Here is a 144,179-nt window from a genome sequence, read left to right as displayed (position 1 = left end):
GCAGCTAGCGAGAAGGACGACAGTCCGAGGGATGAGGTGCTGCGGAAGTGTACCCCGGTGGACGAGAAGGAAGCGTGCGGTGGTTCCGAGGGACGAAAGCCGGAGCGGAAGATTGCTCGGGGAGCAAGAGACGCAGCTAGCGAGAAGGACGGCACGCGGTGTGTCTGAGGGACGAAGACCGCGGATGAGTACGCCGACGGACGAGAAGGAAACACGCGGCGATTCCGAGGGACGAGAAGCCGGAGGGAAGCCCGCTCGAGAAGACCGGAAGTTGGGTTCGGGTGAACCCTTTTCCGGATGGCAGAGATCACCCAAGTGAGTAGATCCGGAGGAGAAGAACCAGACCAAGGCGGGACTGAACCAGAGAAGAGGTCCCGGATGAAAAAGTCAACGCCTGTTGACTTTGGGCTCCGGGGCGCCCGGACCCTGATTTTGACCAGGATCGCGATTTACGCGATCTGAACGTTGGGGGATAAAGTTTTATCCCCCCAAGGCGCCCGGAACCCTTCCAGGCGCCCCGACCAAGGCTATAAATATAGCCTTGGTCCAGAAGCTTTTCATTAACTCAGTAATTAGCATTCCAAACACTTGTGCGCTCACTGTTCTAGTTTAGCTTCTGTTTTTGTGCTTTCACCGGTGTAAGAGGCTTTTCCGCCCGAAGGAGTTTTTAGTACGATCACTTTCCTTGGATTAACAACCTCCCCGGTTGTAACCAAGTTAAACACGGTGCCTCGTTTCTTTCTTGTATTTCTGCTTAGCTAATTTTATACAAGTGTTAGTTTAAGAGTTCGAGAAGGGTTGCTTTTGTTTTTTTTTACAGGGCTATTCAACCCCCCTTCTAGCTGGCCCAACGGTCCTACAAGTGGTATCAGAGCCAAGGCGCTTCAGGAGGATTAACCGCCGAACGAAGCAACGAGATGGTCGGACCAAGCATTCACCCGTCGAAATTCGAAGGGGATTTTGCTACTTGGAAAAAACATATGCAGGTATTTCTTACAACAGATATTGAATTATTTTTAACAATGAAACTTGGCTTTCAAACTCCAGAGGACAAGGAAATAGATAAATGGACAAAAAAGGAGCAGGCTGACTTCGTGGAGAACGGCAAAGCAGAGTACCATCTGCTAAGCGTTCTTCCACCTCGAGAAGTCAACAGGATCGGTAAATACAACTCTGCAAAGGAACTTTGGGAGAAGTTCCTCGAGCTGCACGAAGGAACGTCCGAAGCCAAGCTCGCAGAAGAGATCTGCTTCGCAATCAGCTCACCAGCCTGCGACTTGGGGAAGACGAGTCAGTCGCGCATCTTCACTCAAGAATAAAAGAAATTATCATCGGACTTTCTAATCTTGGAGAAAAGGTAAGTAACCGAGATTCGCTCAGGTATGCTTTAAATTCCTTTCCTAGAAATACCAAATGGGCATCATTAGTAGATGCATTTTACATTTCTAAAGATTTAGAAAAGATTTCATTAGAAGAATTCTTTTCAACATTTGAAGTGCATGAGTCGAGATGTGTAGGAATGAAGGAGCCTAAAAATAACGTTGCCCTCAAAGCCTTGAGAGACGAACCAGAATCAGAATCCTCTCTTGACGACGAGGAAATGGTAATGATGGTAAGAAGATTCAAGAAACTTTGTAAATCCAGATCTACTAACCATCCGCATGGAAAGAGGAGAAGAATGATCCGCTGCTACCACTGCGATGAAGAAGGGCACGTCAAGGACAACTGCCCCAAGCTGAAAAACAAGGACAAGGAGAAGGGTAAGAAGCCTATCCAAAAGCGAAAGGCCCTAAAGGCGACGTGGGACGATACATCGTCCGAATCGGAAGTCGAAGCTTTCTCTGGACTCGCACTGATGGTGAGTCATCAAGACGACGACTACGATTCAAGCTCTTCCGAAATGAGCATCGAGAGCATCGATGAAGGGGGAGACACGTCGGAAGAAAGCAGCAGCTCAGGGGGAGAAACAGACAACGAGATCGACAAGGTAAGTCAGGTACGATCTCTTCCTCCCGATAAAATGTTTAAGTTCGTTAAACTTTTAACAAAAGATTGCTGTAAATTAGAAAGTGAAAATAAAAATTTAAAAGTAATTCTAGCTAAGTCTTGTCCCTTATAAGAATTAGATAAATTAAAACTAACAAATGAAAAATTGAAACTTGAAAATGATGATTTGAAAATTCAAGTAGATAACTTGAGAAACCATGCATGTTCATCTAAAACCAATGTTAGAAGATTTAATAATTTAAATTGGAACTTTAAATATCACCTTGGACAAATTAGGAACATTTCAAGAAAATATGTTCCTAAAAACTTTTTAGTTAATCCAGTAGGTTGGAACCTATATTGGGTTCCTAAATCATGCTTAAACTAAATTTTAAAATTAAAATTAGCGCTTTAAGTGAGAAAATTAAACAAAGAACTTCTTTATAAGGCTTTGTCAAGGAAGTGGTTGTTGCTCCAATAACCAAGAAGGCCTAGTGCCTCGCCACGACCTGGAAGTCAAAATATTGAAATAAATGTTTAATTAACTTACTAATGAAACATTAATACAAAAATTAATTAGTGCTTTAAAAAGGGTTATTCAAAATATTTTATTTCAATTTAGAAATTTACTTACTTAGAAATTTTTAATTGACTTAGTCATTTGTTTTAAAAATGTGCTTAAAAATTCTCAAAAATCATTCTTTCTTAAAGTTAAAAGATTTTCTGAAATTAGAAATTTATGCACAAATTACTTAGAAATTAATTTTCCTAAGTCAGATTTTTTTAAAACTTTACTTAGAATTTTTTTTTAAGTTAGAAATATTTCACAAAATAATTATTAAAAAAACTTAAAATTGTTTTTATGAATTTTTTAAAAATATTTTTTCAAATTTACTAAATCTTTAACCCTTAGATTATTTTCTTGGAACCCCATTTTTTTTTGTGATCAAAGGGGGAGAAGGGAAAGTATAAGTCTAGGGGGAGGTAGATAGATTTAATTTTTTTTAATCTTTGCACTTAAATTACAAATTAAGTTAATTTACTTAATGTTATTTAAATGTCTATTTTAACCCTAGCTTAACTTGGGTTGATCACACCAAAAAGGGGGAGATTGTTGGAACCCTAAGGTTGTTTTGGTGTGATCAACAAGTTAAGTTAGGTCCTGTGTGTTTCTAACCTTGTGTCTAAGTGTGCAGGAGCTTAGGAACACAGGTAGTTGAGCGGAAGACGCAGCTAGCGAGAAGGACGACAGTCCGAGGGACGAGGTGCTACGGAAGAGTACCCCGGTGGACGAGAAGGAAGCGTGCGGTGGTTCCGAGGGACGAAAGCCGGAGCGGAAGATTGCTCGGGGAGCAAGAGACGCAGCTAGCGAGAAGGACGGCACGTGGTGCGTCTGAGGGATGAAGACTGCGGATGAGTACGCCGGCGGATGAGAAGGAAACACGCGGTGATTCCGAGGGACGAGAAGCCGGAGGGAAGCCCGCTCGAGAAGACTGGAAGTTGGGTTCGGGTGAGCCCTTTTCCGGATGGCAGAGATCACCCAAGTGAGCGGATCCGGAGGAGAAGAACCGGACTGAGGCGGGATTGAACCAGAGAAGAAGTCCCGGACGAAAAAGTCAACGCTTGTTGACTTTGGGCTCCGGGGCGCCCGGAGCCCTCCGGGGCGCCCGGAGCCCTCCGGGGCGCCCGGAACCCTTCCGGGCGCCAGGACCCTGATTTTGACCAGGATCACGATTTACGTGATCTGAACATTGGGGGATAAAGTTTTATCCCCCCAGGGTGCCCGAAACCCTTTCAGGCGTCCGGACCAAGGCTATTAATATAGCCTTGGTCCAAAAGCTTTTCATTAACTCAGTAATTAGCATTCCAAACACTTGTGCGCTCACTGTTTTAGTTTAGCTTCTGTTTTTGTGCTTTCACCGGTGTAAGAGGCTTCTCCGCCCGAAGGAGTTTTTAGTGCGATCACTTTCCTTAGATTAACAACCTCCCCGGTTGTAACCAAGTCAACACGGTGCCTCGTTTCTTTCTTGTATTTCTGCTTAGCTAATTTTATACAAGTGTTAGTTTAAGAGTTCGAGAAGGGTTGCTTTTATTTTTTTTACAGGGCTATTCAACCCCCCTTTTAGCCGGCCCAACGGTCCTACAGTTACGAGGAACGGGCCACTGCCATGATTGAATCTCCTGAATTCAATAGGCTGATTATGAAGTCTATCTTATCAGCCTTTACTGCGGGAGCTCAAGGGGCGATACAGCAATTACGAGAGGAGAGCTACTTATCTCGTGACCCTCCTCCTAATTTCCTGAATCGTCGCAGACTTATTGAGAACAAGCCCCCTGATCTATTCCCTCAGCTGACTTTAGTTTGACTTAAATTCAAGTTCTTGTAAAAAAGTAGAACCAAAACTCTGTGATGATGATCTAACAGACTTATGTGATGTTGACTATCCCCTTTTCATTGTAAATTTCCTCTTTCTCACGACAGTCATCTGTTTTCGTTCAAATATGTCAAATGTTGCTTGGCGGGTCATCATACAACCTCACTTAACAGATTCTTATGTTTTAGATTGTTTCCTCATGACCGGACGATATATATATCAAGGTTGTAAGTACCGTCTGATATTTTAAGGATCCATTGTGTCTCGTCCAATCTGGTGCAATTTTATTATGATATTCTCAATATCGGTCGATTTGTTCTACTTGATTGATTTACATCTATATATTATTTTATGTATTAATCAAGTCTCATATGGTTTTATCACAGTGTATATCATTTAACTTATTGTGATAAGCTTCTGGCCGATATAATTGGGTGGTCTTTGTCTCGGTCGATCTATCAGAACCGCCCGATTCATCTCTATGGACCTCATTCGGTAGCCTCTAACCAAGTCCTGTTTGCTAACTAATACCATGCGCTCAATTTTTGCCTTATTTTATTACACCAATACCCTGAACTTATAATTACTGGACTAATTTTTCCTTATATCCGTCAGGCTTTCTTAAGAATTATTTCTAGGGAAAACTTTACACATTTTTCGAGGAGGATTATTTAACTTTACCTCTTTCTTTTGATTTTATCCCTTAATATTATCACTCATTTATGACGATTGAAATTCTAAGTACTTTTTCTTTTCTTCTTTTCTTCTGTTGTTTCTGTTTGGGGGTTTTAGCACAGGGCCGAGAGAAAAACAAGGGTTTTACGAGGTTTTCTTCCGATCTCCCCCCTCCTTCTTCATCTTCCTTGATTCCTCTTTTATTGTCTTTCTATGGCAACTTCCCCTCCTGCATAGTTTCTCTCATGCACTTTCGACCTTATAGACACAGAAGAAGTGGATTTAAAGGCGACCTATGGTTTTCCTTCTTATATAACGCGTCCCGTGTAACACCCACGAAATTTTAAGATAAGTATATGAGCATTAATCTCTTTAGAGCATGAAAGTAAGAGGAATCAAAGAAATAAATAATAGAAATAAAAAAAAAAAAGAGGTCAAGGTTTGAACCTTGGACCTCCCACAAATAATAAAGATAAATTGATGCATGACAACCACTAGGATAATGATTTACATATGGATAGGAAAGAATGGAATCTTAGTTAAAGGTGAGAAGAAAAATAAAAGAAAACTAAGCAAAAGAGTAAGAGAATACCAAGTGACTTACCTCCTCTTCCTCTTGGTTAAGAGAAGGAACAAGAAGAAGGCAAGTTGCCTTCCTCACCCTTCCCTCTCCTCATTTTCGTGGGAATCAAGAGAGGAGTGATGGATGAATTAAGGGAAGGATTAATGAAGGCATAAATTCCCCTCATGATGAATAAATAGAAAATGAGAAAAGAAATCTCTCATTTTTTCTCCTTCTTCCTCCTCCTTCTCCCTTCTCTCTTCTCCACCGAGACCAAGGGGTCTTCCCTCTCCTTGATCCGAACACTAAGTTAAGTTCTTCTCCAAGAAAGCTAATTTCCGAGAAGAAATCTTCAAGTTCTAGCCCTTCCAAGCAAAGGAAACCAAAGGAGGCACAAGAAGAAGAAGCTTCTTCCTTTCTTTAGCAACTAGAACATTTTTCTCTAAGAGAAACCACAAGCGAAAGGATGTAAGTTCCCCTCACCTGTGGTACAATAGCTTATAGGGATTTTTTTTTCATGTAAATAGATTTGCTTAACAACCTAGGTATTGTTTCATGAAAATCCATGGTTTTTAACCAAGATCAAAAGAAAGAATCTAAGTTTAAAGACCTAACTAGATGTGCTCAATATACTTCTTGTGACATGTATATTATGGTAGGAGTTTATCCTTATGTTTTTACGCTAAAAGGGTTATAGGTTCATGAACTTAATATTTCGGCCAAGCATGAACAAAAGAACTAGAAGAGCTTCAAAACTAAATTAAGCATGATCTCTTGTACTCATAATATGTGCTCTAGGATAATAGTGTGGTTAACATATTTATTCCCAATTGTATGTTGATTTAACTTAATTTTCATTCACATGGGTATTCGGCCATGATAAAACTAAAAGCCTAGGAGAGCTTTAAATCTAAAACTAAGCATGCTATGTTTCTCTAAGATAGGGTAATTATGATGTGCCATGATTGTATGAAGATATAAACCCTATTTCATATGCAAGAAGATTCGGCCATATTAAGATGTGAAGCCTAGGGAAAATTTATAACAAGTCTAAGATGCTCATGACCTTCTTGATGAAATGATATGAAGTTAACTTGTTGCTTTTATGTTTATTTGTTGCATAGAATGATGATTACATGTCTATAACCTTCGGCCACTTAAGGTTCCAAGACCTAGGATGATTAGAACTTGAACCAAATTGCTTATGTTATTTCCTTATAAATGATACCATGAAATTGTGTAGGTTCTCATGCTTTTTAGGACACTTGAACTTTGGTTTTGAGTCCTACACTATTCGGCCATATCATGTTTAAGGGCCTAGGAAACCTAGAACCTAACTCAACTATGCTCATGTTAGTCCTTAAAATGTTTGCTATGAAATATGTTTAAGGTTCTCATGCTTTTAGGATACTTGAACCTTGGTTTTAAGACCTATACCATTCGGCCACATCATGTTTATGGGCCTAGGAACCCTAGAACCTAACTCAACTATGCTCATGTTATTCCTTGGAATATTTGCTATGAAAGTTGTTTAAGGTTCTCATGCTTTTAGGACACTTGAACCCTAGCATCAAGTCCTACAAGTTTCGGCTATGATGAAAGTAGAGACCTAGGAATCTAAGAACCCAAACCAAACATGTTCAAAGTATTCCTTATGATGTAAGATATGATAAAGGCTTGGGGTTCATATGCTTTCATGTTGCTTACTAAACTAGGTCACAAATTAGCATGTTTCGGCCATCACATGATATTAGGGTAGAAACCTAATTATGATCTTTTATGTGCCTCACATGCAATGCTTTATGACATGATAAGAATATGCTATGTAGCTATACTCATTTATGTGATTAGGACTTATGAGTAACAATGTGCTATATGCCTAAATTCATGATATGCTGTGTGCTCAAATTTACGATGTGCTGTGTGTTTAATTATGCTTATGACCATGATATGCTGTGTGCTCAAATTCATGATATGCTATGTGCTCAATTTCACATGCTTTAAGTATGCCTAAGAGTTGCCTCCCTACAAGTGGGATCAAAAGCACTCTTCATGATATGAATATGACATGAAAGTTATGCTAAGAATTATATTATTATGACATGCTACTTTACTTTTAAGGCTTGTACCAAGGGTGGGCTCCATAAGCGCCCCGGGGTCGATGGACTAAGAAACGGGCCTCGTTAGGGATGAGCTCCTAAGTGCCCCTAGGTCGATGGACTAAGAAACGGGCCTAGTATGTATGCCTTGTAGGGTTCAAGACTTGCTACCTTGGACCTACATAGGACGCGCGCATTTATGTATGTGGTACAAGCCGGGGCCCTAATCATGTTGAGATTATATTTAAGTATGTATGTTATAAGTTTTAAAAGACATGTTGCATATGTTTTCATGATGCATGTTTAAGAGTTCGCCTTGCATATACCTTAGGTGATGCCATGATACCTTATGTTTATGACATGATGATGCCATGATATTTATGATGATGCTTATGACATGTATGATGTTTATGTTGTGTGATACCATGATATCTTATGTTTATGTTGTGATCATGCCATGATATGCTACAAGATATGATGAAATTAACTCCATATGATATGACTTGTGTTCTTAATATGATATACCATGATATCTTATGTTTATGTTGTGATCATGCCATGATATGCTACAGGATATGATGAAATTAACTCCATATGATATGACTTGTGTTCTTAATATGATATACGATTTTTGTGAGTAGGAAAGGAACTTACTGAGCCATGAGTGCTCACAGCTTACTTTCTTGTACTATAGATAAGGGCAAGGGATGGATGAACTAGGGGAGCAGCAGGAGGGGCTAGAAGGATGTGTGTGGCAGTGATTTGGCTAACGAAAAAGAAAAGACCTGCTTTCATAAAAAAAAAATAAGAATTATGCCTAGCTTTATGTCACTACTTCATAACTCCATGACATTTTATTATGTGTTTGAGTATCATGTCTCAAAAATATGTTAAGTATGCAGTGTGGTTTATATGTTAGATGATTTGTCATGGTGATTTAAAAGCTAAAGAAAAGTTTTAAAATTTTACGAATAAGACTTCCGCTGTAATTAGTAAGTATGGTAAAGTAACCCTCGTGGCCTTAGCAGGAGGGGCGGGGTGGTACATCCCGCTCCTCATGAGGGTCCGCACCTTCCTCCTTTAGGATGTATATCTATCTTCCGAGATCAAGTCCTACAAGGTTTTCGATTTCCTCTTCACCCTTTTTTCTGTAATGTTAGCCTCTATTTTAATATTCCACTTAACCAGTTTGTCCCTCAATCCTTTTCTATTCTTATGGGTTTTATTGGGGTATCCAAACTGTTAGATTTTCCCTTGTCTCCTCGTCCTTTTCATCACTTCTTCATTCCTCGTCGAGTAGATGTGGGTGTTTTCAAATTCCAATCTCGTCCTAAGGCTATTCTGTTCAACCGAATTCCTCCTCAAGGGGAATGGTATCACAAATTTTTCTATATGCGTCTTCCTTCTCCTCCTCCATTTCCCATCCAATGGATACACTATTTACCTCCACTTCCTAGCACCCATGATCTCCTTAACGATCCCCTTGTTGCTTCTGCCTTACCTAAACTGAGAGGAGCGAAATTCAGCTTGCCGCATCTAATTGTGGAGGGTTTAATGTTCCCTTTTGGGATAAGCAATATTGACACCCCTTTGGATGGATCTTTTGGTATGTATAAACATTTCGGTCTGTATTTACTGATTAATATATCTTCTTTTATAATGGTGTTTAGTTCCTGTGTTTCAGCTGATGTTCTTCTCCCAGCCTTTATGTACAAGAATTCTGCTATGACTAAGTCCTTTATCAATAATCTTGGAGAAGAATGGTTGCGCGCCCACCGATCCGATCCTAATTCCTCCACCTTGGGTTTGCTATCTGAAGAAGAACAACGGGTCGGGGCTATCGCAGCCATAGAAGAGGAAGAAGAAGAGCCTTTTATTGTCTTAGTTAAAAGCCAAATCTTACTGAGGCCTCTCCCTTTAGTGATTTCTTTGGTACTTTTGTACTAACTCCTCTTGTCCCGGCACCCATTTCTCTCGAGAGAGGTAAGGCACCGATAACTCCTACCTATATTATCTCTAATCCTTCTCTTAGGATGATGAGACCCGGTCTACTTATCCCTTCTTTTTCTATTATTTCAGCTCCCTCTGCTTCTGATTCTAAGATGGCCGTTATCCCTTCTGTGTCCTCTGCATCTTTGACATGGGCCTTGCCTCCCTTGGCTTCTAGGCCTCGAGCAAAACGGACACCTTGCTGGAGATCTTCTCCAAGTGTCAGTCCTTCAGCTATCAGTGTTTCCATAACTGAATCAGCCTCTCCTGCATTGTTACCTTCTATTCCATCTAGTTCTTCCTCTGCTTCTCTTGTTTCTACTATTTCTTTTCCTTCCATTGCATCTTCTTCTTCTTTGCCTCCTTCCTCCATTCCTCGACCTTTATTTAAACAGGTTGTGGGTCTACCCTCTCAATTGGGTCAATCCTCCGATCCACCTAGCTATGGTTCTCTACAACTACAAGGCCTATTAGACGAATCTTGGCGACAAGGTCAAGGACAACTAAGAGGCCTTAGCCTGCCACATCGAGCGACCGCCACGGTCGTCAGGCAGTAGCTGTAAGTATTTCTAGCTATATGTTGTCACCCTTGTATCCTCATTTTTAACTACATCATCCTTTTGTTTAGTTCCTTGCCTCAAGTTTGCATATCGACCAGCTACTTGTGGCTAAGGACCAGGAGAACAACAAATTGAAAACTCAACTGGAAACATTGAAGGCTACCTTACCTTCTCCTAATAACGACTTGGCTCAGTTGCAAGAGAAAATGACCTTACAAGACCAACAGTTGGGGACCTTGAAACAAGAATTGGAGGAGTGCCAGCAATTGTTGAAAGATAAAGAGCTGGCAAGAAGAACTTTGGAATTACAGGTGGATCGACTACATTCTGGGCTTCGACTAGAAATTTCTTTAAAAGAGAAAGTTCTCTCAGATGCTTCTCATAAAAGTCTTATTTTAGAGAAAGTAGAGAAGCTTCATAATGCCTGTCTTTCTGACCAAGCTCAAGACCTAGCCTCTCATGATTTTACGATCCTACAGGAACAAGAACAAAGGAAAGCTCAAGATGTTGAATTGTCACTACTCCAGAAGGAATTGGAACAACTTAAATCAGAAAAGGATGCTTTAAAAGACCAAAACACAAAACTGCAGGCTGATTTTCAAAGTTATAAGGAGCAGGAGAAGAGTCAATGGGAAGAGTGGCGTCAGGCTTATTTAAAATCTTCAGCATTTGCCCAAGAATTTGTCCGCAGGATAGTGGGTGCTTTAAATCATTCTGTATCGTGAGTTCTTCAACAATTAAGAGAGGGTGACTATTTACCCAAGGAACCTCCCCTTTCTTTCATAAATCGTCGCAGGCTTAACGAAGAACTACCCACAGATCTAAAAGGTCCTTTTCCAAATGTCTAAAGAGATTGTTCATAAAAGACTTGTAAATGAAAAACTAGTAATGAAAAGAAATGTAACCAAAGCCTGGTAATTAAGTGATTGCGATGTATAAGAAATTTTTGATACTTACCTGTTTTTCTATTGTGCTAGTTTGAAAATGCTTCTTTTGAAATGCTTCCGAACATTAAGTATAAGCTTTATTCTAGAATTCCTTGCTCATCTTTTGAAGTTAAGCTTTGTCTTGATGAATCCTTTTGCAGATAACATCCAGTGTGCTCCATATTTCTAAAAGAATAAATAATCCCGAGTGATCTTAGATAGGGAACTGTATAAAACTCCTGAGTTCCGAGCTGAGTATAATACTCTGGATGATTTTTAAATAAAGACTTCCATATGAATGGGCTTCCAGATGAATAATGTGTCATATACATAGAACCCCCTTGAATCTTAGCTTCATGCCAATGTAATCCCGGTTGATTAGGCTTTGAATTCATGAGATTTCCTGATTAATTATATTCTATGATGGTTTAAAGTCTCCGGTTCCTCCCATGAAGACCCGTCCGAGTTACTTCATGAGATTTCCCGATCGACTATGTTCTGTGATGGTTTAAGGTCTCCGGTTCCTCCCATGAAGGCTCGTCCGAGTTACTTCATGAGATTTCTCGATCGACCATGTTCTGTGTTGGTTTAAAGTCTCCGGTTCCTCCCATGAAGACCCGTCCGAGTTACTTCATGAGATTTCCCGATCGACTATGTTCTGTGATGGTTTAAGGTCTCCGGTTCCTCCCATGAAGACCCGTCCGAGTTATTTCATGAGATTTCCCGATCGACCATGTTCTGCGATGGTTTAAAGTCTCCGGTTCCTCCCATGAAGACCCGTCCGAGTTACTTCATGAGATTTCCTGATCGACTATGTTTTGTGATGGTTTAAAGTCTCTGGTTCCTCCCATGAAGACCTGTCCGAGTTACTTCATGAGATTTCCCGATCGACCATGTTCTGTGATGGTTTAAAGTCTCCGGTTCCTCCCATGAAAACCCGTCCGAGTTACTTTATGAGATTTCCCGATCGACTATTTTCAGTGATGGTTTAAAGTCTCCGGTTCCTCCCATGAAGGCTCGTCCGAGTTACTTCATGAGATTTCCCGATCGACCATGTTCTGTGATGGTTTAAAGTCTCCAGTTCCTCCCATGAAGACCCGTCCGAGTTACTTCATGAGATTTTCCGATCGACCATGTTCTGTGATGGTTTAAAGTCTCCAGTTCCTTCCATGAAGACCCGTACGAGTTACTTCATGAGATTTCCCGATCGACCATGTTCTGTGATGGTTTAAGGTCTCCGGTTCCTCCCATGAAGGCTCGTCCGAGTTACTTCATGAGATTTCTCGATCGACCATGTTTTATTGTAAAATTATGATTGCACTGACCTTATGATAATTAAAATTTCTGGATTCTTCAAAAAAAAAGAGGGGGGGGGGGGGAAGCCGAATAAATCTTTGAGATTCCCCACTGTTGATTGCCTGAACATAGATTATAAAAGTTCAGCCAATACTGGTCAATCTGTATGAGCCACATTTGTTTTTGTGGCGGTATTCGCTTTGCATTGCATTTATTGAAAGAAATGGAGTACATAAACTGTAAGAATACTTGTCTTCTTTTCATTGAAAACTTACTTCAGATAATCATGGTTTGTTCCCTTTGACATATTTTTTAAGTAGCATGGTCTTTGCTACATCCGATAAGGTTGTAAATGATTTGCACTCCAAGGATGTTCCAGAATTCTTCCTTCAGCATCTTGGAGATAGTATGAGCCTAATGCGAGCTTTTCCACCACTTTGTAGGATCCACCCCATTGCGGTGCCAACTTACTAACATCCCCGACAGGTTTAATACGTTTCCATACTAAATCTCCTACTTGGAAAAAATCTGGGTATGACCCTTTTGTTGTAATTTTGTCTCATTCTTTGTCGATATGATACGAGACGAGCAACAACTTTATCTCTGACTTCCTCTATCAAGTCCAGCTCCATGAGCCGTCGACCTTCATTGTCTGCATCATATAATTGCCTTCTATCGGATTCTACTCCCACCTCGATGGGAATTATTGCTTCTCCTCTGTAGACTAATTGAAAGGGAGTGATTCCTGTAGCTTCTCGAGGTGTAGTGCGGTATGCCCAAAGAACACTGGGTAATTCATCTACCCAGCTACCTCCGACATGATCCAGTTTAGTTTTTAAACCTCTTATAATTTCTCTATTGGTCACTTCCACTTGACCATTGCTTTGCGGATAAGCTACAGAGGTGAAGGCTTGAGTAATACCATAACTTTCGCACCAGGCTAGAATTCTATCCCCTTGAAATTGCCTTCCATTATCTGAGACTAATTTGTGAGGAATGTCAAATCTACATAAGATATTTTTCCACAGAAATTTAATAACCGCATCTTCAATAATCCAGGCAAGTGGTTCTGCTTCTACCCACTTGGAAAAATAATCTACTACTACCAATAAGAATCTTCTTTGTGCAGCTGCCATAGGAAATGGACCTACTATGTCCATACCCCACTGATCAAAGGGACATGAGACTATAGAGGTTTTCAACAACTGTGTGGGATGATGCGAAATATTTTGATGTTTCTGGCAAGACATACAAGTTCTTACCAATTTGTTGGCGTCTTCATGTAGAGTAGGCCAAAAATATCCCGCTAATAAGATTTTACGGGCCAAGGATCTCCCCCCTAGATGACTACCACATGAACCTTGATGAACCTCCTGTAAAATAAATTGTATATCTTCTATACCAATACACTTGAGCAATGGTCTAGAAAAAGCTCTTTTATATAACTGCTCTCCTACCATAGTGTACTGAGCAGCTCTCTTCTTGAATACCCTTGCCTGTTCTGTATTACTTGGAAGAATACCTTGCTGTAAATACAATATGATTTGAGCCCTCCAATCACCTTGAATTTATGCTTCAGCCTGTCTTTCGACATAGGATATGAACAGAGTTTGTTCTACAGGTCGATCTAAACTCCATGGCACTATAGCAGAGGCCAGCTTAGCCAATTCATCTGCTACCTGATTCTCAGATCGAGGAACCTTTTGTATATTCACTTCTTGAAACTGAGATTTCAACTTATCAAATGCCTCAGCATATAACCAGAGTCTGTCCTTATTAATTTCAAAATTACCTGATAGTTGTTGGGCTGCCAATTGAGAATCAGAATAGATAAGGACTCGAGCTGCCCCTATATGCCGAGCAGCTTGCAATACTGCTATCAAGGCTTCATATTCTGCTTCATTGTTAGTGGCTCTATAATTCAATCTGATAGAGAGTTGAAGTCTGTCTTCCCTTGGAGATATAAGAAGAACACCAATTCCGCTACCTTGTCTAGTTGAGGAGCCATCTACATAAACTTTCCAAATGTTTTCTTCTTCATGGCCTTGAACTTCTATAATGAAGCCTGCTAAAGCTTGTGCTTTGATAGCCGAGTGAGGTTGATATTGAATGTCATATTCTCCAAGTTCAGTTGTCCATTTGATCAACCGACCTGATGCCTCTAGGTTGAGTAACACCCGTCCAAGAGTACTATTGGTTAATACAATAATCTCATGCGCTAAGAAATATGGGCGCAACCTTCGAGCAGTCAAGACTAGTGCATAAGCCAATTTCTCTAGTGTAGTATATCTACACTCAGCTCCCTTTAATAAATGGCTAGAAAAATATACAGGTTGTTGCTCTTTTCCTTCTTGTCTGACTAATACAGAGCCCACAGCATTTTCATTAGCAGACAAATATACCCAAAGAGTCTCTCCTACTATAGGCTTAGCTAATACAGGGAGAGTAGACAAATAATCTTTCAACTCTTGGAAAGCCTTATCACATTCCTCATTCCACTGAAATTTATTGGCTTTTCTGAGTATTTTAAAGAAATGAAAACTACGATCGGCCGATCTGGAAATAAACCTAGACAAGGCTGTAATCCGGTCGGTCAATCTTTGAGCTTCTCTCATGTTACGCGGTGGCTCCATGTTCTGAAGTGCCTTGACCTTGCTCGGGTTGGCTTCTATTCCCCTTTCGGACACCATATATCCCAGGAATTTCCCTCCTTTCGCTCCGAATAAACATTTGCTCGGATTTAACTTGTGCCCATATTGTCTCAATGTCTTGCAGGTCTCCTCTACATCCCTACACAGATCAACAGCTTGAATAGACTTAATTAAGATATCATCAACATATACTTCCATATTTCTACCAATTTGCTTCTGGAAGAACTTATTCATAAGCCTTTGATTAGTTGCTCCTGCATTTTTCAGTCCGAAGGGCATAACATTATAACAATAAGTACCTTCAGATGTCATAAAACTAACCTTTTCTTGATCTTCTTTAGCTAAGGGAACCTGATGATAGCCTTGATAAGCGTCTAGCATAGAGATGTACTCGTATCCAGCAGTGGAATCCACCAATTGATCGATCCTGGGTAATGGATAATAATCTTTTGGGCAAGCCTTGTTGAGATCTCGGAAATCAATGCACACTCGCCATTTGTTTCCTGGCTTAGAGACTAACACCACATTAGCTAACCAGCTAGGGAATTGTACCTCCCTGATATAACCAGCCTCCATAAGTTTAGTTATTTCTTCTTTGATGATTTGATTCTGTTCCGTGCTAAAATTCCTCTTTCTTTGCATGACCAGGCGGGCATCTGGGAAGACATGTAAAGCATGCTCCATGACTGTAGGAGAAACGCCTGAGACTTCTTTGGGCGTCCAGGCAAACACATCATTATTCTTCTTTAGGCATTGTACCAGTTCATCTTTTAGAGTGGGATCAAGATCAACCGCAATATATGTAGTAGCTTCAGGTTGACCAGTCTCGATCTGAACTTCTTCCTTTTCTTCATAAACTAAAACAGGCTGCTTCTCTTGAATGACGTTAACTTCCATTCTTTGAATCTTTCGGGCAGTGTTGGCTTCAACCCGAATTATCTCTACATAACATTTTCGGGCTGTCTTCTGATCACCTCACACCTCCCCAACTTGGTCATCCACAGGAAATTTAATTTTCTGACAAAAAGTAGAAACGACCGCCCTAAACTCGTTTAAGGCAGGTCGACCCAGTATCACATTATAAGAGGATGGAGCGTCTACTACCATGAAATAAGATCTCCTCGTTCTCATCAGAGGCTCCTCTCCCAGAGATATGGCCAACTTTATTTGACCTAATGGTTATACTTCATTGCCTGTGAATCCATATAGAGGAGTGACTATCTGCTGAAGTTCACTTGGGTCAATTTGTAGTTGGTCGAAAGCCTTTTTGAATATAATATTAACAGAACTTCCTGTATCTATGAAGGTACGAGAAATGGGGCAGTTGGCTATCACAACTTTTATAATTAGGGCGTTGTCATGGGGTATTTCTACCCCCTCGAGATCTCTAGGCGTAAAACTTATCTCGGGGCCGACCGCTCGTTCCCTGCTACACCCCACGACATGAATCTCCAGTCTTCGAGCATGCGCCTTTCTGGCCCTGTTAGAATCCCCATCAGTGGGTCCACCTGTAATCATATTGATGTTGCCCCGAGCGGCATTACTCCTGTTTTCTTCCTGCCGAGTTGTCATAGTTTCAGAAGGTGCTTTTTCTGACACTTGGCTTGTACCGGCCGGGACTGGCAATGCATCCTGCCGAGGCTCGACCGGGCGATATTCTAATTTGAGTGGGCTCTGCTGCCTGGGGTACTGCTGTCGATAATAGTTTTTCCTCTTATATCGCTCCCTATTAGCTCGTTTATTTCTTAGAACAAAACAGTCTTCAGTATGAAGACTGCTGGTTTTATGATAAGTGCACCATCTCCTCGGTGCCTCTGGCTGTATCTCCACATGTTGTACGGCTTGTGGACGATATTCTGGTTGTCAATGAGGTGGATGAGTTGCTCTGGGTCCCTTGGGTGGAGGGACAAGGGTCGGAGCTTTCTCCTTAATCTGGATAGGAGAAGAGGTAACACCCTCCTTCCTTCGAGCAGCTTGAGCTTCTTTCACATTAATGAATTCGGTGGCACGCTTAATCAATGAATCAAAATTAGCAGGAGCATTTCTTACTAAATCTTTAAAGAAATCGTTATCATTTAAACCCTGAGAGAAAGCGCTTACTAATATTTCAGTGGTAGCATTAGGTACATCAATAGCTACCTGATTGAACCTTTTAATGTATGCTCGGATGGATTCTTTGGATGCTTGCTTAATTGAAAATAGACTCCAAGGAGTATTATGATACCTCTTGTTGTTGGAAAAATGGTGTAGAAAAACTTTCTTGAAGTCTTTGAATTTCCGAATAGACTTCTTTGGCAGTCTCTTGAACCAACGCTGTGCGACTCCTCCGAGGGTAGTAAGAAACATCCGACACTTCACCCCATCAGAGAATTGTTGTAATAATGCTACGTTTTTGAATTTCAACAAATGATCTTCTGGATCTGTTGTTCCAGTGTACTCACCGATCTGAAGATTTTGATACCGCTTAGGGAGCGGATCATCCAGTACACTCTGAGAGAATGGGGAGATGACTTTCTCTGGTGAGTTATCGCTAGTTATCATCTTGATCTTACGCTTTTCTCTATCTGGTGCTTCGCTAGAGGATTCTTGGAACACGGGCCTCCTACCCCCTTGCTCCATGGGAGTGCGAAGGAAGGCTCGTGGATGCCTTGTCGGAGAGACAACAGCTGGAGGAAAATACGCATGTTCCTCCTCTTCCGGTTCCTTTCCTTTTCGATGCTCAGTAGTTGAAACTAATGGATTATGAGCTGTTGGTAGAGTGACTCCAGTGTGGGCTTGAAGTTGTTGTTGCTGTTATTGTAAGGCTTTCTGTACGTGAGAATTGATGAGAAATCCAAATCCTCACGACTGATATTGAGTAGGTTTGATTTTCCGGCCTCTTCCATCCTGTAGTCTCAGATTCAGGTGAACTTCCCACAGACGGCACCAAATTTGATCCTGTCTGAGAAGCTAGGCAAGACGGAGATCTGGAAGAAGAAACCCACTGTTGATGGAGAAAAAAGCCTGGAAAACCTCGATCCGAGAAACCCAAAGCGGATCGGGGAAAATAGGGTTACCGAATGCCCTCTTTGTGCAAAGATCCGATGACGAGAGAGAAACCCAATCAAAGAGACACACAAATTTGGAGCCTCCCAGATTTCCTGTGCACAAGAGACCAACCAACACTATCGTCAATGACCTAAGACCGGGGTGGGAATCCCTGCCTAGGCCCTCCGACGCTCCCGTAAGTGATCTCTCTCAGTGTGGAAGAAGGAAGAAGAAGAAGATGAACAGAAACCGGAAATTAGGGTTATAAATGTGTGCAATGATGTGAACTTACCTTGCCAACGGAGAGGATTCCCTCTTTTATACCACTTCATATAACCTCCGTAGTCATGAAGTGGACCCCGATTTGTTAGAGTTTGTTATGAGATTATGTAAGCCGTGTACTTGTGGTGAATGACTTTTTAAGAAATCTTTCTTGTACCCCAGATGTACCTTCTTTGTCGTTTAGCACCTGCAAAACAATCTAAAAACACATTTCCCGCCAAAATATATAATTCCTGTCATATAGTTACATATTGCAGATATCTTCATTAATTATCATTTCACCCCTCCTGCTGCAGATAACTCAATGTACCAATATTCCTTATATCGATCGAAGTTAGTCATGATAAGGTTTAGTTAATGAGGCTGTTAGAATGTATACTAAAAGCCTAGCTTTTGGTATAAAACATTTATCTAGAAACAAGAATCACATTGGTCAAATGTCTACATTTGTGATAAATGTAGTTGTTCAATTAATTTATACTATAGATAACATAGTATGTGGTGCCACATGCAGAAGATAATGTTATCAGTACCTTATAAATTATAAACAGTAGCTCACGACCAAAATGGAAAGGAACAAATCATTAGAAGGTCGTAGTGTAATTAGGTATCAGTTTATCTTGACTGTATAATTACACTAGTACACTTAGAGTGTATTGAGTAGGACCATTCGAGGTCGTTTCTTTTATACTGACTTTATAAAGAAACAAAGACCTCGGTTATTATGGAAGTGTGTGCTCTTAATCCTAATATAATAACAAGCACATATATTTGATATTTATTTCTTTAATTTATCAATGGGTGAGATTTAGTTCGATGAGTCAATAAGCCCGATAAGTTGGGAAATGACATCACTTATAGTGTGTGTTGTTGATTATAGAAGGAAACTGTGTCCTAGAGATACTAGGTTGATAATGTCCTCAAGAGGAGCTCATAAGGATTGTCATGTTAAACCCTGCAGGTGGACCTACTCCGACATGATGATAAGGTTGAGTGGTACTACTCTTGGACTAAGATATTAATTAAATGAGTTGTCAGTAACTCACTTAATTAGTGGACATTCGATATCTTAAACACAGGGAGACTAACACACTCATAATAAGAAGGAGCCCAAAAATGTAATTTGGGATTGGTGCGGTAGTTCAATAATAGTTCTCTAGTGGAATGAATTATTATTGATAAAATTAAGTTGTGTGTTCGGGGCGAACACGGGATGCTTAATTTTATCGGGAGACCAAAACCAATTCCTCCTCTCGGTCCCTATCGTAGCCTCTTATTTATAGAGTACTATACCCACCTATACCCACCTTCTATACCCACCAATAGGGGGTCGGCCAAGCTAGCTTGGGAACCAAGCTAGGGCCGGCCAAGGTATAAGATTGGGTGGCCGGCCCTAGCTTGATTATGTGGAAGATATAATTTATTAAAGAGGATTAAAATTAAATTATCTCTCTTGTAAAAGATCTACAAAAGATTAAAGAAAGAGATTAGATCTCTTTCCTTATTTGTAGATTGGTGAGATGTTTTATTTTCTCTTTAAAAATTATTCACATGTTGTAAAATTAAAATTATGGAAAATTCTTTTTATCAACCATGAAGAGATTTTGAAGAGAAATTTTAATTTCAAAATTTTCGGAAACAAATTAGGAAGTTTTAATTGTTGATTGAAACTTGTCTAATTTGATTTCATGGTGTGGCCGGCCATTAGAATTTAATTGGGGAAATTTTATTTTATTTTTCTCAATTAAATCATGTCAAGGAAATTAAGAAAATTTTATTGTAATTAAATTTCCTAATTTGCTTAGGCCAAGGAATATAAAAGAAGGGGTGAGGGTGCCTTCAAGAGTGTGAACCTCTATTATTTCTCTCCCTCTTTTGTTCCTTGGTGTGGTCGGCCATCATCATCCTTTCCCTCTCTTCCTCTTGTGGTGGCCGAACCTCTCTCTCCCCTTGGAGCTCTTGTGGTGGCCGGATACTACTTGGAGAATAAGAAGAAGAAGGAGAGAAAGCTAGCATCTCTTGGAGCTTGGTTGGTGTTTTGATCTTCTTCCTTGGTGAAGCTTCCTTGTTGTGGCTGAACCTAGCTAGGAGGAGAAGAAGGTGGTTGGTGGTTTCTCATCTCGGAAGATCGTTGCCCACACAACGTCCGAGGTTAGAAGAGGAATACGGTAGAAGATCAAGAGGTCTTTCTAGAAGGTATAACTAGTAATTTTTCCTTTCCGCATCATGCTAGTTATTTATGGAAATAACACCAAATACAAGAGGCTTACGTTCTAGTATTTCGAATATGTTTTTCGAAGTTGTGTTCTTTTATTTTTTTTCCCCCTTGTGATTTGATTGTTCTTTTTGGTTAACCTAAAATTATTTTAGGAAATTAAATATTAGATTTCTATAAAAGGTTTTGTCTAGTCGGTGGTGGTTGCTCTCATATCCAAGAAGGCCATGTGCCTCGCCACGTCAGTACTGGGAACCAATTATGGAAATTAATATTTAATGGAATTAATAACTTAAGGTGACTTGGGGTCGAACGTGTTAAGTTCCGCAGGAGATCCAAGTCAAAACCTAAAAGAACAAATAGTTTAAGTTTTGGATCAAACGTGTTAAGTTCCGCAGGCGATCCAAAAATTTAATTTAAAAGAACACATGGTAGCTAGGAAAAGGTTCAGACCTTTGTACAAAATTTTTGTACAGTGGAACCTCTAGGTTTTCCGAGTAGCAACCAACAATTTGTATCAGAGCTAGGGTTTTGCCTCTGTGTATTTGGTATTAGTTTAATTATGCACATGTCATACATAATTTAGGCAGGTTAATAGTAGGATGTGCTAACTTTGTGGATGCAGGATCCAACTATTATGGCTTATAGTTATTATGTGTGTGATTGGACCCTTGGACATGTCAAGGGCATTTTATTGTGTGTGCATGATTGTATTATAAAATACAGCAGGAGCTGTATTTAGTTTTATTAGGATTTTATTTTTTGATCTAGTTACATGTACATTCCTTTTATGGAATATAGGATCGATGGATGTAAATTTTATTTTATGTTTGATCTAGTTTACATGTATATTCCTTCGAGGAATATAGGATTAAAATGTAAAATTCTATTTATGTGGCGGATCGAATCTTGCAAAGCGTGGAACCTTCTAAGGACCAGAGGCGCAGCGGAACTAGGAGCAAGATGGACCAGTGGCAGTGGCCAAATATGGCAGCAGCTTGGGATGACAACACACGGAGGACAACAAGAGATAAAAGCCATAATAGTTGAAAATTAGATTTTCTATTTATTGCTTTTATATTGTGCTGTGTGTGCATGTTAGTTTACATATTTAGTAGGCTAGAATAGTTAAAATTCCTCATTTATAAATAACTAAGTGGGAGAGGGATTTTTAAGTAAATCCCATGGTCTCCATTATTGGTTTGTAAGTGATGCAAACAAGCTTGCGCGTTGGCTCTGAGTGCCTTCCTCCATAACGGATGAGCTTGTTTGTGGATCACTAGAATAGACTTCCATTTTTGGATGACTATAGGAAGTTAATTAAGAGCGTGTGATCTTCCCCAACGGAAGGGGCATAATCTTATTAATGGACTTAGTGTCAAGTAATGGTATACACTTAGACACATCTAATAGTATCCTCCCCATCAGAGTCACTGTTATTATTTGTGTGACCAAATGATACCAACTATTAATTTTATTTGTCAAAAAGTTAGGTTGACAAGATAATAAAATTAATGGGTTAAAACCCTCCTTTTACAAATGTTGAATTTGTATACGTCCACACTAACGTGGCATACAAAATTCACGGTGTTTGAGGTGTTGGTGAATTTAAATAATATTGTTTGAGGAATCAATATTTTTTAAATTCAAAAGTTTTTGACCAAATATTTGATCAAAGACAGATCAACTATTAATTTTATTCGTCATAAAGTAAAGTTGACGAGATAATAAAATTAATGTATAAAATCTTCTCTTCGATTTTGTATACGTCCACACTATCGTGGCATACAAAATTCATGGGGATTTTTAAGGAGTTGATCTTGACCAAGTATTTTTGTGATTCTTAGGATTTAAAATGTTTGTCAATCCCCTAGTAGTCATACTATAAGAAATACTTAGTAATCTTATTTGTAATGATTGGAAATAGGACTTGGACATTAAGGTAAACTGTCTTCTTAGAACTAAGAACAATATAAGTGTATTTAATTCATTAGTTGAAACATGTTTAGTGGTGTTATCTACCAGAACCTGGAGTGTAGATATAGATGTCATTAATCATGTCCGCAATTCATTGCAGGGTTCCAGGAAACCTGGCAACTAAATGAAAATTAAAACACTGTCTACATGAGCACTACTGTAAAAATGGTAGCTGTTGCAGTGGGAGATGTTTATCTTTTGATAAAAATAAAACATGGATTTTTGAGTAATTGTCTTTACGCACCAAGTTTAGAAAGAACTAGTTTTCAGTTTCTAAACTATTCAAAGAACTTGATATTCTGTCTCTTTTAATAACAAAGTTGTTATTAAGAAAAAGAGGGAAGTTATCTGTTCTAGTACGTTGGTTGGCAATTTATAAATCCAATAACTCTCACGATACAACAAATAGAAATTAGTAACACATCTTCTAACTTTAAGAGAAAGTAACTTTCGAAAATGAACCAATTATATCTTTGGCTTCTAAGGCTAGGTTATATTAACTTGAGTAGGATTCATTGGTAGCTGATGAACTTTTGGGTTCATTAGTAGTGGAAATCTTTCCAACCTACGAGTTTTACTTGGAAGGAAAAATAACCAAGAAGCTTTTAAGTCTAAGGGGTATGGAGTCAAAGATATATTGGAATTGGTTCATTCTGATTTGTGTGATCCTATGAACATCCAGGCAAGAGGTTGTTTCAAATATTTCATCTATTTTATAGACAACTATTTGAGATACGGATATATTTACTTGATGTGCCGCAAGTCTAAGTGCTTTGATTAGTTTAAAGAGTACGAGGCTGATGTGGAGAAACGACAAAGTAAAAGTATCAAGACACTACGGTAAGATCGTAGTGGCAAGAACCTCTTGGGAGAATTTAGGAGTCATTTTCAATCCAAACTAACTGCACCTGGTACACCCCAACAGAATGGTGTAGGAAAAGGAAGGTATAGGACTCTTATGGAAATAAGTAGATTGATGAGTTATTTAGAATATTACCAAAATCATTTTAAAGATATACTCTGGAAACGGAAATGAATATAGTACCTTCCAAAGACAGAACTCTCTACTCATATAGAATTGCTGAATAGGCGTAAGCCTATTTCGAAGCATATTCGGATTCGGGTAGTCCAGCACATATGCAGAAGAGAGACAATGATAAGTTGGACAGGAATTCACTTATTTGTGAGTTATCCTAGAGAAATGAAAGTAGGTTTATAGTCTTAAAAATCAGAAGGTCATTGTTAGCATCAATGACCGATTTTTAGAAAAGGACTATGTAATAAACCATGTGCCCATAAGAAAATTTGTTCTTAAGAAAATAATAAAAGACATGTCTAATCTAGTACCAACTGTACAAGATGAGATACCACAAGGAAACTGCAACACGTATCACAAATGATACACAATTGCAGAAAGTGCCTTGTCGTAGTGGGAGGGTTGTTAGGCAACCTAAAAAGATTCATGTTTTGGGAGAGTTTTTGGACTCAATCCCTGGAGGACATGAACTTGATCTCCGGACATATGACGAAACACTCCAAGATAAAGATGCAACATCTTGGCAAAGAGTAATGAATAACAGAATTAGAATATATGTATTCTAATAAAATCTGGAAGCTTGTAGAACCACCAAATGGTGTAAAAGCCTTTGGGTGTTAAAAGGTCTATAATAGGAAAAGAGGGATAGAAAGGAAGGTAGTAACTTTCAAAGCATGGCTTGATGAAAAAGGAAACTTTTTCACTGGTAGCCATGCTTAAGTCTATCCGGATTCTTTTATCTATTTGGCAAGTGGATGTCAAGACAGCATTCCTTAATGGAAGTTTTGATGAAAGCATCCATATAAAGCAACCAGAAGGGTTCAAATGAGGCTGTTAGAATGTATACTAAAAGCCTAGCTTTTGGTATAAAACATTTATCTAGAAACAAGAATCACATTGGTCAAATGTCTACATTTGTGATAAATGTAGTTGTTCAATTAATTTATACTGTAGATAACATAGTATGTGGTGCCACATGCAGAAGATAATGTTATCAGTACCTTATAAATTATAAACAGTAGCTCACGACCAAAATGGAAAGGAACAAATCATTAGAAGGTCGTAGTGTAATTAGGTATCAATTTATCTTGACTGTATAATTACACTAGTACACTTAGAGTGTATTGAGTAGGACCATTCGAGGTCGTTTCTTTTATACTGACTTTATAAAGAAACAATGACCTCGGTTATTATGGAAGTGTGTGCTCTTAATCCTAATATAATAACAAGCACATATATTTGATATTTATTTCTTTAATTTACCAATGGGTGAGATTTAGTTCGATGAGTCAATAAGCCCGATAAGTTGGGAAATGACATCACTTATAGTGTGTTGTTGATTATAGAAGGAAACTGTGTCCTAGAGATACTAGGTTGATAATGTCCTCAAGAGGAGCTCATAAGGATTGTCATGTTAAACCCTGTAGGTGGACCTACTCCGACATGATGATAAGGTTGAGTGGTACTACTCTTGGACTAAGATATTAATTAAATGAGTTGTCAGTAACTCACTTAATTAGTGGACATTCGATATCTTAAACACAGGGAGACTAACACACTCATAATAAGAAGGAGCCCAAAAATATAATTTGAGATTGGTGCGGTAGTTCAATAATAGTTCTCTAGTGGAATGAATTATTATTGATAAAATTAAGTTGTGTGTTCGGGGCGAACACGGGATGCTTAATTTTATCGGGAGACCAAAACCAATTCCTCCTCTCGGTCCCTATCGTAGCCTTTTATTTATAGAGTACTATACCCACCTATACCCACCTTCTATACCCACCAATAAGGGGCCGACCAAGCTAGCTTGGGAACCAAGCTAGGGCCGGCCAAGGTATAAGATTGGGTGGCCGGCCCTAGCTTGATTATGTGGAAGATATAATTTATTAAAGAGGATTAAAATTAAATTATCTCTCTTGTAAAAGATCTACAAAAGATTAAAGAAAGAGATTAGATCTCTTTCCTTATTTGTAGATTGGTGAGATATTTTATTTTCTCTTTAAAAATTATTCACATGTTGTAAAATTAAAATTATGGAAATTTCTTTTTATCAACCATGAAGAGATTTTGAAGAGAAATTTTAATTTTAAAATTTCCGGAAACAAATTAGGAAGTTTTAATTGTTGATTGAAACTTGTCTAATTTGATTTCATGATGTGGCCGGCCATTAGAATTTAATTGGGGAAATTTTGTTTTATTTTTCTCAATTAAATCATGTCAAGGAAATTAAGAAAATTTTATTGTAATTAAATTTCCTAATTTGCTCAGGCCAAGAAATATAAAAGAAGGGGTGAGGGTGCCTTCAAGAGTGTGAACCTCTATTATTTCTCTCCCTCTTTTGTTCCTTGGTGTGGTCGGCCATCATCATCCTTTCCCTCTCTTCCTCTTGTGGTGGCCGAACCTCTCTCTCCCCTTGGAGCTCTTGTGGTGGCCGGATACTACTTGGAGAAGAAGAAGAAGAAGGAGAGAAAGCTAGCATCTCTTGGAGCTTGGTTGGTGTTTTGATCTTCTTCCTTGGTGAAGCTTCCTTGTTGTGGCTGAACCTAGCTAGGAGGAGAAGAAGGTGGTTGGTGGTTTCTCATCTCGGAAGATCGTTGCCCACACAACGTCCGAGGTTAGAAGAGGAATACGGTAGAAGATCAAGAGGTCTTTCTAGAAGGTATAACTAGTAATTTTTCCTTTCCGCATCATGCTAGTTATTTATGGAAATAACACCAAATACAAGAGGCTTACGTTCTAGTATTTCGAATATGTTTTTCGAAGTTGTGTTCTTTTATTTTTTTTCCCCTTGTGATTTGATTGTTCTTTTTGGTTAACCTAAAGTTATTTTAGGAAATTAAATAATAGATTTCTATAAAAGGTTTTGTCTAGTCGGTGGTGGTTGCTCCCATATCCAAGAAGGTCATGTGCCTCGCCACGTCAGTACTGGGAACCAATTATGGAAATTAATATTTAATGGAATTAATAACTTAAGGTGACTTGGGTTGAACGTGTTAAGTTCCGCAGGAGATCCAAGTCAAAACCTAAAAGAACAAATAGATTAAGTTTTGGATCAAACGTGTTAAGTTCCGCAGGCAATCCAAAAATTTAATTTAAAAGAACACATGGTAGCTAGGAAAAGGTTCAGACCTTTGTACAAAATTTTTGTACAGTGGAACCTCTAGGTTTTCCAAGTAGCAACCAACAGAGGCAACCTTCTATGTTACTAATCCTAACTAGCCCTAGGCTATATTTTATCAAGTATCTTTCCCAGGTATTGGTCAATCGGTCGGTCTCGGCTTTCCTCCTGGGAAGTATATTTCGGTCGATGCGAACCTACTTCCTTTGGAGGTATAGTTCGGCCGATATTAGCCTACCTCCTTTGAGGTATATGCCACTTGATATGAATCTTCCTTCTGGGAAGTATATTTCGGTCGATACAAACCTACCTTCTCTGGAGGTATATCCCGATCGATATTGGCCTACTTCCTTTGAGGTATATGCCACTTGATATGAATCTTCCTCCTAGGAAGTATATTTCGGTCGATGCGAACCTATCTTCTTTAGAGGTATATCCCGGCCGATATTGGCCTACCTCCTTTGAGGTATATGCCAATTGATGTGAATCTTCCTCCTGAGAAGTATATTTCGGTCGATGTGAACCTACCTTCTTTGGAGGTATATCCCGACCGATATTGGCCTACCTCCTTTGAGGTATATGTCGATTGATGTGAATCTTCCTCCTGGGAAGTATATTTCGGTCAATACAAACCTACCTTCTTTGGAGATATATCCCGGCCGATATTAGCCTACTTCCTTTTAGGTATATGCCCCTTGATATGAATCTTCCTCCTAGGAAGTATATTTCGATCGATGCGAACCTACCTTCTTTGGAGGTATATCCCGGCCGATATTGGTCTACCTCCTTTGAGGTATATGCCAATTGATGTGAATCTTCCTCCTGGGAAGTATATTTCGGTCGATACAAACCTACCTTCTTTGGAGGTATATCCCGGTCGATATTGGCCTACCTCCTTTGAGGTATATGCCAATTGATGTGAATCTTCCTCCTGGGAAGTATATTTCGATCGATACATACCTACCTTCTTTGGAGGTATATCCCGGCCGATATTAGCCTACCTCCTTTGAGATATATGCCCCTTGATATGAATCCTCCTCCTGGGAAGTATATTTCGATCGATGCGAACCTACCTTCTTTGGAGGTATATCCCGGCCGATATTGGCCTACCTCCTTTGAGGTATATGCCAATTGATGTGAATCATCTTCCTGGGAAGTATATTTCGGTCGATACAAAACTACCTTCTTTGGAGGTATATCCCGGCTGATATTAGCCTACCTCCCTTGAAGTATATGCCCCTTGATATGAATCTTCCTCCTGGAAAGTATATTTCGGTCGATGCGAACCTACCTTCTTTGGAGGTATATCCCGGCCGATATTGGTCTACCTCCTTTGAGGATATCCCGGCCAATATTAACCTATCTTCTTCGTTTGATCCTCTCCCTTCCTTTCCTTATCGGGGATCCATGAAACCTAACTCATATCAAAGCACAAGTAAGCAAGAAGAGAGTGTCTTTATGTGTATTTATATTTCGTCTTCTTGTATTCGTGTTTGTGTTGTGGGTGAGTTTGTATAAGGCTTCTCCACCTTCGGCTATAACCGAGAAGGAGGTTTTTGTTGGAGTGTATACTAAAAGCCTAGCTTTTGTAAACATTTATTTTTGAAATAAAAGAATCACATTGGTAAATATCTGCATTTATTTGTTAAATGTAATTATTCAATTAATTTATATAGTATATAACATGGAGTGTGGTGTCACACTCAGAAGATCATGTTGTCGGTTCTCTATAAATTACAAACAGTAGCTCACGACTAAGATGGAAAGGAGCAAACCATCAGAATAGTCGTAGTGTAATTAAGTATTAGTTTATCTTGACTAATAAATTACACTGATACATTTTATGTGTATTTAGTAGGATCATTTAGGTAAGTTCTTTTTGCACTGACTTAGTAAAAGAACTAGACCTTAGTTATTATGGAAGTGTGTGCTCTTAATCCTAATATAATAACAAGCACATATATTTAATATTTATTTCTTTAACTTATCAAAGGGTGAGGTTTAGCTCGATAAATCAATATGCCCGATAAGTTGGGAAATGATATTACTTATAGTGTGTATTGTTGATTATAGAAGGAATCTGTGTCATAGTTATCTAGGTTGAGAATGTTCCCAAGAGGAGCTCATAAGGATTGCCATGTTAAACCCTGCAGGTGGACTTAGTCCGACATGACAATGAAGTTGAGTGGTACTACTCTTGGAGCTAGATATTAATTAAGTGAGTTGTCAGTAACTTACTTAATTAGTGGATATTCGTAATCTTAAACACAGGGAGACTAACACACTCATAATAAGAAGGAGCCCATAATGTAATTTGGGATTGGTGCGGTAGTGCGGTAATAACTCTCTAGTGGAATGAGTTATTATCGATGAACTTGAGTTGTGTGTTCAGGGCGAGCACGGGATACTCAAGCTCATCGGAAGGCCAAAACCAATTTCTCCTCTAGGTCCCTGTCGTAGCCTTATTAAAGCTTCAAGTCCATCCAAAGAAAGGCCCTTCTTGATGTCCAAGAAGGGGGCCGGCCCATTGCTTGGTGACCAAGCAATGGCCGACCACATCTCCTTTTAATAGGGTCGGCCCTATTGCTTGGTGACCAAGCATGTAGGGGTCGACCACAATTATTTCAAATAGGAGGGGTGTTTTGAATTTTTAAAATCTTCTCTTTGTAGAAAACTATAAGTTTTAAAAGAGAGATTTTAATTTTTAAAACTTTCTTTATTTGAATTAGGCCACATGTTTTAATAGAGAGTTTTAAAAGTTTTAAAACTTTCCTTTTTTAACCATCCTCATGGTTTAAGAAAAAAAAGGGAGATAAGTTTTAAAATTAAAATTTTCTATCATCATGTTAAAAAAGGAAATTTTATTAGAGAAGTTTTAAATTTTAAAACATGGTTTTAATTTTTAGAACTTTCCTTTTTTAACTCCTACTTTAGGAAAGAGAGCTTGTAAATTTTATAAGAGGATTTCTTCTTGTAAAATTTTAAAAATTTATATTTCCTTTATTTCCTTGATGAGGTGGTCGGCCACCTTGCTTGGTGCCCAAGCAAGGGGCCGACCATAATAAAAAAATTAAAATTATCACAAAATCAAATTTGGTGATTGATTCAATCAAGAGGAAAGAAAAGGAAAAATTAAAAGGAAAAAGGAAAAACTCTTGGATAATTTTATTTTTTGTAAAAAGTTTTTCTTTATTTGCCTTGGACAAGTAATATAAAAGAAGGGGTGAGGGAGCTTCATGAGACACAACTCTTATTCTCTTGCTTGGAGATCTCTTGGTGGCCGACCCTCTCCCTTCTCCCTTTCCCTTTGCTCTCTTCTCCTTGGTGGTAGTGGTGGCCGGATTTTAGAAGAAGAGGAGGAAGCTTTTGGGTGGTGTTCATCTTGGAGGATCGTCGCCCACACGACGTCCAAGGCGAGGCGAGGAATACGACAGAAGATCTCGAGGTCATTAGCTTACAAAGAGAAGATATAACTAGTAATTTTCTTCCGCATCATACTAGTTATTTTCTTTGTAAGAATTCTAAATACAAGAGGCAATTAGATCTAGTTTATCGAATTTATTTTTCGAGTTTGTGTTTTCTTCTTTTTCGAATTTGTGATTCGATTGTTGCTTTTGGTTAACCTAGAGTTATTTAAGGAAATAAATATTAGCTTTCCTTAAAAGGCTTTGCCTAGGCGGTGGTGGTTGCTCCCATATCCAAGAAGGTCATGTTCCTCGCCATGTAGTCCTGGAAACCAATTTTGGAAATTAATATTTATGGAATTAATAACTTAGGTAGATTTGAATCAATAGTGTTAAGTTCCGCTTGTGATTCAAATCTAAACCATTAAGAATAGATAAGTTAAATTTAGAATCAATGATGTTAAGTTCCGTCTGTGATTCCTAATTTAACTTCTAAATAACACAATAGGTTATTTAAAGAAAGGTTCGACACTTGTACAAAAATTTTTGTACAGTGGAACCGGTATGTTTTCCTAGGACTAACCAACAGTTTTCATAGTAGAGATAGCGTGTCATGTGTGGATCCTTGGATTAGTCACCTCTTCTTGAGATGGATACAAAGTAAATCTACTTATTAGCGTTGTATGAGTCTTGTATTCTATTTCCGCTGCATATCATCATCAAGACGAAGCAAACCGACGCAAGAGCGATGAGCCGCTATTCACCCCCCCCTCTAGCAGACACAAAGGTCCCAACAATTGATATCAGAGTGAGGCCACTCTTCTACGAACTAATCGCCAAGAGAGCAAGAAGCTAGAGGAAGAAGAAGATGGATTTTGAAGGACCGCTCGGATGGGATATCCGGATTCCACCTCCATACGACAAGGAGGACTTCGATTTTTGGAGGAATCGATTGGAGACTTGGTTCCAAATGGATTGGAACCAATGGATGGTCTTGGAGGACCCATTTGAAGCTCCAAAGGATAAGAAGGGTAAACGCCTCCGACCTCAACATTGGACCAAGGAACAAAAGGAACAAGCGGAGGTGGATAAGGAGGTAACGAACATATTGCTTAATTTATTACCTTCTAATATCCTTTTGAGTGTAGGTGAATACACTAGTGCATGTGATCTTTGGAAAAAGATCATTGCCTATCATGAGAATCCTGCACAATTCCAAGGTGTGGAGGAGCCCAAGGAGAAGGGCTCAGTGGTCCAGGAGGAGAAGGAAGAAGAGGAAAAGGAAGATGAGAGATCATCCACATCTTCGAGAGAGGAAGAGGTGGAAGCATCCACATCTCGAGAGTTGAAGAGGTGGAAGCACCCACACCCTCAAGAGGAGAAGAAGAAGATGATGATGCAACCTCCACAATGCAAGCTACATCAAATGGAGAATCAAGTATCATCCCTACAAGCAAAGGTATAGGAACTTCAATTGAAAATAATAAAAATCATATCATTTGCTTTGAGTATAGGGAGCATGGGCACTACAAGAGTAAGTGCCCCAAATTGGCCAAGAAGAAGGTCCAAGTAGTACCCAAGGGCAAGGAGAAGCCCAAGGAGATTGGTCCCATGGAACACAAGAGCAAGGAGCACATTGTGTGCTTCTCATGCAATCAAAATGGGCATTACCGGAGTCAATGCCCTAAAGGGAAGAAGCCAATCAAAGTTAGAGGAGGAAGCACAAGTCTAGGGGGAGCTTTTAAGAGCAAATCCAAGGTAGCATTTAATGACTCAATTCCTTTTAGAAATGGTAAAGAGCATGTTAGAAATAATCTTTATCATTTTAATATAAATTATCATGAAAGTAGGAGGCATGATAGCCTTAAGGATAAATATATTCCTCCTCATGCTAGATTTACCACAACTAAGGTTAGGAAGGTAAATCATAACTTAGGTAATAACATCAAGGACTTTAGATATATGCCTAAAAATGGAAATGCTCAAGGATTCAATGAAAAACCAAAATCTAGGGATTTATGGAGTGAAAACCAAGTCTTGAGGACAAGACTTGATAATTTAGAAAGGACCTTAGCAAGAATGGAAAACATGCTTAAGGGTCAAAATGAGCAAACTCTAGGGAGAGCTAGACAAGAGTCATCCAATGGCTATAGAGGTTTGGGATACAAACCTAAAGTCAAGATGGATGTGACTTCTTTTCATAGGGTTCCATATAGTTATGAGACCAACCCTAGGTATAAAGGTCAAGTCAAGGATACTAGGGAAGGAATCCCTAAAGGTTCTTTTGGCAAGATCAATGTGACTAAGACTTCTAAGAAGTCTAACAAAGTCACAAAGAAGGTCAAAAGGGAGGTCATCCCTAAAGTTGATCTAGTAAGGGTGACTAAGGCTCCAAAAAGGCCAAATAAAGTCACAAAGAAGGTTACAAGGGAAGTTATCCCTAGGAGTGACCTAGTAGAAGTGACCAAGGTTTCTAAGAAGCCTAGAAAGGTATCTAGGGAAGTTATCCCGAGTGAGTACCTAGAGCATCCAAGGAGCACCAATATGTTTTGGGTTCCTAGGAGCATATTCTCTACACCCTAGATGGGTTTAGAGAGTGTCAACTCAAATTGGAAGGGTAGTTAACCCAACCTTGTTAAAGTTGACACTTGAGAGAATTTTCAAGGTTATTGTTAACCTTTGAAAATGAAAAGGATTATTGGGTCACTCTTGGAAAGAGTACATGTGCCAAATCTTAAGGAATTATGTTTGAATTAAATTGACACAAATTGGATTAACATAAGAAATACCAAATTGAGATTTTGGTATTTTCTTAGGGTAATTAAAGGAAAATCTAGGTCCTAATGTAAGATGTTTACTCTTTGGAAGAGTAAAATGTGTCAAACTTTGAGGATTTGAACTTAATTTAAATTGACACATTTAGAAAAGGATAAGAAATGTCAAGTTGGGGTTTTGGCATCTTCTTAGAAGGTTAAAGGCGAGTCTAAGCCTTAATTTGATTTCATTTACTCTTTAAAAGAGTAATATGTGTCATACTTTGAGGAATTTGTTTAATTTAAAATGGCACAAATGTATAAAGAAATACCAAGTTAGAAATTTGGTATTCTATTGAGGGGTTAAGGGAAAATTTAAACCTTAATCAAATTAATTACTCTTTGGAAGAATAAGTTGTGCCAAATCTTAAGAAATCACATCAAAGGTAAGTTGGCACACTTGGAGAAAGGATAAGAAATATTTAGTTGAGATATTAGTATGTTCTTAAGGGATTAAGAGTAAAATTAAGTCTCAATCTAAATGTTTGATCCTTAAAGAAAGTAATATGTGCCAAACAAATATTTGAGGATTGAATTCTTAATTTCAATTGACACAAATAAAAAAAAGGGGTAAAAGAAATGCCAAGTTGGGTTTTGACATTCCTTCAAGAGATAAACAATCTAGGCTTAATTTTAAGGTTTTAGCTAAGGTTTAAGTATACTTAGATAGATTATCTAGGTATATTTTATTTATGCTAAAATGCCATGATTGATTGCATATTATATGTCATGACATCATGTGTTGCATTCATTTTATTATGAAAAAACCAAAAATAGCATGTCATGTCATACATACATCATATAGCTATAGCATGTTTTTCTTTTGAAAATTCCTTATGTTGATGTATGTCATTAATCATCATGCATTATGTCAATTTCCTTGTAATTAAGAATAAAAGGAATTTATCATGAATGGTAAATATCTCAATTAGTGGGATTATACCAAATGACATTCTAGGTGAATGATCATAAATCTTATAATGCCTAGATAGATATGCATGATCCCTTAGTTTAGGGCAAAACTAAATATACATCTCGCAAGAACTATAAGGTGACTTGAATGTATTTTAATACACGTTAGATACAAGTGAGATGTTAGGATGGTGAACAAAACTCAAGATGTTGATTTAGTGCATCTTGTTGAGTTTTAGGTTCATCAAAGCATATAGTCATGTGTTTTCCAATCATAGGGAAAGCTAATGTACAAGTCATGTGCATTAAGCCCAAGGAACATGGTTGGATATTGATTTTGAAAATGATTTCAAAAGGTTTTTGGAAAACCTTGGTGAAGACTATCTTTTGATAGTATTCATCATTGAAAAGTTAAATACAAACTAGGAGAAAACATTGAAGTTTTCAAGAGTTTTCAAATTTGTGTCAATCTTTGAAAATAGGAAGTATTTTCATAGAAAACTATTTTTTCTTGATAAAGTATACCCTAAATAATGTCTACATGAGTTGTCATGATTTTTAGATTTTTGTAGAATTTTTGGGGAGTTTCTGAATTTCGCTGAAATTGGATTTCAGAGAAATCAAAAACCCAATCGATCAGCCGATCGATTGGGAAGCCAATTCCCGTGAATAGAAGGGTAGTGAATCGATCAGCCGATCGATTGACCCAGTCTGGATCGATCAGTCGATCGATTCAGAGGGAATTTCTGCGAGCAGCAGCTTATGGAATCGATCAATGGATCAATTAAAGTGATTTCAATCGATTGAGTCCCAACTTCAATCAATTGGGAAGTCTGATTTTGGCCTGAAAAGCCTGATTTCAGCATTTCAAGTCACTTCGAGTCCCGTTAACCACTCCAAACCCCTTGGAATACATTTGTATACATTTAGGGGGAGTTTTTCATGATGAAAACAAGTATGGATTGGTTAAGAGAAACTAAAGTGAAGTTTAGGATAAGGTTTAGTTTCAATTCTGAATTTTGAAATATTAAAACTTCAAGTTTTGGTTTTCAAGGGTCATTAACCATTCATAACCCTTTGGAATATATTTGTATACACTTAGGGGGAGTTTTAATGATGAAAACAAGCATGGTTTGGTTAATGTCGACTTAGGTGAAGTGTATGTTGAGGTTTAGTTTCATTATTGAATTTTGAACCTCAAAACTTTGAGTTTTGGTTTTCCTAATTATTTAGGAACCCCAAGTCATTGTTGGTGCAATGATAGAAGTTTGACCATATTTTTAGGGAGAGTTACTCTTTGAAAACATAAAAATCTTTTCAAAGACCTTGGAAGGGGGTTAAACCTTCGTGATGAATTAATACTCAGGGTCGAGTATTGGGGAGCAATGGAAGATTGGTTATCTTCATTGCTAGGATGATAAATGCTCTCGGATAAGTATTGTGGATGATGTACGTAGATCTTATGATCATTTACGCATGTTTGGACGTACATCTACTTGTATTTCATAGCATATTCTATGTTTATTACACTCTATTTCTTTATAATGTCATACTTTCATTATATTTGTTCGGAGATATGCTCTTTGCTTGTTTTCTTGTTGACAGGATGTTATTTTGAGTGAAAATGGAGCAAAAGTGCACACAGGAGCTTGGGCCGTGCATGGCCACACGACCGTGTGGCCATGAGCATGTTCCAACCGTGCCAAATGGCACGACCGTGCTTGCAATCTAGAGATGAAGAAGGCCTTGGCCGTATAGAATGACACGGCCATGCCAATCAACCTGTGGCCAAGCAGCACACGGTCGTGCCAACATTCCAGAGGGGAGGAAGGTCACGGTCGTGTGACCTCGGCAGAGACGAAGAAGGCCACGGCCGTGTAACCCCACACGGTCGTGCAACTCAATCTGAGAGGAACCCGTGTGAGGCCGTGTGGATTCCACACGGTCGTGCGACGAAGAACACGGGCTGTGCCATGCCAAAACAGAGTTGTGATGAATTTTGGGCAGATTGTAGACTGATCGTAATTCAGCCATAACTTTGTGCTCCGTTGGATTTTTGGGCTGTTTTTTATATCGAAACGTAGCTGACTTCAAGATATATAACTTTTCTTTAGATCCAACAGAGAGAAAGAATTGTTTGCCCATGATAAATGGCATGGCCGTGCCTCCCAACCGCGGGTTCAACTAGACCCGCCCAGACTGCAGACTAAACTTCGAACCGCCATAATGTTCGACTCGGTTTGATCCAGGGCTCAATCCAAGTATCAGATTGAAGATAATTTCAAGGGATACAACTTTGGTTCAGGGTGAATCATGAGACAACCTAATTTAATGGGTGAAAAACCTAGTTTACCGGACGCCTGTAATCCTGGTTTTCCTGGGCAGCGTGGAGGAGGTATAAAAGGGTCAAGAACCCTATTCTTTGATGATCTTTCTTCGGGGACTTCGCCCCTCTCCTTGGAAAAGGGTTTTCTCCTTCGGGTGAAACCCTAGAGCTTCATCCACCGCCGTCTCTTGACGTTCCGTCCATCTCCAGAGCAAAGAAGCATCCCCAAGACATCGAAAATCTCGGCAAGCATCGCTTCTTCCCTTCCTTCTCATATCAAGGGTTGTAAGTATGTTCTTCTTTATGTTTTGGGGTTGTTCTTCCCCCACAATGGGGTAGACATCTTGTTCTAGGATGAGGAAGTATTTGTAATATGATGGAGATATAGAACTTGTAGGACCGTTGCGGCTGTCTTTGATGGAGGTTGGATATCCTGCAAAAATAAAAAGAAAGACAACCCTTCTCGAACTCTTTAAGCTAACACTTGCATAATAAACAGAGAAAATAAATAAAACATTAAAAGACGAGGCACAAGATATTTACTTGGTTACAACCGATGTGGTTGTTAATCCAAGGAAGATTAAGCACTAAAACTCCTTCAGGCGGAGAAGTCTCTTACAGTGTTGAAGCACAGAAAACAGAAGCTCAACTACAACTAGAAGTGCACAAGCATTGGAATTACAAGTAATGAGTTCGTTTTAAAGCTTCTGGACCAAAACTATATTTATATCCTTGGTTAGGGCGCCCCGAAGGGTTCCGGGCACCTTGGGGGGGATAAACTTTATCCCCCAACGATCAGATCGAGTCGAATCTTGATCCTGGTCAAAAGTCAGGTCCGGGTGCCCGGAAGCATTCTGGGCACCCCGGACTGCTCCGGGCGCTCGGAATGGTTGCGGGCGCCTCGGAGCAAAAAGTCAACAATAGTTGACTTTTTGTCCAGGACCTCTTCTCTGGTTCAGTCCCGCCTCGGTCCGGGTCTTCTGCTCCAGATCCGCTCGCTTGGGTGATCTCTGCCATCCGGAATAGGGATCACCCGAACCCAACTTCCGGTCTTCTCGAGCAGCCTTCTGCTCTGGCTTCTCATCCCAAGGAATCGTCACGTGCTTCCTTCTCGTCCACTAGCGTACTCATCCGCAGTCTTCGTCCCTCGGTCGCACCCCGTGCCGACCTTCTCGCTAGCTGCGTCTCTTGCTCCCCAAGCAATCTTTCGCTCCGGCTTTCGTCCCTAGGAACCACCGCATGCTTCCTTCTCATCCGCCGGTGTACTCTTCCGCAGCACCTCATCCCTCGGATGTACCGCGTGCCGTCCTTCTCGCTAGCTACGTCTTCCGCTTGAGTACCTATGCTCCTAAGCTCCTGCACACTTAGACACAAGGTTAGAAACACATAGGACCTAACTTAACTTGTTGATCACACCAAAACAACCTCGGGGTTCCAACAATCTCCCCCTTTTTTATGTGATCAACCCAAGTTAAGTTAGGGTCAAAAATAGACATGACTAATGAAATAATTTATATTGCAATAACATGCAACAAGATAGAAAAAATGAAATTTCAAAAAATTCCAATTTTCAATTTCTACCTCCCCCTAGACTTATACTTTTTCTTCTCCCCCTTTGATCATATAAAAAAATTGGGGTTGCAAGAAAAAATCTAAGGGTTGACACTTAGAAAAAATTGTGGAAATCTATTTCAATGATTTTTTGAAAAACATTTCTAAGTCAAGGAAAATTTCTAAGTTCAAAATAACTTTTTGGAAAATTTCTAAGTTTTCGTCATCAAAATTAAGAACTTTCTTAAGCTGAAAAATTTATGCAAGAAAATTTAAGAAAATTGATAACATTTAAAAAAAATTTCTATGCATTTATTTATTTATTTATTTTATTCTAATACTTTTATCAGAAAGTTTAAATTTCTATTTTAATTTATCATAACTTCTTAAATCACACTTTTTCAGATTTAAAGTAACCAATATTAAACATGCAAAAAATTGTATCATGTTAATTTCTATTATTAGTTTGTCGAAATTCTTTATTATATTTTGAATTTCACAAAAATATTTTGATAAGAAGAGTTCTAACTTGATAAAGTTTTTTGACAACATTTGAAATTCGCAAAATTCGTTCGACAAAATATTTTGTGATTTGTAAAAATATTTTGACAACATAAATTTTAATTTGCAAAAATATGCTGATAATGGATTTTCTAGTCTGAAAAACTCTTTCGATAATCTCTCTAATTTGTAAAATTCGTTCGAGAAAATATTTCGTAATTTGCAAAATTTATTCGATAGAAGATTTTCTAATTCGAAAAACTCTTTCGATGATTCAATTTCTAATTCACAAAAATCTTCCGGGAAATTTTCAATCGTTTTAATCAATTGTTCAGAAGGTAGAGGCCATACCTTACATACCTCGTCAGCCGTTGGTTCTCCCCCTGTTGAATTGCTTTCTTCCAAAAATTCTCCCCCTTCATCGATGCTCAGTGAAGAAGGGTTTTCTGTGTCCTCGAGATGTACTTCGGCTGTTGTGGCACTTATCTCAGTTTCGGACTCTTCAGATGACGGATCGGTGTTGGATTCAACCTCGACTGGTTCTTCATAGAGTTTCAAGAACTTTTCAAAAAGTTCTTTCGCGCTTTTGTATTCTCCGACTCTATCGAAACTTCATGTGGTATTGCGCTCAGAATGTGAAACTCTTGTTGGTGCAGGAAGCATCCAATGATCGACCGTTGTTTTGATAATGACAAAGGAATTCAAAGTTAAGTTGTTTTGTAATCTAATGCACTTAATTGAGTGTTTCAGGAAAGTCCTAGCTGCGGTTAGGAAGGTGCAAAACCCTAGGGGGTGGTAACCCTATGCGGAAAGTCTTGGCGGGTCGGGAGCTTCAGGCAAAAGTCCTAGGGAGGGGTAACCCTAGGTGGAAAGTCCTGGTGTCGCGAACTAGGTGAAAGACTGAACCAGCCGGGAAGCGGAAGTCCAGCAGAAAGTCCGGAAGCTTCGAACGCTGAGCAAAAGTCCAATCGATCTGGAGGATCGCATTAGCATCAGGTAAATATCCTGAGTGGAGTAGATGAGGACGCATTCCCCGTAGAGGGAACAGTAGGCGTCGGGTCGACCTAGGGTTTCCGGTTGGAAATCCGAAGTCAGACTCGGACAGTCCGACGGCTGTCAAGTATATCTATCATATTGTTTCTGTGTTAACTTTGTTTTGCAGGGTTTGTGTTTGGAACTAACACAATTTGTAGCAACAAAGGAGCAACTTAGACCTTGGATGAACAGTGTTCGAGGCACCTCCATGGGGCTTGGAGGCGCCTCGGGTGCTAGCCGAAGCCAATTGTCCAGAGACGCTGGAGGCGCCTCGGAGGTCACTGGAGGCGCCTTGGAGCAGCTTGGAGGCGCCTTCAGTGGGATAAGGTGTGACCAGATCAGAGCTGATCCACGCGTGCGACTCGGCGGCCTGGAGGCGCCTCAGGTGCCTCAGACAGGCTCGGAGGCGCCTCCAGCACTGTTTAAAAGGGGGTTTGAGGCAGAGGCTCAGGACATCATCTTCCAAGCGATCAAGCTACAACGCGCTGCCTCAAAAACACCCTGAAGTGCTGCTACAAGTTTCTGACAACCCGAAGCTCCGCGATTCTAAAATTCTGTCGTCGGTATAAGTTTACTTTAATTTACACTTATTGTAATTCTCAGTTGTACAAACTTTTGCGCGATATAGTTGTTGCCACAGTAAGCGATCAACGATCGCGGGCCTTGGAGTAGGAGTCGCCCTAGGCTCCGAACCAAGTAAATCTTGGAGTCTTCTGTGTGCTGGTTGTTTTATTTATTTCCGCTGCGATACTCGTAAAATTTCCGAAACGAAAAGTGAAAGCCACGAGCGCTATTCACCCCCCTCTAGCGCTTTCGATCCAATAATTGGTATCAGAGCGGGGTCACGTTGATCTGGTGCAACCACCAATCACGTAATTTTTTTCGTGGTATTTTTAGTTTTACGAAGTCAATTAGAATTAGCTTAATAGCTATATTCTAATTATTTTTTTTTCGAATCGGTTTTTGCTCGAGGATGGTGCAACACCACTCGAGTTCGCTATTTCTTAACTTTATTTCTCGTACTGCTAATCCAAGACCTAGTCTTGGGGCATTTCTATTTTGTCGTTGTTTTTGCATATCGCTAATGGCCCAACAAGAAGATTTCAGCACCGATCGCCCCCCACTTTTTTCCGGAGAAGACTTTGGATATTGGAAGGGGCGAATGAAAACCTTTCTCAAGACACAGTTCGACACGTGGATGATTATCAAGACTAGAATACAACTGCCAACCGACGAAGAAGGCAAGCTGACACCCTGCGAAAAAAGGGAACCAGCCCTAATCAAGAAGGTGGAAGCTGATGCCAGAGCGACCTGCACCCTCCAGTGCGGACTGACCAAGGACAGAGTTGGATCGTTCTCCAGCGCAAAAGAGCTTTGGGAGAAGCTGATCGAACTCCACGAGGGCACCTCCGACACCAAGGTAAGCAAGAGAGATCTTTTGTTCAATAAATTATATAATCTGAAAATGCAGGAAGAAGAGATAGCAAGTCAACTCTATGCACAAATTCAAGACATCCTCAACTCCCTCCACGCTATCGAGCAAAAGGTCGAGAACAGGGACATTATAAGGTACACACTTAATGCTTTTCCGAGGAGTACATTGTGGGCATCGATGGTAGATACCTACAAATTCTCCAAGGATTTAACTTCCATTAGACTAGATGAATTGTTTTCAGAATTCGAATTGCATGAACAAACTAATACATAGCCAATCGAGAAAGGTATTGCTTTGGTTGCAGGTAACAGTCGAACACGCGAACCAAGATCACAGTGAAGAACTGAACCTGAATCGGAAGTCGAACCTGACTCAGACGATGAAGATGACGAATTGACCTCCGAACTCGTGAATCTTGTGAAGAAGCTCTACAAGAAGAAGAAGGGATTCAATAAGAGAGACCTAAAGAAAGTCGTACAATCAAAGAAGGTTCAACCCAGCTCAAAGGTCAAGTTTGAGGTGATCTGTTATGGGTGCAACCAGAAGGGGCACATCAAGGCCAACTGCGCCAATTAGAAGGATGCAAAGAAGCAGAGGAAGAAGAAGGTGCTAAAAGCAACCTTTGAAGAATCTTCAGAAGAGAATACCGACGACGAGCTCGAACAGACGAGCCTTCTTGCCTTGATGGCCCGAGACCAGATCGATGTGTCCGAGAGTGAGAGCGAGAGCGAGTCGGAAGTAGAATCGGAAAGAAGCCACTGATCTGTATCCATTTCTGAAGGGCCCGATCCCTCTGTAAGTATCCCTCGACTAAACAATCTAGTCAATTACTTGTTACGAAAATTAGCTAAGTCTAATCTAAGAATTAAGTCACTTCTAAAGGAAGTAGCTGCCCTTAAAGAAGTGACTAACTCCGAATCTTTGACTAAACCAGTTCAGACTAGAAACTCAACTCAAGTTCAAAAACTTGAGGAAGAGAATTCCAACCTGAAAACTCAGGTCAAGGATCTGGAGAAAACATTAGAACGATTCTCTTTGGGTTCCAAGAACCTTGACCTAATTCTTGGAACACAAAGGGCAATCTACAATAGAACTGAATTAGGATTCAAATCGAAAAAGAAATATAAGTCATATTTATCACTTATACAAAGAACAAATAGAAAAATGGTCCAAGTATGGGTCTCCAAGTCCAACTTGATCAATCAAGTTGGACTTGGACAATATTGGATTCCTAAGGATCAAATACATTACCTCGATAGACCATATCGAGGCTACGATCCAGGGGGAGCTAGAAGAAAAACAATAAAAATAAAACTAAATTCAAATTAAATTAAATTTAAATCAAATTAAAATTAACAATAAATTAAAATAAAATCAAATTAAATTCAAATTAAATTAAATTAAAATCAAATTAAATTCAAACTAAATCAAATTAAAATCCAAAGGAAGGCTTCAGAATAGCTGGCACCTCCGAAATTAATCCACCCGATAAGGGTAAACAAGAGTAGACTACCCGGCAGGGTAATTAAGGTTATATTAAAATGAGCTAGGTTTAACTTGACCCATGGTATTGGTGAAGTATTGGATGATAGTACGTTGGGAAAACTTAGTCATCGCATGTCTAGGAAGATATGACTTCGACCTAGTGCATTTGGCTAAGTGGAACTGACCGAAGCTACTCTTTATGGATCCTAACCAGTTAGACCAAGGTTTTGTATTAAGTTCAATGGATAGGACTATTTAGAAAACCTCGAAGGCATGGTTACTTTAATGATATCCTTGTGACTCACCATAGCCCAGAAGTTTATCCAAAGAACGCCTACTTGTTGAACCCAAAGCTAAACCCGAATCTAACATAAAGTTAAACCAAACCCTAAAATTGAACTTAATTCATCTCACATATATTGTAGGATTACCTGATTGAAAATTTAGATCGGATGAGATGATTAATAAATAGAAATTTAAAAGAGAATCAAATATGAAATTCAAATTCATAATTAAATTCGAAATTAAAATTCGTAATTAAAATCAATTCAAAATTAAATTCATAATTCAAATTAATTCAAATTCAAATTAGTTATTTTTCAAAATGTAATTAACTTAAATTATTTTTCAAAAATTAATTAACTTAAAAATTATTTTTCAAAAATTATTTAACTTAAAATTATTTTTCAAAAATTAATTAACTCAAAAATTATTTTTCAAAAATTAATTAACTTAAAAATTATTTTTCAAAATTTAATTAACTTAAAATTATTTTTCAAAAATTAATTAACTTAAATTATTTTTCAAAAATTAATTAACTTAAATTATTTTTCAAAAATTAATTAACTTAAAATTATTTTTCAATAATTAATTAACTTAAATTATTTTTCAAAAATTAATTAACTTATTTTTCAAAAATTAATTAACTTAAAATTATTTTTCAAAATTTTAATTAACTTAAATTATTTTTCAAAAATTAATTAACTTAAATTATTTTTCAACAATTAATTAACTTAAAATTATTTTTAAAAAATTAATTAATTTAAAATATTTTTCAAAAATTAATTAACTTAAAATTATTTTTCAAAAATTAATTAACTTAAATTATTTCAAAGATTAATTAACTTAAATGATTTTTCAAAAATTAATTAACTTAAAATTACTTTTCTAAAATTAATTAACTTAAAATTATTTTTCAAAAATTAATTAACTTGAATTATTTTTCAAAATTAACTTAAAATTACATTTGTAAAATTAATTAACTTAAAGTATTTTTCAAAAATTAATTATCTTAAATTATTTTTCAAAAATTAATTAACTTAAATTATTTTTCAAAAATTAATTAACTTAAATTATTTTTCAAAAATTAATTAACTTTAATTATTTTTCAAAAATTAATTAACTTAAATTATTTTTCAAAAATTAATTAACTTAAAATTATTTTTCAAAAATTAATTAACTTAAAATTATTTTCAAAAATTAATTAACCTAAAATTATTTTTCAAAAATTAAATTAAAATTAATTAACTTATTTCTTAATTAAACCTAACTTTTAAAACAAATAAAAATAAAAATAAAAATAAAAAATTAACACGTGGCGCCTCTCAGAAGGCGCCTCCCACACAAGGGAGGCACCCTAAACAAAGGCGGGAAAATTCCCATCGACTTAGCCTAAGGCGCCTCGGATTACCCCCGAGGCACCTCCAACAGATCTTTCATGGCGCCTTAAACTCGATTTAAGGCGCCTTTATCGCAAAATATGACCACGAACAGAAAGTTTTCTGTTCGTTTTCTACCGACGACGAAGCACGCGATTCTCGTGCGATTTCCTCCCCCAAGGCGCCTTCAAACCATCCACTCTCCTTCACATCCCTACAATGCCTCCTAGGTATATCTCAAACCTCTCTATTGTCCTTATTTGTAGTTACTATGTATCTTTTTATATATATTGGCAAAAATAGGAAACGACGCATTGTTGATCCTACACCGGCTAGGGCCCTTTCTACTGTTAGTTAGAGCCCTAAAGCCAATCATTTGATGATTGTTGTATGGACTCGTTGTATCATATTCTTATATAAATAAAGGCATTTGTTTTGGTTATTATACTTACTCTTATTGGTGCCAAATAACTAAGTACAATAGCGTCATTGAGTAGAAAGTTCTTACCTATATCAATCGATTGGTTGAATCGATAGTGAGATGATATAGGGAACACTACTCTTAATCATTCCTAGTCGAGTATTAACATTCAGGGACAATGTTAATGTAATAAGACTAGCATGTAGGTCAACTCGATGACTTGATCTCACAAGTCATGGATATAGAGATATCAAGTTGACACATGGGTATGCATTGGAGAATGTATACTGAATGACCCGCCATGAGAAAGTATCATGGATCGTTATATGAGTGTCATATACTTTCTCATGTGGCTATTAGTATGACTACTAGTCCTTGGACCTGAAGTCACCATGGATCCCTACATAAGGAGTTATGAACTTTGGTTTCGTCAAACGTCACCCGTAACTGGGTGGACTATAAAGGCGATTACTGGGTATGTAACGAATTATGCAGAGGGATGTGAGTGATGTAGATGGGATCTATCCCTCCTATATGACGGGAGAGACATCGATATTCTTGATAGAGTGAGACCACGAAGTGCATGGTCATGCCCAAATGAGTCAATATGAGATATTGAGCTCATTTGATTGAGTGAGTCTACTTGGAGTTCAAGATTTAGATTGGTCAGAGGATGACACGGTATATACCTCATATTGATCAATCTAGATGTCTAGGATAGAAGGACACTTGTCATATATTGTGAGGAGTCACAATTAGTAGTCACAAGGTGATGTTGGATCTCAACATTCTTGTAACTTGGGTAGTAATGATGCGTTGCTAGATACCGTTCATTACTTATGCTCCTAAATGGGTTTAGGGGCATTGCCAACGTTACAAGAACCTATAGGGTCACACACTAAGGACAATTAGATGGGATTAGGTTCATATGATGAACCAAGAGGATTAGGTTCATGTATTGAACCAAATTGGATTAAGAGTAATCCAAGTTAGGCTAATTGAGTTGGACTCAAGTTGATTATGTGTTCAATGAGTCTAATTTAGATTATGACTCATTGAATCAATTTAATTAAATGAATTAGATTCATTATATTAAGTTGGTTTGAATCAAATGTTTAGATTAGAGTAACCATGAGAGAGATTTGGTCAAGTTTGACTTGACTTAAGAAGGAAGATGAAAGGTCAAGTTTGACTTGACCATTTGCCACCTCATTTGTGAGTTGGCAATAGGAGGACTAATGATGATATGCCATATCATCAAAGCTAGCACATGTGTGTGTCACATCATGGAGGTTACAAACCCCTTTCCATTTAATGTGGCCGACCACATTAATTGTAAGGGAGTTACAATTGTGGCCGACCGCTCAAAATGAATGAGAATGAATTTTTTCATTCAAGGCATTCATTCTATCTTCTTCCTCCTTGAGCTCTTTCTTCTCTCCCTCTCATCCTACCTTGGCCAAACCCTACTAAGGTGCTAGCACATTTTAGTTTGGTTTTCTCCCTCTTTTGTTCATGTGGATACGTGTAGAGGATTGTCTACTTTGACAATCTTGAGATCCGACACCTTGGACGAGCAGGATTCGCGAAGGGCGCGCATCAAGGGTAAAAACTCTTAACCATCTAGAACTCTAGTGTAGATCTAGAGTTAGTAAACTCGTACTCGAAGGTTTTTCAAAATTTTATTCTTTGCACAGATACGGTGACGGGGGTTTCGGGGTTTCCGCAACGCGAAAAAACGGTTTTCACGGCCCGAAAATCCCAACACTACGGACCCTAGATTCCCCTCGGAACATCATAGGATAGATTTTTCTAGGTTTACCTTTGAATCCATTAAACCTAGGTATATAGGTAGGGCATTTTTTGCCCAATTTTGTCTCCCCGCAGTTCAGATGATAGACTACTATCACCTAGGTAAACTGGTTGACTGTAACACCACAGTGAATCAAGACTTGTGTGCCCAGTTCTATCACAACCTTGAAAAGGTTGATGATAGCACCTATTCCACCAGAGTTGGTGGAACTGACATTCAGTCCACTCCCTCCCTGCTTCGCACTAGCTTAGAGCTTAGGGAGTCTCCGTGTACATTCTTATGTTACCCGAGTAGGGATCTACCATTCGGTGATCCTTATTCCCATATTACCTTAGACGACATCTACATGTATTTTTTTTGGGGAGGAGAGACCCTTTGGCCTGACTGAGTTCAGGTCTACTCTTCTTCGAGTTCAGGACTATGTTATGTACAGAGTCCTGACAGCATGCATCCTGCCCATCACATCTTGAGACGTCTCGAAGATGCGATCATCCCACTCATTCTTTTTGTACGCTCTTAACCAGCGCCTAGATATAGACATTACACTGCATATGTTTCATAACATCATTCGGGCATCTAGTACAGTCATGTCCGGCGTGATCCATATGCCCTACTGCCATATCCTGACCCAGATTTTCTCCACCTCTAGGATAGACACTACCAGAGGGGCACTCATCCCACTTACTATATATGATGAGTTAGGTCAGCGTAGTCTTAGATTAGCGGGTAAGAGGTTACTGTCGAGGGGATTCTGGCCTGGAAGGGTCGACCACCGCCAGTCACTGCTCCTGGTGCTCTAGAGGCCGAGGACGTACCAGGTGAGGGTGAGGAGTGGCCTGACTTCTTGGCAGAGGAGTTTTTCGCAGATCCTTCCACCTCTGCCGGACCCTCCACATCAGCCGGGCCTTCGACTTCGGCACCTCCTTCCGTCGAGGACAGACTCGCTCGACTCGAGATCCAGTCTATTCAGACGCGACGGGCTGTGCTAGATAGCCATCGCTTCCTCTGATCTCATCGATCCATGATAGCTGCAGGGTTCGCATCTCTCCGAGGCGAGATACGGCGCCAGGGACAGCCTCAGCCTACACTCGAGCAGCCTCTTGCACCACCTCCAGCTGACGACCCTCCAGCAGATGATCCTACTTTCGATGATCCTGCCTTTTGACACTATCACTTGATGTATCTTGGACAGACACCTATTTGTCTTCTCTGATTGTACTAGTATTTGGTTGACCTCTACTTATTTATGTTTATGAGTTTTAGTTGTTTACAATCTGTGTACCGGCCACCCTTCTTACTACTACTCTCTAAGGGCGACCGTTACCAAACTACTACTCTACTTACTAGTGTCACTTATGCTAATATTAGCAACACTTAGATTTATCACGGCCCCAGAGGAATTCCTACCGAAAAAATTCGACAGAGTCTCCCCTGTACCGGTGACCAAATCCATAATACAAACAATATATACGCAGCCACAGGCGGCTGTAACACACTTTTCACAACCACGCAGTAATAAAATCACACTATAATCAACGAAAACTAGTCTAGCAATAAGAACTAAACATAACTCCAAGAGTAGGACATGATAAGCTACAAATACGAATCAAACTCAATCACAATCTCACAAAACTTCATAATAGTATTTAAGAAGAGAACTAAAACATAAACTCTAAACAGATAGGTCCTGAAGGTTTGCTAGCAAACTCTGGATCTCTCCATAGTCCAGTCATCACACACCTTCATCACCACCACCACCCTGTCGCCTCCCTTTCATATCTTAGCTTTTCCTTTATCTGCAATAGGAGGAAAAATAAAACTATAAGCGAAACGCTTAGTAAGTACTAATCTATCTCACAAAAACTCGAAGTGCATAAAAAGAATGCAACAATACTAAAACTGAAATGCTAAAAGCAAAGCTGCATGTACTCATGGTATACAGAAATAAAATTGAATACTAAACATGCTCACTAACTGATAGGAAAATAATGAAACTACTAATGTAGGCTCAGAATTAAAGAAACTAACTTCTATTGATTCTAAGCATAATACTTGTTTCATTTTCTTATATTTTTGTCATGCCCCCAGAGGAGTCCCTGTCCGAGAAAATTTCGGCAGCATCTCCCCTGTACGGCGAACAATCAAAAATTTCTACAAGCACTAAATACTCAGCCACATGCGGCTGGAATCATAACAATAATAAAAAAATCAATCACCACGCAGTTTATATATATATTCAGCCTCTGGCTGACACAACCACGCAATAATAATACTCTGACTCAAAAACCACCCTACTCACCTCTTCTGCCATCCAGGCAGGCATGTAGTAGAATAAAAACCAAATCCGAATCCATCAATATAATAAAATCTATATCATGTCCATAAGCAAATAAATCTAGAACATAACATGTTCAAAACAGTCTAGAACAGAAAAGAAACCAAGAAAACCAAACATATCCTCGAGGTCTGCAGGGACCAGCACTACGTGCAGTGGGGACTAGCGACTGGAACTCCCTCCTGACAGCATCAACCTGAAAATATCAACAATGGAGGCGGGGTGAGTCCAACACTCAGCAGGTACAGTTGATATGCAAAGTAAAGAAATAACACCTAGCACTAATCATGCGTACAGTCTCCTGATAAAGATAAAGGTAACTACAAACCGAAGAAGACAGGAGAGAATCTGTACTAACCAGGACCTGGTAAAAGGACAAAAGGTATAGAAGACCGATGCATGTCAATCAAGGTATCCAAGCAATGTGCAGCAAATAAGTGCAACAAACACAAACACAAACAATAAATGCATCATGCATATGATGCCAATGTCATGGTCACACCTGACGACTCACAACAACGGTGGGACCGAGTGGGTAGGGTTGTCAACCGTGCACTCTGCAACACTACTCCTGATGAGTGATCGAGTGGACGGGATGCTGTCGGAGTACATACGTACTCCTACCCCAAATCATAAATGGGGGAGCGCAATGCTCTCATCTCCCGGTACACTATGACGGGGAGGAATCTCTAACGTGCTACACGCTGCGTCACACTACCCATGAGCGGATCAACGGAGCACCGGAAGAGTCAAACTGACGTGCTACCACGCTGTGTCCCGCTACCCATGAGCGTCACAACGGAGCACCGAACAGTGATGAAACTGGCAAAGTGCTCGACAATAAAGGAGCAATTAATCACTCAGCATGCAATCATGCGAATGGTGCATGTCACTAAACATAGTAATATACTAAACCAATCTCTGGACATATCATAATGTGCACCAAAGCAAATGAATCATATCAAGGTATCTGATCATATAAGGTATCCAACGTAGGTCCTGACATGGTAAAATATGGTTATATCACTACCCATGAGCATGTGGAATCAGGTACATACATGGAATGCAAAATAAATCAATCAATCAAACATATACCAAGATTTGGGTAGTGATTAATCGGAATAAGTAAGAAACACAATTAATGCATCTTGTTAATTTAATTACTAAGCATATCAAAGACAATAAGTCAAAAGTACCCGCCTCCGATAAAATGGTCCAGTCCGACAAATCGAGATACTCGTCTCGCGTCAAAGTCCTGAAATTCCAATAAGTATATCTTTATTTAGCTAAAATTCAATTGAATTGCTAAATAAAACCCTTGAAACTATTTAGGGCAAAACCCTAAATCATAATCAACCTAACCTCATCAATTAAACAAAAACCTAAATCAACCGAATTTAACCTCTTACCTCAAACGCACAGCCTTAATTGTACTGCCAGGAGGTCCTGTCGAGATCCAAGGTGCTGCTGAATCAAAGAGCAACCCACAACACACTATACCTCTACCTCACATCCCTCCACAACCAATGATCGTTGTTGCTGGAACAAGAACCGAGCCGCTGCTGGAAATCAAAGAGTTGCCAAAACCAAACTTCTGTTGACGCTTAAACTGATCAGAAAACCCAAAAGTAGTCGGCTGTGGAACAGCACCCCGAGTATGTGGCTGAGGCTTCGTCGCCGATGGCAGCAGGCTTCCTGATGGCAGGGCTAGGTCAAGCATCGGCGGCACTTCGAGGGCTCTCGGTGGCTGGCGGCTAGGGCACAGGGAGTTAACCGGCGACGAGAGCTCGGGTGGCTAGCGACCTGCCGAAACGCTGTGGCGTCGGAAATGGGATGTCGACGCTAGGGCAAAGGGGAGTCGACGGCCAGAAATTGGATGGTGTCGGGCGGTCTAGTCGGCGTCGCTGGAGGGGAAAGGAAGACAGCGGCGCGATAAAGATCACGGTGTGAGCGGGAGGCACCGATGCCCAGATCAGAAGAGGGGGAAGAAGAAGGAACCGCCGGCCGGCGGTTAGGGCACGCCGGCGGTTAGGGCAAGGTGGATCGGCAGAGGAGTGTCGGGGAAGAGAGGAGATCGCGTGAGGGCTCCGGGGGAAAAAGGGCTCTGGGAAAAAAGAAAAAGAAAACAAATAAAGGAAATAAAAGGAAAAAGGAAATGTAATTATAAACATTTCCTCGCCTAAACGGGGTAACCTAAACAGGCTTTTCCGGACCCCATCTTTATCCCTGTTAACTCGTTCGTACGAGCTCCGAAAAATTTCCGAAAAATATCCAAAAATTCCGGAAAATTTCCTTATTAATATTTCCTATTTTTCGGTATTTTACATTCTCCTCCACTAATAAAAATTTGGTCCCCAAATTTCAGTATCTACCATCAGCAAGTACTAACAACAGATATAAAGTATAAATGCCGAACGGTAAATAAATCGCATACCTCAAATGAAAAGATGGGGATATCGAGCTCGGATCGTATCCTCAAGCTCCCAAGTAGCCTCCTCGTCGGAATGATGCTGCCATCCGACTTTAACCAGCCTGATAGTCTTGTTCCGCAACTGACGTTCTTTCCGGTCCAGAATCCGTACCGGAACCTCCTCATAGGTGACGTCAGGCTGAACAACACCGTGATATCTGTCAGTACATGTGTCGAGTCGGATATATACCTCATCAACATAGACACATGGAATACGTCGAGAACGCCCGCCAAAGCTGGTGGTAGCGCTAACAATAAGTTACCGCTCTAACCCTTTCCAAGATCTGGAAAGGTCCAATGTATCGCAGGCTAGCTTACCTCTGAGGCCAATCTCTTCACCCCTTTCGTGGGTGAAACTCACAGAAATACAAGGTCGCAAATGGAGAACTCTAAGGGTCTCCGACTCCAGTCAGCATAACACTTCTGGCAGTCTTATGCCTCTGACATCCTCTGTCTGATAATATGGACTACTTTGCCTCACGTTGAGCTCTATGAGGTCTCAACAACTGGGTCTCTCGGATTCTCGTCCTGATCGACGACTGAACAACTATGGTAACAAGAATACCCTGCTCTGTCTGTCCCTGCTCCTCAATGTCTAACTCAGAGAAATCCTGAATCAAATCTGTGACCACAACTCGGTGGCAAGCTAAAGTCCCTCTGGACCTCTAGCTAAGTGCATCGGTAACCACATTAGCTTTTCCCAGGTGATAGCTAATCGTACGATCATAATACTTCAGGAACTCCATCTATCCCCTCGGTCGAAGATTAAGTTCCTTCTGAGTGAACAGATATTTGAGACTCCGATGGTCAGTGAGAATCTCCATGTAATATCATACAGGTACTGCCACCAAATCTTCAGGGCAAAAAAAAAAAATAACAGCGGCCAACTCCAGATCATGAACTGAGTATTTTCTTCTCAGGCTCCCTCAACTATCGAGAAGCATATAAGAATACTCTACCGTGCTGCACCAGAATAGTACCCATACCCTGTAGAGACGCGTCGGTGTAGAGGACAAATTCGTCCTCTTCCGAAGGTAAAAACCAAAAATCAAAGCCGACACCAGTCTCCGCTTCAGCTCCTAGAAGCTGGTCTTGCAATCCTCGGACCATATGAACTTCACGCCTTTCCGGGTAAGACGTGTCAGTGGCATAGCAATACGCGAGAAGCCCTCGACAAAACGTCGGTAATATCCGGCCAATCCCAGAAAACTGCGGATCTCCTGAACTGACTTCGGCTGCTCCCAACCGGTAACAACCTCTATCTCCAGTGGAACCACGGTACACTCCTACTGGTGACCGTGTGTCCCAAACATCATAACAAAAGACAATCCAAACCAGCACTACTGATAATCACATATAGATGTTCTCGTCGAATCATTTCTAGATCTATGCAAAGGTAGTGTACGTGACTCACCTCGGATCCGTAATAGATCACAACATCGTCCACAAAAATAATAGAAACCTATCCAAACATCCTCGACATACCAGGATCATCGAGTCCCTGAAAACATCTAAGGCATTGTAAGCCTATATAGCAAAAACCAAGACACATAATGTCCGTATCACAGACATTCCTATCCATAAGATCTCCGAAAATAAATCGAAAAATCTGATCATCAATAACATAAATCACCAAAGAATAAATCCTCCAGGGTGAGAGCAACGCTCCATCACAGGAAACACCACATATGTGGGAGCAACGCTCTACCACAAGAAATCCTCAATATGTGGGAGCAACACTCCACCACAAATAATCTGAAATATGTATCTGCAATAAATATAGGAGCAATGCTCCGCTACCAGCAATCTGTGATATGTGGGAGCAACGCTCCACCACAAAACAATACATAAGTACCCCAAGGCACCTAACTATCCAGCTAGAGATTGTACAAGATCTCTCTACCACAAATCACTGTGGTTAGCCTAGGCTATAACTACCTAGTAACTAATCAAATCCATCATATACTCTATCAGCATCCTAGTGGGTCATCCACTAATAGGAAAATTAGTTGATGGGTTAATTCAACAAATGACATAATGCAGTCACTCCACATTCTGCATTCAGTATAAGTAAAATCATCATACTGCTACCAATGTATACACCTAACACACATGCTCACACAACATATGTATGATCAACAAAATCCTCCAATTATTATACACCAAACATACTCACAACTCAGGTATATTCAGTATGATACATCCAACAATACATACCGAACACGTGTGCAAAATCAACATAGGTAAAATCAACAATACACCTCAAACAGCACTCACATAACATATCGTATAACCGACATATGCTTCCAATAAAACATATTAAACCCAGGTGCACTCACAAATCAAACCTAATCAAAAAGATACCTCAGATATCACACCAAACACATATGTACATATCACAACTCAGATTAAATCGACAAAATACCTCCATCAAAACACCACCGATGTACTTATACTACATCTCGGATTTAATCAATAAGCTATCTTCAATAATACCTCCAGATACATACACCGAACTACATATCTATGATTCACAAGGAACCTTCAAATCATATCAGAACATGGATACATATACTACTTGCAAATGGACAGTCTACCACAGGACTCCTACAACCCAAAACAATCATAATATACATGTAACATAGACATGCAAAATCAGCACACCAACTCAATCAAAGAGACCAACCTTATGCTACCAACACTCATGGGTTACCGGTATATCTAAACAAAATTCATGCATATGTATCAAGCATGAATACATCAATCAAAGGCAACCCAAAATAAAGCAGCCTAATCATCCAGTAACAGCCCTGCTCTAGGTTCAAAGGAACTGGTATCGGACAAGAAAAATATACACACCGTGGTATAACATTGCCAGTCAATGTCATACACTACCAAGACTATATCCCATGGGAAAAATTTTATCATCATAAATCCAAATGTACTCTCCCAGTTTACACAAGTAACGATTGTATCCCATAAGTGTTAAGCAATTAGCTCTACACTTCCTTACATCAGCGGGGTCACATATCCCAAAGCACCCTCTAAGTTATCCCACCAGGTATATACAATCCACGGTCAAAATCTTCATGGAATAGGATACATCGATCCTTTATAACCTATCCAAGACGATAATGATATATGGCTAAATCAGTCATTTTCACGTCAGTACAAAACATGTACTCAAATGTGCTCTAGATACATAACTAAGCACAAATAACCTAAAGGTTCGAAACTCTAAAAATAGAATATGGCAATCCTCTACTGATCACCCAACAAAACTAAATCATTCATCTACTAACTAATCAAGAATACCTTAATCCTCCACAAGCAACTAAGGTATATCCAACCACATAATATCATATGTATAAATGTGTACAACCCAAAAGAAAAAGTCAATATTTAGGAACATCAAGACACTCTCATTTTCATCCTCAAAAATATCAGCCCACATAATATCAGATGAATCAGTCTCTACTCCCCATGAGGGCAAGTTAGCATTCAAAACATCAAATCATTATTTATCCACGAAGTCCAATATCAGAGGAAGCAATTATCCATTTTATCATCCTTTTAACTAACCACAACTAACCCGATTATTAAAATCTCATAGGCACACTCAACCATAAACTCTCTAGCACCCAATTTATAATCTGATCACCAACCATAATCATCAAACCTGTGAATATCATAAATGACACTCACTATGTCACCATCAATGACAACCCAAATATAAATCATCAAAATAGTTATCCACTAATAGATCATCAAAACAAATATCTAGTAATTGATCATCAGACAACCACATAACATTTACTCTCATAAATCATTAGAAATCAACATATCATAATATATGATCTCACAATATCCCTCAACCTCAAACCATTCTCAACAATGATCAAACATGGTAACTCCCAAAATGAAAAATTTTCTATCGTATCGAGTACTCTAATATCCAAAAGATATGAGTATAAAAACTCAACTGTCTAAGTCAACAGGAATAGGTAAGTGTCATCCACTACCCAACTAACAATAGCAGAGACTAGTATGTGCCTCCATCTCCTACTAGTAGTAACAGAAGATAAAACTACTGATGCTATGATAAGAAAATCACTAGAGATAATAATCCTTGATATCTATTAAGGTCAATCATGCTCAATGGATAACCCATCACATGTAATATGTGCTACAACATCCAGACAAGTACTAAATAAAGAATGCTAATACCTGTCATAAACTATAAAATTAAACATCATACCTATATGCCGTCTGGAGATGTTCCATCGCTGTCCAGTCCCCAACTTCAGACCTCAAAATTTCGAACACGAAAATCATCGATAATCCATATAATCCGAAACAGAACTCCAACACATATACATAATGGAAAAATCCGTGTAATCCAAAATAACTACCCAGTTTGACTCGCAAACTTGGGTTAACCCAAAAATCCAGAATACCAAAAGCAGGTATCATAACCCGCTCTGATACCAATAAATTGGTATCAGCCAAATCTCGAAAATCTGCATCACACAAATAAAAACAAGTATCGCCCAAACCTTGGCGCTTTGATACCAATAATAAATTGGTATCAGATTTTCCCAAAAATCCAAAATACGTAAACAAAGAATCGTAAAACATGCGCTCTGATACCAAATAAATTAGTATCAGATAAATCTCAAAAATCCAAAACGTATAGCAAGTATCGTATACCTGCTCTGATACCACTAAATTGTCACGCCCCCAGAGGAGTCCCTGTCCGAGAAAATTTCGGCAGCATCTCCCCTGTACGGCGAACAATCAAAAATTTCTACAAGCACTAAATACTCAGCCACATGCGGCTGGAATCATAACAATAATAAAAAAATCAATCACCACGCAGTTTATATATATATTCAGCGTCTGGCTGACACAACCACGCAGTAATAATACTCTGACTCAAAAACCACCCTACTCAACTACACTCGTAAAGCTCAAAACCGACGAACTCACCTCTTCTGCCATCCAGGCAGGCATGTAGTAGAATAAAAACCAAATCCGAATCCATCAATATAATAAAATCTATATCATGTCCATAAGCAAATAAATCTAGAACATAACATGTTCAAAACAGTCAAGAACAGAAAAGAAACCAAGAAAACCAAACATATCCTCGAGGTCTGCAGGGACCAGCACTACGTGCAGTGGGGACTAGCGACTGGAACTCCCTCCTGACAGCATCAACCTGAAAATATCAACAATGGAGGCGGGGTGAGTCCAACACTCAGCAGGTACAGTTGATATGCAAAGTAAAGAAATAACACCTAGCACTAATCATGCGTACAGTCTCCTGATAAAGATAAAGGTAACTACAAATCGAAGAAGACAGGAGAGAATCTGTACTAACCAGGACCCAGTAAAAGGACAAACAGTCCGAAAGGTATAGAAGACCTGTATGCATGTCAATCAAGGTATCCAAGCAATGTGCAGCAAATAAGTGCAACAAACACAAACACAAACAATAAATGCATCATGCATATGATGCCAATGTCATGGTCACCTGGCGCGGTCGACTCACAACAGGTGGGACCGAGTGGGTAGAAGTGACAACCGTGCACTCGCAACACTACTCACGATGGTGATCGAGTGGGCGGGATCTTGTCGGAGTACATACGTACTCTACCCCAAATCATAAATGGGGAGCGCAATGCTCTCATCTCCCGTACACTATGACGGGAGGAATCTCTAACGTGCTACAGCTGCGTCACACTACCCATGAGGCGGATCAACGCAGGAAGAGTCAAACGGCGTGCTACCAGCTGTGTCCCGCTACCCATGGCGTCTGGCGGAGCACGAGCGGTGATGACGGCAAGTGCTCGACAATAAAGGAGCAATTAATCACTCAGCATGCAATCATGCGAATGGTGCATGTCACTAAACATAGTAATATACTAAACCAATCTCTGGACATATCATAATGTGCACCAAAGCAAATGAATCATATCAAGGTATCTGATCATATAAGGTATCCAACGTAGGTCCTGACATGGTAAAATATGGTTATATCACTACCCATGAGCATGTGGAATCAGGTACATACATGGAATGCAAAATAAATCAATCAATCAAACATATACCAAGATTTGGGTAGTGATTAATCGGAATAAGTAAGAAACACAATTAATGCATCTTGTTAATTTAATTACTAAGCATATCAAAGACAATAAGTCAAAAGTACCCGCCTCCGATAAAATGGTCCAGTCCGACAAATCGAGATACTCGTCTCGCGTCAAAGTCCTGAAATTCCAATAAGTATATCTTTATTTAGCTAAAATTCAATTGAATTGCTAAATAAAACCCTTGAAACTATTTAGGGCAAAACCCTAAATCATAATCAACCTAACCTCATCAATTAAACAAAAACCTAAATCAACTGAATTTAACCTCTTACCTCAAACGCACAGCCTTAATTGTACTGCCAGGAGGTCCTGTCGAGATCCAAGGTGCTGCTGAATCAAAGAGCAACCTACAGCACACTATACCTCTACCTCACATCCCTCCACAACCAATGATCGTTGTTGCTGGAACAAGAACCGAGCCGCTGCTGGAAATCAAAGAGTTGCCAAAACCAAACTTCTGTTGACGCTTAAACTGATCAGAAAACCCAAAAGTAGTCGGCTGTGGAACAGCACCCCGAGTATGTGGCTGAGGCTTCGTCGCCGATGGCAGCAGGCTTCCTGATGGCAGGGCTAGGTCAAGCATCGGCGGCACTTAGAGGGCTCTCGGTGGCTGGCGGCTAGGGCACAGGGAGTTAACCGGCGACGAGAGCTCGGGTGGCTAGCGACCTGCCGAAACGCTGTGGCGTCGGAAATGGGATGTCGACGCTAGGGCAAAGGGGAGTCGACGGCCAGAAATTGGATGGTGTCGGGCGGTCTAGTCGGCGTCGCTGGAGGGGAAAGGAAGACAGCGGCGCGATAAAGATCACGGTGTGAGTGGGAGGCACCGATGCCCAGATCAGAAGAGGGGGAAGAAGAAGGAACCGCCGGCCGGCGGTTAGGGCACGCCGGCGGTTAGGGCAAGGTGGATCTGCAGAGGAGTGTCGGGGAAGAGAGGAGATCGCGTGAGGGCTCCGGGGGAAAAAGGGCTCGGGGAAAAAAGAAAAAGAAAACAAATAAAGGAAATAAAAGGAAAAAGGAAATGTAATTATAAACATTTCCTCGCCTAAACGGGGTAACCTAAACAGGCTTTTCCGGACCCCATCTTTATCCCTGTTAACTCGTTCGTACGAGCTCCGAAAAATTTCCGAAAAATATCCAAAAATTCCGGAAAATTTCCTTATTAATATTTCCTATTTTCCGGTATTTTACAATTTTTATACCAGAAATTAATCTTTTAATTTCTCTTTTACTTTCTTCTTCTTTTCTTTTTCTTTCTTCTTTCTTCTTCTTTTCTTTTTCTTTCTTCTTTCTTCTTCTTTTTCTTTGGGCCCAGACTTAGTACCATCTTATGTGCGCTCTCTAATAGTGACTAGGGTAGCAAGCCTCCAGCCCTATGAGGATAAAGACCTCGGTCTTACCAGGGCCAAGACCTCGGAATTGGTCACCTGGATTTGTTTAACGACAACCTCGGAAGTCGGGTACTAGCCTCTTACTTTAAATTACTTGTTATCTTTTCTTCTCTAGACCTTGGTCTTTTCTCACTTATAGATACTCATATCTTCTAAAGGATTTAATAGGACATACTCATTCCACTGGAATACATGACTACTCATGTATGTTAAAATAGTAAAGAAAACTAACTGTATGCTTCAACTTAAAGAGCTATTAAAAGCAAAGGAACACATACATGCATATATATCAAAGGAACTTAAATCTGCATATTAACTTAACAAAAATCCTACTTAAATCTACATATTAACTAACTGTATGCTTTGGAGGTTGAGTTAAACATGTGTATCAAAGGAACAAAATGTTAGCAGTAAACTACAGCCAAAACTTTTTCTTTCATAAGCACTAAACTGCCCCCTTTTTAGCACAACGTCAACATTAATAAAGGTAGCCAATTCCATAATTTATAGCACTAACTAAAGCATTAAACAAATTATGGAACATGTAAGAAAGAGTTAAACTAGCATGTGCAATTGGGAGGAACAAAACTGAACAGAAATCAAATCTGCATTTGCTTAAGGAAACTAAATTAAAAACATAAACGAATCTGCACTTGCTTAAAGAAAAGGCAACTAACTCAAATCTAGCATTACAAATAGCATGTGAAATCTCTAATTTCTCTAGCAATTAAAAGAAAGACTTCTAATAAACTCTTAACAAATTCTTAACAAGAATCCATTTAAATCCTCTAACAAGGTAACAACATGAAGGGAACTACATGCTAATCAACAAGCATATGCTTTCTCATGATCAACTAAATAGCCGAATTGCACAGCAACCCTAAAGAAACTACCCGTGCCCCTTTTCTTTGCCTAACTCAAGTTAAACTTGTTGTAAATTTTATAGCAAGACCTATGTACACCAATTCACAGTTAAAACCTTTGTAGGGCAACCAAAATCTCTAAACTTACTTCCACAGATTTGCAAGAAAAAGAAAACAAAATCTTGAATCTATTCTATTAATCCCTAATATCACAATTAATTCACAGTTAAAACCTTTGTAGTAAGGCTGACCGTGCCCCTCTCCTAGCATAATTCTACTTGCTGAAATTTTACGATCAAAACCCATGTAACTTATTCAAAACTATATCTTAACAGAATCACAGAAAACAAGCTAAAATACACTACAATACTTATACTTTTACAGCACAACATGATCTTAAATCTTGCTACAACAGAACTTAAGAGGAAGAAAGCCAAGAACGCATGCTGTACACTACAATCCGAAAGCAAAGAAAACAAATCGAAGCTCGGAGCAACTTCTACCACAGGTGAGTAGTACTTACATTATGTTCTTGGATTCAAACCGAGAAGGAAGGGGGTTCTAGGGTTCGGAGGGATGAATATCTCAGCCCCTTCATGTGTCCGTGCGCTCACCTTGCCGAGAGGAGATCGGTTATGTGAGGAACCCGCGGAGGAGGGAGCTCGCTAGCCGCCGGAGGCGTGCCCTATGTTCGCTGCGTTTCTGCCCGAGAGGAGAAAATCGCCGCGCCGCGCGTGCGTGAGAGGAGAATAGAAAACGGGATTAGGGTTCGGGAAAAAACTTAAACCTTTTCTTATAACTAGGGGTTTTCTTATTAACTATACCTTAAATATAATCCATTCTTTCCTTAATTAACATAACCCGCTGGTACAGATGGTTATCTGCCTTTCCGCCGAAACCCCTGGTCGCCGGGTCGAGCTTCGACTCGGCCATTTTTCTGCAACCTTCTTAAAACTAAGGTATTTCTATATCAATTACAACTTAAATATATTTCATTGTATTTAATTAAGAAACAATCGGCTGGTTTGTTGGTTAGGCGAGTCTCTGCTTAACCCGAGGTTTCCGGTTCAAACCTCGGCTTTGGCAATTTTTTGTCAAAACTTCTTTCGTTTAGTAAAAATACCAAACGACCTCCAAAAATTACATAAAAATACTCTAAAAATTTCTAAAAATCTCTAGAACATTTTAAAAGCATTTCCAGATATTTTTGAGGACATTTAGAACTCGAAATAGGGAAAATTGGGTCGTTATAATTCCCCATACCTTATAAAAAGTTCGTCCTCGAACTTAGAATAGCTCTGGATACTTCTGTCTCATACTGTCCTCCCGCTCCCAAGTGACTTCCTCGTGCTTCTGGTTCTGCCAGATGACCTTCTCTAGTGGTACTTCTTTATTTCTTAGTCTCTTAATTGCTCTGTCCACTATCTGTGTAGGTCTACTCTCATAACTAAGATCCTCTTGGATCTGCACTGACTGAGGCTGAATCACTTGGCTCGGGTCATGGAGACACTTCTTTAGAATGGAGACATGAAATACATTATGTATTGTTGACATGTCTTGTGGTAAGTCCAGCTTGTAAGCTACTTTCCCAACCCTCTCTATGATCAGGTAAGGTCCTACGTAGCGAGGACTTAATTTGCCCTCCTTGCCAAATCTCATCACTCCCTTCATAGGAGCAACCTTGAGAAAGACTGAATCCCCTATTTGGACTTCAAGTGGCTTACGGCGTGTGTCAGCATAACTCTTCTGTCTACTCTGGGCAGTCTCAATTCTCTGTTTCATGTCTTGGTACATCTTGGTAGAACCAGGATGCATGGAGTAAGGTGTACTATGAGCTTCTTCTAAAATTTTCTTTCTCAGTTCTTCATCATTGGGGACACAAAGGCGGCTCCCCTGATAAAGAATTCTACTGTCTGATACTCGAAACTCCGAATTTTCTTCTTTCTGTATCCCTTGCTTGATCTTCTGGATATCTGGATCTTCACGTTGCTTTCTCTGTATATCCTCAAGCAAGGTAGACTTTAAGGTCAATGCAGAGAGTTGTCCATAAATAATTTCCATACCAAAGTCTGACAACTCCTTCTGCAGTGGTAGGGCTAATGATGACAAAGACATCAGGGATGCACTGGATTTTGTGCTTAGTGCATCTGCCACTTTGTTAGCTTTGCCTGGGTGGTAGAGGATTTCCCAGTCATAGTCTTTGACCAACTCTAGCCACCTGCGCTGTCTCATGTTTAAGTCCTTCTGAGTGAAGAAGTACTTAAGACTCGGATGGTCTGTGAAGATTCTGCACTGGACTCCATACAAGTAATGTCGCCAGAGCTTTAGTGCAAAGACCACTGCTGCCAGCTCAAGATCATGAGTGGGGTAGTTCTTCTCATAGTCTTTGAGTTGTCTGGAAGCATAAGCTATAACTTTTCCTTCTTGCATGAGAACAACTTCTAGACCCATCTTGGCGGCATCACTATAGATGTCAAAACTCTTGTCACTAGCTGGAACAGTCAGAATGGGAGCACTGGTCAGTCTCCTCCTCTTCAGCTCTTGGAAACTCTGCTCACATTTATCTGACCACTCAAACTTCTCGTTCTTCCTGGTGAGGGCTGTTAGTGGAGAGGCTATCCAGGAAAAGTCCTCCACAAATTTCCTGTAGTACCCAGCTAAACCAAGGAAGCTTCTGATTTCCCTGGCGTTCTTGGGTCTACACCAGTTGTTGACCACTTCTATTTCGGCTGGATCCACTTGGATACCTTCTTTAGAAATTATGTGACCTAGAAACGCCACCTGCTCTAACCAGAACTCGCACTTCGAGAATTTAACATACAGCTGCTTTTGCTGAAGGGTCTGCAGTACTATTCTCAAGTGCGTGTCATGCTCCTCTGGGGTTCTTGAATAGACTAGAATGTCGTCGATGAATACGATGACAAATTTGTCAAGGTATTCTCTGAACACTCTGTTCATTAAGTCCCTGAAGACTGTAGGTGCATTAGTCACTCCAAAAGGCATGACTACAAATTTGTAGTGTCCAGATCTGGTCCTGGAAACTGTTCTGGGTGTATCACTTTCTTTCACTTCCAACTGATGATACCCAGAGCACAGGTCTATTTTAGAGAACACTATTGCCCTTTTTAGCTGATCATATAGATCATCTATTCTGGAATGAGGGTACTTGTCCTTAACTACTACTTTGCTAAGCGCTCTAAAATCTATGCACATTAGCATGGATCCGTCTATCTTCTTAATGAACAACATAAGAGCTCCCCAAGGTGAGTGACTAGGGCGAATGAAGCCTTTGTCAAGTAACTCCTGAAGTTGCTCTTGCAACTCTTTCAGCTCCGCTAGAGACATGCGGTATAAAGCTTTTGAAATTGGCTCCACTTCTCTGTTGGGAGGTAGTCCAGGTAGCTGTTCTGGAAATACCTCTAGATACTCGCAGACTATCCAAACTTTCTCCTGCTTGGGTCTTTCTTGTTCTTCTATACTCACCATGAATGCAAGTAAACCAGCACACCCTTTAGCTAACATCTGGTGAGCTGCTAGAGAAGAGAGAAGTTTCTGGGTTTTCTTCCTTGGCACTCCCGTGAATTCAAAAGGTGGTTCACCCTCTGGACTGAAGATTACTTTCCTTCTGCGGCAGTCTACTGAAACACTATACTTGCTGAGAAAATCCACACCCATAAAGATATCAAAATCTTGTATGGCGATGACTACCAGGCTAACATATAGTTCTTGGTCTGCAATTCTGACCGGTACAGCTCGAAGCCACTGATTGGACTCCATGACTTCCCCAGAAGGTAGGGTCGTCAAGAACTTGGAGTTCATGCTTTCTGTAGGTACCTATAATTTACTGGCAAAAGGTACTGATACGAAAGAATGGGTCACCCCAGTATCAAATAGTACAGTAGCTAAATGCTGAAAAATAACTACTTGACCTGTTACGACCGTAGAGGCACTAGCAGCTTCTTCTTTGGTGAGGGAGAATACTCTGGCACTTTCAAACGCTGGAACTGGTGGAGCTTCCAACCTTCCCTGACTGATATAGGGTCCCTCTAGTGCTGCTTCCATGTGATATAACTGTGCTGGCTTGCCTCCATATTGCACTGGCTGTGGCTGAGGTGCTTTGAGCTTGTTAGGACATTCCTTAGCCATGTGTCCTTCCTGGCCACAGGAATAACATCCAGTCTTACCCAAAAGACAGGCTCCTGGATGCATTCTCCCACATTTGGGACAGGGAGGGAACTTGGTCTGCTTGTTTGCTAGTCCTCCCTTCTGGTTACTTCCTGAGTTCCACTGCTTTCTTTTGCTGCCCTTGCCTTTCCAGTTCTGTTTACTTGACTGGGATTTCTGGCTCCCCACTGTCTTGCCCTCTATCTTCATTGGCTTGTGCTGCGCTCGTTGCACTTTGATGTCGTTCAGGTAGTGCTCAGCAATTAATGCCCTACTGATCAACTCTTCACCAGTCTGGGGCCGGTGAGCTCCACTACTCATATTCAGTGCTATCTGTGGTCTCAGCATTCTGAGCATCAGTCTGACTCTCTCCTTCTCTGTACTTACTAGCTCTGGGCAGAGACGAGCTAGTCTGTTGAACTTCTTGACTGCTTCTTCCACTATTAGGTCACCTTGCTTGAACTCTATAAATTCTTCATAGTGCTTGTTGGTGATCTGTAGGTAGAAGTACTCTTCATAAAACTCTGACTGGAAATCATCCCAGCTCATCTGATTGACTGCCCTCTTGGTCTTTATCCTCTCCCACCACATACGAGCATCTCCTGACAGGCAGAAAGAGGCGCACTTGACCTTCTCGACTTCTGGCCAGTCAAGAAGATCCATTGTGCTCTCCAGTGTTTTGAACCAAGCCTGGGCATCCCAGGGCTCAGTAGTGCCTGAGAAGCTCTCTGGTTTCAGTTTCAGCCACTGTATGAGGTATGCTTCTTGTCTCTAAGGTACTGTGACGACTCCCAGGGTAGCTGCTGGAACTTCGGTTACCACTGGAGTCTCCACAGTTACTGTTGGAGGAGTGGGAGGAACTAGTTGCTGATTTGTCATCAGATTGACAATCACTTGTTGCTGCTCTGCTACCTATTTCTGGAGTTGAGCAACAACTTCGAAGAGATTGGGCTCAGTTGATCTAAGCTCTTCGTTCTCCTGATCTTGGTTCTCAGTACGAACGGTACGGGGATGTTCTCTTCTTGCCATCTAATTATGCAAAGAAGAAGACTTGATTTTTTTTTCTACCCATTCTAAACATACATATTGGTATATGAATAAAGAAAAACAAACTTCTATTTTACTTAAGTACTCATAAGCAATTACTCTGTACTGCAGTTAATAATAAGGAAAGCAATAAAAGAAAGAATTTAAATACTTTCTTACTTGAAGACGGCAAGGATGATGCTGATGTGTGTGTGATGCTGGAGAATGGGATCTGCTCTGATACCAACTGTACTGGCCACCCTTCTTACTACTACTCTCTAAGGGCGACCGTTACCTAACTACTACTCTACTTACTAGTGTCACTTATGCTAATATTAGCAACACTTAGATTTATCACGGCCCCAGAGGAATTCCTAACGAAAAATTTCGGCAGAGTCTCCCCTGTACCGGTGACCAAATCCATAATACAAACAATATATACGCAGCCACAGGCGGCTGGAACACACTTTTCACAACCACGCAGTAATAAAATCACACTATAATCAACGAAAACTAGTCTAGCAATAAGAACTAAACATAACTCCAAGAGTAGGACATGATAAGCTACAAATACGAATCAAACTCAATCACAATCTCACAAAACTTCATAATAGTATTTAAGAAGAGAACTAAAACATAAACTCTAAAGTCTGACAGGTTTGCTAGCAAACTCTGGATCTCTCCATAGTCCATTCATCACACACCTTCATCACCACCACCACCCTGTCGCCTCCCTTTCATATCTTAGCTTTTCCTTTATCTGCAGTAGGAGGAAAAATAAAACTATAAGCGAAACGCTTAGTAAGTACTAATCTATCTCACAAAAACTCGAAGTGCATAAAAAGAATGCAACAATACTAAAACTGAAATGCTAAAAGAAAAGCTGCATGTACTCATGGTATACAGAAATAAAACTGAATACTAAACATGCTCACTAACTGATAGGAAAATAATGAAACTACTACTGTAGGCTCAGAATTAAAGAAACTAACTTCTATTGATTCTAAGCATAATACTTGTTTCATTTTCTTATATCTTTATACCATAAATTAATCTTTTAATTTCTCTTTTACTTTCTTCTTCTTTTCTTTTTCTTTCTTCTTTCTTCTTCTTTTCTTTTTCTTTCTTCTTTCTTCTTCTTTTCTTTTTCTTTCTTCTTTCTTCTTCTTTTTCTTTGGGCCCAGGCTTAGTACCATCTTATGCGCGCTTTCTAATAGTGACTGGGGTAGCGAGCCTCCAGCCCTATGAGGATAAAGACCTCGGTCTTACCAGGGCCAAGACCTCAGAATTGGTCACCTGGATTTGTTTAACGACAACCTCGGAAGTCAGGTACTAGCCTCTTACTTTAAATTACTTGTTATCTTTTCTTCTCTAGACCTTGGTCTTTTCTCACTTATAGATACCCATATCTTCTAAAGGATTTAATAGGACATACTCATTCCACTGGAATACATGACTACTCATGTATGTTAAAATAGTAAAGAAAACTAACTGTATGCTTCAACTTAAAGAGCTATTAAAAGCAAAGGAACACATACATGCATATATATCAAAGGAACTTAAATCTGCATATTAACTTAACAAAAATCCTACTTAAATCTGCATATTAACTAACTGTATGCTTTGGAGGTTGAGTTAAACATGTGTATCAAAGGAACAAAACGTTAGTAGTAAACTACAGCCAAAACTTTTTCTTTCATAAGCACTAAACTGCCCCCTTTTTAGCACAACGTCAACATTAATAAAGGTAGCCAATTCCATAATTTATAGCACTAACTAAAGCATTAAACAAATTATGGAACATGTAAGAAAGAGTTAAACTAGCATGTGCAATTGGGAGGAACAAAATTGAACAGAAATCAAATCTGCATTTGCTTAAGGAAACTAAATTAAAAACATAAACGAATCTGCACTTGCTTAAAGAAAAGGCAACTAACTCAAATCTAGCATTACAAATAGCATGTGAAATCTCTAATTTCTCTAGCAATTAAAAGAAAGACTCCTAATAAACTCTTAACAAATTCTTAACAAGAATCCATTTAAATCCTCTAACAAGGTAACAACATGAAGGGAACTACATGCTAATCAACAAGCATATGCTTTCTCATGATCAACTAAATAGCCGAATTGCACAGCAACCCTAAAGAAACTACCCGTGCCCCTTTTCTTTGCCTAACTCAAGTTAAACTTGTTGTAAATTTTATAGCAAGACCTATGTACACCAATTTACAGTTAAAACCTTTGTAGGGCAACCACAATCTCTAAACTTACTTCCAAAGATTTGCAAGAAAAAGAAAACAAAATCTTGAATTTTTTCTATTAATCCCTAATATCACAATTAATTCACAGTTAAAACCTTTGTAGTAAGGCTGACCGTGCCCCTCTCCTAGCACAATTCTACTTGCTGAAATTTTATGATCAAAACCCATGTAACTTATTCAAAACTATATCTTAATAGAATCACAGAAAATAAGCTAAAATACACTACAATACTTATACTTTTACAGCACAACATGATCTTAAATCTTGCTACAACAGAACTTAAGAGGAAGAAAGCCAAGAACGCATGCTGTACACTACAATCCAAAAGCAAAGAAAACAAATCGAAGCTCGGAGCAACTCCTACCACAGGTGAGTAGTACTTACAGCGCGTTCTTGGTTTCAAACCGAGAAGGAAGGGGGTTCTAGGGTTCAGAGGGATGAATATCTCAGCCCCTTCGTGTGCCCGTGCGCTCACCTTGCCGAGAGGAGCTCGGTTATGTGAGGAACCCGTGGCGGAGGGAGCTCGCCGGCCGCCGGAGGCGTGCCCTAGGTTCGCTGCGTTTCTGCCCAAGAGGAGAAAATCGCCGCCCCGCGCGTGCGTGAGAGGAGAATAGAAAACGGGATTAGGGTTCGGGAAAAAACTTAAACCTTTTCTTATAACTAGGGGTTTTCTTATTAACTATACCTTAAATATAATTCATTCTTTCCTTAATTAACATAACCCGCTGGTACAGATGGTTATCTGTGTTTCCGCCGAAACCCCTGGTCGCCGGGTCGAGCTTCGACTCGGCCATTTTTCTGCAACCTTTTTAAAACTAAGGTATTTCTATATCAATTACAACTTAAATATATTTCGTTGTAGGTTTAATTAAGAAACAATCAGCTGGTCTGTTAGTTAGGCGAGTCTCTGCTTAACCCGAGGTTTCCGGTTCAAACCTCAGCTTTGACAATTTTTTGTCAAAACTTCTTTCGTTTAGTAAAAATTCCAAACGACCTCCAAAAATTGCATAAAAATACTCTAAAAATTTCTAAAAATCTCTAGAACATTTTAAAAGTATTTCCAGATATTTTTGAGTACATTTAGAACTCGAAATAGGGAAAATTGGGTCGTTACAATCTACACAAATGGTAATATGTTGGGTAGAATAGTTTTTGATTTTCAAATCAGTTTCCTACATTTTTTCCTTTTTTTCTCTTCTTAAGTTTTAAAAAATTCTAGGAAAATATTGTTTTTAAAATTCCAATTTTACTAGATTTTCAAAATATGGAATTAGCTTAGGCTCTACCCTAGACATCCTGCTCCCCTAGAATTCGGCCAGAGCATTTCACAAATGCCTAGGCTTACCTTGCTTGTGTTTGAAAAACATAGAACGACGTGAGATGCATAGGGTATAGCCTGGACACAAGAATGCTTACATCTGTGCATTAATATGAGTCTGGGCGTTAAACACCTAATTAACAGTAATCAAGTCAAGTCTTCCAGCACTAGTCAAATCTATTGACTTAATTTGACTAACCAAGTGAAAGCTATTGCCCTCTAGGTAATCATCTAGTAGCAAAATGGTTAGACATGTGGCCGTGAACCTACATGCTTGATTTTTAAACCTTTTGAGATCACTCAGGCATGAACATTAAAGCTCTGATATCTTACTTAAAGAGAAATTAGCTAATTTACAATCAATCTCACTTAACTCATGCTTGGACATTAAGGATTGAAGCTCCTCCCTTGCCCTCAAAAGATTTAAATTAATTTTTTTTTGTCTAAAAGAAAATTTCTTTCAAATTTAGTTGCGTTTTCAAAACTTTAAACTTTCAAAAGCCATTTTTCTGTACTTTTTAGACTAAGCTTTCAAAATTCTGGCCATATAAAAATCTAAGTATTTTGAAAATTTAACTAAGTAGTTTTCAAAGTCAACTTTTTATTAATTTTTGTTAAAGAAAAATTACTCTTTAGACCTTAATATCACTTAGCTAAATAATATTAATTATAAAAAGCTAAGTGTTACCAAAATATTTTGTCCCTTGTCAAAAGCCTAAGGTTTCAAATCTTGACTAAATTGCTTAAAACTAAAGTTGCTTTTTCTATGCTACAAAAGAAAATTCGTTCTCTAGCTAAATTAATTGATAAAGTTTTAGAAAACTAACTTCGAGCTCAAACTATTTTACTTAGCAATTTGATTTACAAAGTATCTTAAAGATTACTTACTTACTCTTTTTTCCTCTTGCCTTTGTCCTAAAATCTTTGTGGAAAATTAAGATTTTTTCAAAAGTGTTCAATCTTTTTGATAAATGAAAAAGGGAGAGAGTAGAGAAATTCAAGAATTTAAAAGAAAAATTTTATTGAGAATGCATTTATTAAGGGGGGGGCCTGACAAAGTTTAAGTTTTAGCTTAACCATGCATGCATTCATAATTTATTAAGCTTGCTTACTTAAACTTTATGCATCTATTTTACTTAGCTTTGAATTTCAATTGTCATAATCAAAAAGGGGGAGATTGTTGGTGCGGGAAGCATCCGATGATCGACCGTTGTTTTGATAATGGCAAAGGAATTCAAAGTTAAGTTGTTTTGTGATCTAATGCACTTAATTGAGTGTTTCAGGAAAGTCCTAGCTGCGGTAAGGCAGGTGGAAAACCCTAGGGGGTGGTAACCCTAGGTCATAGGGGGTGGTAACCCTATGCGGAAAGTCTTGGCGGGTCGGGAGCTTCAGGCAAAAGTCCTAGGGAGGGATAATCCTAGGTGGAAAGTCCTGGTGTCGCGAACCAGGTGAAAGACTGGACCAACCGGGAAGCGAAAGTCCAGCAGAAAGTCCGGAAGCTTCGAATGCTGAGCAAAAGTCCAGTCGATCTGGAGGATCGCACTGGCATCAGGTAAATCTCCTGAGTGGAGTAGGTGAGGACGCACTCAACGTAGAGGGAACAGTAGGCGTGGGGTAGACCTAGGATTTTCGGTTGGAAATTCGAAGTCAGACCCGGACAGTCCGATGACTGTCAAGTATATCTATCATATTGTTTCTGTGCTAACTTTGTTTTACAGGTTTTGTGTTTGGGACTAACACAATTTACAGGAACAAAGGAACAACTTAGACCTCAGATGAACAGTGTCCGAGGCGCCTCCATGGGGCTTGGAGGCCCCTCGGGTGCTAGCCAAAGCCAGCTGTCCAGAGATGCTGGAGGCGCCTCGGAGGTCACTGGAGGCACCTTGGACCAGGCGTTGGAGGTGCCTTGGAGCAGCTTGGAGGCGCCTTCAGTGGGATAAGGTGCGACCAGATCAGAGCTGATCCACGCGTGCGACTCAGCGGCCGGAGGTGCCTCGGACAGGCTTGGAGGCGCCTCCAGCACTGTTTAAAAGGGGGTTCGAGGCAGAGGCTCAGGACATCATCTTCCAAGCGATCAAGCTACAACGCGCTGCCTCAAAAACACCCTGAAGTACTGCTACAAGTTTCTGACGACCCGAAGCTCCGCGATTCTAAATTTCTGTCGTCAGTATAAGTTTACTTTAATTTGCACTTATTGTAATTCTCAGTTGTACAAACTTTTGCGCGATATAGTTGTTGCCCACAGTAAGCGATCAACGATCGCGGGCCTTAGAGTAGGAGTCACCCTAGGCTCCGAACCAAGTAAATCTTGGAGTCTTCTGTGTGCTGGTTGTTTTATTTATTTCCGCTGTGATACTCGTAAAATTTCTGAAACGAAAAGTGAAAGCCACGAGCGCTATTCACCCCCCTCTAGCGCTTTCGATCCAACAACTCTGCCCAAGCGTTTGCCATAGACTCGTCATGTTGCTTCTCGGTCCAGAGGCGTATGTGGATTTTTTCTCCGTTCGTGTTCTTTGGTGCTTCATAACCAAATTTCATTATTGAAAAAAATACCAGAATCAGAGTTTAGATATACCTCCATTTGTTGCTTCCATAAAGAGAGCTCCCCTTCAAATGCTGGTGGGTAGTCGCTAGCTCCGGCCATCGTTTTGTTGCTTTAGACGACGGTTAGTCCTTCTGAAGTGTCTCGACTCTAATACCACTTGTAGGACCATTGTAGCCGTCTTAGAAGGGGGTTGGATATCCTGCAAAAATAAAAAGAAAGACAACCCTTCTCAAACTCTTTAAGCTAACACTTGCATAATAAACAGAGCAAATAAATAAAACATTAAAAGATGAGGCACAAGATATTTACTTGGTTACAACCGATGTGGTTGTTAATCCAAGGAAGATTAAGCACTAAAACTCCTTCAGGTAGAGAAGCCTCTTACAATGTTGAAGCACAGAAAACATAAGCTCAACTACAACTAGAAGTGCACAAGCGTTGGAATTACAAGTAATGAGTTCGTTTTAAAGCTTCTGGACCAAGGCTATATTTATAGCCTTGGTCAGGGCGCCCCGAAGGGTTCCGAGCGCCCTGGGGGGGATAAACTTTATCCTCCAATGATTAGATCGAGTCAAATCTCGATCCTGGTCAAAAGTCAGGTCTGGGCGCCCGGAAGCATTCCGGGCGCCCTGGACTGCTCCAGGCGCTCAGAATGGTTCCGGGCGCCCCACAGCAAAAAGTCAATAGTAGTTGACTTTTTGTCCAGGACCTCTTCTCTGGTTCAGTCCCGCCTCGGTCCGGATCTTCTACTCCGGATCCGCTCGCTTGGGTGATCTCTGCCATCCGGAATAGGGCTCACCCGAACCCAACTTCCGGTCTTCTCGAGCAGTCTTCCGCTCCGGCTTCTCGTCCCTCGGAATCGCCGCATGCTTCCTTCTCGTCCACCAGCGTACTCATCCGCAGTCTTCGTCCCTCGGTTGCACCCCGTGCCGACCTTCTCGCTAGCTGCGTCTCTTGCTCCCCGAGTAATCTTCCTCTTTGGCTTTCGTCCCTTGGAACCACTGCACGCTTCCTTCTTGTCCGCCGGTGTACTCTTCCACAGCGCCTCATCCCTCGGACGCACCACGTGCCGTCCTTCTCGCTAGTTGCGTCTTTCGCTCTAGTACCTGTGCTCCTAAGCTCCTGCACACTTAGACACAAGGTTAGAAACACATAGGACCTAACTTAACTTGTTAATCACACCAAAACAACCTTGGGGTTCCAACAGAACTATGTAGATTCGCCTTGTTTCTATTCAATGACCTGTTGATGCCTTGTTCGTGCTTGATGAGTTGCGTGTGTGCCATGTTTACATTTCTATGCTTTGATTGCTTGATGTGGAGGATTGTTGATCCCGCAAAGGGGATACCTTAGAGCGTATTGACCAAGGTACCCTAGTGACAGGGGTAACCCTTTCTAGACGTCTAAGACGTTCCCTTAAAAGGAGAAACAATCCCTTAGGAACTGCTGCTCTTATAAAGAGAGTGCTCTAGGTCGTATACTCGAGGGGCCCTAGTGACAAGGGTAACCCGTTCACGGACGTCTAGGACATTCTCTTGAAGGGAGAGGCAATTCCTCCATGAGGAGGTAGGTAACCCTTATCCTTATTGTTATTTACTAGATGTGTATCCCAGTGATCTACCAAGGCGCCCTCATGACAAGGGGATTAACCGTTACAGGATTTCACAGGGATCGTCTCTATTCGATACTTAGGGATATTGAACAATCTAACTTACTACAAGAGCATGAACATAAAGGGTAGAAACTAAGCAATCTATATAGTATCTCCTAGTATTACAATGAAACCGAAATCCTAGAATCCATCTCCCGAAGCTCATTCCACCCAAGATTAGTTCTTTCTCTTCCTCTCATCCTTCTCTTTCCCTTTTCAATCACCCTCGTTAGTTTGCAAACGCCAAAGCCAACTTTCGACCGTCTAGATAACTTATCTTGCAACATCTCTAGTGCTTAATTAGCAGTCCCTGTGGATTCGATATTTTTATTACTAATGACGAAACTGTACACTTGCAGTTGCATAACAGTGGAGTAGGTTACTGCTCAAGGGGGAGCATTGGATTAATGAAGGGGATTAGACCTTCATTGGTAAAGTGGAAAATGCTCTCGGATGAGCATTGTGTAGAAGATTACTACTCAAGGGGGAGCATTGAATACAATGAATGGGAGCTTCATTGGGAACTTAATGCATGCTCTGGGATGAGCATTTTAAAGTGAAGTAGAGCTCAAGGGGGAGCTTTGGTGGCAATGAAGAGTATGAGATCTTCATTGTGGGGTTGTTAACAACATATGAGGTTGTAAACAACGAAGAGTTAACTCTTATGGAGAAGAGTTTGTTTTCAGTTTTTGATGTGTGACAAAGGGGGAGAATGGAAGGTTAAGTTAGGCCTTCATCCCAAGCAGGGGGAGTTTGCCTTCTGGGAAAGGGAGAGAATGAAGGAAACATTCATTCATGCCTTGTCATGAAAGGGTTAAGGCTATGGGACTTAGCCTTGGTATAAAGAAGGGGTTAAGGCTATGAGACTTAGCCTTGGTATAAAGAAGAGGTTAAGGCTATGAGATTTAGCCTTGGTATATAGAAGAGGTTAAGGGTATGTGATTTAGCCTAATTTAGAAGTATTGTCAAACATCAAAAAGGGGAGATTGTTGGGGCAATTTCCCTAGGTCAAGTTTGACTAGTTTGACTAAGCTTGAGTTGAGTCAAGGTTGAGTCGGGATTTGAGTTTTGATGTTTAACAATATAAGGAGATTGCTGAAGAAAGCGTCCGATTATGGAGATGGTCAAATGTTTGACCAGGTTGATGAGAATATAAGTCAAGTAGGTCAAGTTTGATAGGAGACTTGACTGGGAAAGTTCTAACTGGAGGTTAGGCGTATGGAAGTCCTAACTGGAGGTTAGGCGTATAGGTAGTGGTAAAGTCCTAGTGAGGAGCTAGGCAGGGGAAAGTTGTAACGAGCACCCTTTTTACCACTACTACTACTCTCTAAGAATGACCGTTACTTAACTACTAACTCTACTTAACCGGTATAATTAAAAACCACGAGGAATCCCTACCGAAAAATTTCGGCAGAGTCTCCCCTGTACCGGTGACCAAATCAACAATACAAACAAACTATACTCAGCCACAGGCGGCTGGAACATATATTTCACAACCACGTAGTATAATATCACAAATAAAAGAAGGAAACTACTCTAGGAATAGCAAACAACTATATCACTCCATCAATAGAACTCAACTACAAGTGCGGAATAAACTTAATTACAATCTCAACTCATAATAACATTTAAAGAAAACTAAAAGAACTCAAAACAGAAAAGTCTTGACAATTCCTATGCATGTATATAAATAAAAACATGCTAAAACTGAATGCAAACATATAAAACTACTCATGCTAATAAATAGCAAAGGAATCATACTAACTGAAATACTAAACATGTAAAGCTACTAAACATGTAAAGCTGCTAAACATGTAAAACTACTCACGCTCACAAGAATAAAACTATAACTGTATGCTGAAAGCAAATAAAGCTAACATGCTGAATAATCTAATAGCAAGAAACAAATAAAACTACTACTGCATGCTTCAAATAACAAGAAACTAAACTTTCTAATTCTAAACATATTTGAAGCTTGTTTCATTTGTTTCAAAACTTATACCTTAATACTTCAAAATAATAATAAACTTCTTTTGGGCTCGGCATTGTACCAATTTGCGCGCATCCTTAATAAGAGTCGAGGTAGCTAATCCCGAAACTACTAAGGTACTTCTAGGCGATCTTGTGCCTAGGGGCGATCTAGGAGCCCACCCAATGGACCTTGTGTCCTGGACCTTGTGTCCGGTACATGCCATTAAAAAGTAAAATACTTATTTTCTTTTTAACTATTACTTCCTTATACTTGTTATTCTTCAATTCTCTTATAATAAAATGCCTTGGCATTTCTTTGAGCACTTGATATGCTATTGTTCCCAATTCTTAAAATTAGGGATCCTATTAAGACCTTGGTCTCTCTTTCTTATAACTTCTTATAAATCCCTAAAGGATTTGTCAAAACTCTTATTCTTCCCACCTACAGGTAGATCCTAGAGTTTTTATAGAGCAACAGGTTTTTTAAGCATGTATCAACAGAATCAAGCAAAAGAAAACAAATCAAACTTCTTTAAACATGCTACAATTAACATAAATCAAAAGAAAGCAAATTGAGCTCTCTAAGCATGCTACAACAGATATGAATCAAGAAAAAGTGAATTTGATTTCTTTAAGCCTACTCTAAAATAAAACTTCTCATGTTAAACTGATCATGCTTAATTATTAGCAAATGGATAATTGCTCATGCTTTACTATCAGCAAACGAAAACTAAACAGCAAGAGAATAATCTAAACAGCATAGGAAAAATCTAAACAACATGCTAAACCCATTCAAATTCCTTCTCCTCTTCTTTAACAAACTCATGACAGCAAAGGTAGATTAACCAAGCTAGGGCAGCAAAAAGGAAATTAACCAACAAAAGAGAATTATCATTGATAACCTAGATTTGAATATGTTCTTCATGCTTTCTATCTACCATGGAAAAAACCAAATATTCAGCAAACTTCAAAGAATAAAGCTTCAGAATTATACCTTCTCTAATCATTCTTTACAGTAACACTGAACTAAAAGGAACCATATTCCTAACAGTCAACTTCTAACAGCATGTTTTGGAAATCAAGAAAAAAGAATCTAAATCCTTGGACAATTCCAAAATTTCCTCACGGCAGTAATGACATCCTCAACATCAAAATTCGAATTTCCAATACAAGCCTGCAGGAAACAAACCGCATACTTTACCTATACCAAACATCCTCATTGAATCTTAATCTCACATCAGTAAATCCCAACCGAGTACAATCTTATTCACAAACAAGCAACAACTTCACAACATGCTTCAAAAAAAAAATCAAGAGAAACAAGGAAACACCAAATCCCAATTCAGGAAACTCACGGCAGCACAAAACCAAAATCTTTCAAAAACCAATCGAAGGGAACTACTCCTACTGCAGGTGAGAAGCAACTCACCCCTTGTTCTTGCACTTACAACCAACGGAGAAGTCTAGGGTTCCGGATAGGTGAAGATTCCAGTGATCCCTTGCGGCGACACCTTCTCCTCGATGAAGGGGTCTCGCGATTGTGAAGATCTCACCGGGAAAAACCCTCACCGGCCGCAGGAGACGAAGCTAGAGCTTCGTATTTCCTTCGCTCGGGCAGAAGCGGCGTCATCGCACGCAAGGAGCAGAGGAGAAGAATTTTGAGAGAAAATGTTTGATTTTCCGAAAATCCAAAACCTAATTCCCTTTCTTATATTCGGGTTTAATCAAAACTATACCTTAAATATAATCCGTTCTTTCCTTAATTAACAAAAACTCGCCGGCACAGCTGGTTAACCGGCTTCTAACCGAAGCAAGGGGTCTCGGCTTCAATCCCTCAGCCGCGCACTTTTTCCCAATTTATTCCCTAATCATTAACTATGCTTTAAACCTAATTCCCACCATATAAGGTTAACAACACCGTGTAGCTCAGCTGGTTGGGCCGGTTTTGCTTGGGTCAGTCTGACTTGAGGTCGTGGGTTCAAATCTCACCTTCAACGTTTTTTTAAAACTTCTTTCTTTTTGTAACCCTACTAAACGACCTCCAAAAATTACGTAAAAATACTCTAAAAATTCCTAAAAAACTCTAAAATATTTTAAAAGTATTTCCAAATGTTTTTATGGACTTTTAGAACTTGAAATAGGGAAAATTGGGTCATTACAAAAGTCCTAGTGAGGAGTCAGGCAACGGGAAAGTCCTAGTGAGGAGCTAGGCAGGAGAAAGTCCTGGTGAGGAGCCAGACAATTGGAAAGTCCAAGTGTGATCTTAGCAAAGGAGAAGGTCCTGGTGAGGAGCCAGGCAATTGGAAAGTCCAAGTGTGATCTTGGCAAAGGAGAAAGTCCTGGTGAGGAGCCAGGCAATTGCAAAGTCCAAGTGTGATCTTGGCAAAGGTTGTAAGTCCAAGCATGTGATCTTGGCAAGGTAAGTCCTAGTGTGACTTGGCAAGGAGAATTTGACAACTAGGATGAGGCCGGAAGCTCTTGAAGGCAAGGCGTGAAGGATGGGGAGATATCCGAGGGACATAAGGCTGATGGAGGAGGCTAGAAGGCTAGTTCGAGGTTGGTCGGGTGTAGCCAAATGCTAGGCATGGAGACCCTGTTGGTGCAACCTTAGGTCAAGGTTGACCTGGTTGACTGACTCGAGTTGACCTGACTCGAGTTGTGTTTTGATGTTTGACGAGAAGAGAGTTGTATTCTTGATGTTTGACAAGAATAGGTGTTTGGGAGATTGTAGGTGCAACCTTAGGTCAAGGTTGACCTGGTTGACCTGATTCGGGAAAAGTCCAAGCAGGGAGCTTGGCACGCGGAAAGTCCAAGTATGGAGACTTGGCACGGGAAAGTCCAAACAGGGAGTTTGGCACGGGGAAAAGTCCTGGTGAGTGAAGCCAGGCAGTCGGAGAAGTCCTGGTGAGTGAAGCCAGGCAGTCGGGAAATCCTGGTGAGTGAAGCCAGGTGAAAATCCTAGTGAGTGAAGCTAGGTGAAAGTGGAAGTCCCGGTGAGTGAAGCCGGGCATTGGAAAGTCCTAGTGAGTGAAGCCGGGATTTAATCCCGGTGAGTGAAGCGGTGAAAACCCTAGTGAGTGAAGCTAGGTGAAAGTCCCGGTGAGTGAAGTCGGGCAGGGAAAATCCGGATGGATCAAGGGTGATCGGACATCCGGTGTTAAGAAGGTCAAGCAGGTCAGGAGTGACCGATACTTGACACGAGAGAAAAGTCCAAGTGGGTCAAAGATTGACGGACACTTGGTGGAGAGTCTTAGCAGTCAAGGGTGACCGGATGCTAAGCATGATGTACCAACAGGTCAAGGTTGTCCGGATGATGGTTTGGGAGACTTGGGACTTGGTTTGGGCAAAAACCAAGCTCGGATCGGTCTGCGACCGTTCGATGTCGTTGTATCTCGATCGGCGGTGACCGATCGGATAACAAACAGAAGGCAACATGGTTCAGTAAGCATCGATCGGGGGACCGATCAGCATGAAGCCTGATCGGTCTCACGACCGATCGAGACGTAGCCACCTCTCTCACAGAGGTGGGATCGGATCTGTGGACCGATCGGTAACTGATCGGTCCACGCCGATCAGAAAGCAAAGTTGGGTAACTTGAAGCGTCGATCGGTCTATGGACCGATCAGCCTGACTTTCGGTTCCCGCCGATCGGTGACTGATCCCGATCAGGGTGGAGCCTGATCGGTCCACATTCGACCGTTGAGTCACAACGGGTCGCTCCGTCTTCTCCGCTGGCTTCTGTCTTCGCTGTACAGGTTCGCAGGTTATAAAAGGAGATCAAGGCTTTGGTGCTACGATTTACTTTTCCTTCTTCCTATCCCTAAGTGCTGTTGTGCTTGAGCTTTGATTGAGCTCCTCCAAAGCTTCGCGTGAGCTTCCGGCTGGACCATCTGCTGTTGTAGGCGCTTGGAGCTGTTGCTTCTTCCAGTCGACGAGAAGGCAAGATTGTTTTTACACATGTATTGTCTTCTGCTTTCTTGTACTTCTTGTTGTTACAAGTATTGTGGCGAGGTTTCTCCACCCATAAGGAGTTATTTTTAGTCGATTTTCCGGGGACTCATCCACCGACGGATTGACTGGACTCGTCCACCTTACGGACACGCCGAGGAGTAGGAGCCCTAATCTCCGAACCTCGTTACATCGGTTTGTTTGAGGTTTTTCTTCTTTTCCTTCGTTTCTACGTGTTATTTTCCGCTGCGCTAACCTAGTTTGTAGAAAAGCGACGATTTGGTGTCGGCTATTCACACCCCCCCCTCTCTAGCCTCCGTACGAAGGATCCTAACAAGTGGTATCAGAGCAAGGCGCGCTCTTCGTCGGATTAACACCCGTGGGAGCACAAGCTAGAGAATGGATCGACTCGGAGAAGACATCACGTTTCAACCCTTCTACGAGTGCTGCGACTTCGCGTATTGGAAGGTAAGAATGAGGTATTTTCTTATGACTAACCTTGAAAATTGGAGTTGTGTTCAATTAGGTTTCAAGCCTCCGATGGACAAGAAAGGAGAAACCCTAGAGAAGAAGGAGTGGAACAAGGAGCAAATCCACCAATCAACCATCAATGATGAGGTAACGAAAATCATTGAATTTTCTTTACCTAATGATATTTTGTGTAAGATAGGAGGATACAATAATGCCAAGGAGTTGTGGAACAACTTGGCCAAACTCAATGAGGAGAGCCCCACTTCAAGCCATGAAGAGGAGCCTAGTGAGCCAAGTAGCTCACATCGTGGAGGTGAGGAATTAGAAGTTGAGGGCTACTCAACATCTAAAGAAGAAGAGGAGGTGAGTTCTTCTTCAAGATCGGAGCACGAAGAAGAAGCTTCTACCTCCGAGAGGGATGAAGAAGAGAGCATCCATCCATCCTCAAACCTAGGTAACTCAAGCATTTTAATTTCTAGCAAATTACACATAATGTGTTTTGAGTGTAGGGAATTTGGGCACTACAAGAGTAAGTGTCCAAAGAGGGTTAGGAAGTCTCCACCGGCGCCAAAGGTCAAGAAAGCCGGAGTCCCGATATACAAAGGCAAAGAGCACGTGGTGTGCTTTCAATGCAAGCGAAGGGGACATTATCAGAGTCAATGTCCGAGGGGGAGGCAATCTCACAAGGACAAGAGACCGAGCACGTCGATAGGGGGAGCTAAGGCAAACCCTAAGGTAACATTTAAGGCACATTCTTGCAATAATAATAAGACTCATGCTAGTAGTTTTATTGCAATTGTCAAGAATGATAAGCATAATAATCTTAGGAATCAATATATGTGCTTAGGTGCCAAACATGTGAGTCTAGATAAGGATAACACTAGGAAAGCCAACCCTAGAATTAACTCATCTAAGGCTAAGGAAAACCTAGGTAGGAATCCCAAATCAACTAGACACATGCCTAGGAATGCCTCAAAGAACAATGACAAATTAAAACTTGAGGTATTAGAGAAGGAGAATCAAGTCTTGAGGTCAAGACTTGATACTTTGGAAGAGGCTCTTAAGAACTTGGAGAAGTCATCTCTAGGGTTTAAGGGTCAAAAACCAATGTCCAAGGACAAGAAAGGTTTGGGTCACAAACCTAAGTCCCAAGTGGTCAAGCCCACTTATCATAATGTTCCATTCGATTATGGAACAAAATCTAGGGCTAGGAAGACCATCACCAAGGTCACAAGGGGAGTCACCCCTAGAGTTGATCTTGATGAGTCCCAAATGACCAAGGCTTTAAAGCCTAAGAGGGTCATTAGGAGGGTTGCTAGGGAAGTTATCCCTAGTGAATATTTAGTGAACCCAATGAGCTCAAATAGGTATTGGGTACCTAGGAGCATCTTCTCTACCCCATAGATGGGTTAGAGAGTGTCAACTCCGATTAGAAGGGTAGTTAACCCAACTTTGAGGAAATTGACACTCAAGGAGCATTTTCAAGGTTTTTGGGAACCTTTGAAAATGAAATGGAATATTTACTCCTTGGAAGAGTAAAATGTGCCATCATGGAAAATGATGATATTAATTTCAATTGGCACAATTTGGGTAAATCTAGAGAACTCTTGAGGAAAAATGAAACATGCCAAGATTTGAGGATAAATTTGATCTTTAAGTGGCATGAATGACTCTAGAGTTCAAGAAGTGTCAAAATTAGGATTTTGGCATATTAGGGCAATCAAGGGTTAAAGCTTCAGTATTAGCTAAGGCTAAGGATACTTAGATAGGTAATCTAGGTATGTCTTATTCATGCTAAATCTTGCCGTGATTGTTTGCCCTCACATGTCATGACATCATATTTAAGTTTGTCTTTTGAAATGTCATGATAATGCTTAGGTTAGTTTTATGTCATGTTTATTTAAGTTTCAAACTTTATGCCATGACATCATGACATTGGCACATGCTTCTATTTATGATATTATTTCATGCCATGTCATCATCTCTTGCATTAATGATCAATTTAAATTGATTTAAGGATAGAAACATAATTTGATATTGAGATCAAATTGGTGTTTAGAAAATGCATGAGAACTTAGCCTAAGATGACCTAAACCCATATCTCACATCAAAATTGACTTGGATGTGTTTGATACACTTTAGATGTGTGTGAGATATTAGGATCATGAGTTAGGATCAAGGTGCATAGTTCTTGTACCTAGATGAGCCTAATTCAAGAAATTGGGGATCATAGGGAAAGCTTTTGTACAAGTCATGTACATTTAGCCCTAAGATTATGGTCCTAAATTAAAAGGTTTAAAATCATTTCAAAATTGATTTGAAAAACCTTGATGAAGCTTTTCTAGTGATAGCATTCATCATTGAGCAAATTGATACAAAGTTGAGGTAAACTTGAACTATTTCAAAGTTTTTGAACTTTGTATCAAGATTTGAAAATGGAAGTTATTTTCATCTAAAATTATTTTTCCATGATAGTATATGTTATGAGGAATATATCCTCAAAATTTTATAATTTTTGGAATTTTCTGGAATTTGTTGTGAGTTTCTGAATTTCGGGAGAAGGAAATCAGAACTCAAGTCTGTCCAAGGCTGGATCGGTCACTGGACCGATCCAGGGAAGGCTGGATCGGTCTGGGGACCGATCCAGAGGGGTCCTGATCGGTCCGATGACCGATCAGGCGCGCTGAATTTGCTGAATTTCGACTGTGGTCTGAAAGTTCAGCTGTGGGAGTTGAGTTTCGGGTTTCTAAAGGTTTGAAACTCTCCAAGACATTGTTGGTGCAATGGTTAAGGGGGAGTTGACCTTTAGGGGGAGTCTTAACTAATTATCAAGGGGGAAATTAAGGGCTTCAATGAAAGGTATGGGACTTTCATCAGGAAGAAACTCTTGACCTTGATTCCCTCTTTTTGATGTGTGTCAAAAAGGGGGAGAGATGTCCCAAGGGGGAGAGTGTAGGTTTTGGAAGAATGTTCAAGGAAGAACATTGGAAAACCTAAGTTAGGTTATCGGGTTAACCTAACTTGATTTTGGATTTTTGTCAAACATCAAAAAGGGGGAGATTGTTGGTGCAACCTTAGGTCAAGGTTGACCTGGTTGACCTGACTCGAGTTGACCTGACTCGAGTTGTGTTTTGATGTTTGACGATGTTTGACGAGAAGAGAGTTGTATTCTTGATGTTTGACAAGAATAGGTGTTTGAGAGATTGTAGGTGCAACCTTAGGTCAAGGTTGACTGGTTGACTGATTCGGGAAAAGTCCAAGCAGGGAGCTTGGCGCGGAAAGTCCAAGTATGGAGACTTGGCAGGGAAAAGTCCAAACAGGAGTTTGGCACGGGAAAAGTCCCGTGAGTGAAGCCGGCAATGGAGAAGTCCCGTGAGTGAAGCCAGCGATCGAAATCACGGTGAGTGAAGCGGTGAAAATCCTAGTGAGTGAAGCTAGGTGAAAGTGGAAGTCCTGGTGAGTGCAGCATTGGGAAAGTCACGGTGAGTGAAGCCGGGTAGGAAATCTGGTGAGTGAAGCCGGTGAAAACCCTAGTGAGTGAAGCTAGGTGAAAGTCCCGGTGAGTGAAGCCGGGCAAGGGAAAATCCGGATGGATCAAGGGTGATCGGACATCCGGTGTTAAGAAGGTCAAGAGGTCAAGGGAGTGACCGGATACTTGACACGAAGAAAAGTCCAAGTGGGTCAAAGGATTGACCGGACACTTGGTGGAGAGTCTTAGCAGGTCAAGGGAGTGACCGGATGCTAAGCATGATGTACCAACAGTCAAGGTTGGCCGGATGATGGTTTGGGAGACTTGGGACTTGGTTTGGGCAAAACCAAGCTCGATCGATCTGCGGACCGATCAGGAGTTTCTGATTTCGACGGTCCGGTGACCGATCGGATAACAAACAGAAGGCGACAGGTTCAGTAAGCTTACTGATCGGTCCGGGACCGATCAGCATGAGCCTGATCGGTCTCCACGACCGATCAGAGACGCTACCACCTCTCACAGAGGTGGACCGATCCAGCTGTGGCCTGATCGGTCCACAGACCGATCAGGAAACCAACAGAAAGTTGGGCAACTTTCTGTGAAGCATTCTGATCGGTCTAGGGACCGATCAGCCCAGGGCCTGATCAATCCCCAGACCGATCAGAAGGGTCCTGGACCGATCAGGGTGGAGCCTGATCGGTCCACATTCGACCGTTGAGTCACAACGGGTCGCTCCGTCTTCTCCGCTGGCTTCTGTCTTCGCTGTACAGGTTCACAGGTTATAAAAGGAGATCAAGGCTTTGGTGCTACGATTTACTTTTCCTTCTTCCTATCCCTAAGTGCTGCTGTGCTTGAGCTTTGATTGAGCTCCTCTAAAGCTTCGCGTGAGCTTCCGGCTGGACCATCTGCTGTTGTAGGCGCTTGGAGCTGTTGCTTCTTCCAGTCGACGAGAAGGCAAGATTGTTTTTACACTTGTATTGTCTTTTGCTTTCTTGTACTTCTTGTTGTTACAAGTATTGTGGCGAGGTTTCTCCACCCATAAGGAGTTATTTTTAGCCGATTTTCCGGGGACTCATCCACCGACGGATTGACTGGACTCGTCCACCTTACGGACACGCCGAGGAGTAGAAGCCCTAATCTTCGAACCTCGTTACATCGGTTTGTTTGAGGTTTTTCTTCTTTTCCTTCGTTTCTACGTGTTATTTTCCGCTTCGCTAACCTAGTTTGTAGAAACGCGACGATTTGGTGTCGGCTATTCACACCCCCCCTCTCTAGCCTCCGTACGAAGGATCCTAACAGACCCAACAGGTCATGGTTGACTAGGAGTTAAGTTGGAGATTTTGGACTTGAGTTTGAGTCAAGTTCAGGATGGTCAATTGATCGGGCGATCGATTGAACCAGGATACAATCGATCAGTGGATCGATTGGAGTGTGCTGCGAAGGAAGGAATGACCCAATCGATTGGTCGATCGATTGGGACCATAATTCGCGAGCACAGAGGCCTTCCCAATCGATTGGGCGATCGATTGGGAGCTGCCGATTGATCAGTCGATCAATTGGGCAGGGGAGTTCTCACGCGATCGCAAGAACACAGAAAGCTTCTAAATTGATCCATCGATCGATTCAGATATTCCCAATCGATCGGTCGATCGATTAGGATTCGGCCGTTGGGCAGGATGCAGGTGATGGATGACAGCGATGGAGCGGTGCTGACGTGGCAATCGATTGGGGATGGATTGGATCGATTGGAAGCACTGTATAAAGCCTGGGCGGTGTAACGCCCTAAATTTCCTCAATTAGAGTCCTAAAAGTAATTTAAAAATGCTATAGAAATATTCTAGGGATTTTTAGAAATTTTTAGAGTATTTTTATGTAATTTTTGGAGGTCGTTTGGTATTTTTACTAAACGAAAGAAGTTTTGACAAAAAATTGTCCATGTCGAGAATTGAACCTACGACCTTTGACTCGGTCAAAACCCAGCTGAATAGGTGTGCAAACAAATTTTTCTATTTAGAAAAGGTAGCAAATTTATTTAAGATAGTTAACAGAATATTGGATTATAAAAGGGATAAGTTGATGTTGGATTTGTCTGGTTAGAAAAGGTAGCGAATTTATTTAAGATCGTTAACAGAATATTATAAAAGGGATAAGTTGATGTTGGATTTGTCTGTTTAGAAAAAGTAGCAAATTTATTTAAGATAGTTAACAGAATATTGGATTATAAAAGGGATAAGTTAATGTTGGATTTGTCTGTTTAGAAAAGATAGCGAATTTATTTAAGGAGTTAGCAGAAATATTAAGTTATAAAAAGGGATAAGTTGATGCTCTGTTTTCCCGTGACTTAAACCATTCTCTCCTTCTCTTCTGCATACGATGGCGGAGCTCGGGCAGAAAATGAAAGGGAGTTAGGACATTATCTCCGGCGGCCGACCAAGGTCCTAGAAGCCCTTTTTGTTCGGTTGTGAGTCCAAGAAGCAAGGTAAATGCTTCTCACCTGCAGTAGGAGTAGTTTCGGACCTTTGTTCTTCTTGAATTCGAAGCATGAGAAACGCTTATATTGCAGATTTTTAATTAAGCCTATAGTGCAGATTTTAATTAAGCTTATAGTGCAGATTTTAATTAAGCCTATAGTACAGATTTTAATTAAGCTTATAGTGCAGATTTTTAATTAAGCTTATAGTGCAGATTTTTATTTAAGTTTATAGTGCAGATTTTAATTAAAGCTTATAGTACAGATTTTAATGTAAGCTTATAGTGCAGATTTTAATTAAGCTTATAGTGCAGATTTTAATTAAGCTTATAGTGCAGATTTTAATTAAGCCTATAGTGCAGATTTTAATTAAACCTATAGTGCAGATTTTTAATTAAGCTTATAGTGCAGATTTTTATTTAAGCTTATAGTGCAGATTTTAATTAAGCCTATAGTGCAGATTTTAATTAAGCTTATAGTGCAGATTTTTATGTAAGCTTATAGTGTAGATTTTAATTAAGCTTGTAGTGCAGATTTCTTAGAGCTTAAAATATAGATTTCTTTAGAGCAAATTTCTTTAGAGCTTGTAGTGCAGATTTCTTAAGAGCTTATGGTGCAGATTTCTTTAAAGTTCATAGTGCAGATTTTTGGTGGAACTTGTAGTGCAGATTTTTGGTGGAACTTGTAATATATATTTTTGGTGGAATTTATAGTACAGATTTTTGGTGGAACTTGTAGTGCAGATTTTTGGTGGAACTTATAGTGCAGAAAGATTATAATGTAGTTTGGTTAAGTATTATAGAGCAGAATTTATGTTTACATAGTATGCAGAAATAATGTAGTATAGAATGCAGAATCTTGATTAGTATAGTATGCAGAATTTTGATTAGCATAGTATGCAGATTTTTGTTTATGCATTTCAAAGTTAGAATTTGTTTAAACATTTCAGTTTTTTAAAGAAGCATTCTTTTATTAGAGGTATTAACAAGTATAAGAAAGATAAAGAAAAAAAAGAAAAAGGCCAAGGCCTTAAGTAGATCCCAAAGTCAAGACTTTAGGGATTTTGGCACACAAGGTGCTCGTTAAAATGCCAAGGCATTTAAAGAAGAAGTAATTAAGATAAATCAGCTTATAAATCAGTATTTTACTTTTATCAGTGACACTGTGCTGGACTCTTAGTTGTCCTTGGGTTGGGCTTCCATAGTCGTCCCTAGGTTTAGATAACCTAGTAAACCCTACTAGATTCGGGACCAGCTATCTCGGGTCTAGTTAGAGATGCGCGCATAGCAAGTACAGTTGTCGGGTCCAAGAAGAAAGTTGATTATTATTTTGAAGTATTATAAGTATAAGTTTTTGAACAAGTAAAGTAAGTTTTACATAAGTATAAAAGTATTAAAGAAGAAGTTTTTAAACAAGTGAAATAAAAGAATAAGTTTAGAACTAATGAAATAAGTTTCATTTTGTTTTAAAAGCAGCAAGCTGAGTTTTCTTTTATGCTAGCATGTCATTTAGATTAGCTTACTGTTCTTTGCTATTTTCTGAGCATGAGTAGCTTTACATGTTTAGCATTTCAGCCTGTTTGATTCCTTTATTATTAGATGAGCATGAGTAGTCTTCAGTAAGTAATCAGTTAGATCATGTTATAGATATATGTACATGCATATCAAGATTTTGTGAGTTAGATAGCACTTACTAAGCATTTTGCTTATAGTTTATATTTCCTCTTACAGCAGATATAGGAAAAGAAAAGTTATAGCAAAGGAAGGCGACAAGGAGGTGCGGATGGATGTGTGATGCCTGGACTATAGAAACCTTGAGATTTAGCATACGAATTTATTAACAAAGAGTTGAGTAGAATGTATTAGATTAGTCATTTAGTCTTCCGCTGCTAGTTAATTGTATGTTTTGAGTTCTCCGAGAGTTTTAGGAATTACTATCAATATGTGAACAAGGATAGTTTAGTAAAGTTAGTAGTCCAGTAGCGCTCCGCCCTCATAGTCCAATAGCGAGGAGGGTGGGGTGTTACAAGTTGGTATCAGAGCAGTTCCTATTCTCCAGCATCACACATCAGCACCAACCTTACCGTCTTCAAGTAAGAAAGTATTTAAGTTTTCCTTTTATACTTTCTTTATTATTTACAGTTTGGAGTAATTGCTTATATGCGCTTTAGTAAGATAGAAGTTTTGTTTCTCCTATATTCATATACATAAGTATGTTTAGAAAGGATAGAGAAGATATCAAGCCTTCCAAGGACCCCTAATGGGTACGATTGGATATGAATAATAGAGGACTGACAAGTTAAGAGACTAAGGAACAAAGAGTACCATTAGTGAAAGTCATTTAGAACCAGAAGCACGAGGAAGTTACTTAGGAGCGTGAGGACAGTATGAGACAGAGATATCCAGAATTATTCTAAGTTCGAGGACGAACTTTTTATAAGGTAGGGAGAATTGTAACGCCCTAAATTTCCTCAATTAGAGTCCTAAAAGTAATTTAAAAATATTTAAAAATGCTATAGAAATATTCTAGGGATTTTTAGAAATTTTTAGAGTATTTTTATGTAATTTTTGGAGGTCGTTTGGTATTTTTACTAAACGAAGGAAGTTTCGACAAAAAATTGTCCATGCCGAGAATTGAACCCACGACCTTTAACTCGGTCAAAACCCAGCTGAACAGGTGTGCAAACGGATTTTTCTGTTTAGAAAAGGTAGCGAATTTATTTAAGATAGTTAACAGAATATTGGATTATAAAAGGGATAAGTTGATGTTGGATTTGTCTGTTTAGAAAAGGCAGCGAATTTATTTAAGATCGTTAACAGAATATTATAAAAGGGATAAGTTGATGTTGGATTTGTCTGTTTAGAAAAGGTAGCAAATTTATTTAAGATAGTTAACAGAATATTGGATTATAAAAGGGATAAGTTAATGTTGGATTTGTCTGTTTAGAAAAGATAGCGAATTTATTTAAGGAGTTAACAGAAATATTAAGTTATAAAAAGGGATAAGTTGATGCTCTGTTTTCCCGTGACTTAAACCATTCTCTCCTTCTCTTCTGCGTACGATGGTAGAGCTTGGGCAGAAAATGAAAGGGAGTTAGGACATCATCTCCGGCGGCCGACCAAGGTCCTAGAAGCCCTTTTTGTTCGGTTGTGAGTCCAAGAAGCATGGTAATTGCTTCTCACCTACAGTAGGAGTAGTTTCGGACCTTTGTTCTTCTTGAATTCGAAGCATGATAAATGCTTATAGTGCAGATTTTTAATTAAGCCTATAGTGCAGATTTTAATTAAGCTTATAGTGCAGATTTTAATTAAGCCTATAGTACAGATTTTAATTAAGCTTATAGTGCAGATTTTTAATTAAGCTTATAGTGCAGATTTTTATTTAAGTTTATAGTGCAGATTTTAATTAAAGCCTATAGTGCAAATTTTTATGTAAGCTTATAGTGCAGATTTTAATTAAGCTTATAGTGCAGATTTTAATTAAGCTTATAGTGCAGATTTTAATTAAGCCTATAGTGCAGATTTTAATTAAACTTATAGTGTAGATTTTTAATTAAGCTTATAGTGCAGATTTTTATTTAAGCTTATAGTGCAAATTTTAATTAAGCCTATAGGGCAGATTTTAATTAAGCTTATAGTGCAGATTTTTATGTAAGCTTATAGTGCAGATTTTAATTAAGCTTATAGTGCAGATTTCTTAGAGCTTAAAATATAGATTTCTTTAGAGCAAATTTCTTTAGAGCTTGTAGTGCAGATTTCTTAAGAGCTTATGGTGCAGATTTCTTTAAAGTTTATAGTGCAGATTTTTGGTGGAACTTGTAGTGCAGATTTTTGGTGGAACTTGTAGTATATATTTTTGGTGGAATTTATAGTGCAGATTTTTGGTGGAACTTGTAGTGCAGATTTTTGGTGGAACTTATAGTGCAGTTTTTAAAGAAAAAGATTATAATGCTGTTTGGTTAAGTATTATAGTGCAGAATTTATGTTTGCATAGTATGCAGAAATAGTGTAGTATAGAATGCAGAATCTTGATTAGTATAGTATGCAGAATTTTGATTAACATAGTATGCAGATTTTTGTTTATGCATTTCAAAGTTAGAATTTGTTTAAATATTTCAGTTTTTTAAAGAAGCATTCTTTTATTAGAGGTATTAACAAGTATAAGAAAGATAAAGAAAAGAAAGAAAAAGGCCAAGGCCTTAAGTAGATTCCAAAGTTAAGACTTTAGGGATTTTGGCACACAAGGTGCTCGTTAAAATGTCAAGGCATTTAAAGAAGAAGTAATTAAGATAAATCAGCTTATAAATCAGTATTTTACTTTTATCAGTGGCACTGTGCTGGACTCTTAGTTGTCCTTGGGTTGGGCTCCCATAGTCGTCCCTAGGTTTAGATAACCTAGTAAACCCTACTAGATTCGGGACCAGCTATCTCGGGTTTAGTTAGGGATGCGCGCATAGCAAGTACAGTTGCTGGGCCCAAGAAGAAAGTTGATTATTATTTTGAAGTATTATAAGTATAAGTTTTTGAACAAGTAAAGTAAGTTTTACATAAGTATAAAAGTATTAAAGAAGAAGTTTTTAAACAAGTGAAATAAAAGAATAAGTTTAGAACTAATGAAATAAGTTTCATTTTGTTTTAAAAGCAGCAAGCTGAGTTTTCTTTTATGCTAGCATGTCATTTAGATTAGCTTACTGTTCTTTGCTATTTTCTGAGCATGAGTAGCTTTACATGTTTAGCATTTCAGCCTGTTTGATTCCTTTATTATTAGATGAGCATGAGTAGTCTTCAGTAAGTAATCAGTTAGATCATGTTATAGATATATGTACATGCATATCGAGATTTTGTGAGTTAGATAGCACTTACTAAGCATTTTGCTTATAGTTTGCATTTCCTCTTATTGTAGATACAGGAAAAGAAAAGTTATAGCAAAGGAAGGTGACAAGGAGGTGCGGATGGATGTGTGATGCCTGGACTATAGAAGCCTTGGGATTTAGCATAAGAATTTATTAACAAAGAGTTGAGTAGAATGTATTAGATTAGTCATTTAGTCTTCCGCTGCTAGTTAATTGTATGTTTTGAGTTCTCCGAGAGTTTTAGGAATTACTATCAATATGTGAACAAGGATAGTTTAGTAAAGTTAGTAGTCCAGTAGCGCTCCGCCCTCACAGTCCAATAGCGAGGAGGGTGGGGTGTTACAGGCCGAGCGTTTTCTCCACAGATTTTTGCGATATGCTTTCTGTGAGCTTACAGTGATCTTCAGCGACTTTCTCCGATCTTCATCGCCAGTTCTTGAAGGCTCTTGGGAGTGTTCTCTCAAGGTTCAAGAGGCAACAACAAGCACAAGGAAGCAAAAAGAGAGTGTCTTTACATGTATTTATATTTCGTCTTCTTATATTCGTGTTTGTGTTGTGGGTGAGTTTGTACAAGGCTTCTCCGTCTTTGGCTGTGACCGAGAAGGAGGTTTTCATAGTGGAGAGAGCGTGTCGTGTGTGGATCCTTGGATTAGTCACCTCTTCTTGAGGTGGATACCAAGTAAATCTACTTATTAGCGTTGTGTGAGTCTTCTATTCTATTTTCGCTGCATATCATCATCATGACGAAGCAAACCAACGCAAGAGCGACGAGCTGCTATTCACCCCCTCTAGCAGACACAAAGGTCCCAACAACATATACCTCGGCCAACACGGCCGGAACAATAACAATAAACATAATTAAACAACCACACAGTTTATATATATTTCAACCTCTGGCTGACACAACCACGCAGTTTATATTTGAAAACTACCTACTCTACTACAATGACAGAAACCTTAAAACCACAACAGAGAAACTAACACAATGAAAAAAGAAGTGTAGTAGACCAAAAACTCGATAAAACTCCTTGAGTACAAACATACAAATCACACACATATATATAAAATGTAACAAGGACCCAAAAGACTAAAGAGTGGAAAACTGACGCGACGTGAAGTGAGGACTAGCGACTGGAACCTCCTGACGGCCTCAACTTGAAATAGATAATATCAACGGGATGAGTCCAACACTCAGCAGATACCAAGTTGACATACATAGTAAACTATAACTAATAGTAATAGTCATGGAGTACAGTCTCCTAGACAAAAACTAGAAATGCAAAACAGAAAAGGCTAAAGAGAATTGTACTCACCAGGGCCTCCTATCAGAATAGTAAGGTCGTCATACCGAAAATATCATGTCTCCTATATGCATGTCAATCATATGCATCCACCAAATATGCAGTAAACACAAGCAATAAATGCAATCATGCATATGATGCAAATGACATGGTCACCCCTGACGCTAGTCAGCCATCTCACACACGATGGTGAGATTGAATGGGTAGGGCTATGAAAACTGTGCACTCTGCCGTCACTGCTCCTGAAAGTGACCGAGTGGGCAGGATGCTGTCAGAGTACGCCTATCCTCCTACCCCAAATCATAAGTGGGGGAGCGCAATGCTATCATCTCCCTGAGACAGTCCAGAAGAGGGATCCCTGACGTGCTACCACGCTGCGTCACGCTACCCATGAGTGGACCAGCGGAGCACTGACAGAAAAAATTACCACACACCCTGCCTGATATTCCACTAACCCATGAGTGGTTGTGTGTGCAGATCCATGTAACTGACGATGAGCTCAACAATAATGGGGCTACCAATCGCTCAGCATGCAATCATGCAAGATGGTGCATGACACTATGCATAAAGATCCTGCCCATATCTATGTCCATAAAATATGTACCGAAAGAAAATACATGGATCAAATAAGGAACTCTGGGTACACATTTCAGATATGGTAAATGTCTAGTCTGGTATATCATAAGCACTGGCGGAGGCAGGGGCGCGAGGGGGTGTGAAAGCACCCCCTTACTTCTGACAATATATATATATATATATAATCATGATTAAACAATAAAGGACATAATTATAATTTTTTAAATTTATTGGACCTTTTCACAAAAGTGTCATAAAAACACCTTTTCCCTTCTTTCTCATTGTCGATCCTTTTCCAAGCAGCTTTCGTTTTGTTTCTTTCTCGTTCCCGATCCTTTTTCCAGCAGCTTTTTCAACAGCCGAACCTTCTTTTTCTAAGCCAACCCTTTCTTCTTCAAACCAAAAACCCTAATCGCACTAAGAGATCTCATTATTTCCCCCCTCTCCGGTCTCCTCAAATCATTGCACTCATCTTTGTCGCCTCTTCACTTCGTCGACGCCTCACGCCAGTGACGTCACTACTGTTCGCGGTTTGCCTGTTCTGTCGATGCCGCTGCCACTGTTGACGCCGCTGCCACCGTGCTCCGCCGGTGATCCTCTACAACAAGTAAAATCTCTTCAATTTTAGGTGAATCTTGTTTCTTATTTCATCTAATTTCTAATTTGATGATTTATACTTGATAGTACATTAATTGTTATGTTGATTGCATAAATTAATAATTTTGAGAATTTGACATAGGTTATGGAGAAATTTTTAAAATGAAGTATTGAGTCTTCTAAGAATTCTATGGAAGAAAATAGTAAGAAAAAATATTCTCACATTGAATTCAACCCGGATGATGTTGTTAGTGACCCAGGGCTACGCAAACCAATTAATGAATTTGATATTTCTATTAGAGATCAAATTCGAAGAGAATATTTGATTAGAAGACCTTGTCAACCATTTAATCATAGTTATCCCCAAAGATAATTTGGTAAAGAGCATAGAAGTTTCCAAGTTGCTTGGTTTAAAAAATTTTCATGGTTAGAGTACAGTATATCAAAAGATGCAGCTTTTTGTTTTTGGTGTTATCTCTTTAAAAATTCTCATAGAGGATGTCGAGTTGGAGATGAGGCATTTACTAATTCAGGGATGACTAATTGGAGAAAAGCAATGGAAGTAGTTAATACGCATGTTGGTAGTGTAGCTAGTGCTCACAATGATGCAAGAACACAACTTGAGGCTTTTCAAAATCAACGACAAAGTGTGTCACATTTGCTACAAGCACAGGGGCATGGAATGGAGGTTGCATATCACACTCTATTAACAACAACTTTAGATGTTATACGCTTTCTTTTAAAACAAGGTTTGCCTTTTCGTGGACATGACGAGTCATTAAGTTCCTCAAATAAAGGTAACTTTCTTGAATTGATTGAGTGGTATACCCAAAGTAATGATGAGGTTGTTAAGACCATGAATGAAAATGCCCTTGGAAACAATCAAATGAAGTCTCCAACAGTTCAAAAGGATTTAACATGGGGTTGTGCTGCTGAAGTCACAAATGTCATTCTTAATGATATAAAAGACAATATATTTTCTCTTATGGTTGATGAGTGTCAAGATATTTCAATCAAAGAACAAATGGGAGTTGTTTAAGATACGTGAACAAACAAGGATGTGTTATTGAAAGATTGCTTGCTATTGTACATGTGTCTGACACTTCTACTATTTCTTTGAAGAAAGCTATTGATGAATTGTTTGCAAAACATAAGTTGTCATTATCAAGATTGAGAGGTCAAGGATATGATGGAGCTTCAAATATGTGAGGTGAGTATAATGGATTGAAGGCTCTTATATTGAAGGAAAATTCATCTGCAAGGTATGTCCATTGTTTTGCTCACCAACTTCAACTAGTTGTTGTTGCAGTTGCTAAAGCAATCAAATTGTGAGTGATTTCTTCCAATATGTTACTATGATTGTGAATATTACTAGTGCTTCATGCAAAAGAAAAGATAAGTTTAGACAACTTGAACATGATAGACTTGTAGAATGTTTGGAGAAAGAAGATATTGTTAGTGGCAAAGGGAAAAATTAGGAAATCAGTTTAAAACAACCAAGGGATACTCATTGGGGTTCACATTACATGACTATTATCCGTTTGATGTCTACGTGGACTTCTGTTTTAAAAGTGCTTGAAAATGTGTATGATGATGGTACTAATGATGATAATAGTGGTATTGCCACCAGTTTGATTGATAAGATGGAGAGTTATGAATTTGTGTTTGTGATGCATTTGATGAAATCTTTATTGGGAATCACAAATGAATTGCCACTTGCCTTACAACAAAAGGATCAAAACATTGTACTGGATGTCTGTAACAACCCACCCTTCTTACTTCTACTTTCTAAGGGCGAATGTTACCTAACTACAACTCTCTATCTAGTGTCACTGACGCTATTATTAGAGTCAGTTAGATTTATCACGGTTCAGAGGAATTCCTACCGAAAAATTTCGGCAGAGTCTCCCTTGTACCGGTGACCAAATCTATAATACACAAGATATATACGCAGCCACATGCGGCTGGAACACATTTTATTCACAACCACGCAGTAATAAATTCATACTATAACCAAAAGACTAGACTAGCAACAAGAACTAAACACAACTCCCAGAATAGGACATAAATAAGCTACAATACGAATCAAACTCAATCACAATCACATAAACTTCATAACAATATTTAAAGAAAAGAACTAAAGCATAAACTCTAATCATTAGGTCCTGCAAGTTTGCTAGCACTCTCTGGATCTCTCCATAGTCCAGTCACCACACACATTCATCATCACCACCACCCTGTCGCCTCCCTTCATATCTTAGCTTTTCCTTTATCTGTAGTAGGAGGAAAGAAAACAAAACTATAAGCGAAACGCTTAGTAAGTACTAATCTATCTTACAAAAACTTCGAAGTGCATAAAAAGTAATGCAATAATACTGAAACTGAAATGCTAAAGCAAATCTGCATGTGCTCATGGTATACAGAAAATGAAACTGAATACTAAACATGCTCACTATCTAACAGGATAATAAGAAATCAATACTGTAAGCTTAGAATTAAATAAACTAACTTTTTATTTATTCTAAGCATAAAACTTATTATATTTTCTTATATCCTTGTACCAGAAATAAATCTTTAATTTCTCGTTTACTTTCTTCATCTTTCTTCTTACTTTTCTTTTCTTCTTTACTTTTCTTTTCTCTGGGCCCAGGCTTAGTACCATCTTTATTTTGCGCGCTCTCTAATAGTGACCGAGGTAGCGAGCCTCTAGTCCTATGAGGTAAAGACCTTGGTCTTACCAGGGCCAAGACCTTGGAATTGGTCACCAGGATTTGTTTAACGACAACCTTGGAAGTCGGGTACTAGCCTCTTACTTTAGTTTACTTGTTATCTCTTTTTAACTAGACCTTAGTCTCTCTTTTTTTTTTTTTACTCAGTTTTCTCATAATCCTTTATTAGAGTTTGTTGGAATCCTTTAGATATACCTAACAAATGTAGGATTACAATTAACTAAGCGTGCTATATAAAAACAATACAAGGAAACAATCTAAACTCTCTCTAAGCATGTTATAAAACAAAGCAACAGAAAAGCAAATCTGAACTTTCTAAACATGCTGTAAAACAAAGGAAAAGCAAGCACATCTGAACTTACTAATCATGCTATAGAATAGAGCAAAAGAGAGCTAATTTGAACTTTTAAAACATGCTGTGATAAGAGCAAAGAAAGCTAATCTAATCTTACTAATCATGCTATAAAATAGAATTAAGAAAGCAACTTTAAGCTTTTTAAACATGTTGTAAAATAAACCAAAAGAGAGCTTATTTAGATTTCCTAAACATGCTGTGATAAAAGCAAAAGGAAGCTAATCTAACCTTACTAATCATGCTACAAAATAGAGCAAAAAGAAAACTAATTTGATCTCGCTAATCATGCTACAAAATGAAGCAAAAGAAACTAATTCAAACTTGCCAATCATGCTGTAAAATAGAGTAAAAGAAAGCAACTTTAAGCTTACTAATCATGCTATACTAATTTTGCAAGCGAAACGGAATTTAAGAACTAATACTGCTCATGTTATTCTAATACTGCAAATGAAAACTAAACAGCAAGAGAAAAATCTAAACTGCATGCTAAATCTATTCAAATCCCTTCTATCTTCTTTGATTCACGACAGCAAAAATAAAGGAACAAGGTTATCAGATTATAGCACACCACAGCAGCCACGCATGGGGAAACAAAAAAAATCCAACTATGAGATGCTCATTATCAGAATTGGGAAGTCTAGACTATGTGCCAAATTCATTAAAAAATATCATTCCCATCTTCTTATAAAACTCACGGCAACAAAACCATGTAAACCAGAAAACAACACCTTAAATTCGGGATGGCAGCAACCAATAAAAATTGAATTACTACTTTCTTCCTTTGTGATTCATGGTTGCTAATTCAAAACAGAGAATCCTTTGCTCTGTTTGAAACTAACGAGATCTAAACCACATGCTTACCCATACCATTTATTTCCCTTATTGGAAGTACACGGCAAAACAAGGAAATGAAATATGTAAATACCAGCAGATTCTAAGCAACCAACCACATGCTAAACAAGTAAACTAACCCTATTTCTCTTCTTTGAAATACACGGCAGCACACCAAAAACCCCCAATCTCATAGCATGCTTCGGATTCAAGAAATTCAGGAAACAAGGAAACGAAACCGAAAGATCGGAGCAACTCCTACCACAGGTGAGTAGTACTTACCTCGTTCTTGCGCTTACAACCGAGAAGAAGAAAGGGGAAGACTTTTAGGGCTCGGCGGCTTGCAAAATTTTGGCTTCCTCTTGTACCCGCGAGCTCCTCTCCGTCGGGATAACCACCCACGGTGAAGGATGACTGGAATAAGGCTTCGCCGGCGCCGGAGACCCAAGACCTAGCTTCCTCTTGGTTTCCGCCGAGAGAGACGGCGCTGTCGCGAGGGAGAAGGGGAGAAACAATTTCGGGAGAAATTGTTTTGGGTTTTGGAAAATCAAAACCTAATTTTCTTTCTTATACTCGGGTTATAATTATAACCATGCTTTAAATCTAATTCTCTCCATATTGGATTAACAAAACCGTGTAGCTCAGCCGGTTGGGCCGGTTTTGCTTGGGTCAGTCCGACCCGAGGTCGTGGGTTCGAACCTCGTCTTCAACAGTTTTTGTCAAAATTTCTTTCTTTTTGTAAACATACTAAACGACCTCCAAAAATTACATAAAAATACTCTAAAAATTTCTAAAAATCTCTAGAATATTTTAAAAGCATTTCCAAATATTTTTATGGACATTTGGAACTCAAAATAGGGAAAATTGGGTTGTTACACTGTCAGTTTGATCAAGACAATGAAAGATCGATTACAAAAATTGAGAGAGGAAGGATGGGAGAATTTTTTGGATATCGTTAACAAATTTTGTAGTAACTATATGATCCCAGTACCGAATATGGAAGAAAATATGATAACTCATGGTCACAGCAGACGTAATGGACAAATGATTACTAATTTTCATCACTATCGTGTTGAAATTTTTTGTCAGGTATTATTTTTAAATATTTTATTAAATTTTAATTTTCTAATAATGTTTTTTATTCATTTTTTATTGTTACAATATTAGGTTCTTGATATGATGGTTCAAGAGATGAATAATCGATTTTCAAAATCAAGTACGGGAGGTACTTACTTGCATTGCTTGCTTAGATCCAAAGGACTCTTTTTCTCAATTTGATATTGGCAAGCTACTTCACCTTGCTGAACTTTATCCGGAGGACTTTTCATTGACTGATCGTGTAATACTTGAGGACCAACTTGAGACTTACATTCAAAATGTATGAGGTGAATTTTCTATGATTGAAGATTTGGGAAGTCTTGCTAAAAAGATGGTTGAAACGGGCAATAATATAATTTTTTCATTGGTATATCATTTGATCGAGTTAGCATTAGTTTTACCAGTTGCAACTGCTTCTGTTGAAAGAGTTTTTTCTGTGATAAAAATTATTAAGACTGATTTGCATAATAGGATGGGGGATGAGTGGATGAATGACAGTTTGGTAGTATACATCGAGAAGGATATTTTTGCTACAATTGAAAATGAGCAAATTTTACAATATTTTCAACAGATGAACACTCGTAGGATCCAGTTGCCTCCTCTTGTTTGTATGTCTAGATCTAATGTTGGTGGTTCAAGTATCAAAAAATAATTACATTATTGGTATGCACATATTTTTATGTTTGTATCATTATCATTATCAATTTAGTACTTTTATCTTTTAATATATTTATTTGATAGTAAGAAATTTTTTTTAGTCTCTTCTTTAAGCACCCCTCTAAATATTTGTCTAGATCCGCCACTGATCATAAGGCATGATATGTCACTACCACTATGAGCATAAATAATCAGGGCAATAATAAATCATAAATGCAAAACAGATGAAAGGATGCAACAGGTATCATGTAATGGCATACTGAAACAAAGACGAACATAATTATTACTAGAGGTTATAATCTACTAAGCTTATCAACATGACATTATCAAAAGAGATAAGTCAAGATACCCACCTCCAATATCGCGCGTGCTAAAGGTAATCCTACGTAAGGTAACTCGTCGCAAATCAGAGTCCTGTAATAAATCATACATGTATAGTTTCATTAGCTACTCCTATATATATATCAAATAGCTAGTCAATTTCTTATTTACCAGAAACCCTAATTTATTCATTAAATCTCGGTTAACTAAATAACTCGGGTCTAATCCAAAGCTTAGATTAAATCTATAATTTAACCCCTAACTAAATATAACTCACAAGTTAATTAGGGTTAGTTCCATTAACCCTAACCCTTCCAAATCAACTCCAATAAGAAATGAAATTAACTCTAAAACTTACCTAAATCCTTAGCTGTGGACTCACTTATTGGTTGGTCCTAGGAATATCGTACTGGTTCCACTGTACAAAAAGTTTGTACAAGTGTTGAACCTTTCCTAACAAACTATTGTGTTCTTTAGAAATTAAATTCAGAATCGCAAACAGAACTTAACATTATTGATTCCAAATTTAACTTATATGTTCTTAGGGGTTTAGACTTGGATCGCAAATGATGCTTAACATTATTGATCCAAATCCACCCATGTTACAAATTCAATTAAATATTAATTTTAGAAATCGACTTCCAGGTTAAACATAGCGAGACACTAGGCCTTCTTGGATATGGGAGCAACCACCACTTCCTAGACAAAGCCTTTCAATGAAATCTAATATTTAATTTCCTTATATAACCCTAGGTTTAACCAAAAGGAACAATTGAATCACAAATTTGAAAAACAAAAAAAAACACAAACTCGAATCATAAATTCGAAACCTAGAATTATATGCCTCTTGTGTTTGGAATTCATACAAAGAAAAACTAGTATGATGCGGAAAATAATTACTAGTTATACCTTTCTTTGTAAGCAACAACCTCTTGATCTTCTACCGTATTCCTCTTCTTATCTCGGACGTCATGTGGGCGACGATCTACCGAGATGAGAACCACCCAAGCCCTTCTTCTTCCTTCTTCCAAGTTTCGATCAAGCAACCTTCTCCAAGAGATTATAAGTCTCGGCCACCAACCAAGCTCCAAGGAAAAACTAGGAAACAAAACCTCCTCCTCCTCCTTCTCCAAGCTAGATCCGGCCACCAAAACAAGCTCCTAGAGGTTAAAGAGGTTCGGCCACTAAGGAAGAAGAAAATAAGGAGATGAGGAGATGAGGAGATAATATGGCCGGCCACCACCAAGGAAGAGAGGAGAGGAAAATAGAAGAGAGTTGTTGTGAGATGAAGGCACCTCTACCCCCTCTTTTATATATTCCTTGGTCTTGGCAAATAAAGAAATTTAATTATTATTAAAAATCCCTTATATTCTTTGCCTTTGGTTAATAAGGAAATTTTAATTAAAATTTCATTTAACCCTTTATATGGCCGACCACCTTCAAGAGCTCAAAATAAGGAAAATTTTGTACACAAATTAAACTTCCTTATTTGCTTCCGAAAATTTTTTAAATAAAAATTTTTCTAATAATTTTTCTCTTCATGGTTGGTTATAAAAGGAAACTTTTATAAATTAAAATTTCTCTATTAAAACATGTGGATGATTTACAAAAAGGAAAGTTTTCTCTTAAATTAAAATCTTCCTTTCAATCTACAAATAAGGAAAGACATCAAATCTTTTCTTAATCTTTTGTAGAAACTATAAAAGGAAAGATTTAATTTTAAAACTCTCTTTTAAAATCATGAGAATGGTTTCATAAAAGGAAAGTTTTATCAAAAATTAAACTCTTCCTTTATAACTGCAAATAAGGAAGGATATCAAACCTTTCACTTAATCTTTTGTAGAAAGTTATAAAAGGAAAGATTTATAATTTTTTTAAAACTCTTTTTTAAAACCATGAGGATGGTTACAAAAAAGGAATGTTTTCTCAAAAATTAAAATCTTCCTTTTAACTACAAATAAGGAAAGATATCAAACCTTTCACTTAATCTCTTGTAGAAAACTATAAAAGGAAAGATTTAATTTTAAACTCTCTTTTAAAATCATGGCTTCCACATATGGAAAGATTTTAAATAAAATTTCTTTTATTCTTTACATGGCCGGCCACACCAAGCTTGGACTCCAAGCTAGGGTCGTCCACCTTGACTTGGCTTAACCTTTGGCTTGGTCGGCCCAAGCTTGAACTCCAAGCTTGCTTGGCCGGCCACCTAAGGTTGGGTAGGAAAGTGGGTATAGGTGGGTATCACACTTTATAAATAAGAGGCTACGATAGAGACCGAGAGGAGGAATTAGTTTTGGTCTCCCGATGAAATTAAGCTTCCCGTGTTCGCCCCGAACACCCAACTTAATTTCATCAATAATAATTCATTCCACTAAAGAACTATTATTGAACTACCGCACCAATCCCAAATTACATTTTGGGCTCCTTCTTATCATGAGTGGGTTAATCTCCTTGTGTTTAAGATGTCGGATGTCCACTAATTAATTGAGTTACTGATAACTCATTTTAATTAATATCTTAGTTCAAGAGTAGTACCACTCAACCTTATTGTCGTGCTGGACTAAGTCCACCTGCAGAGTTTAACATGACAATCCTTTGAGCTCCTCTTGGGGACATTATCAACCTAGATTACTAGGATACTGTTTCCTTCTATAATCAACAACATATACTATAAGTAATATCATTTCCCAACTTATAGGGTCTATTGATTTATCGAGCTAAATCTCACCCTTTGATAAGTCAAAGAAATAAATACTAAATATATGTGCTTGTTATTATATTAGGATTAAGAGCACACACTTCCATAATAACTAAGGTCTTGTTCTTTTGTTAAGTCAGTATAAAAAGAACTTACCTTAAATGGTCCTGCTCAATACACTCAGAGTGTACTAGTGTAATTTATCAGTCAAGATAAACTAATACCTAATTACACTACGACTATTCCAATGGTTTGTTCCTTTCCATCTCAGTCGTGAGCTACTGTTTATAATTTATAAGGAATTGATAACATTATATTCTATATGTGACACCACACACTATGTTATTTACAATATAAATTAATTGAACAACTACACTTAGCTTATAAATGTAGATATTTGAACAATATGATTCTTATTTCTAAGTAAATGTTTATACAAAAAGCTAGACTTTTAGTATACATTCCAACATCACTGATAGAACAGTTTTGCTGACGAAACCTATTGCTGGAGCATAGCAGAGTTGCTGATTAAGTTCAAACACCCTACATCACAATCTAACTAAATGTGTATATGAAATCAACTTCAAAACGAACCCAAATAATCCACTGTTGACCAAATCTTACCAAAACCAGATTCGTAACCTCCTCCCCAAAGCTGCAATGGTGGTGAACCAGAGCAGCGAGAAGTGGCGAGAGAAGACCGGCTGGTGCCACGATGAAGAGACACCAATAGTCAGCGGTCTAGAGCACAGGGACGGCGACACTGGGTTGGATCTGGTGGTCGGCGACAGTGCTAGGGCACAACGCGTTCTTGCCGACGAGGGAAAGAACAGAGATCAATACCAGATTAGCAGTGCTCAGGTGGAGCTCAACGGCTTGGAGTTATCCGTTGGACTTAATTCCCGCGATATTTGCTAGGGCTTGAGTTAGGAAATAGGTGTCGGAAAACTAGGGCACAGCGAGGAGGCGACCAACGTTGTTCCGTGCGGCGGTGGCGCACTACAGAGGAAGAGGGTGACACCTAGGGTATCGGCTGTGGCATTTGGCGTTCGGTGGAGAGGGCTTCGGCGCGAGGAGAACTAGGGCACGATGACGTGAAGAAAGGGGGAAAGGGTCAGCGGTGTCACGGGAGTAAAGGGGAAGAGGAAGAGGAAGGATCGGGAGGCAGCTCGGGGCTTCCTTGGCTGAGGGGTCTTGTATGCGGGGAGAAGGCGAGGCATCAATGAGTTTGGGGGAAGATGAAGAGGAGAAGAAGACGACGCGAGAGAAGGGAAGAAGAGAAAGAAACGGGGATGGTGTCGGGTGAGAAACGGAGGAAAAGAAAAAGGAAAAGAAAAATAAAACTTTTCCTCGTTCAATGGGGTAGCCTAAACAGGCTTCCCCTAGTCCCAATATTTATCCTCGTAACCTACACCATACGGCCTCCAAAAAATTCCTAGAAAATTTCTAAAAATTCTAAAAAATTCTATTAAGGTTATTCCTTTATTTAACCTTATTATTTAATTAATATTTGTTTTCATATTTTACAGTAACCCTAGGGGCTGGTAACCCTAGGGAGTGGTAACCCTAGGTCTTAGGGGGTGGTAACCCTAGGTGGTGGAAAGCCCTAGCTGCGGTTAGGCAAGTGGAAAACCCTAAGGGGTGGTAACCCTTGGCCGAGGAAAACCCTAGGGGTGGTAATCCTAGGCTGAAGAAAACTCTAGGGTGGTAACCTTAGGCTGAGGAAAACCCTAGGGGGTGGTAACCCTAGGCAGAAAGTCCAGTTGGTCTGGAGGATCAATATGGCAAACATGTAAATTCTCCTGAGTATAGTAGGTGAGGACGCGTTCCCCGGTAAGGGAATAGTAGGCGTCGGTTCGACCTGGGTTTTCCGAAGGTGAAATCCGAAGTCAGAATCGGACAGTTAAGAGACTATCAAAATAAGTTTCTATTTATCTTATTTTATTGTACTAACTTTGTTTTGCAGGACATACCTTGTTTGTAAACTAACATGCCTTGCAGGACGGAAATTACACAAGAAAAACCTCGGATGAACAGTCCTGAGGCGCCCTCTATGGAGCTTGGAGGCACCTCGGGTGACTTGGTTGACAGCCCTGCAGCAAGACATGAGGGCGCCCTCCATGGAGCTTGGAGGTGGCCTAGACGCTGCTTGGAGGGCACCCTCCATGGAGCTTGGAGGCGCCCTCAGGTGGATAAGCAGCAAGCGTTGCGGAGTTTATCAACGCGGCTAACTCAGCAGATTGGAGGCGCCCTCCATGCGTTTGGAGGCGCCCTCAATAGGCTATTTAAGCCTGGTGCAAGCAAGAGCTTAAACAATCAATAAAAATACAACCCTTCTTCCATGTGATACTCAAAGAACGATCCGACAAAGCTGTAACTCCACTCTGACGATCAGAAGCCTCAAGTTTACTAATCTTAGTCATTGGTATATTTTATTGCACTTTAATTAACTATACTTAAAGTTGTAATATTTCGAATTGATAGTAATTACCCAAAGTAAACACTCAATGATTGTGAGCCTTGGAGTAGGAGTCGTCATAGGCTCTGAACCAAGTAAAACTCTTGGTGTTCATGTATTGTTATGTTTTTCCGCTGCGTGTTTTACTCTAAATGAATAAATTATCCATGAGCGCTATTCATCCCCCCTCTAGCGCTTTTGATCCTATAGAACTGGCCTAATCGATCGACCGAATCTAGGGATCGATCGACCGAACCAAGTTGACTCAAATCAAAGATCATACCAAAGAAGAGTTTGATCAAAAACCTAATCGGTTGATTGAACTAGCAGATCGGTCAACCGAATCTTAATGACATGGCAGAAATCAAAGTAAAGAATGAATCCAAGTTGATTGGTTGACCAAGCCCCGAGATCAGTTGACCAAATGATTACTGCATTAATGAAGACTTAATAGCGAATCTCGGCAAATAAGGAAATTACACTGTTCGGTCGACCGAACAAGGTGATTGGTTGACCGAACCATTAAAGCTCATAAATGTGCAAGGATCAGATCTCAACAAAGAAGAAAAGCACAGGATTCAGTTGACCGATGGTTTATCAGTCAATCGAACCATGCTTATAAAAGGGGAGCTCGAGGTATGAGGCAAGACATTAGTTTTTGGTTCATCTTTGTGCTAAGTCTCTATTCGTGCTACTGCTCTGCTACTCATCATCATGCAACCTACTACTCCAACCAAGTGTCGACAATCTTTATCGCTATTCTTTTCGGTATATTTATATTTAGCTTGCACTATACTTAATCTCATATAAGATAGTAGGTTGTTATTATCTTATAAATTTACTATACAAATTGCTTCTTTCCAAATGTTTCAGAAAGAAGAATTATAGTGAATTGTTTAGTGGTGTGATCAAAGATCGCGGGTCTTGGAGTAGGAGTCGACCTATGCTCCGAACTAAGTAATCGAAACGAGTTCTTTATTTTCCGATGCACTACTCTTATTTCAACGCTACAAAAGAAAAAGTTTTAATGTGTGATATTCACCCCCTCTATCGCATCTTTCCATCCTTCAATTGTAACAATAGGTTCCTTCAACAACAATGAAACTAATATTTTCCTGGTCATCTTTGGCCAGTGGGACTTGATGGTAACCTTGGTACCTATCCAGCATGAATATCAATTTGCAGTCGGAGGTCGAGTCGACTACTTAGTCGATGCGAGGTAAGGGATAATAATCCTTGGGACAAGCCCTATTTAGATCCTTGAAGTCGATGCAGACTCATCATTTATTTCTTGGCTTAGACACCATGACCATGTTGGCTAACAAACTTGAGAACTGTACATCATGAATATATCCAAATTTGTCTATTTTTGCTCGGATGATTTTATTATGATCACCTCCAAAGTCTCGCTTCCTTTGCTTGACCAGCCGGGCATCCGAGTTGACGTAGAGCACATGTTCTATAACCATTGGTGATACACCCATGATTTCCTTGGGCGTCTAGGTGAAGATGTCATTATTGCGATTGAGACAAGCGACAAGCTCTGCTTTAAGTTTTAGGGTTAGGTTGATTGATGTCTAGGTGGTGGCTTCCAGCCGGCCACCTGAATTTGTACTTTCTCCTTTTCTTTGTAGATTAGTGTCGGGGGTGCTTTGCGAATGGTGTTGACATCCATTCACTGACTCTTCGGAGTTGTGTTAGCTTTGGTCTTGATAATATCAACATAGCATTTACGTGCCACCAACTGACTTCCTTTGACTTTCCCAACCTGATCATCAACGGGGAATTTGATCTTCTATAAAAAATTGAGACAACCACCCATAACTCATTTAAGGTCAGCCGACCCAAAATTATGTTGTATACTGAGGGCACGTCGACTACGATGAAGGTCAATCGGTACATTCTCATTAGGGGCTCCTCCCCTAAGGATATGGCTAGTTTAACCTGACTGAGCAACTGAATCTCGTTGCCAGTGAATCCCTAGAAATGCGTCAGCATGGATTGGAGTTCTCTTTTTTCTATCTATAGCTGCTCAAACCCCTTTTTGAAGATAATGCTGACCAAGTTACCTATGGTAACAAAGGTACAGTGTAAGTTATAATTGGCTAGAACAACTTTTAATTAAAGCATCGTCATAGTATATTTCCGCCCCTTCCAAATCCTTAGGCTCGAAACTAATCTCAGGCCCTTGTGCTTGTTCATGGGTATAGTCGATCGTGTGGATTTCCAACCAGTCGACGTGTGACTTTCTTGCCCAATTGGAGTATTTATCGGTCGGATCTCTTGCAATCATACCAATATCCCCTGAGTGGTATTATTATGGTTTTCTTCTTACCACATTAGGGGATGCTCCTATTCAACCTGAGCAGGGGCTTGTGTCCAATTCTCTTATTGCTAGGGTGTTTGTCGGCACCACTTGGCGTCTTGGTGGTCCTTTTGAGGTGGTCGGTTCGACCGTGGATAACACCGATAGTTGGGAGACGACGAGCACTAGTGGAACCCTTGGTTAGTCGCCCGATGCTTCTCTTGATTGTAGTGATAGCAATCTTGAGTGTTATGCGTCTCTAACCAATGGTAAGTGCAGAACCTTGGAGCCCATTGTGGGGGCTCAGGGAATCATGCCCACTCAGCCTCCACATACTGTACAATGTGAGACCTTTGCTCATGGGGATGCGATGGAGGGCCCACTTGGGGTTCTTTATGCAGCAAAGGAGGAGGGGGAGCTTGTCGTTCGGGGGAAAAGGCGGGAGTAGGCAGTACTATCTCCTTCTTCTGAGTTGAGCTTCTTCCACGTTAATGTACTTGGCCACCCTTCTAAGCAGATGATCGAAGTCTTTCAGGGGCTCTTGATTAGGAAGTGAAAGAAATCACTATCTGTGAGCCCTTGAGAGAAGACACTCACTAGAATCTCAAGGGTGGCTTAAGGAATATCATGACCACTTGGCTGAACCTTTTGATGTAGGCTCTCAACATCTCATTGGGTCCTTGTTTGAGGGAGAATAAGCTTAATGTGATTTTGTGATACCGATGGCTGCTAGTGAAGTGATGAAGAAATGCCTTGAGAAAATCCTTGATGTAGTATATGGACTCAGTTGGGAGCCAGTTAAACCATCTCTGTGCTGAGCCAGAGACAGGTGTAAGAAACTGTCAAAACTTTATACCATCTATGTACTGGTGCAGGATGACTGCATCTTTAAACTTAAGGAGGTAGTCTTCTAGGTCTATTGCCCCTCCATATTCCCCTATCATCAAGGGTCGGAAGTGGCTTCGTAATTTATCCTCTAGTATTTCTTGGGAGAATGACATGCTAATCTATTCGGGAGAGCCACTAGGGATCAGAGCCTTTCCCTTTCATGGATCATAAATGGGAGCGTCTCCTGAAATTCAGAATAAAAATATATTACGTAAAGTCAAATAAATCAAATAAAAAATCAGAATACAAACCTAGACAAAAAAATTCAAAATCTGAATATTTTAAAACTCACCAAAACTCAAACTATCATCAAGTAAATTATAACTATAAAAGAAATAGACATAAACCTAGAACGAAAAATTAAAGGCCAATAATTCAGGAGGAGGCTCCAGAATAGCTGGCACCTCCAAAACTAACCTACCCGGAAGGGTAACCCAAACTAATCTACCCGGCAGGGTACTTAGGACTAATTAGAAAGGGGTTCAAGTCTAACTTAAAAATTGGTACTGGTGAAGTTTTGGATGATAGTACGTCAGGGAAGCTTAGTCTATGCATGTCTAGGAAGATATGACTTCGACCTGGTGCATTTGGCTAAGTGGAACTGACCGAAGCTACCCTTTATGGATCCTAACCAGTTAGATCAAGGTTTTGTACTAAGTCCAGTGGATAGGACTATTTGGAAAACCTCGAAGGCATAGTTACTCTAATAATGTCCAAGTGACTCACCATAGCCAGAAGTTTATCCAGAGAATGCCTATCTGTTGAACTCAAAGCTAAACCTGAACCTAATACAAAGTTAAATCAACCCTAAAATTGAATCTAATTCATCTCACAAAATTATAGGATTCCCTGATTGAAAACGTAGATCGGGAGAGATGATTAAGGACTTAATTTTGAAATTAAAATATTAAATTAATTTAAATTAATTTAAATTAAATTAAAATATTAAATTAATTAAAATTAAAATTAAAATATTATATTAAAGTAAATTAAATTAAAATATTTAATTTAATTTAATTTAATTTTTTTAACTTAAAATTTTATTTTAAAACTAAACTTAAATTTCTTAAAAAAATTATTTAAAAATTAAACTTAAATTTTTTTAACTTAAAAATTTATTTTAAAACTAAACTTAAATTTTTAAAAAAAATTATTTAAAAATTAAACTTAAAAATTAATTTTAGAACTAAACTTAAATTTTAAAAAAAAATATTTAAAAATTAAACTTAATTTTTTTAACTTAAAAAGATAATTTAAAACTAAACTTATTTTTTTAAAAAAAAATTATTTAAAAATTAAACTTAAATTTTTTTAACTTAAAAAATTATTTTAAAATTAAACTTAATTTTTTTAACTTAAAAATTTATTTTAAAATTAAACTTAAATTTTTTTTAACTTAGAAATTTATTTAAAAATTAGAATTAATTTTTTTTAACTTAAAAATTTATTTTAAAACTAAACTTAAATTTATTTTAAAATTTATTTTAAAATTTATTTTAAAATTAAACTTAATTTTTTTTAACTTAAAAATTTAGTTTAAAATTAAACTTAATATTTTAAACTTAAAAATTTATGTTAACTTAAATTTTTTTAAAATTAAATTTATTGTTTTGAACTTAAAAATTTATTAAACCTAAACTCTGTTCTCTTGAAAATTAACTTAAATTCTTACATAAAATGACCAACCTTGAAAATGATCTTAAAAGAATAAAATTAGACTAACTTTATGTAACGACCCGATTTTCCCTATTTCGAGTTCCAAATGTCCATAAAAATATTTGGAAATACCTTTAAAATATTCTAGAGATTATTAGGAGTTTTTAGAGTATTTTTACGTAATTTTTGAAGGTCGTTTAGTATGTTTACAAAAAAGAAAGAAGTTTTGACAAAAAATCGTTGAAGGTGGGACTCGAACCTGTGACCTCGGGTCGGATTGACCCAACCGGACACAGCCCAACCAACTGGGCTACGGGCGTTTGGTTAACTTAAGAAGGGGAGAAGTATATTTAAGGTATAATTATAATTATAACCCGAGGATAAGAAAAGAAACTTAGGTTTTTATTTTCCGGGAAAAACCTAAAGATTTCCTCTCGAAATTCCTCTCCTCCTCTCCTTCGCGTGCGGCGGCTGTGCGGGCGGAGAGCACACCGAGGCGACGGCGCTAGGGTTCCTCTCCGGTGCCGGCGAAAGGACTCTTCTGGCTGATCTTCAAGCTTCACCGTGCGTGATCATCCCGACGGAAGGAGCTCGGAAGCACAAAGGAGTTGCGGAGAAGCTTCGCCCGAACCCTAAAAGCCTCCTTCCTTCCTTCTCGGTTGTAAGTGCAAGAAACCCTAGGTAAGTACTACTCACCTGTGGTAGGAGTTGCTCCGACCTTTCGGTTTCGTTTCCTTGTTTCCTGAATTTCTTGAATCCGAAGCATGCTATGAGATTGGGGGTTTTTGGTGTGCTGCCGTGTATTTCAAAGAAGAGAAATAGGGTTAGTTTACTTGTTTAGCATGTGGTTGGTTGCTTAGAATCTGCTGGTATTTACAGATTTCGTTTCCTTGTTTTGCCGTGTAGTTCCAATAAGGGAAATAAATGGTATGGGTAAGCATGTGGTTTAGATCTAGTTAGTTTCAAACAGAGCAAAGGATTCTCTGTTTTGAATTAGCAACCATGAATCACAAAGGAAGAAAGTAGTAATTCAATTTTTATTGGTTGCTGCCATCCCGAATTTAAGGTGCTGTTTTCTGGTTTACATGGTTTTGTTGCCGTGAGTTTTATAAGAAGATGGGAATGGTATTTTTTAATGAATTTGGCACATAGTCTAGACTTCCCAATTCTGATAATGAGCATCTCATAGATGGATTTTTTTTGTTTCCCCATGCGTGGCTGCTGTGGTGTGCTATAATCTGATAACCTTGTTCCTTTATTTTTGCTGTCGTGAATCAAAGAAGAAAGAAGGGATTTGAATAGATTTAGCATGCGGTTTAGATTTTTCTCTTGCTGTTTAGTTTTCATTTGCAGTATTAGAATAACATGAGCAATATTAGTTCTTAAATTCCATTTCGCTTGCAGAATTAGTATAGCATGATTAGTAAGCTTAAAGTTGCTTTCTTTTGCTCTATTTTACAGCATGATTGGCAAGTTTGAATGAGTTTCTTTTGCTCCATTTTGTAGCATGATTAGCGAGATCAAATTAGTTTTCTTTTTGCTCTATTTTGTAGCATGATTAGTAAGGTTAGATTAGCTTCCTTTTGCTTTTATCACAGCATGTTTAGGAAGTCCAAATAAGCTCTCTTTTGCTTTATTTTATAGCATGTTTAGAAAATTCAGATTTGCTTCCTTTTGCTCTATTTTATAACATGATCTTAGAGAGTTCGGATCTACTTCCCTTGTGTGATTGTTATATAGCATGCTTGGTTAGTTGTAATGCTATACTTGTTAGATACATCTATAGGATTCCAATAGGCTCCAATAAAGGATTATAAGAAGCAGGAGTAAAGAAAAAAGACTAAAGTCTAGTTAAAAAGAGATAACAAGTAAACTAAAGTAAGAGGCTAGTACCCGACTTCCAAGGTTGTCGTTAAACAAATCCAGGTGACCAATTCCAAGGTCTTGGCCCTGGTAACACCAAGGTCTTTACCTCATAGGACTAGAGGCTCGCTACCTCAGTCACTATTAGAGAGCGCGCAAAACAAAGATGGTACTAAGCCTGGGCCCAAAGAAGAAAAGAACAAAGAAAAGAGAAGAAAAGAAAAGAAAAGAAAAGAAGAAAAGTAAAGTAAGAAGAACAAGAAGAAGAAAGTGAAAGAGAAATTAAAAGATTAATTTCTAGTATAAGGATATAAGAAAATGAAACAAGTTTATGCTTAGAATCAATAAAAGTTTAGTTCTTTAATTCTAAGCTTACAGTAGTTGTTTCATTACTTTCCTGTCAGTTAGTGAGCATGTTTAGTATTCAGTTTTATTCCTGTATACCATGAGTACATGCAGCTTTGCTTTAGCATTTCAGTTTCAGTATTATTGCATCTCTTTTATGCACTTCGAAGTTTTTGTGAGATAGATTAGTACTTACTAAGCGTTTTCGCTTATAGTTTTGTTTTCTTTCCTCCTACTGCAGATAACGGAAAAGCTAAAATATAAAAGGGAGGCGACAGGGTGGTGGTGATGATGAAGGTGTGTGGTGACTGGACTGTGGAGAGATCCAGAGTTAATTGACAATATTGTCAAAAACCTTATGTTTAATCCTTTAGTTTTCCTTAAGTGTTATTATGAGTTGAGACTGTAGTTGAGTTTATTCTACACTTGTAATTGGTTTACTTGTGTTATTTGTGGAGTACCGTAGTTGGTTATTTATGCTAGAGTAGTTCTTTCTTTTCACTGTTATTTTATAACTGCGTGGTTATGAAAAATGTGATCCAGCCGCCTGTGGCTGCGTATATATCTTATGTATCATGGATTTGGTCACCGGTACAGGGGAGACTCTGCCGAAATTTTTCGGTAGGAATTCCTCTGAACCATGATAAATCTAATTGATTCTAATAATAGCGTCAGTGACACTAATAAGTAGAGTAGTAGTTAGGTAATAATCGCCCTTAGAGAGTAGTAGTAAGAAGGGTGAGTTGTTACAGTTGGTATCAGAGCAGTGTTCCATTCTCCAGCATCACACACACATCAGCATCATCCTCGCCGTCTCCAAGTAAGAAAGTATTTAAATCCTTTCTCTATTCTGCTTTTCTTATTATTAATTGCAGTATAGGGTACTTATTTTTTTTAAGTGCTTAAGTAAGATAAAAGATTTAGTTTTCCTTTTCTTTATTCATATTTATGTATGATTAGAAGGGTTAAAGTAAGATATCAAGCCTTTACCTTGCATAATTAGATGGCAAGAAGAGGACACCCCCGTACTGAGGAACCAGCTTAGGAGAACGAAGTGCCCAGAGTAACTGAGCCCAATCTCTCTGAAGTTGTTGTCTAACTCCATAGACAAGTAGCAGAACAGCAGCAAGTGATTGCTAATCTGATGGCAAACCAGTCAGCAGTTCCTCCCCCAACCATTAATGTGGAGACCCCAGTGGTGACTGAAGTCCTATCGGTTGCCCTAGAAGTCGCCACAACACCTAGAAGACAAGAAGCATACCTCATCCAGTGGTTGAAGCTGAAACCAGAGAGCTTCTCAGGCACGACTGAGCCCTGGGATGCCCAGGCTTGGTTTAAAACACTAGAGAGCACTATGGAGCTTCTTGACTGGCCAGAAGTCGAGAAGGTCAAGTGCGCCTCTTCCTGCCTATCTGGAGATGCTCGTATGCGGTGGGAGAGGATAAAGACCAAGAGAGCAGCCGATCAGATGGGCTGGGCAGATTTTCAGTTAGAGTTCTATGAAGAGTTCTATCACCCACAAGCACTATGAGGAGTTTATAGAGATCAAGCCAGTCAAGATAGAAGACAAGACAGTAGGGAGCCCGGAGCCCCAGTCAAGTAAGTGCATAAGAACAGAAAGAAGGTAAGAAAGAGGGGGTTCGGGTGGTCTGTGAATATCCCGAAGTATTCCCAGCAGATCTACCTGGACTACCTCCCAATAAATGAGTGGATTTGAGATTGAATTGGTTCCTGGAATCGGTCCAATTTCAAAAGCTCCGTATCGCATGTCTCCAGCAGAGCTGAAGGAGTTACGAGAACAACTACAGGAGTTACTTGACAAAGGCTTTATTCGCCCTAGTCATTCACCTGGGGAGCTCCAGAGTTGTTCGTTAAGAAGAAAGACGGATCCGTGCTAATGTGCATAGATTTCAGAACGCTGAGCAAAGTAGCAGTTAAGGAAAAGTACCCCCTTCCCAGGATCGATGACTTATTTGATCAGTAAAGAGGAGCATGACACGCACTTGAGGATGGTACTGCAGATTCTGCAGTAAAAGCAGCTTTATGCTAAATTCTCAAAGTGCGAGTTCTGGTTAAATCATGTAATGACCCGCCTTCTACTAACTAAGCTTAAGGCCGGACCATCACATTATGCTGTGCTAAACTATTCCCTGACCATCATTAAATCTAGGTGCGGAAGCTGTACTAAATAAAATTTTGCTAAACTATTGTCATTTCTTTATTCCATATGTGCTAAGGGGTGTAATCTAAAGTATACCTAGCATATACTATATCCCCTATGGTCAAGGAACTGAATTAAACATTTTCTAACCGTTATCAGACCACCCAATCGATCCACCGATCGATAGGAATGGTCGAATCGATCTGGTGATCGATCCAGCATGCTACTGTATGCGGAACTTGGGTTGAATCGATCCAGTGATTGATCCAGCACGCTACTGTGCTCGGGTAATATTCTGGATCGATCGGCTGATCGATCCAGGCTAACCAATCGATCCAGTGATCGATTCCGGAGCTCTCTGTTCGCGATGAAACTAGGCTGGATCGATCGGCTGATCGATCCAGACGCAGTCTGTTCGCGGAACAAGTTGCCAATCGATCCATTGATCAATTGAGAACCCCCAATCGATCCACCGATCGATTGGGGTTTCTGATTTTGCAGCTAAGCTCTAATTTCAGCACTTGTTCGTGCCAAAATTACTTATATCAATTCTAAACTACATGCAAAACATTCTAACATCACACAAATAGTGTTCTAAGCATGATAGGGTGCATGATTAACTAATTCATAGCAATTAACATACTAAGGTGCAAAATAATAAAATGCAAAAAGGTTTTTGTGCTTAAAACAAGCTTGCTGAAATTCCCTAAGATCTTTATTCCAAGTTCCATCCACACACATCTTCATCACATTGCCCTCCAGCCTCCGCTAGTCCATCTTTCCTTTACCTTTATCTGCAGTATAAGGAAAAAGTATCTGTAAGCTTTCGCTTAGTAAGAAACCATCTACCTCACAAAACATGCAATCGATGCAATATGCTTTTCAAACATGCTATTTGAATATGTACTAATTAAACTAAAACATGGCATGCTATCATACAATACATGGAAACCAAAAGCTAGTCATGACATACTATCATCTAAAGCATGTGTAACCAAAAGCTGAACATAGAGCTATCATACATAGTCATAAGAGTGAACTGAACTGAAGCATGAACTGAGCTAATTCTAGCAAATGCTAAAGCTATACTGATTTCACCTAACTATTTTGTGAGAGTTTAAAACTTCATATATAATAGATGAAAATACTAATCATGCTGTTGTTTGGGCCCGACAACTGTACGTGCTATGCGCGCATCCCTAACAAGACCCGGGTTTGCAAGTCCCGAATTTAGTAGGGTTACTAGGTCATCTGAACCTAGGGACGACTGTGGGAGCCCAACCCAATGGATATCTAATCCAGTACAGTGCCACTGAGAAAGTAAAATACTGAACATAAGCTAATAAATTCTTGTCTTGCTTTTACTAGGTTGTCTAAACCCAGAACTAGGTTATCTAAACCTAGAGGTGACTGTGGGAGCCCACCCATTGGACATCTAGTCCTGTAAAAGCTGTAGCAAGACTATATGAGCTGTGAAATGCTTCTATTGCATTTAACTAAGCTATTAAAATGCCTAAGTTGCATTTTAACTGTGCTAGTAATTTAATCGAACACTTGGTATGCGCTAATTCGCATCCTTTGTGCCGAAAAGCTATATACTACTAACTAAAACATGGAATTCACACGGAAGCTACTTATACTGCAGGTGAGGGGTTTCTTACCTCCTGTTCAGATTTTCTTACGATTCTAATCGCTAGATTTCCGGAGGAAATGATCTACTTGACGATCTTCTCACGTCTATGCGTTCTTCTCGCGAAGAGGAGCGTCCTCGTATCCTTCGTGTTGCCGGGTGGTGCTCCTAGAACCCTTGGCTTAGTGCGCCAAGAAAAGGAGAGGAGAAGGGAGAGGGGTCAGCGGAAACTAGGGTGAGGAGGAGAAAAGCTACGTTAAAAAAAATAACTCTTCACTTAATTCCTCCCTATTTATATTAAGTGGTAGTTTCACCCAACTCAAATATAAATCTAATTGATTCCCTTTTCTTTCAGCACGGCCCTGCTGGGTTCACTTGGTTACTAAGGTTCACCATAAGTCATAGGACCCATAGGTCTCGGGTTCAATTCCCGCGTAAGCTATTTTCGTTTCATATTTATTTTTACTACTTCCGCTATTCTAAAAATTCCATAAAAATATCCTAAAATTCCAGAAAAATACTAGGATATTTCTAATAATTATTTTGAGAATTTTCGGGCGTTATAATCCCTCATACCTTATAAAAAGTTCATCCTCGAACTTAGAATAACTCTGGGTACTTCTGCCTCATACTAGCTTTTGTCTCCCAAGTTGCCTCTTCTGCTGAGTGATTTTGCCAAATGACTTTTACTAATGGTACCTCCTTGTTCCGTAATTTCTTAACTGCTCGGTCTATTATCTGAATAGGCCGACTATCATAGCTGAGGTCTTCGCGGACTGGTACTGACTGGGGCTCAATCACCTGGGTGGCATCTGGGATATGCTTCTTCAGCATAGAGACATGAAATACATTATGGATGGCTGACATCTCCTGTGGTAGCTCTAGCTCATATGCTACCTTACCAACTCTTCTGCTGATAAGGTATGGTCCCACATATCTGGGACTTAGTTTACCCTTCTTCCCAAAACGCATTACTCCCTTCATGGGAGCCACTCTGAGGAATACTGTATCCCCAACTAAAAACTCTAAAGGTCTGCGCCGTGTATCAGCATAGCTTTTCTGGCGGCTCTGAGCTGTCTCTATCCTCTAGCGGATCTGCTGTATAGATGTTGTGGTGGCTGCCACTAGATATGTCTGGAGTTCTAGTTCTTTCTGTTCACCACTCTCATACCAGCAGATTGGAGATCTACACCTCCGCCCATAGAGAGCCTCGTAAGGTGTCATGCCGATGGTGGCCTGATAGCTGTTGTTGTATGTAAATTCTGCTAAACTCAGATATTTGCACCAACTTCCCTTGAAGTCTAGGGCACATGTTCGGAGCATATCTTCGAGTACATGATTTACTCGCTCCGTCTGTCCATCTGTCTGAGGATGGAAGGCTGTGCTGAACTTTAGCTTCGTGCCCAAAGCTGACTGTACACACTCCCAGAAGTGTGATGTGAACCTACTGTCCCTGTCTGAAATAATGGTTCGTGGGACTCCATGTAGTCTAACGATCTCCTTGAGATACAACTGTGCTAGCTGTTTGATGGAGTAGAATATCCTGATAGCTAAGAAGTGGGTTGATTTAGTCAACTTGTCAACTATTACCCATATAGTATCAAAACCATTCGTGGTTCTGGGTAGTCCCACTATGAAATCCATAGAAATATCTTCCCACTTCCATTCTGGAATCTGAATGGGCTGTAAAACTCCTCCTGGTCTCTGATGTTCTGCCTTAACCCTCTGACAGGTTAGGCAGATGCTGACATATCGAGCGATGTCTCTCTTCATCCCAGGCCACCAAAAACATTTCTTCAAGTCCTGATACATTTTGGTGGAGCCAGGATGCATCACATAGGGAGTCTTGTGAGCCTCATCTAAAATCTTTCTTCGTAGTTCCTCCTGATCTGGAACACATAGCCTGTCACCAAAACACAAGACCCCGCTAGCGGACACTCTGAATTCTCCACTTTCTGATTCTGCTAATCCTTGCTTGATTTTCTGAATTTCAGGATCCTGCTCCTGAGCTGTCTGGATGTCACCAAGCAAGGTAGACTCTAATGTCATAGTAGAGAGCTGTCCAACTATGAGTTCGAGACCAAAATCTGTGATCTCTTTCTGTAGGGGTGGTGACATGGCTGCTAGAGATAATAAGGCAGCACTGGATTTTCTGCTAAGTGCGTCTGCTACCCTATTTGCTTTTCCTGGGTGGTAGAGGATGTCTATGTCGTAGTCTTTGACCAACTCTAGCCATCTGCGCTGTCGCATATTCAGATCCTTCTGAGTGAAGAAGTACTTCAGACTCTGATGATCTATATACACTCTGCACTGAGCTCCATACAAGTAATGTCTCCAAATCTTGAGAGCGAACACCACTGCTGTAAGCTCAAGGTCATGAGTAGGGTAATTCCTCTCATAATCCTTGAGTTGTCTGGAGGCATAGGCGATCACCTTGCCATTTTGCATCAGCACTGCTCCTAGTCCCAACTTAGAGGCATCACTATATATATCAAAGCTGTCTGTATTTTCTGGTACTGTCAGAATAGGTGCACTGGTCAATCTCCTCTTCAGCTCGCTGAAACTGTTCTCACAGTCCTCTGTCCACTGGAATTTTTTGTTCTTTCTGGTAAGAGCTGTCAGTGGGGAGGCTATCCTGGAGAAGTCCTCTACGAATTTTCTATAATAACCTGCTAATCCCAGAAAGCTTCTGATCTCACTAGTATTCTTGGGTCTTTTCCAACTACTCACAGCTTCTATCTTACTGGGGTCTACCATGATACCATCCCTTGAGATGATGTGACCCAGGAAGGACACCTGATCTAACCAAAATTCACATTTCGAGAACTTGGCGTACAGCTGGTTCTGCTGAAGGGTCTGCAATACTATTCCCAGGTGCTCGGCGTGTTCTTCCTGAGTTCCTGAATATATAAGGATGTCATCGATGAATACGATAACAAACTTATCTAAGTATTCTTTGAATACCCTGTTCATGAGGTCCATGAAAGTAGCTGGAGCATTTATCACGCCAAAGGGCATGACTACGAACTCGTGGTGTCCGTATCTAGTCCTGAATGTTGTCTTGGGTATATCCCCTTCTTTAACTTTCACCTGATGATAACTTGATCTGAGGTCTATTTTCGAAAACACTGCTGCTCCCTTTAGCTGATCAAACAGGTCATCAATTCTGGGAAGAGGATACCTGTTCTTGATTGTGACTTGATTCAGTGCCCGGTAATCTATACACAGGCGCATGCTCCCGTCCTTCTTCTTCACGAACAATACAGGTGCCCTCCATGGTGAGTGACTAGGGCGGATGAAGCCTTTGTCAAGCAGCTCCTGTAGTTGCTCATGAAATTCCTTCAGTTCTGCTGGAGCCATGCGGTAGGGTGCTTTGGAAATAGGATTTGTACCGGGAATGAGTTCTATCTCGAATTCAATCTCCCTGTCTGGTGCTAGGCCTGATAACTCTTCAGGGAAGACTGCTGGGTAGTCACATATGACTCGGACCTCTGCTAGCTGTTGGTCCTTGTCCTGACTGGTATTGACTACTTGTGCTAGGAATCCCGTACATCCTGAATCCATTAATCTCTGTGCTTTCATAGCTGAGAGAAACTTCTTGACTTTTCTCTTTGGTTCTCCGACGTATTCAAACTGCACTTCTGCTTCAGGTTGGAATCCAACTTTCTGTTTACGGCACTCTATAGAGGCACCGTATCTGATCAGGAAGTCCATCCCAAAAATGACATCGTAATCAGTCATGTCTAGCACTATCAGATCACAAAAGAGTTCTCTGTCTGCTATAATGACTGGCACTGCTCTGAGCCAGTGCGTGGACGCCATAATTTCTCCTGAAGGTAATGTCGTCAGAAACTGACTACGGAGTACCTCTGGAGGTATTGCTAACTTCTCGGCAAATGTCCTAGATAAATAAGAATGGGTTGCCCCAGTATCGAATAAGACAGTTGTACTTTGCTGTAAAATACTGATCTGACCTGTAACAACTGTCGAGGCATTTGCTACGTCCTCTCTGGTGAGTGCGTAGATCCTCGCATTGGTTGTAGCTGGAGGAGCTTCTAATCTGCCCTGGCTGATGTGTGGACCATCTAAAGCGGCCTGCATCTGATGTAGCTGTGCTGGCTGGCCTCCATACTGTATCGGCTGTGGTTGAGGAAGACTTGTCTTGTTCGGGCATTGCTTAGCCATATGCCCTTCTTGTCCACATTCAAAGCATCCTCGTGTGCCCTTGCGACAAACTCCTGGGTGAAGTTTTCCACAAGTAGCACACTTGGGATAACTAGGTTGTTTACTAGCTGGTCCTCCTTTCGGGTAACTCCCTGGTTTGCGCTTGTTGCTTGAGTTCCCCTTCCAGTTAGAGCTGTGGCCCTGTTGTTTCTGAGTACCTGAGCCTCCTTGCCCTTTGGACTCTAAGAGGACTTGCTTCTGCTGCTTGATATTGTTCTGGTAGTGCTCGGTGGTCAGAGCACTGCTGACTAGTTCTTCGGTGGTTTGCGGCATATGTACGCCGCCAGCCACGTTCATTGCTATTTCCGGCCTCAACATCTTGAGCATCAACCGGACTCGTTCTTTTTCTGTGCTGACTAGTTCAGGGCATAGACGAGCCAATCTGTTGAATTTCTTCACGGCTTCCTCAACTGATAGGTTGCCCTGACGAAACTCCGTGAACTCGTCGTAGTGGCGGTTTATGACCCGCATGTGAAAGAACTCCTCGAAGAATTCTTTCTCGAAGTTGGCCCACGTCATCTGGTTCACTGGGCGCTTCGCTCTAATTCTCTCCCACCACATACGTGCATCTCCTGTCAAGCAGAAGGAGGCGCACTTCACCTTTTCATGCTCTGGCCAGTCCAGAAGCTCCATCGTGCTCTCCAGTGTTTTGAACCAGGCTTGAGCATCCCATGGTTCACTGGTGCCAGAGAAGTTCTCGGGCTTGACTCTCTGCCACTGGATCAGATAGGCTTCTCTTCTTGCCTCTGTTGCTGGGGCTACTGGTGCTGTAGGCTGGACTGGTGGAACCTCTAAGACTACTGGTGTTGCTAGGTTTGGTTCCGGGGTGACTGTGGGAGTATTCTGCTTATTAGCCTTTAAGGTGGCTATCTCCTGTTGCTGTTCAGCTAGCTGCTACTGTAGCTGAGCCACTAATGCTGTAAGGTCTGGGGGAGGCACTGAACTGTCTGCCTCGTGCTGGGGCTCAGTAGCTGGTGCCCTTCTAGTTGGGCGTCCTCTTGCCATTTCTAAAGGAAGAGAGGACATACATAACTAAAGCATCATGTTTACATAGTTAATACTATAATGTTAGTTACTACCACAGATAAGCATACTTTAGTTATCTACAAATAGGAAAGCAATAAACATAACAAAGTGAGAGGTATTCTTACTTGGAAGCTGCAGGTTCAATGCTAATGTGTGTGAAGGAAGTATGGAACTTTGCTCTGATACCACTCTGTAACGACCCGCCTTCTACTAACTAAGCTGTAAGGTCGGACCATCACATTATGCTGTGCTAAACTATTCCCTGACCATCATTAAATCTAGGTGCGGAAGCTGTACTAAATAAAATTTTGCTAAACTATTATCATTTCTTTATTCCATATATGCTAAGGGGTGTAATCTAAAGTATACCTAGCATATACTACATCCCCTATGGTCAAGGAACTTAATTAAACATTTTCCAACCGTTATCAGACCTCCCGATCGGTCACCGATCGATTGGAATGGTTGAATCGATCCGGTGATCGATCCAGCATGCTACTGTATGCGGAACTTGGGTTGGATCGATCCAATGATCGATTCAGCACGCTACTGTGCTCGGGCAATATTCTGGATCGATCGGCTGATCGATCCAGGCTAACCAATCGATCCAGTGATCGATTCCGGAGCTCTCTGTTTGCGATGAAACTAGGCTGGATCGATCGGCTAATCGATCCAGACGCAGTCTGTTCGCAGAACAAGCTGCCAATCGATCCATTGATCAATTGAGGACCCCCAATCGATCCACCGATCGATTGGGGTTTCTGATTTTGCAGCTAAGCTCTAATTTCAGCACTTGTTCGTGCCAAAATTACTTATATCAACTCTAAACTACATGCAAAACATTCTAACATCACACAAATAGTGTTCTAAGCATGATAGGGTGCATGATTAACTAATTTATAGCAATTAACATACTAAGGTGCAAAATAATAAAATGCAAAAAGGTTTTTATGCTTAAAACAAGCTTGCTGAAATTCCCTAAGATCTTTATTCCAAGTTCCATCCACACACATCTTCATCACATTGCCCTCCAGCCTCCGCTAGTCCATCTTTCCTTTACCTTTATCTGCAGTATAAGGAAAAAGTATCTGTAAGCTTTCGCTTAGTAAGAAACCATCTACCTCACAAAACATGCAATCGATGCAATATGCTTTTCAAACATGCTATTTGAATATGTACTAATTAAACTAAAACATGGCATGCTATCATACAATACATGGAAACCAAAAGCTAGTCATGGCATACTATCATCTAAAGCATGTGTAACCAAAAGCTGAACATAGAGCTATCATACATAGTCATAAGAGTGAACTGAACTGAAGCATGAACTGAGCTAATTCTAGCAAATGCTAAAGCTATACTGATTTCACCTAACTATTTTGTGAGAGTTTAAAACTTCATATATAATAGATGAAAATACTAATCATGCTGTTGTTTGGGCCCGACAACTGTACGTGCTATGCGCGCATCCCTAACTAGACCCGGGTTTGCAAGTCCTGAATTTAGTAGGGTTACTAGGTCATCTGAACCTAGGGACGACTGTGGGAGCCCAACCCAATGGATATCTAATCCAGTACAGTGCCACTGAGAAAGTAAAATACTGAACATAAGCTAATAAATTCTTGTCTTGCTTTTACTAGGTTGTCTAAACCCAGAACTAGGTTATCTAAACCTAGAGGCGACTGTGGGAGCCCACCCATTGGACATCTAGTCCTGTAAAAGCTGTAGCAAGACTATATGAGCTATGAAATGCTTCTATTGCATTTAACTAAGCTATTAAAATGCCTAAGTTGCATTTTAACTGTGCTAGTAATTTAATCGAACACTTGGTATGCGCTAATTCGCATCCTTTGTGCCAAAAAGCTATATACTACTAACTAAAACATGGAATTCATACGGAAGCTACTTATACTGTAGATGAGGGGTTTCTTACCTCCTGTTCAGATTTTCTTACGATTCTAATCGCTAGATTTCCGGAGGAGACGATCTACTTGACAATCTTCTCACGTCTATGCGTTCTTCTCGCGAAGAGGAGCGTCCTCGTATCCTTTGTGTTGCCGGGTGGTGCTCCTAGAACCCTTGGCTTGGTGCGCCGAGAAAAGGAGAGGAGAAGGGAGAGGGGTCGGCGGAAACTAGGGTGAGGAGGAGAAAAGCTACGTTAAAAAAAATAACTCTTCACTTAATTCCTCCCTATTTATATTAAGTGGTAGTTTCACCCAACTCAAATATAAATCTAATTGATTCCCTTTTCTTTCAGCACGGCCCTGCTGGGTTCACTTGGTTACTAAGGTTCACCATAAGTCATAGGACCCATAGGTCTCGGGTTCAATTCCCGCGTAAGCTATTTTCGTTTCCTATTTATTTTTACTACTTCCGCTATTCTAAAAATTCCATAAAAATATCCTAAAATTCCAGAAAAATACTAGGATATTTCTAATAATTATTTTGAGAATTTTCGGGCGTTACAAATCAGGTGGCGTTTTTAGGTCACATTATTTCTAAAGAAGGTATTCAAGTGGATCCAGCCAAGGTGGAAGCGGTCAACAACTGGAGTAGACCCAAGAACGTCAGAGAGATCAGAAGCTTCCTTGGTTTAGTTGGGTACTACCGGAAGTTCGTGGAGGACTTTTCCAGGATAGCCTCTCCACTAACAGCCCTCACCAGAAAGAACAAGAGATTCGAATAGTCAGATAAATGTGAGCAGAGTTTCCAAGAGGTAAAGAAGAGATTGATCAGTGCTCCCATTCTGACTGTTCCACAGAGCGATAAGGGTTTCGACATCTACAGCGATGCTTCCAAGATGGGCTTAGGAGCTGTACTCATGCAAGAAGGAAAAGTCATAGCTTATGCTTCCAAACAACTCAAAGATTATGAGAAGAACTACCCTACTCATGATCTTGAGCTGGCAGCTGTGGTTTTTGCACTTAAACTCTGGCGACATTATTTGTATGGAGTTCAGTGTAGAATCTTCACAGATCATCAGAGTCTTAAGTACTTCTTCACTCAGAAGGACTTAAACATGAGACAGCGCAGGTGGCTGGAGTTGGTCAAAGATTACGACTGTGAAATCCTCTACCACCCAGACAAAGCTAACAAAGTGGCAGATGCACTCAGCAGAAAATCCAGTGCATCCCTGATGTCTTTGTCATCATTAGCTCTGCCACTGCAGAAGGAGTTGTCGGATTTTGGACTTGAAATTATTGAAGGGCAACTCTCTGCATTGACCTTAGAGTCTACATTGCTTGTGGAGATGCAGAGAAAGCAAAGTGAAGATCCGGACATCCAGAAGATCAAGCAGGGGATACAGAAAGAAGACAACTCAGAGTTTAGAGTAACAGATAGCAGAATTCTTTATCAGGGGAGTCGCATTTGCGTGCCCAATGATGAGGAACTGAGGAAGAAGATCTTAGAGGAAGCTCACAGTACACCATATTCCATGCATCCTGGTTCTTCCAAGATGTACCAAGATGTGAAACAGAGGTTTTGGTGGTCAGAACTCAAAAGAGATGTAGCTAAGTATGTCGGTACCTGCTTGACATGCCAGAGAGTCAAAGCAGAACACCAGAGACCAGGAGGAGTTCTTCAACCTCTTCCAATACCAGAATGGAAATGGGAAGATATATCCATGGACTTCATAACCGGTCTTCCAAGAACCACCAATGGATATGATGCGATATGAGTAATAGTAGATCGATTGACCAAGTCTGCCCACACTCCTCACTACTAGTCTGTGAGGGAGTGGAGTGCTACTGGACTACTAACTTTACTTAACTATCCTTGTTCACATGTTGATAGAAATTTCTAAAACTCTCGAAGAACTCAAAACATACAATTAACTAGCAATGGAAGACTAAATGACTCATCTAATACATTCTTAATAAATGACAATCTTAATAAATTCTTATGCTAGGTCCCAAGGCTTCTATAGTCCAGGCATCACACATCCATCCGCACCTCCTTGTCGCCTTCCTTTGCTATAACTTTTCCTTTTCCTGTATCTGCAGTAAGAGGAAATGCAAACTATAAGCAAAATACTTAGTAAGCGCTATCTAACTCACAAAATCTCGATATGCATGTACATATATCTATAACATGATTTAACTGATTACTTACTGAAGACTACTCATGCTCATCTAATAATAAAGGAATCAAACAGGTTGAAATGCTAAACATGTAAAGCTACTCATGCTCAGAAAATAGCAAAGAACAGTAAGCTAATCTAAATAACATGCTAGCATAAAAGAAAACTCAACTTGCTACTTTTAAAACAAAATGAAACTTATTTCATTTGTTCTAAACTTATTTTTTTATTTCACTTGTTTAAAAACTTCTTCTTTAATACTTTTATACTTATGTAAAACTTACTTTACTTGTTCAAAAACTTATACTTATAATACTTTAAAATAATAATCAACTTTCTTCTTGGGCCCGGCAACTGTACTTGCTATGCGCGCATCCCTAACTAGACCCAAGGTAGCTAGTCCCGAATCTAGTAGGGTTTACTATTGTAACGACCCGATCCATTTGGCGGCCCATTTGGCGACCCTCGGGTCGTCGACCGTCGGTCGTGCCGTTACTACTAAGTTATCGAAACCTAGGGAGGACTATGAGAGCCCAACCCAAGGACAACTGAGAGTCCAGCACAGTGTCACTGATAAAAGTAAAATACTTGTTATCTTTTAATACTTCTAATATATAATGCCTTGGCATTTTAACGAGCACCATGTGTGCCAAAATCCCTAAAGTCTTGACTTTGGGATCTACTTAAGGTCTTGATCTTTTTTTCTTTCTTTTCTTTATCTTTCTTATACTTGTTAATACCTCTAATAAAAGAATGTTTCTTTAAAAACTAACATGTTTAAACAAAGTCTAACTTTGAAATGCATAAACAAAAATCTGCATACTATGCTAATCAAAATTCTGCATACTATACTAATCAAGATTCTGCATTCTATGCTACACTATTTCTGCATACTATGCAAACATAAATTCTGCACTATAATACTTAACCAAACTGCACTATAATCTTTTTCTTTAAAAACTGCACTATAAGTTCCACCAAAAATCTGCACTACAAGTTCCACCAAAAATTTGCACTATAAATGTTGGAGGATCGGTGGCCGGCTAGAAGGGGGGGTTGAATGGACGGCGCCCCCAATAACTCGCTTCCTACGTATTCGTTAGTGCGCAAGCGGAAATACAAATACTAATTACGAATACGAAAGCTAAAGACAAAGAAAAGGACAAGCAAACCAATACACGTCGATGTAACGTGGTTCGGAGATGATGCTCCTACTCCACGGCTGTCCGTAAGGTGGACGATCCCTATCCGTCGGTGGATTAGCCCCCGGCAACCTCCGGCTATCTCAAGTCACTCCTTGTGGGTGGAGAAACCTCACCACAAACACACCAAGACCTCTTGGATTACACAAGCACTTGAGAACTCTTGTGACTACTAATTAGGCTTTAACCAAGTCTAATTTCGTCGCCTTGGCCGGCCATACCAAGCTCTTTCTTATAGAGCTTGGGGAAATCAGCCTTGCTGATTTGCCCGTTACCAGTCGACTGGTCCATGCACCCCAACGGCACTCCAACGGCTATCTATCAGTCGACTGGTCCCATGACCAGCCGACTGATCCCAGCCATTTCGGGCACAGAATGCTTCTATGCTCACCACCAGTCGACTGGTCCCAGTACCAGTCGACTGGGACAACCCTAAACTTAGGGTTTCCCATCCCGAGTACATTTCACTCGCACTCGGACCCTCACGACTCACTTGACTCTTCTTTGCAGCCTTGACCTCTTGCCTTCAAGCCTACTTCCTTTGGCTCTCGTCCCTCGGATGCATCCAAGCCCGCGGCTTGTCTCCAATGCCATCCTTCGCGTATGCCTCGAAGTCGCTTCCCTCGGCCCTTGTCCTTGCTGCCTTGTCCACGATCCCTCATATGCATTCAAGCCCGCGGCTTGTCCTCAATGCCATCCTTCATCGGACCCGAAGCCGTCAACCTGAGTCACATGTGTCACCTGCAGTCCTGCATAACTCAAGTACACATATCAAATAACGAGGGTAAACCTAACTTAAACCCTTTGCCCAAACACCAAAACACATGGTCCCGCGGACCATTGGGATTGCTCCAACAATCTCCCCCTTTTTAGTGTTTGGCAATACGTTTAAGTTAGGGAAAACATATAGCAAATAAACATGCTAAAACAAATGGACTTACGATGCCAAGGCTACACAGTTGAACTTACACCGCCGAATGGACTTACGTTGCCAAGGCTACACACTTGGCAACCGCCGAAACAAGTATCGGGACCTATCACAAGGCTCCCCCTACACCTACGCTCCCCATTGAGCTAGGATTTTACCACGGGCTTTTTAAGAACCTATCCCAAGGCTCCCCCTGCACAAAGGCACTTAAGGTTTTCCCAATTTAAACCTTACTTCTCCCCCTTTGCCTAACATCCAAAAAGTTCTCCAACAATATCCCAATTGTTGAAAACTTATCATCCAAACTGACCCTAAACTCATGTATTAATCCCCCTTGGATCCCATACATCTAGGTGAGTTGACATGGTCACAAACCAATGCTGAAAACAGTTTCAGACTGGTATCAGTCGACTGCCCCAAGTGCCAGTCGACTGCCCCCCTTCGACAGAACCTTACAGAAACATTCTGTGGTCGAAAAACACTATTACCAACCTTTTCAGGACAACTTCAGAAATGCACCAGTAATTCCTTAGACCTCCAAAAATTCCCAAATTTTGTGGAGAGGTCTATTGTACCAGTGTCTACTTGGGAAAAATACATTATAAAATGTATCTATCACCAATCCCAAGATTGACACAAAATCCAAAACTAGCTAAATGGTTCAATTGAACCTTGACCTAAAGTCCTAGTTTTGGCTTCCTGTTGATGTATTTGCCCATACCAACCAACAATGCATCCCTAGCATTGGTTTATATGGCATCTATACATCCAAAACCAATTATCATGCTATATGACCCCAAATGTCATATTTCTTGCATGAAACACAATCCATGTGTGCCAAATCCCTAGGTTTGAGACTCAAATCCATCTCCAAACCATTTGGCACACTCCATGGTTCCTCTAGACTCCCAAGTAGTACCCACCTGAGATCCATTGGCCATGGGCCCCAAATTGACTCTTAAAGCTCCCCCTAGAGCTCTTAGCCTTAGCCACCTCCCTAGGTGACTCATCCACAATGGCTAGGCCACATCGGTCCACCCCCGGTGACACTTGGCCTACAAACGTAACTTTCTTAACCTTGGACACCTTGTCCTTGGTTAATTTCTTCTTACCATTAAATGACTTTCCCTTGCCATTTATTGATTTCTCCTCGCTATAGTCATATGCAACCCTAGCATAAGACTTTCCCTTAGCCTTGGAGACCTCTCCCTTGCCATGATCATTTGCCACCCTAGCATATGAACTCTCATTGGCCTTGGAGGGACTAGATCGGTATCCCAAGCCCGATCTATCATTGTTGGGTTTTTGGCTACCCAACAACATACTTAATCCCTTAGATCCAATAGTGAATCTCTTAAGGAATTTCTCTAAACCATCAAGCTTTGCCTTTAAAGCTTGATTCTCCCTTTCTAGGTTCCTAACCCTAGAGTCAACATGTCCACCTTGGACATTCCTAGACCTACCCTTTCTAGGCATGTGTCTCCCCTTCTTAGGATTAATGCCTTGGGCCTCCTTAGATCTATCATGCATAGGTCTCCTAGGGTTATGATCAACATTTACCCTACTCCTATCATGATATTTGAAACCAAAATTTTACATGGGCATATAATGATTAACATTATTTTTCCTAACATGCATGGGAACATAAGAATTTGAATTTGAATTACACTTCAAATTAGGGTATACCTCCCTTACCCTTGAAGCTCCCCCTTGACTTGAGCTCTTCTTCTTTTTCTTCTCTTTCTCCCATTTTTTTAATTGCGCAAGCTTCTTGATTTCCCCCTTTTTGGGGCATTTGGTGTGGAAGTGACCCTTCATTCCACATGTGAAGCATACAATGTGCATCCTCTTCTTTTGGGTTTCTTCATTCCTACCACCCATGTTAGCATTTAAAATAACTTGATTGGGTTTAGGAATTACCTTCTTCTTACCCATAGGACATCTACTCTTGTAGTGTCCTTTCTTATTGCACCCGAAGCATACAATGTGGTCCTTTAACTTAGCTTCGGTGGAGGTGCTCACTAGGTTGACCTCCAAGACCTCTTCTTCATTCGTCTTGGATTCTTCTTCAACCCTTGAGGATGTTGATGATGCTTCATCTTCCTTCTCCTCCTCTTCTTGAGCTACTAAGCTCAACTCCTTGGGCTCCACATCCGATTGGTCCTTCTTCTCCTCTTGGATCACTTCATCACTTTCTTCGGATTTTTCTTCTTCTTCTTGTGTAGACAAAAATTCCTCCCATGGAAATTTCTTCACTTTACTCCACAAATCATGGGCGTTCTTATACTCACCTACACCATTTATCACATTAGGAGGCAATAAATCAATTAAAATTGCTATTACCTTTGAGTTTGCCTCCGATCGTGAGGTTTGCTCCTCCGTCCAATGTCGTGTTCGGAGCTTCTTTCCTTTCTTGTCTCTTGGGGCTTCAAATGGTTCTTCGACGACCATCATTGTGTCCCAATCCGTGTCGAGGAAGCTCTTCATCTTCACTATCCAAAAGGTGATGTCCCCAAGGCTTCCTCCTTCAAATTTTGGAGGGACAATAAACCCGGCCATCTTATGCTTTCTTGGCGGTTAGTCCAACGGAGAGCGTCCTCGCTCTGATACCAATTGTTGGAGGATCGGTGGCCGGCTAGAAGGGGGGTTGAATGGACGGCGCCCCCAATAACTCGCTTCCTATGTATTCGTTAGTGCGCAAGCGGAAATACAAATACTAATTACGAATACGAAAGCTAAAGACAAATAAAAGGACAAGCAAACCAATACACGTCGATGTAACGTGGTTCGGAGATGATGCTCCTACTCCACGGCTGTCCGTAAGGTGGACGATCCCTATCCGTCGGTGGATTAGCCCCCGGCAACCTCCGGCTATCTCAAGTCGCTCCTTGTGGGTGGAGAAACCTCACCACAAACACACCAAGACCTCTTGGATTACACAAGCACTTGAGAACTCTTGTGACTACTAATTAGGCTTTAACCAAGTCTAATTTCGTCGCATTGGCCGGCCATTCCAAGCTCCTTCTTATAGAGCTTGGGGAAATCAGCCTTGTTGATTTGCCCGTTACCAGTCGACTGGTCCATGCACCAGTCGACTGGTGCCAACCCAACGGCACTCCAACGGCTATCTATCAGTCGACTGGTCCCATGACCAGTCGACTGATCCCAGCCATTTCGGGCACAGAATGCTTCTGTGCTCACCACTAGTCGACTGGTCCCAGTACCAGTCGACTGGGATAACCCTAAACTTAGGGTTTCCCATCCCGAGTACATTTCACTCGCACTCGGACCCTCACGACTCACTTGACTCTTCTTTGCAGCCTTGACCTCTTGCCTTCAAGCCTACTTCCTTTGGCTCTCGTCCCTCGGATGCATCCAAGCCCGCAGCTTGTCTCCAATGTCATCCTTCGCGTATGCCTCGAAGTCGCTTCCCTCGGCCCTTGTCCTTGCTGCCTTGTCCACGATCCCTCAGTTGCATTCAAGCCCGCGGCTTGTCCTCAATGCCATCCTTCATCGGACCCGAAGCCGTCAACCTGAGTCACATGTGTCACCTGCAGTCCTGCACAACTCAAGTACACATATCAAATAACGAGGGTAAACCAAACTTAAACCCTTTGCCCAAACACTAAAACACATGGTCCCGCGGACCATTGGTGTCACGCCCCAAAGGAGTCTCTGCCAGACAAAAATCCGGCAGAATCTCCCCTGTACCAGTGACAATATGAAGCATCACTACAAGCAAAATACATCAGCCACATGCGGCTGGAATATTTATATACACAACCACGCAGTTATAAAAACAGCCTACACGGCTGGAATGAAACAATCACAACCACGCAGTTATATATAAAACAGCCCACACGGCTGTACTAAAAACCAACACAGCGGAAAAACGAAAACGGAAAGCCCACACAAGACAAATAGATACAATGCATGCCGGCACGGCTTAAACACAAATACAATACCAAAAGAATAAGATAGCCACATGGCTAAACACAAATACAATGCCACGAATAAGAAAAGAATATACAATAGAAAACGAACACAGTCTTCGGATGTGACGTAGGACCCGGCAGACAGGATACTCCGAGCGACAGTCCAACCATCTACCTGAAAACATAAAGATATACATGCGGTGGTGAGTATAGGTAACTCAGCGGGTAATAGAAGGGATAGTGCATGGACTATACATAAACATGGAGATCACAAGTATACAGTCTCAGTAGGGAATAAGAACATGATCATACTATCATAATCAATGCATCTGAACATACCTGACATAATAACCTGACATAAACTGTACAAACCACAACTAACATAATGACAGATACATACCCAATCTGGAATCGACACATGGTACAATGATCAGTAAACTCACCGGATCTGTAACAGATATACCCGTGACACCTGTGCAATATAAATACGACTGCAAATACATGTAAAATAAATGACATGTATGCAGCATGACAACCATATGCAACAATCATATCGCAAACAAATGCAACATACCACAAACACATGCAACTAGTATCTAGTAGGCATGTATGCAAATATAACCCCCAGATGCACCGTGCATCATATGCAAAAGTGCATGCATGCTCCATGGTCACCCCCGCCACCTCTCCGAACACCACGACCCCTGTATGGCCGAGAGGCTTGGGTCTGTGACGACTGTACTACCCTCCAGCCCACTATATAGTGGTCGAGGCGGACAGTCCGCTAGTAGCTATCTAACTACATAGCATCAGGGTCCCTGACTGCTCACAACGCCGGATCTCACTAAACCTCGTGACCGGGTGGCACGACAGGACTAGCAGCAACTGCTCCAACTACCACTACCCATGAGTGGCCGAGTGTGCGGTGCTAAACCAAACCAACTGATGACTCTCTCAACCACAAGGGAGACAACGGTCATCAGATGCAATGAATGATGAACATGATATACATATATATAATCATCATCCATGCAACCACCCCAAACCTCATAAATACCTCCAACATGAGTATAATCGTCACGATACCTCCATGTATCCCACCAAACATATGTACCCACTACACAGTATAATCAACCAAAACTCCAATAATCCCACCAGACACATGTACACAAAAGTATAAGTACAATCAACATGTATCCTCCAATAAAAACACATCAGACACGTGTATAAACCATAAACATACAATCAACACAACTCCTCCAAAGGTACGTAACCAAACACGTGTGTACATACAACATGCAAATGTAGGGTCAACATGATGACTCCTATAACACATACCATCCTACGTACAATCCCTGTCATATGCACAATCGGCATGATAATACAAACAACTCAACAATCCCTACAAGACATACTCTACACGTGTAATCACAACAGAGTAGATATCAAGAGTGGAGACTATATATATGAATTAAACAGATCATCTCTAAGCTCAAGCAAAAGTAACAAGCAGGAAAAACAGCAACCGAACATGATATAAGGTAAAGTACCCTAATCCATCAGATAACAACCATGCACTAAGCTCAAAGAAAATCTACATAGAGACAAAGGAAGAAATACCCGCCTTAAATATAGATCGTGCCAAGTAATCCCGCGTCGAGACGCTCGTCCCGAATCCAAGTCCTGCAGAAATCAATAATTTATATTTTATTTAGCTAAATTCATATGAATTAAATAGCTAAATAAAATCTCTAACCCAATAGGATCACTCCAATCAAATATGCTCCCTGACTAATCCTCCAAATAATCCTTAACCACCATATCTGATAACCCAACCAACAATCAATTTAATAATCCAAAGAATGATCACATAACAATCTATATCAACCAATCACCATATCCACAAATTCCAACCCAATACAAACCCCAATCAATCCAACACATACCAATAATGATCATGTTTAACTCCACGTAATGATCCAAATCCAATGCGATAATAAATCCATCCTTAATCCAACTCCTAAAACCAAACATAATCTACAATGCTTCACTTCGATCCAATGCACCTTAAATCAATCCCTACAATCCATCTACACTAATCCAAACAAATGTAGATAAGAAATAAATCTTCAAAACTAACCTATCCACAATTAGCCAAATAACTACCTATTACAACATCTCCAACACAATCCAATACAATTCTTTAACCACTAACTATTATAGAAATACAACCAAAACTCCACACATAGCTTATCTTGAATCAAAGTACCCAATCCAAATCAAAAATCTTAACCAATAACGGAGTAATGATCAGAAGTATATACCTCATCAATGATCTGTTGGAACCTTTCCTTGTCCACTAGAGAATCAATCCACCATATCCATAACAGCTACTAAACACAATAAGAAAATGAATGAACCAATCTTACCCCAATATGGAAGTGGCTGATCGGGATACACAACCATCGATAGAGGTTTATTGCCTACTATGGAGGAAAATGGAGATTACCCACCAAACACAGCTGGTCCGGCACAAACAGTGGAAACAAGAAGCTTAAGGCAATTCATCAAACACCTGTCATGCACACAAATTGCCACTGCCTCAATCAACACTACACAAATCAAACGCCCAAACCTAATGCTATGGTTAATCAATTACCTTCAAGATTTCTGCAAGGTAAAGATTCATTGCCAGTGATGGAAGAAAGTGGGAAAACTCGGCACTGTACCCGTGGAAATCCAGACAAGCGAATGATTGGTTGAGGCCGCACCCACGCCGGCGATCAGGTGGCGCTGACTCGATCAAGTGGTGATGACCGAGCGATGGCAGCTAGGGCACTGATCAAGAACAGAGGAGGGACAGCGACGGCTGGCCAGAGGTGGAAGAGCAACGCCACTGGTGCTCGCGGTGATCCGGTGCCGCCGTGTGGTCGGAGAAAATGTCGACGGCTAGGGTTCGGATCTTCCTTCCCTCCAACGAGGGATTGCCTGGGCGGATGCATCAACTTGGGAGGAAGAACAACCTCAAAGAGAGCTCGATCAATGAAGGAGATGGGGTGCTACCGAGGGTCAATCGTTGCGGGTTGCTGCTCCGTTGGGCCGGCGATCGTCCGAGAGGGAAACGCAAGAAGAACTCGGGAGGAAGGAAGCCGCGTGCGAAGGGGAAAAAGGATTGGATCGGGGGAAGAAATGAGAAAAAAACAATTAGGGATTTAAAGTTAATTTAATACTTAGAGTTAACTTAATCAAACTCTAAGTTCATTCCTCAATCAACTCCCACTTAATTTGGGTATTCCAAACAGGCCTCCACTGTACCCCGAATCCATCCTATCAAAACGGGTCATACGGACTCCGTTTAAATCCCGAAAAATTTCTAAAAATTTCTAAAAAATCCCATAAGATTTTTCATCCAATAATATTTGTTATTTAATTTTACGGTATTTTACATTCTCCCCCACTAATAAAAATTTGGTCCCCAAATTTACTGGTCAACTCGGGGATCCACACTCAAGGGTATCATCCAAGTATAACAACTAAACCACATACTCACCCACTACTCCGTCATAACATCATAAACATATCTCCAACTTTGACAATCCAACTTTAAGTGAATAGTGATGACTCTGTGAGCTATGAGCTCACTCTACTCCTGCTACTCCCACTCTGCAATCTAGCCAACTGTGGATAAATCAAACACCTCTGAAATCCCAACATCCACTATCATCAAATCCTCCAACATCTGTAAAAAGTGCTCAAACTACCCATCAGTCTGAGAGTAAAAATCTATACTAAAGTGAAGTTCCTAATCTAAAGTCTACTATAGCCTCAGCCAAAACTATGAGGTGAAATCGCTTATCTCCATCCAATATAACACTCAGAGATATACCATGAGGTCCGGTAATCTCTCTAGAGTATAATCCTACTACTCAATCCAAAAGAATCCATCCTACAAATCAATAGCTAGGAAGCAAGTCATCACCCAACCATGATTACCCAAACTATTATATCCTCTCCATGTCCTGGATAATCCCACAACAAAATTCATCATAATATGCTCCCAACTCTACTCTAGTATCCAAATCAATGGAGACAATCCCATAACATAATAATCCTGAAAATAATCCTGATGGTCTCCGATGTTCAGCCTCGCTGATACACTAGACATCAAGCTACAAATCCGTGATGTCTTTCTTCATATCATCCCATCCATAAGAATGCTCCAAATCTCCATACATCAGATGTCACCCGAATGTATCGCAAATCCAGATCAATGTGTTTCCTACAGTAACTTCTCCCGGATAAGAAGTGACGCGAAAACACGCATAATCTTCCACGAAAATAAAGAATCTCATTCTCATTACACGAGAATTCTCACTACTAGCACAAGACTACTCCGCTCATGCTACATCGGAACTGCACCGACTCCCAGATACGATACATCTGTGTAGAGTACAAATCCGTCTACACTAGAAAGTACAACTAAGACAGTGCAGTTAACACTTCTCGTTTCAACTCCTGAAACTGATCTCGTAAGCGTCTATCCCGGAAAATTCCATACTCATCCCGAACAGTCCCATCAACTGCATAAATACTGGAGAAAACCCTCAACTAATCTCCGATAATATCCATCCAGACCATGAAAGGAACAGCGAATCTCCGGTATAGACTACGCCTACTCCCAACTGATAACAGACTCTATCTCCTATGTATCCACCGATATCCTCTACTAAACACAACGTGTCCCTGAAATCTCGCAGAAAATAATCACAATACGTACTACTAACTACATATATAGATGTTCCCGTCGAAACATCTCTAAAACTATGCGAAGCTAGTGTACGTGATCCACCTCGGATCGGGAATAGATCACAACATCGCCAATAAAGACAATGAAAACTGATCCAAACCCTAAGAATACCAAGTACACTGAGTCCATGTAAACATCTAGGCACGGTATGCCTAAATGGTAACACCAAGGACTCATATTGTACGTACCACAGGCTTACTCAACCATAAGATCATCAACAACAAGTCTGTAATCTAATCACCAACTACAAATCACTAAATCCATAAATATCACATAAGTGCTACTCCTCATGTCACTATCAACATCAATTACCAAATAATATATCATCAAGTCAAATATCCACCAATAGGTCATCAACAAATAACATATCATCACACCTGATCTCCTAATATCTATCAATCTCTAATCATCCCCAACATCAATCAATCATACCAAATAATCCCCTAAACAGAGATAGAGAAAAAGGAAATCATCCAACCTTCAACACTCACTATCAACAAGCTAAATATATCCAAAAGTCTGCCAAATCTCATCATCTCATCCTCTTAGATACTCATATATCCATAGTAAAAGAAGGTTAATCCAAAGTCAAAGGGTCACACAACCTTCTGACTAAGAGTCTACCCATCTAGAAAGTATCTCCACAACTCTCATAATCATCCCATATATGTCCCTCGATAAATATCGATAAGAGGTCAAACCCTCTAATATGAGATATAGACTACAAGATCCGGTAAAATGATCACGTGATCAAGGTCTTAAGCCACTTGATAGAGACAATGTTAGCTGAGTCGTCTCACCATTGTCTTGTACCCCATCATATTGTGATTGCTCCACCCTGAGGTTCAGTAACCTCCAGTATCGAGCAATGAAGACAAAGATAGAGGAACGCTATAACTAAATAGCTGATCAAAATATCCGTCAATCGATGCTCTACTCCTCGAAGATCATTATCTGAAATTATACCTAGTTACGGTCGGACTTCCTAGGTATTACTCAACTAACACCACTTCCTCCGCACCATTGCAGGGTATATATCACTAAATACATCATGGATATCTAATCATATCTAATAGCTCCATGAGTCAGGATCTCCCATGGAACAACGTTAGGCGAGTCGACTGATCATCGCCTTATAATCCATCATGCTACCGAAGGAAGAAGAGAACTACTCTCTCTCCAAACACCTCAAGGAAATTACTAAGTGATGACCTGATCTCCAAAAACATTCTCTACTTCTTCCTTCACGTGGTACCGGGTCACGTAAAGGTCAAGCAACTAACTTCAACTTTCTTACGTCAGTACAAATCATATATCTAAATGTACTCTCCAAGTTATACCCTAGTAATGGTTGTATCTCAAAGTGTTAAGCATGTAGCCTTATACTTTTCCCACATCAGTGGAGGTATCCTATCCGAATGTGCCTTCTAAGTCAATCAACTAGGTGCAGACAGTCCATGGTCAAAGTCCCCATGGAATAGGATACGACAACCCTCTATAGACTGACTAAGCCGACAATGGTATACAGCTAATTCAGTCCTCTCCATAACGGTACAAGTCACGTACTCAAATATATCCCTTAAAATGTCTAACCAAGCATGAGTATCCCAAAGATAGGAATATCTAAAAATAGAGTATGATGATACCCTAATGATCGAACTGCTAAATAAATCGATCGTCAACTAACAGATCTAATAAGGATAAATCAATCCTCGTCCAAAGCAACTAAGGTAAAACAATCGATCCACCCCTACCCAAGTCAACGAGGGTAATCTACAAACCTAACCAACAGGAGTAAATCAATACTCTACTAATCAAAATAACAAGGGTACGGAACCAACTAAGATAGATCAATCCACAACGGCACAAGTCAATCAGGTAAATCAATCCTAAACTGATCTAACCAGCTGGAGTAATACAAACTGAGTCAACATATGTATACAGATATCATCCACTACCCCACTAATACTAATAGAGACAGGTATGTGACTCTAAATCTCAACCAACTAGTAGTAACAGACACCAAGACTACTAGTAATATGATATGAGGAAATCCCCTGAGACTGTAAATCCTTGATCTCCAGTAGGTCAACCGTGATCAGTGATTGACCCAACACATGAAATGTATGGTACAAACAAATAGGCAAGTACTAACAAGAGAATACTAACACATGTCATAACCATATGAGCAACAATACATACACCAACAAAGATGCATGATAAGAATATGCAAACATACCTCCTATAGCCTGGAGATGTCCTGCTGCTGCCTGGTCCCAAAACCAGAAAAGTCACATCAAGAAAATCGAATCACGAAATCCAAAACACAAACAACAGGCATCATACCTGCTCTGATACCAAAAATTGGTATCAGATAAATCTCGAAAATCCAGAACATGAAACAAAACAGGCATCGTACCTGCTCTGATACCTAAATTGGTATCAGATAAATCTTGAAAAATCCAAAACACATAGCAAGTACCGTAACCTCGCTCTGATACCACTAAATTGTCACGCCCCAAAGGAGTCTCTGCCAGACAAAAATCCGGCAGAATCTCCCCTGTACCAGTGACAATATGAAGCATCACTACAAGCAAAATACATCAGCCACATGCGGCTGGAATATTTATATACACAACCACGCAGTTATAATAACAGCCTACACGGCTGGAATGAAACAATCACAACCACGCAGTTATATATAAAACAGCCCACACGACTGTACTAAAAACCAACACAGCGGAAAAATGAAAACGGAAAGCCCACACAAGACAAATAGATACAATGCATGCCGGCACGGCTTAAACACAAATACAATACCAAAAGAATAAGATAGCCACATGGCTAAACACAAATACAATGCCACGAATAAGAAAAGAATATACAATAGAAAACGAACACAGTCTTCGGATGTGACGTAGGACTCGGCAGACAGGATACTCCGAGCGACAGTCCAACCATCTACCTGAAAACATAAAGATATACATGCGGTGGTGAGTATAGGTAACTCAGCGGGTAACAGAAGGGATAGTGCATGGACTATACATAAACATGGAGATCACAAGTATACAGTCTCAGTAGGGAATAAGAACATAATCATACTATCATAATCAATGCATCTGAACATACCTGACATAATAACCTGACATAAACTGTACAAACCACAACTAACATAATGACAGATACATACCCAATCTGGAATCGACACATGGTACAATGATCAGTAAACTCACCGGATCTGCAACAGATATACCCGTGACACCTGTGCAATATAAATACGACTGCAAATACATGTAAAATAAATGACATGTATGCAGCATGACAACCATATGCAACAATCATATCGCAAACAAATGCAACATACCACAAACACATGCAACTAGTATCTAGTAGGCGTGTATGCAAATATATCTCCAAAGATGCACCGCGCATCAAATGCAAAAGTGCATGCATGCTCCATGGTCACCCCCGCCACCTCTCCGAACACCACGACCCCTGTATGGCCGAGAGGCTTGGGTCTGTGACGACTGTACTACCCTCCAGCCCACTATATAGTGGTCGAGGCGGACAGTCCGCTAGTAGCTATCTAACTACATAGCATCAGGGTCCCTGACTGCTCACAACGCCGGATCTCACTAAACCTCGTGACCGGGTGGCACGACAGGACTAGCAGCAACTGCTCCAACTACCACTACCCATGAGTGGCCGAGTGTGCGGTGCTAAACCAAACCAACTGATGACTCTCTCAACCACAAGGGAGACAACGGTCATCAGATGCAATGAATGATGAACATGATATACATATATATAATCATCATCCATGCAACCACCCCAAACCTCATAAATACCTCCAACATGAGTATAATCGTCACGATACCTCCATGTATCCCACCAAACATATGTACCCACTACACAGTATAATCAACCAAAACTCCAATAATCCCACCAGACACATGTACACAAAAGTATAAGTACAATCAACATGTATCCTCCAATAAAAACACATCAGACACGTGTATAAACCATAAACATACAATCAACACAACTCCTCCAAAGGTACGTAACCAAACACGTGTGTACATACAACATGCAAATGTAGGGTCAACATGATGACTCCTATAACACATACCATCCTACGTACAATCCCTGTCATATGCACAATCGGCATGATAATACAAACAACTCAACAATCCCTACAAGACATACTCTACACGTGTAATCACAACAGAGTAGATATCAAGAGTGGAGACTATATATGAATTAAACAGATCATCTCTAAGCTCAAGCAAAAGTAACAAGCAGGAAAAACAGCAACCGAACATGATATAAGGTAAAGTACCCTAATCCATCAGATAACAACCATGCACTAAGCTCAAAGAAAATCTACATAGAGACAAAGGAAGAAATACCCGCCTTAAATATAGATCGTGCCAAGTAATCCCGCGTCGAGACGCTCGTCCCGAATCCAAGTCCTGCAGAAATCAATAATTTATATTTTATTTAGCTAAATTCATATGAATTAAATAGCTAAATAAAATCTCTAACCCAATAGGATCACTCCAATCAAATATGCTCCCTGACTAATCCTCCAAATAATCCTTAACCACCATATCTGATAACCCAACCAACAATCAATTTAATAATCCAAAGAATGATCACATAACAATCTATATCAACCAATCACCATATCCACAAATTCCAACCCAATACAAACCCCAATCAATCCAACACATACCAATAATGATCATGTTTAACTCCACGTAATGATCCAAATCCAATGCGATAATAAATCCATCCTTAATCCAACTCCTAAAACCAAACATAATCTACAATGCTTCACTTCGATCCAATGCACCTTAAATCAATCCCTACAATCCATCTACACTAATCCAAACAAATGTAGATAAGAAATAAATCTTCAAAACTAACCTATCCACAATTAGCCAAATAACTACCTATTACAACATCTCCAACACAATCCAATACAATTCTTTAACCACTAACTATTATAGAAATACAACCAAAACTCCACACATAGCTTATCTTGAATCAAAGTACCCAATCCAAATCAAAAATCTTAACCAATAACGGAGTAATGATCAGAAGTATATACCTCATCAATGATCTGTTGGAACCTTTCCTTGTCCACTAGAGAATCAATCCACCATATCCATAACAGCTACTAAACACAATAAGAAAATGAATGAACCAATCTTACCCCAATATGGAAGTGGCTGATCGGGATACACAACCATCGATAGAGGTTTATTGCCTACTATGGAGGAAAATGGAGATTACCCACCAAACACAGCTGGTCCGGCACAAACAGTGGAAACAAGAAGCTTAAGGCAATTCATCAAACACCTGTCATGCACACAAATTGCCACTGCCTCAATTAACACTACACAAATCAAACGCCCAAACCTAATGCTATGGTTAATCAATTACCTTCAAGATTTCTGCAAGGTAAAGATTCATTGCCAGTGATGGAAGAAAGTGGGAAAACTCGGCACTGTACCCGTGGAAATCCAGACAAGCGAATGATTGGTTGAGGCCGCACCCACGCCGGCGATCAGGTGGCGCTGGCTCGATCAAGTGGTGATGACCGAGCGATGGCAGCTAGGGCACTGATCAAGAACAGAGGAGGGACAGCGACGGCTGGCCAGAGGTGGAAGAGCAACGCCACTGGTGCTCGCGGTGATCCGGTGCCGCCGTGTGGTCGGAGAAAATGTCGACGGCTAGGGTTCGGATCTTCCTTCCCTCCAACGAGGGATTGCCTGGGCGGATGCATCAACTCGGGAGGAAGAACAACCTCAAAGAGAGCTCGATCAATGAAGGAGATGGGGTGCTACCGAGGGTCAATCGTTGCGGGTTGCTGCTCCGTTGGGCCGGCGATCGTCCGAGAGGGAAACGCAAGAAGAACTCGGGAGGAAGGAAGCCGCGTGCGAAGGGGAAAAAGGATTGGATCGGGGGAAGAAATGAGAAAAAAACAATTAGGGATTTAAAGTTAATTTAATACTTAGAGTTAACTTAATCAAACTCTAAGTTCATTCCTCAATCAACTCCCACTTAATTTGGGTATTCCAAACAGGCCTCCACTGTACCCCGAATCCATCCTATCAAAACGGGTCATACGGACTCCGTTTAAATCCCGAAAAATTTCTAAAAATTTCTGAAAAATCCCATAAGATTTTTCATCCAATAATATTTGTTATTTAATTTTACGGTATTTTACAATTGGGATTGCTCCAACAATAAATTCCACAAAAAATCTGCACTACAAGTTCCACCAAAAATTTGCACTATAAACTTAATTAAAATATGCACTATAGGCTTAATTAAAATCTGCACTATAAGCTTAGATAAAAATCTACACTATAAGCTAAATTAAAAATCTGCACTATAAGCATAATTAAAATCTTCACTATAGGCTTAATTAAAATCTACACTATAAGCTTAATTAAAATCTACATTATAAGCTTAATTAAAATCTGCACTATAAACCTACATAAAAATCTGCACTATAAGCTTAATTAAAATCTGTACTATAAACTTAATTAAAAATCTGCACTACAAGCTTAATTAAAATCTGCACTATAAGCCTACATAAAAATCTGTACTATAAGCTTAATTAAAATCTGTACTATAGGCTTAATTAAAAATCTGTACTATAAGCGCTTCTCATGCTTCGAATTCAAGAAGAACAAAGGTCCGAAACTACTCCTACTGCAGGTGAAAAGCACTTACCTTGCTTCTTGGACTCACAATCGAACAAAAAGGGCTTCTAGGACCTTGGCCGGCCGCCAGAGACGATGCCCAAACTCCCTTTCATTTTCTGCCCGAGCTCCGCCATCGTACGCAGAAGAGAAGGAGAGAATGGTTTAAGTCACGGGAAAACAGAGCATCAACTTATCCCTTTTTATAACTTAATATTTCTGTTAACTCCTTAAATAAATTCGCTACCTTTTCTAAACAGACAAATCCAACATCAACTTATCCCTTTTATAATCAAATATTCTGTTAACTATCTTAAATAAATTCGCTACATTTTCTAAACAGACAAATCCAACATCAACTTATCCCTTTTATAATCCAATATTCTGTTAACTATCGTAAATAAATTCGCTACCTTTTCTAAACAGACAAATCCAACATCAACTTATCTCTTTTATAATATTTTGTTAACTATCTTAAATAAATTCGCTACCTTTTCTAAACAGACAAATTCAACATCAACTTATCCCTTTTATAATCCAATATTTTGTTAACTATCTTAAATAAATTCGCTACCTTTTCTAAATAGACAAATTCAACATCAACTTATCCCTTTTATAATCCAATATTCTGTTAACTATCTTAAATAAATTTTGTTACCTTTTCTAAATAGAACCGCCTGCTTGACCACTTGGTCAGCCAGATTTGCTTAAGGCTTGGTTCGGCCGGAGGTTGCAGGTTCGAATCTCGGTTAATTTTCTTTATTTTTTGCAACTTGTTTCTTTTGGTAAAAATACCAAACGAACTCTAAAAATTACATAAAAATACTCTAAAAATTTCTAAAAATCTCTAGAATTTTTCTAAAGCTCTTCTAAATATTTTTAAGTACTATTAGGACTCAAAATGAGGAAATTTGAGTTGTTACAATTCCCCATACCTTATAAAAAGTTTGTCCTCGAACTTAGAACAATTCTCGATATTTCTGCCTCATGCTATTCCTCACACAAGAACTTTTATCTAGCTTAATCACATATAAACAAATACTTCTAAAGATTTCTCTTTACTGCAAAAAAAGAAAAGCATACTAAAAAGAATTTAAGTACTTTCTTACTTGAAGACGGCAAGGTTGATGCTGATGTGTGATGCTGGAGAATAGGAACTGCTCTGATACCAACTTTAACACCCCACCCTCCTCACTACTGGTCTGTGAGGGAGTGGAGCACTACTGGACTACTAACTTTACTTAACTATCCTTGTTCACATGTTGATAGAAATTCCTAAAACTCTCGGAGAACTCAAAACATACAATTAACTAGCAGCGGAAGACTAAATGACTCATCTAATACATTCTTAATAAATGACAATCTTAATAAATTCTGATGCTAGGTCCCAAGGCTTCTATAGTCCAGGCATCACACATCCATCCGCACCTCCTTGTCGTCTTCCTTTGCTATAACTTTTCCTTTTCCTGTATCTGCAGTAAGAGGAAATGCAAACTATAAGCAAAATACTTAGTAAGCGCTATCTAACTCACAAAATCTCGATATGCATGTACATATATCTATAACATGATTTAACTGATTACTTACTGAAGACTACTCATGCTCATCTAATAATAAAGGAATCAAACAGGCTGAAATGCTAAACATGTAAAGCTACTCATGCTCAGAAAATAGCAAAGAACAGTAAGCTAATCTAAATAACATGCTAGCATAAAAGAAAACTCAACTTGCAGCTTTTAAAACGAAATGAAACTTATTTTATTTGTTCTAAACTTATTCTTTTATTTCACTTGTTTAAAAACTTCTTCTTTAATACTTTTATACTTATGTAAAACTTACTTTACTTGTTCAAAAACTTATACTTATAATACTTTAAAATAATAATCAACTTTCTTCTTGGGCCCGGCAACTGTACTTGCTATGCGCACATCCCTAACTAGACCCAAGGTAGCTAGTCCCGAATCTAGTAGGGTTTACTATTGTAACGACCCGACCCATTTGGCGGCCCATTTGGCAACCCTCAGGTCGTCGACCGTCGGTCGTGCCGTTACTACTAGGTTATCTAAACCTAGGGACGACTATGGGAGCCCAACCCAAGGACAACTGAGAGTCCAGCACAGTGCCACTGATAAAAGTAAAATACTTGTTATCTTTTAATACTTCTAATATATAATGCCTCGACATTTTAACGAGCACCTTGTGTGCCAAAATCCCTAAAGTCCTGACTTTGGGATCTACTTAAGGCCTTGGCCTTTTTCTTTCTTTTCTTTATCTTTCTTATACTTGTTAATACCTCTAATAAAAGAATGCTTCTTTAAAAACTGAAATGTTTAAACAAATTCTAACTTTGAAATGCATAAACAAAAATCTGCATACTATGCTAATCAAAATTCTGCATAATATACTAATCAAGATTCTGCATTCTATGCTACACTATTTCTGCATACTATGTAAACATAAATTCTGCACTATAATACTTAACCAAACTGTACTATAATCTTTTTTTTTTTTAAAACTGCACTATAAGTTCCACCAAAAATCTGCACTATAAGTTCCACCAAAAATTTGCACTATAAATTCCACAAAAAATCTGCAATACAAGTTCCACCAAAAATCTACACTATAAACTTAATTAAAATCTGCACTATATGCTTAATTAAAATATGCACTATAAGCTTACATAAAAATCTGCACTATAAGCTTAATTAAAATCTGCACTATAGGCTTGATTAAAATCTGCACTATAAGCTTAGATAAAAATCTGCACTATAATTTTAATTAAAAATCTACACTATAAGCTTAATTAAAATCTGCACTATAGGCTTAATTAAAATCTGCACTATAAGCTTAATTAAAATCTGCACTATAAGCCTACATAAAAATCTGCACTATAAGCTTAATTAAAATTTGCACTATAGGCTTAATTAAAAATCTACACTACAAGCTTAATTAAAATCTGCACTATAAGCCTACATAAAAATCTGCACTATAAGCTTAATTAAAATCTACACTATATGCTTAATTAAAAATCTGTACTATAAGCGCTTCTCATGCTTCGAATTCAAGAAGAACAAAGGTCTGAAAATACTCATACTGCATGTGAGAAGCACTTATCTTGCTTCTTGGACTCACAATCGAACAAAAAGGGCTTCTAGGACCTTGGCAGGCCGCCGGAGACGATGCCCTAACTCCCTTTCATTTTCTGCCCGAGCTCCGCCATCGTACGCAGAAGAGAAGGAGAGAATGGTTTAAGTCACGGGAAAGCAGAGCATCAACTTATCCCTTTTTATAACATAATATTT

This window comes from Zingiber officinale, chromosome 9A (genome assembly GCF_018446385.1).
Source record: "Zingiber officinale cultivar Zhangliang chromosome 9A, Zo_v1.1, whole genome shotgun sequence".
NCBI classification, from domain to species: Eukaryota; Viridiplantae; Streptophyta; class Magnoliopsida; order Zingiberales; family Zingiberaceae; genus Zingiber; species Zingiber officinale.
This window is presented reverse-complemented; position numbering follows the sequence as displayed.